This window comes from Anolis sagrei, chromosome 3 (assembly GCF_037176765.1).
Source record: "Anolis sagrei isolate rAnoSag1 chromosome 3, rAnoSag1.mat, whole genome shotgun sequence".
Taxonomy (NCBI): domain Eukaryota; kingdom Metazoa; phylum Chordata; class Lepidosauria; order Squamata; family Dactyloidae; genus Anolis; species Anolis sagrei.
Genome location: NC_090023.1, coordinates 164,624,951 through 164,769,129, shown reverse-complemented (window position 1 = coordinate 164,769,129; position 144,179 = coordinate 164,624,951). Strand labels below are relative to the sequence as shown.

At 40.1% G+C, this 144,179-nt stretch overlaps 2 protein-coding genes across 4 annotated transcripts in view; both read left to right on the top strand.

Annotated features, from left to right (window-relative positions):
* Positions 1-56,826, top strand: part of ANK3 (ankyrin 3) — a 719,992-nt gene extending 663,166 nt beyond the window's left edge. The window contains exons 36-50 of one of the 3 annotated variants that reach the window (XM_067465652.1): positions 621-746; positions 2,395-2,517; positions 2,954-2,980; positions 8,879-8,960; positions 15,130-22,956; positions 23,596-23,670; positions 25,873-26,004; positions 30,468-30,611; positions 33,303-33,963; positions 38,400-38,769; positions 40,785-40,895; positions 48,565-48,648; positions 48,795-48,854; positions 52,453-52,538; positions 55,246-56,826. In XM_067465652.1, coding sequence (XP_067321753.1) covers positions 621-746; positions 2,395-2,517; positions 2,954-2,980; positions 8,879-8,960; positions 15,130-22,956; positions 23,596-23,670; positions 25,873-26,004; positions 30,468-30,611; positions 33,303-33,963; positions 38,400-38,769; positions 40,785-40,895; positions 48,565-48,648; positions 48,795-48,854; positions 52,453-52,521 — 9,891 coding nt within the window. In that variant the 3' untranslated portion in view covers positions 52,522-52,538; positions 55,246-56,826. The other 2 variants (XM_067465653.1, XM_067465654.1) reach the window with 2 other exon arrangements.
* Positions 56,827-70,240: 13,414 nt separating this feature from the next.
* On the top strand, positions 70,241-133,814 carry CCDC6 (coiled-coil domain containing 6). The gene is made up of 9 exons (XM_060768952.2): positions 70,241-70,785; positions 106,375-106,524; positions 112,114-112,242; positions 115,654-115,757; positions 120,261-120,421; positions 124,531-124,687; positions 126,967-127,067; positions 127,903-128,027; positions 133,465-133,814. The coding sequence occupies exons 1-9, from the start codon at positions 70,468-70,470 to the stop codon at positions 133,654-133,656; spliced, it is 1,437 nt and encodes a 478-aa protein (XP_060624935.2). The 5' UTR covers positions 70,241-70,467; the 3' UTR covers positions 133,657-133,814.
* Positions 133,815-144,179: the final 10,365 nt, after the last annotated feature.

The window sequence follows — 144,179 nt, the reverse complement described above, 5'->3', positions numbered from 1 at the left end:
AGATTTTTTTATAAACCCAATTTTCCTAGTTCCAACAGACCTCACTACCTCTGAGTATGCTTGCCTTAAATGCAGGCGAAACGTCAGGAGAGAATGCCTCTAGAACATGATCATATAGCCCGAAAAAACCTACAACAACCCAAAATATATCTATATACAATCAATATTGTTTTTAGTCAAAAAAAATCCTGCAGTGGGCATTTTCTTCTCTTTCTTTATAAATTCCATAAAGGGTTTCCATTCTTCTCGAAGTTTCAGTGTATTTGTTTGTTTTAAAGCTAAAGCTAATTTCTCCATTTTGAACATTTCAATAAACTTTGTAATCCAATCTCCTGATGTTGATATGTTTTGCTATTTCCATAGTTTTGCTTTTTCAATTCTTGCTGTTGTTGTCATATAAAGAAATATTCTTTTTTGATCTTTCAGTGTAGCTATAGCCTTGGCTCCTCCCCCCCCCCCCCCCCCCCAGAAACATACACTAAAAGCACCTATGTGATGGACTTGTGTTAAAATGCTCCTTTCAGTATGGGTTGTAAATTTTATAGCTGAGATGCACTTTGGTTACTGTGGATACTTTGAATACTGGAATCGCTCTGACCAGTACCTTCTTGACCCAACAGGTTTTGGAAGGAAAGCCTATCTATGTGGACTGCTATGGGAATCTGGCCCCTTTGACAAAAGGAGGACAGCAGCTAGTATTTAATTTTTATGCTTTCAAAGAAAACAGACTGCCATTTTCTATCAAGGTAAAATGTAACCATTGGAATAGTCGTGGGTTTGTAATCACTGTAATAATGTGGTTGTAACTTTTTTGTGTGCTACTTGCCATTGCATTTCAGGCTTTCTATTGGTAACTAGCTGTGCCCGCCACGCATTGCTGTGGCCAACCTTACTTCTCTCTTCTTCTTTCCCTCCTTCCCTTTTCTTCTTTCCTTCTCTCCTTCCTTCCTTCTCTACCTCTTTCCTTCCTCCCTTTTTCTTTTTCTTCCCTTTCTCTTTCTTCCTTCTTTGCCTTTTTCCTTCTTTCCTTTGCTTTTTGCTTCCATCCTCCTTTTTGTCTTTCCTTCCTTCCTTCCCTCCCTCTTTCTCTTTCCTTCTCTTGTTTCCTTCTCTCCTTCCTTCTTTCTCTACCCATTTCTTTCCATCCCTGTCCAAAATTTCAATTCTTCTTGTGGAGGTAACTTTCCTTCTTTGTTTTTTAATCCTTTTACAATAAATTTTCTCCATACATCATCAAAATCACTTTGTTTCCATATACCTCTTTTAACTTTTAATATACATGTCAGCTTATCATTTATTGCCAGTTTCCATACTTCCTTATACCACTCCTCTATTTGTATATTTATTTCTTTTTTCCAGTTCCTTGCTATAAGCAGTCTTGCTAATGTTAATAAATTTGTTATCGCTTCTTTATCCTCTTTTTTCAATTGTTTATTGTTATATAATGATAATAAAGCTATACTAGGACTTCTTTCTATTTTAATATTCATTATATCTTCTATTTCTCTAAATACTTTCCTCCAAAAATTATTTACATATTTACATTGCCACCACATATGTATATATGTTCCTGGTTCTTGACATCCTCTCCAACAATTTTTGAATAATTTTTATTTATATGTGCTAATCTTACTGGTGTTAGATACCATTTCCATATTAACTTATAATAATTTCTTTAACCCGTATTGATAATTTTTTTAGATGTCTTTGTCTCCATAATTGTTGCCACTCTATTTCATTTATTTTTATCCCTAAATCTTCTTCCCAAACCTCCTTGAGGGTGCTGTTTTTTGTTTTTCCTTCCTTTATTTCAATTATTATCTTATATATTTTACTAGTTGTTCCTTTCAAATTTTCATGCTCCTCTACAACCCTTACATTTTGTATTATTTGTTCAAATTGGTTAAGCTTACTTCCGTTTTTGTTATTTTTTCCCCAATTTTTAAACCATTGTTCTAATTGTATACAATGGAACCATGTCAATTTTATTTCTCTAAATTCTTCCATAATCGTTTCCTTCTTCATTCCAACCTTTATCCAATCCCCTATCTTGTCTAAAAAAAAATCCCTTAACTTTTTATCCATTACTTTTTTAAAAAAATTGTAAATTTCTTATCCATTACAATTGGGGTTATAACTGAGTAGATTGGCTAAGTAAGGATTCAGAAGAAGTGGAGGAAGAAATTTGGAATATATATTTTAAAACAGTTTATGAGAAAAGAAATTAGGGAAATTAGAAACCCAATGTTGAGCAATATATTAGAAGTATGGAACAAATATAGGAGAATGTTAATACGGATGGTTCAGTCAGAGGAAGAAACTTGATTCAATGAATGGGATCTCAAATAGCTAAGCATTTCAAAACTAATATACAGACATTTTATTAATTTATAGATTAGAGATACCAGCCAGGAACCTTGTGGTCGTTTATCATTTCTGAAAGAACCAAAGACTACAAAGGGTCTGCCACAGACAGCTGTTTGTAACTTGAACATCACTCTGCCAGCACATAAAAAGGTAAACATGCTTAAACAAATTTAGTATTTTCAATTAACTGTTTTTTTGCTGATTATCTTGAAGCATTAGTAATGGGAATGAATGCCTTGCAACAAGATTAAGCCTGCTTTATGTGTAACTGTTTTCACGTATGCTGAGAGTGTTTTGGATTTTCTTGTACTATGGTGTTTACTTCATTGTTTATGGTTGGGTCGTCTGTTCATAGCTCATGCTTCTGCTTAGAGCTCATAGACTTATGCTTATAACAATACCATGTGTTTATTTGCAGTCAATGTACAGTTTTGTTTGTAAATTTACTTTTTGTTGACATTTTGGATTTGCTTTGACTTTTACAAATTACCTTGCATTTTTGTGCTCCCTTACATATCCTGATACTCTTTTCCCTGCTGTCCATTATAACATTCCTTGTCTCTGCAATGCCTCTTGGGACCAAAAGGAAACCGAGTCAGATCAAGATGACGAGGTAATATAAATTGTCTTTTATTTCCTTATTTATTTGAATCAGAATTTGTGTCCATTAAAGACTATAAAGGAGCACATAAATACAATTATTCAACTTCCAAATTGTAGGTTTCCCTTGGCTTTCATAACCTTTAAAAAGGAGACATGATATAAAATGTAAGGTTGTGCTTTAGAAAACCAAGTGTATAGTGCTCACTTTTCTATGCATACTGTAAAAACACCCTCACTATTTGCCACAAAAATGTAGGAGAGAGATACCCCAGTAGATGTTAAGAGTGTCCCACTTTGAATCACTTAAATCGTAGAGGGTTTATTCTTCTTTAGGTTTATTAACTATAGAATTCTTCTATAATCTCCTTTATGTGTGTAGCTTGTATGAGGCACGCAGAGGTTTTTGTTTGTTAAGAACAAATAAAGATGTTTATTTGTTTATTTAGAACAGGCACAGAAGCTTAGTGGTTGCAGTATTCTTGTACAAAGCTTATTGGTTTCGGAAGTAGTTCAGTGCTTGAATTACAGGTTCCAGTCAAAACCTTAAACTGAGAAACTTTTTTCTACTAAACAGTTCCCTCAAATACAAACAGCCCAATTCTCCAGGGTCTGTTCAAACCAATAGTTCTTCCTTGAAGTAACTATTAAATAATACAAGCTAAACTTCCTCCCTTCTCCAAATCTCTAACTGCTAACTGCTATTTCCAAACTTCAACTGCTATATTCAAACCCCAACTCCAAACTATTTCCAAAGGTTCCTTTTTTCTTCTAGCTTTGTCTTAGCTCCGCCTACTTTCTCCCTCCAAGGCTATTGACCAATCAGGTGGCGACACATTCCCTCAAGGCTGCCTGTTGGCTCCACCCACCTTTTGGCTCTTGTGCTTACAAAATGGATGCCTGCTGGCTCCACCCCCTCCTGGCTTTGAGCTAAGAAAATGGCTGCTTGGCTTCTTGTCTTCAAGGAACCAAACACCAGCCCTGCACAGCAAGCCAGTACGCTACACATACACTTGTAAAGTAGCACACTTGAGGAAGAGACCCATTTGCTCTTTTCCTCCCCAGGCATCACTGAAATCTCTTTTACAAGGCATGCAGTTGTATGCCTGGCCAATTTTCATAAAGGGAAGACGCTGCATTTTTTTAAGTCTTAAGAATTCAGTCTACTACTGATCTTAACAGAAGTAGTTTGAACATCTAGAGAGGAAAGTCTTAAGTGCGAATCCATTCTGTTTTCGTTTTGGATTTTGGGAGCCCTTGGTTCTGTTTTTGACAAGATTCCAGGATATTAGGAGGGGGGGGGGGGTTGAATTGAGTCAGGGGGACAGCTTTAAATTGGCTATCCTCCTTTCTTCACAACCCTGGACAACTAGTAGAGAGGGGAGGCCTGGTCTCGGAGAGGTCCCCTCTTATCTTATGGGGTTCCTCAGGGGGCCATTCTCTCCCCTCTGTTGTTTAACATTTATATGCGACCACTTGCTCAGCTGATTCGAGATTTTGGGCTTGAGTGTTACCAGTACGCTGATGACACTCAGCTGGTGCTGAAGATGGAAGACCGACCGGACTCTGTACCCGATAATTTCCATCAGTGCCTCGAGGCCATTACTGGATGGCTGCGTGCCAGCAGGTTGAGGGTGAATCCAGCAAAGACGGAGATCCTATGGCTGGGTCAACTGGGCAGTGGGAATATCCAGCTGCCTACCCTTGATGGCGAGGCGCTACGCCCGTCATCATTGGTAAAGAGTCTGGGAGTCCTTTTGGACCCTCTGCTGACGATGGAGGCCCAGTTCTCCGCCGTTAGCAGAACCGCTTTTTTTCATCTGCGGCAGGGTAGACGGCTGGCCCCCTACCTGTCCAGGGACGACCTAGCTACGGTGATCCAGGCTACGATCATCTCAAGACTGGACTACTGTAACGGCCTCTACATTGGCCTTCCTCTGTCGGTGATCCGGAAGCTCAAGTTGGTACAAAATGCAGCTGCTCGGCTTCTTGCGGGAATTCCGATGAGATGCCACATAACACCAATCTTACTGCAGCTGCATTGGTTACCAATTGAGCACCGGATCACTTTCAAAGTGATGGTACTCACCATTAAGGCCTTGCATGGTCTGGGGCTGATGTACCTGAGGGACCGCCTCACCCCCTGCCAACCCCAGAGATCCCAAGATTTGTTGGAAATTCCCAATGTCAAGACCTTGCGTCAAACAGCAACCAGATGCAGAGCCTTTACAGCAGTGGCACCATCACTCTGGATTACTCTGCCACCTGAAGTCCGTGCCTTGCGGGACTTATCAGTTTCCACAGGGCATGTAAGACATATCTGTTTCGACAGGCCTTTGGCTTTTAATATTGCTGTTTTTAAATTGTTTTAAATTCTTTTAAAATTGTGTTCGATTTTAGCCTGTTCTTGTAAGCCGCTCCGAGCCCCAGGGGAGTGGCGGCATATAAGTTTGAATAAATAAATAAATAAATAAATAAATAAATAAATAAATTTGTGACTCGGGATCCTGAGTTCCAGTTCCATTTTGGGAAGAATCTTCCAGAAAACAGAATGTGGGGACGGGACGAAAACAGAACGGAATTAAGTGCCATTTTGCACACCCCTACTGGCTACACAGGAATCTACCCTAGACACTCAATATATATTTTCAAATTTTATTTTAATCTTAAAATGAACCAAAAATATTTGGATTGACTTATTTCTGGGTCAGTGTGAGCCCTGTACTTCAATGCTTCTCAAAAAAGAAACTGTCCCCTTCTCTGAGCAGAGTCTAGTTTTTCTTGAGAGAACCTAAACAAGTGTTGACACTTCCACTTTTTCTGCCATAGTATCACTTCTGACTATTTTGAACATCTTGCTGGCTCCGAGCTGGCACTAGTGCTCTCTGTGTAATGACCCTCGATTTGCCAGTGGTGATATCAAAATCGATAATTTTGGCCACAAAACCAACCCTCAACTTATATATGAATGTATAGAGTAACCATTTTATTTCATTGAGCAATCCAATTAAACCAGACAATAATGCCTAACTAATACATTTGGATTGCTACGTATTGAAAATTACCAGTAGCATTTAAAGGTGTGCCCTTCAGCATGCAGAAGTTGTTTTCTGCTTGTAAAAGGACTGCTTCAGATGCCTAAAGTATCATTCAAATCTTTCTTTAATTGAAGACACCATGAAAAAAAAAACATTCTCTTGAAATGGTATTAAATATTACATGGTATAAGGTATCAATCATCTAATGCCTGACTTCTCTAAATATATATAAAACAATTTATGACTAGAATTAGTATTTAATTCTGATTTTTATTGATTTCCAAGATAATATGTCACATAAAAATGCCTCATCAAGCTTCTGTGAGCATTACTAAGCAATTTTGGGGGGAAATGGCAAGTTATCAGTTAGCAATTGTATTGCACTTTCAAATTCACCTCCCTACATTTGTGCACATTTAAAAGAAAAAGTACACTTTTATTGTGTTTTTTGTCCTTTATGTACTTATTTTAAAGTAGGTGTACATTGTGGTTTATGTATTAATTTGGGGAAATTATTTATTGCCCTAAGTTATATCTATATTGTTGTTATGTGTACCTGTAGCATTTTGTGTGGGTGCTTGTGTAGCCAGAAATTATTACAGTAGTAATCCTTTTCAAGGAGAAAGCCGGGATGTAAACACAGTATAGTTGAGATGGGCAAAATCATAGTTGTTAAAATAAGGCATAGCATAAAGATCTGACTGAATGGTGTAATCCCTGATCAAGTACTCCATGCTCACCAAACTACTGGGGCCATTTTTTTGTCTTACATTTACCAGCATTAATGTTATAGATGCATGCTGGTAAAGCATAAGACCAAAAATGTGCCTGTGTTATTTAACAAATATATATATACAAGGGGTATTTTTTAAGTAAGGTCCGTTGGAACATAAGTACACAACAAAAGTTTATTTCAAAAAAGTAAATTTATTTTTAGAAAGTACATATTCAGTCTATTTTTCAACATAGTTGCCAAGTTTGTTCAAACACTTATCATACCTCTGAACCAATTTTAAAATACCCTCTTCATAAAAACTTGCCGCCTGTTCCGATAAACAAGAGTTCACTGTAATCAAAGAAGGGTGACCGGAGTGGTCCTCATTATGGACGTTGTCACGGCCATCTTTGAATTTTCGTACCCACTTACACACTTTGCTTTCACTCATAACAGTATCACCGTACACTTCACAAATCTGTCGATGAATTTCTGCAGCAGGCAGGTTCCTTGCTGACAAAAACTGTATCACTGAGCGAACCTCACATGCAGCGGGTGAGTTGATAGTCTTAAACATTTTTAAACCACAGAACAGAACCGTACAGGTTAGCTACAGAGCGGAAACTGAGCACAGTTGTTTCCGAGGCATGCCAGTACACAACGCATGCGCTTGTTGCGGTATGCGTGTGAACTACTAGTGTCTACAACAAAATGGACCTTACTTAAAAAATACCCCTCATAGTATGGCCCACATATCCATGAAGGATATTTCTCCATGGACAGACCCGTAGCTGGGGGGGGGGGGGGGGCTTTAGCCCCTCCCCAAATTCTCAGGGAGGTCTGCGAGAAGGCCTTACTGATACATTATTTAAACTGTTGTTCATATCATGATCTGATCACCATGCTCAATATATCCCATATGCATGGGGGTATTGGGATAATGATACAAAAAGTTTGCTAGGGTAGATCCTGACCTCCCCCCCCCCCCCAGAATCAAACTCAGCCCCCCCCCCCCCCCGAATCAAACTCAGTCCCCTCCGTCCCCCCGAAACAAAATCCTGGCTACGGGCCTGTTTATGGACATCTTGTAGATATATCGAAATATGAATAATAGTGAACCATACTGAAATAGAGGGACCTCTGGTGCAAGTGTCATGCTGGAGGTCCTGGAAAATGCAAAAAAAGGACAGATTTTGTCAGACATTGATAAATAAAACCACAGTTACCAGTCCTGTAGATTTGGGGGTCATGCATACATATCTGCTTCATAATCTAAACAGCACTTTCCCTGCATTATTTTCCCTGGGATTATAGTATGGATGGATTTTGAGTTCATGCTTCCTTTCATAAATACTTCATTCATCACCCTTCACCTCCCTCACTACAAAGAGGATAATGGAGGAATCTAGGAAATTGAACACAGAATCTCTCCAATGTTGTAAAATCAAATAGCGTTTTTATTGTTGGCCAGGATAGATACTACTTTAGTTCCTCAAAATAAGTCTTATATTAATTTTTGCTCCAAAAGGGCTTATTTTCAGGGAATGTGTTTATTTTATGCACAACCATTTACATTTATTTATTTGAAAATACTGTAAATAAATGAATTTGAAACCTTTCTATCAAATTATATATTAATATTTCAGTATAATTCAATTCGTCCATTATGTATTGCTATGAACATATGAAATGTGTCCGTCTGGCTGATGATCTTAACTGGGGATTTTGTGGGGTAGGGCTTATATTATGAGCATCCTAAACAAATTATTTTCCCACTTCAGTCTTATTTTTGAGAAAAGAGGCTAGATCCAAATCAATTTGCTCATTAATTTCCCAGAACTCTCTTTGCCTTCAAGACATCTAGAACCAACCTACCTCTCATTGAACCTGACAGCACATCATAATACCTGTTCATATGCCTATTTACTACACAAAAATGTATTTGGAAAGGATTCATAGCACATATGTACAGTAAGCTCTCTAAAAGATCTAAGAGCAGATGATAGTTTTCCTTCCTCATTTTGGACAGGCATTTGCATATCCTGACATATTTGGGAAAATTAGATATCAAGACATTGGGGGGAAAAGTAAGAAAGAAATGTGCTAAAAATGATAGTTGTCTTCAAAAGGAATCAAATGGAAATTTGTTTTGTTGCAGACGGAAAAAACGGACCGGCGCCAGAACTTTGTGTCCCTTGCTTTACGTAAGCGCTACAGCTATCTGACTGAGCCTGGAATGAGTGAGTTTCTTAACAAATGTACTAATTTTGCAAACTGATCTCTCACAAAAAGAGACATTTTTTCTATAAATGTTGGTTTTGATATTGTTCAGAAAGGCTTCATCTAATAAACTGTGGTCAATCCAATTATCCAAGAGCATGGACAACTCAGGATATTCATGTCAGCTCTTGAAGGGTCTATGGACCAAAAAGAAATCAATAATATAGGATCTACGTTTACATAGCAAAAGAAGATGGGTTTTCCTCCTACATTTTATGGAGGCAAAGTGGTTAAAATCAACATGTCACAAAGGAAATACCGTCTTTCATTGCATAATAGTTGCAAGGGGGCGGGCTGTGATTATTAACACGAGATTCTCCCATTTCTGTAATTTGTTTACAAATAAAATGCCTTACCTCTGGAAGAGAAGGAGGAGGCACTGTGGAAGAGATGCAACAGCTAAATTAGCTGTCAGAAATTAAAATACATCTCAAGACCCATCTCCTTGCAGACGGCCAATTCTCTCACACCAGGAGCGACTTGCAGTCACTCCTGACACGACAAAAAAAAAAAAAAAGACTCATCTCTTCCAGCATGCCTTCCCAGTCAGTTTTAACTATGAATTTTAATACCATATCTTGTGTTCACTTTGCTCAAAGTAATTAATATATGGGTTTAATATAAATATAAATATGTTTTAATATGTGTATTTTTATATAATGTTTATCATTGTATATTTTTAGCTATGTGGTAACCCGCCTTGAGCCACAAGGAGAGGCGGGTAAGAAATAGTTGTTGTTGTTATTATTATTATTATTATTATTATTATCATCCTGCCTCAAACAAACAGGTCCATTCCTGTTTGTTTGGTTTTTTTTAAACTGCAGAGCCATTTGGGACTGATTTTCCCTTCCTTCTTTTTCTGAAGGCAAGGCAGTTTAAAAACTATAAAATGGAGGTTCCTTCCTCTGAGGCAAGACAGTTTAAAAAACCTGAAATGGAGGTCTCTGGAGCTCAGATCTTCCCTCCTTCCTCCTTTCTCTAAAGAAGGAAGGGATGGAAAATCCGCCCCAAATGAGGGTGCAACTATTCTGCGAGGAAAACAAAAATATCATGTTGGGCCCCCCAAAAAATGGTGGTGCGACTATTATGCAATGGAATACGGGTAATATACTGACGGATCAAAGAATGACATGTATGGTCAGAACAGAACTGCACATGTAACCAATGCTCTCATTCCATTGGAGGAGTTCATGTTGCCAAATGATTGGCAACTTTCACTTCAGTAGTTCCCATTGCCACACTGACAAAATTCTTTTCAAACTTATTGTATTGAATTTATTTTATGTTTTTTTGTCCAGAAGGCTAGATTTCCACTTTACTGGAGTATTTTCTAAAACAGTGAAGCTGGCTTCTAGATCAAGAAGGGGCATCTACCTGCTATTTCACAATTGGGTTGCTCATCACCGATAATGTATGAATTCAAAGGTATTGGTGATGGCATACCCACCCATTGCCATCTAGAGCTGACTGTTCTAGTCAGTGACTTGAAATATTTTTTGATATTTTATATCTTATTTATCTACTAAAATACCGTATATACTCAAGTATAAGCTGACCCAAATATAGGCTGAGGCACCTAATTTTACCACAAAAAACTGAGAAAACGGATTGACTCGAGTATAAGCCGAGGATGGGAAATGCAGCAGCTACTGGTAAATTGCAAAATAAAAATAGATACCAATTAAATTACATTAATTGAGGAATCAGTAGGTTATATGTTTTTGAATATTTACAAAAATGGTAATTTAAGATAAGACTGTCCAACTCTGATTAAATGATTATTTACCTTCTTCAATGTAAATGTGCTTACATATCTTTCCAATAATAGTAAAGAGAGCAACATAACAAATGTAATAATAACAATAATAACTTATATTTATTTATTTAAAGCTTTTATATTCTGCCCTTCTCACCCCGTAGGGGACTCAGGGCGGATTACAGTGTACACATATATGGCAAACATTCAATGCCAAATTTTGACATACAAACATATAGAGACATGCACAGAGGCTATTTAACTTTTTCTGGCCGCCAGGGGAGCTGGCGCTTTCATCGTCCATCTGCGACGCTGATGAAGCACTTCCGCATTCCCCACATGCTTCCCCGCCAGAATGCTTTGCTGGAGTCTTCTTTATGGCCTCATAAATCAGTTAATTTAGCCTCCCCACACATTTTTTTAAGGTGGTACCTAATTTTCCTACTTGGCAGATGCAACTGTCTTTCGGGTTGCAAAGGTCGACAACAGGCTACACACAATTGGTTGGAAACCCACTCCAACCCGGGCTGGCTTCGAACTCATGACCTTTTGGTCAGAGTGATCTTAATGCAGCTGACACTCAGCCAGCTGCACCACAATCCTGAATATAAAAAGAATAAAATAATAAATGTAGCAATAACAACAATTATACAGTAAAATAATAAATGTATGATAATAGAGTAAAATGATAAATGTAATAATAATAAATAGAATAAAATAATACATGAAATAATAATAATAATAATAATAGAGTAAAATAATAAATAACCTTGACTCGAGTATAAGCCGAGGGGGACCTTTTTCAGCCTTAAAAAAGGGCTGAAAAACTAGGCTTATACTCGAGTATATACAGTACTCCCTAGGAAACTTATAAAACAGTTATTATTAAAAACAAGAGAATTGCTGATACTCAGTCTGAAGAAATTGATTAAAAACACTTTGAAACCAAGAGCGGTGATATCAATAAGTTCAGTCAGTAAAAATAAGATGGATTTATAAGGTTGAATATTCCTTATCTGGAATTCCAAAATCCAAAATATCCCATTGGTTCTAATTTCTAATGAAATTTTGTTTCATGTACAAAATTATTAAAATACTAGCCATCCCCTGCCACGTGTTGCTGTGGCCCAGTCTGTGTATATGTGTTTTGTATGTGTATATGTGTGCTTGCATATATGTGTGTGTGTGTGTGTGGTTTTGCGCATGTGTTGTACAGTAATTTTTGTTTTATGGCTTTTAAGTCCCTTCTGCTTTGTTTTTCAGGGTTTTAATGAGTGATGGTCACTCGTTGGCCTGATAGGTGCATTGTGTCCAAATTTGGTGTCAATTCGTCCAGTGGTTTTTGAGTTATGTTAATCCCACAAACGAACATTACATTTTTATTTATATAGATTATCTATACCCCTTCTTCTTAAACTATGGGTTCCAACCCCAAATGGGGTTCCCTTAGCTCAATGTTGGGGTCCTGATTTTTTTCCTAGACATTATCAGAGATCTAGGATATCTGCATGCCCATCCCCCTCCAAAACACTCCACCTGGTCATGCCCAGCACTTTTAATTTTAATTATTACATTTGGCCCTGCCATTGTTTTTAATTGTGTCATTCTATGTTGTCAATGTTATTGCTTTGTTTTCTGAGTTATTTTGCTGTTTGTTGTTGCTGTTGTTTTTACTATTGTGTTTGGGCTCAGCCTCTTGTAAGCCGCACCGAGTCCTTCGGGAGATGGTAGCGGGGTACAAATAAAGGTTTATTATTATTATTATTATTATTATTATCTGCTGTGCAATGTTTACAGTAGACTCTTCAGAAGATGCCTCTACTTTACTCCATAAGAAATCAAATCAGCCTGTTTTGCAAGCCTTGCAAATGCTGCTTTGTTATCAGTTAATTTTTTTAATGCCTATTTTATAACAGGAAGCATGTAATTTTTTCTCTGGCCAAAAGGAGTCTTGAGAGGAAAAGTTACAAAGCCCCGATCCTTCCAGCTATGTGTATAAGGCAGGGGTCCTCAAACTCTTTAAACAAAGGGCCAGGTCACAGTCCCTCAAACTGTTGGAGGGCCGGATTATAATTTTTAAAAAACATGAATGAATTGCTATGCACACTGCACATATCTTATTTGTAGTGCAAAAAACAATACAATAGTTAAAATGAAGAACAATTTTAAGAAGTATAAACTTCTTAGTATTTCAATGGGAAGTTTGGCTGATGGGATAGGGTTGTTGTTGTTGTTGTTGTGTGCTTTCAAGTAGTGTCAGACTTAGATTGACCCTGTGCGAGGGCCGGGTAAATGACCTTGGAGGGCCATATCTGGCCCTCGGGCCTTAGTTTGAGGACCCCTGGTATAAGGGATATAAGAAACATCAATGAATTTTATGTTCCATCTCCCAAGATATCACATTATGTACCATTTCAGATAACGAATATTCAACCTGTATCTAAAACTTGGCCAGTCCCATCATTGGACTCACTGACAACATTGGCAGTGTGCTAATGGTGGCAAATTTCTTACATTTCCTACCTCAGTGTGGTAAACCCTTTCTCACTTAAATTGTAGGACAACACAGCTCTCCACCCCTGAAAATGCCTCCTTTTCTTGTGGCAATACGGCTTTTTTCCATCCCACCCTGTTCTCGTACCCAAGAGCCAACCTCCTCCCATTCAGAAAAGAGGGAAATTGTGACATCTGCAAGAGCTTCAGGCTGTTACACCAAGGACAGAAGAAATGATAACTGATGTCCTCATGGAAGTAGTGGCTCTATGAGTCCGATCTTTTATGAATGCTTGGCTCTTGAACTTTAGAAATCAATTTTCCTGGGCATTTTTGCCCCTCTCATAAAAAAACATGTTCTCGGATCTTTTCAGTGGTTGTGTAGACACTTCGGTTGTTGCTGTCTCCACTCTCACAGCAATGAGTTCTACATCTTCTAATGCTATGGCTATCATTTTTCCTCCTTTGTGGATTGGAGTGGCCAGCAAACAAGGGTGAGAGCAAATGACAGTTCTCCTTCAACTCCTCAATGGGGGAAATTTCCATAGGTAGTGTAGCAGAGATGGCAATGTTTCACTTTCACCTCAAGTGGCAATAGAGTTGGGCTATCCCTGATGAAAAAAAAGAACAAAAATTAAGTGTACGGTAATAAATAACATTAAATATTCATGGTTATAAACACAAATGTTAAGTAATCACACTTTTTTAAAAAGTTCCAAGCTTGTACTCTTCACTACCCACTCGCCCGTCTTTGAATTGCTATGAAAACTGTCCTTAAAAGGTACCCAGAAACTAATTCCAGTAGAAAAAGTGTGCTCTTCTTTTAAAATGCCTCATGTGGAAAAATTGAACTTTTATGTATTTTGCATAAATGCACTGTACATAGTGTTCTATTCCATGTGCTTGTTTTGACATGATAAACTGCATGAGTGAATTTTTGGTTGCTTTGCCTGCTCACGTTTTTTCATCAACTGTTTTACCCCATTTTTTTGTGTATGACAAATGCTTATTAAAGCCATTTCATGTGAAGCTTTTTTCTTTTAAGTTTGACCAAGGAAAAGGGATACCGCATGAAAAAAAAAAAACCCAACAAATGCAAAATGAGAAGTGTTTCTTTTCGTTCTTCAGTTAGAAAAGTTCTTGCTCTTATTGGCTTTGTTAGCGTGAAGCATATACGAAATGTGCATGGGAGAGAGAGAGATTTGACTTTATTCCCGTTGCTTCACAATTTGCACATCAATTGCCTGTCACTTTAAAAGTATTTTGGGTTCTGCATGAAATAGTTCGAAGTGGTTTTCAAAGCAGACTTTAGCTACTCAATGTCATTTGCACAAGTTTATACTGTTTTGTATTAACTGGACTGCTATACAATTATACACTGTATTAACGAAACTGCTAAGGGTATAATTACAGAAATTTCCCAGAAGACAATTTTGGTATTTGCACAAAGCAAAGGCATACTGATAACAGGCAAACTCGAGATGAGATATTTCATATTTCAAATTAGCACATCAGAAAGTCAATAGGAAGTAAGAGAAGAATTTTTGGTTGTGGCTTTTACTTTGGACCATTATGGACTCCTCCTTAGTGTTTTCTGTTTTTTTCCCCCATTGTTTGCAAACTTGGTTGCCTTGTGCTTTTTTTGTTTCCCATTTCATGTTGTTTTCATGTTCATCCATAATTATGTGGCTCATTCCTATTTTCCCTTCCTGTTTAGCTGTTGATTTTACCTACTTCATTATAATTCATACAAACAGTTGTATTTGCTTTTTTTGTAATATTACAACATTTACTGACCAATTTTCTTCTCTGGTCTCTCTGTTTTTCGACTGTTTTTGTTAATTTTTACGTTATACTTTTTGGTTTAACAATTTAAGAAACAGTTGAACGAAGTGCAGGAGCAACAAGATCCCTACCTGCTACCTATTCATACAAGCCATTCTTTTCAGCAAGACCCTATCAGTCATGGACAACAGCACCAATCACTGTGCCTGGGCAAAATAAATCAGGCTTCACTTCTCTATCAAGCTCGTCCTCTAACACTCCAACAGCATCCCCATTAAAATCAATATGGTCGGGTTCTTCTGCTTCACCAATCAAATCCACATTAGGAGCCTCAACTACATCTTCAGTTAAATCTGTTAGCGATGTAGCTTCTCCAATTAGATCATTTCGGACAATCTCCTCACCAATAAAAACTGTGGTTGCGAAACCTCCATACAATAGCCAAGTTTCTTCTCGTTCTTTCATCAGAGCTCCTGCAGTCACAGAAGCCACTAGTTTGAAAGGGCTGGCATCTGCTTCCACATTTCCCTCTCGGACATCTCCCGTGACTACAGCTGGGTCTCTTTTGGAGAGATCATCCATTACCATGACGCCGCCAGCATCTCCTAAATCGAACATTAACATGTACTCTTCAAGTTTGCCATTTAAATCAATCATCACATCAGCATCACCGCTTTTATCTTCACCTTTAAAATCAGTGGTGTCTCCTGCTAAGTCGGCAGTTGATGCTGTTTCACCATCTAAAGTCACAATGACTTCATCCCTCACATCCCCTGCGAAACACACAATTGGGCATACAGAGGTAGCAATGGTTAACGGATCCATGTCACCTTTGAAATATCCGTCCCCTGCCAGTTTGATCAATGGATCCAAAGCCACTGCCACATTTCAAGACAAGATTACTGCAGCCTCCAGTTCTGCAAGTTGTGCTGTTAATGCAGCCACTGATGCCGTTGAGAAAATACTTCCAGCCACTACTGCAATGCCATTTTCTCCACTCAGGTCACACGTGTCTTCAACTCCATCAGCCTTTCAGTCAATAAGAACTCCTTCTGCAGGTGTACTGTACACATCTCTTGGGTCAATATCAGCAACTACCTCGTCAGTAACCTCATCAACAATCACAGTGCCAGTATATTCTGTAGTCAATGTTTTGTCTGAACCAGCACTAAAGAAGCTCCCAGAATCATCTTCCCTTACAAAATCGGCAGCGGCGTTGCTCTCGCCTATTAAAACATTGACTACAGAGACACGCACACAGCCTCACTTTACCCGAACCTCATCTTCTATAAAATCATCCTTGTTTTTAGCACCCTCTGCTCTTAGGTTGTCCACACCATCTTCTTTATCTTCTAGTCAGGAGATATTAAAAGATGTGACTGACATGAAAGAGGACCTAATAAGAATGAAAGCAGTATTGCAGACAGATGTAATCGAGGACAAGGCATTCCATCCAGAACTAACAAAAGATGATAGAATAGGTGAAGAAGAACCTTTAGAAATTGTTCAGAAAGTAAAAGAGGGCCTAGTGAAAGTTAGTGAGATACTGACACAAGGTGTGTATTTAGACAAACAATCAACCAAGCTATCCAAAAGTGATGAAGGACCCTCCTCTGAGGATGAATGGGTAGAGTTCAGTGCAGATGAGATTGATGAAGCAAGAAGGCAAGGCATGACATGTCCTCCTATATGTATTCCTGAAAAGATGCAGATTAAAGCAAAGGCTGTATCTGAAAAGGATTATAACTTGACTAAAGTCATTGATTATTTGACAAATGATATTGGTAGCAGTTCACTGGCAAGTTTAAAGTACAAATTTGAAGAAGGGAAAAGAGAAGGTGAAGAAAGACAAAAAAGAGTCTTGAAACCAGCCATTGCATTGCAAGAACACAAACTTAAAATGCCTCCAGCCTCTATGAGGCCTTCTACATCAGAGAAAGAGTTGTGTAAAATTGCAGATTCCTTTTTTGGAACTGATACCATTTTGGAATCTCCAGATGACTTTTCTCAACATGACCAAGACAAAAGTCCTTTATCCGACAGTGGCTTTGAAACAAGAAGTGAGAAAACGCCTTCAGCCCCACAAAGTGCAGAAAGTACAGGGCCCAAACCACTTTTTCATGATGTACCAATTCCTCCTGTCATTACAGAGACAAGAACTGAAGTGGTTCATGTTATCCGTAGCTATGAACCTTCACCAGAAGAGGTTCCTGAACCACAAACAGAAGAGCTGCCATCTCCCAAAACAGCACCCACTTTTATGGAGCTGGAAGTCCGGCCAAATGGAGGATCTATCAAAGATAAAGTGAAAGCATTTCAAATGAAAGCCAGCAGTGATGACGATGAGCACAAGAGTGTTCTTGGTAAAGGTGTCCGGGTGAAAGAAGAAACTCATATAACTACTACAACCAGAATGGTTTATCACAAACCTCCAGGCACTGAGAGTTCTTCAGAAAGAATTGAAGAAACAATGTCTGTTCGTGATATAATGAAAGCTTTTCAGTCAGGACGTGATCCTTCCAAAGAATTGGCAGGTCTGTTTGAACATAAGTCTACGGTAACACCAGATGCTAGCAGGTCTACTGAAATTGCACCGCAACGTACAGAAAAGGACAGCAAAATGAAACCCAAACTGGAGCGTATAATAGAAGTCCATATTGAAAAAGGTAATGAGGCTGAACCTACTGAAGTCATTATTAGAGAAACAAAAAAGCGTCCTGAGAAAGAAATGTATGTTTATCAAAAAGACTTGCCTCATAGTGATTTGGAAAAACACGAGGCTTTTCCTTGTTCAGATGAACAAGGTCAGCAAGAAGAAGAAGAACTTACAGGAGAAGAGTCACTGCCTTCTTTTCTGGAGTCTAGAGTAAACACTCCTGTGTCTCAGGAAGAAGACAGTCGCCCTAATTCTGCCCAACTTATGTCTGATGACTCGTACAAAACTCTGAAGCTTTTGAGTCAACATTCAGTAGAGTACCATGATGATGAGTTATCAGAACTAAGAGGGGAGTCTTACCGGTTTGCTGAGAAAATGCTTCTCTCAGAAAAGTTAGATGTTGTGACTCCTCAGTATCACTCTGATACTCCTCAGTATCACTCTGATACTGAGGAGTCCGTTACTGATCATATCCTACCCCATAGCTCAGACTCACAGGGGCCTGATAAACGATACAGAGAGAAAATAACCACAATTCCCCCAAAAGAAATCTTCACTAAAACCTCTAAAGATATATCAGAAAATGGCGTAGGTAAAATATCTAAGGATGACCATTATGATAAAGTGACAGTTTTACATTATACCGGAGATGTTAGTAGTCCAAAACATGCAATGTGGATGCGCTTTACTGAGAACAGGTTAGATAGAGGTAGAGAAAAGTTGATGTATGAAGACAGGGTGGACAGGACTGTTAAGGAGGCAGAAGAAAAGCTGACAGAAGTATCACAGTTCTTCCGGGACAAAACAGAAAAATTGAATGTTGAATTGCAATCACCTGAGAAAAAGCAACAGAAAGGACATGGGAAAGATGCTCAGTCAGGCCACAGATCAGCTACCAGCAGCCCTGAAAAGGGGGCAGTTTCTGACTTTCAACGTTCAAAGGATGATTGGACTAGAGAAGGACTCTATGGCCGTGATGGAAAGGGCTTCCCAAAAAATGATGAAAGAAGGGCAGCAAGTTTGCCTAGCAGCCCTGAGAGAAGAGCTCTCATGCAACAGACTGAGGAGTCTAAGCGGTCAACGGAACAAAAAGGAATTGCTCAAAAAGGTAGGACACCTGAAGCTTTGCCAACTGGATTTCAACTGAAGCAATCCAAACTCAGTTCTATTAGGCTGAAGTTTGAACAGAGCATAGGCTCAAAGAATAAGGAGCAGCTTCAAGAAGATAAGAAGCAAGATCCTCAGTCTAAAATCCCAGTGAAGAAATTGCAAGACAGCAAGCTCCCAGTCTATCAATTTTATGCCAGAGAAAAGCATGCAAAAGAGAGAGACCTTACAGATGGCAATCTAACGTTACAGAAAGAACCTTCTGCTAGCAAATTAAAAGAAACCGCCCAGAGTAAAGTCAAAGCTGTAGAAGATGCTTCTTCTTCAGATGTAGTCAAACACAGAAGCGAAATCCCAAGTAAAAATGTTCCAGACACTTTTGCAGAGCAGAAGGTGAAAGGTTTGGCATACAGCACAACTTCTGAAACTGCACCAGTCAAGGGGCATTGGGATAAGAAGATCTATAGAACATGGGAAAGTCCTGGGACGTCTGCCCACAAAACACAAAAAGAAAAACTTTCCCACGTCCTGGTTCAGGATGCAGTGAAAGAAAATCACATTGACCATCCTGAGACAACAGATATGGTCAAAGACAATGAACTTATTGCTGTGAAACAGCATGAGCATAAAATGTCATCAAATGGATCCTCTTCAAAAGAGGTGAAGGAAATGACTGTAAAATCTCCATCCAAAAAGGTCCTTTATAGAGAATATTTTGTCAGAGAAGGGGAATGCCCCAGTGAAACAGTGGATAAAACTTTAAAGAAAAAAGAATCATTGACTACATCTCACATTCCAGTCAGAATTTCTGAAGAAAAAAGAATGCTATCAGCTGGTGTTCTTGATGGCACTCAAGAACAGACCAAAACGGCAGGACATGAACTGTCAGCTAAAGTAGCCCATGTCAGTATGGCTAAGGAAAGAACCGAGAGACATTTTGAATATACAGAGCATGATAAAACTAAGTATTCAGAATTTTGTCTGGGTAGCAGCAGGCAACATGGTTATTCCAAATTAAGTCCTCCTGTGGAGGATGCTGAACTGTCCCCTAGCAAATCACCTGACTCTTTAGAAATGAGCCCAGGAAAGGAATCTCCCTCACGGGACTCAGACCCCATTCATGGTGACAGTTTGGTGAGATCTGCCCCTTTGGCAACAGCTGAGGGAACAAAAGAGATAAAAACCCTGCCTGTTTATGTTAGTTTTGTTCAAGTAGGGAGGCAATATGAAAGGGAAGTGCAACAAGGAAGCATCAAAAAAATGGTGAGCCAGGAAAGTAAAACAGTGCAGGAGACCAAGGGGGGCTTTTATACAACTAGGCAGCAGAAGCAACTTCCTTCTCCTCAAGGTAGTCCAGAAGATGACACGTTAGAGCAGGTGTCCTTCATGGATAGCTCTGGGAAAAGCCCCTTAACTCCTGAGACACCCAGTTCAGAAGAAGTGAGTTATGAGTTTACATCTAAAACACCAGATTCACTTATAGCTTATATACCAGGCAAACCCAGTCCTATCCCAGAGGTTTCTGAAGAATCAGAGGAGGAGGCAGAGGCTAGATCAACCTCTGTAAAACAGATAACTGTAGAGCCACCCAAAATTGACAAAGTCTTGCCCAGTAATCTAGACAGGGATTCTAATAAAAGACACAAGGGAAATAGGGTTGCCTACATTGAATTCCCACCACCTCCTCCATTAGATGCCGATCAAACAGAATCAGAAAAGCACCGCCACTCCTCTGAGAGTGAGATGGAGATGATCGAAGTCAACCTACAGGATGAACTTGACAAATTTCATTTGGCTGAACCAGTCATAAGAGTGCAGCCACCTTCTCCAGTCCCACCAGGAGAAGATTTCAGTGACTCTAGTGATGATGAATCCCTCTATCAACCCATTCCAATTAAAAGATATATGTTTAAACTGAGTGACATGGAACATGACCAGAAAGAAGCCATCAAACAGAAATCATCCGAAAAGAAGGAGACAGGGAAATCTAGTGAGTTTGATCTTGGCCTTGATTCTCCCCAGAATGATATTGCACAAAATGGGAACAATGACCAGTCTATTACGGAGTGTTCCATAGCGACCACTGCAGAATTCTCCCATGACACAGATGCAACTGAAATAGATTCCCTTGATGGGTATGACCTGCAAGATGAAGATGATGGTCTGACTGAAAGTGATTCCAAACTTGCAGGTCCAGCAGTTGAAATCAAGAAGGAGATATGGGCTACAGAAGGCATTTTGAAACAGACTGACCGGTGCTTTAGCCAAAGCAAGCTGGAAGTTATTGAGGAGGAGGAAAAAGTCAGCACTGAAGAAAACAAGCTATTGTCAAAATGTCCAGCATCTGAAAAAAGTGGCAATAAGACTGAGCAAAAGTCAGGTGCACAATTTTTTACTCTGGAAGGCAGGCATCCTGACAGGACTGTGTTTCCTGACACATATTTTAGTTACAAAGTAGATGAAGAGTTTGCAACCCCTTTTAAGACAGTAGCCACAAAAAGCCTAGATTTTGACCCTTGGCCCAATAATCGTGGTGACGATGAAGTTTTTGAGTCAAAATCCAAAGAGGATGAATCTAAGCCGTTTGGCCTTGCTGTCGAAGACAGATCTCAAGCAACAACCCCTGACACAACACCAGCCCGAACACCAACTGATGAAAGTACACCTACTAGTGAGCCCAACCCCTTCCCATTTCACGAAGGGAAGATGTTTGAGATGACTCGCAGTGGCGCAATTGACATGAGCAAGAGGGATTTTGTTGAAGAGAGACTCCAATTTTTTCAGATTGGTGAGCATACTTCTGAAGGGAAGTCAGGGGACAAGGGGGAAGGGGATACAAATAAAGTCACTGCCATCACACAACCACAGTCAGGGGACAAAACTGTAGAACAAAACATAGAGAGAGAAGTAGAAATACCAGAAGTTGAACATAAGCTCATCATCCAGGCCAGTGGAGATTGTCTGGAAGCAACATCGGGTAGTAACTCTCCGGAGAAATCATCAGCCACTGTTAATTCTTCTAAAGTTGATCCCAAATTGCGTGCACCTATTAAAATGGGAATTTCTGCTTCCACCATGACGCTGAAGAAAGATGCCTCTGGAGAAGTGGCAGATAAGCTAGAGGCTGTGACACCAGGTGCTCAGGGGTTAGAATGTGAAACCATAGAGGAGGTTGCAAATACAGCGATAGTTAGCCAGCCAAGTGTTAGGGAGACAGAAAAGCATGATTTCCAAAAAGATAATTTTAATAACAACAACAATTTGGATCCATCCACCATACCTACCAGTAGTATAACCTGTAAAAGAGTACTAAATGAAGATTTTGAGGCAAAGTGTCCCACACAGAAAGCTAGCCCAATGAAAAACACTTCAGGGAATGGTAAAGGCACAGCACACGAACACTGTAAGCAAAAAATACATGGAGAACACAAGCCACCAGAGGCTGTAGGGAATAGAGTAAGATCAAAACTTCCCATAAAGGCTACCTCAGCAAAAGAAGCCATTCCACTTAGCAGTAGCCAAACCTACAAAGTGAGTAAAGTCAGACAAGAAAGTAAAGTTGAGAAAAGAAAACAAAACAGCTCATCTCCACATGTAGAAGTAAGGTCAAAGATTCCTGTAAAAAATACACAAAGGCAAAATTTAGTCGTAGTTAGGAAATCCTCAGCAACTCAAAACCAAGAGCAGCTAGAGAGAAGCAAAGGCAAACCACTTCCTTCTAAATTACCATTAAAGGTAAGATCTACCACCATATCAAACACGGCGACAGCAACAGTTAAAGTAAAGCAGAGTCAGCTTAGGGAGGTATGTAAGCATTCTATTGAATATTTTAAGGGAATTAGTGGTGAGGCTTTAAAGCTGGTGGACCGTCTGTCGGATGAAGATAAAAAGATGCAGACAGAGGTATCTGATGATGACGATGAAGAAGAAGACAGTACATCAAGAAACACATCCTTGTCTGAAGCCACTCAAGTTTTCCAGCCTTCCATTACAACGAAGCCTGCTAGAGATATGAAAACAGAGGCAGCATCTTTAAAATCAAAGAGTGAAAAATCCGACAGTGAGAGGAGGAGGAGGAGTAAGAGAAGGACTGGTGAGAATGGAGGGAGTCAGGTTTCTCGAGCTCTCGGGGCTCACCTCGTGGAGATCAAGCCTAGTTTGTAAAATTTTCAACTTGTTGATCCTAGTGCATGAACTGTTGTGATTGCCTGTGAAGTGACTTACCGTAGTTCTCATTATGTCATTGTCATCTGTATGTGCTGTCTTTTATACCTTCTTTCTTCTTTTTAAATGAAGGCTTAAATGAAAGTAGACAAACAGCTAGCACAGCATGCCAAAGACATCCATGTAGTAATTCGGTGTTAGAAGATTTTACTTTGACAAGCAAAAATTTCATGTTGTCAAAATAAACTTTTTTTTCTTTTAAATACTGACGGATTTTTTTCCATCTTGTATCCATCAGTAGTTAAACCACTGTTGAGAAATTTAGTACATTGATTGTCAGCATGTTTGGTTTCATTTACACAACATCATGTAGTTTGACACGTGGCCTTACAAAAGTGAAAATTTTCAAATTTGTGATAATATAGCTATCAAAATATATCTTATCAAAATATATATATCTATAAATATAAATATATAAATATAGATATTTTGTAGGATTTTGAGGGCACTCAGTCATTTTTGGTAATTGATCAGAGCACTAGCTAACATACCACAACGTAGTCAAATACTTTTAGTCAGTGATGAAAATTCTTTCACAACCTCATTTTAATCCAGAAATTATAAACCACAGGTCCACAGAGTCCATGTGAACGGACAGATATAAGGATGGCAATAGTGGCTGATCACCTGGGACTTAGTTGGACAGGTATGATTTTATGATGTGACATCAACATAGAAACTAGAATGCTCTTTTGTACTTTGAGTCACTGCATGTTTAATGTTTATGTATTGTATCCAGGCATTGAATGCTTGCCGTGTATATGCTGTGCTCTGCTCTGAGTCCCCTTCAGGGAGAGAAGGGCGGAATAGAAATGTTTTAAATAAATAATAAATAAATAAATGTATGTATGTGGGTAAGGTTTACCACAGTGTTTCTCAACCTGGGGGTCAGGACCCCTGGGGGGGGGGTCGCGAGGGGGTTTCAGAGGGGTCACTGAAGACCATCAGAAAACACATATTTCTGATGGTCCTCAGAACCCCTTTGGCATAGTTGTTTGGGTTCACAGTGCTCTCCAGATCCCTAAATCACTGTCAATTCATCCCAAATCCCTCCAGTATTTTCCATTGGTTATGGGAGTTCTGTGTGGGAAGTTTGGCATAATTCTATCATTGGTGGGGTTCAGAAGGCTCTTTGATTGTAGGTGAACTATAAATTACAGCAACTACAACTCTCAAATGTCAAGGTATATTTTCCCCAAGCTCCACCACTGTTCACATTTGGGCATATTAAGTACTCATGTCAAGTTTGGTCCAGATCCATCATTGTTCGAGTCCACAGTGCTCTCTGGAGGTATGTGAACTCCAACTCCCAAACTCATGGCCAATGCCCACCACACCCTTTCAATATTTTCTGTTGGCCATGGGAGTTCTGTGTGCCAAGTTTGGATCAATTCCATCGTTAGTGGAGTTCAGATTCCTCTTTGATTGCAGGTGAACTATAAATCCCAGTAACCACAACTCCCAAATGTCAAGGTCTATTTTTCCCAAGCAGTATTCACATTTGGGCATATTGAATATTCATGCCAAGTTGGTCCAGATCCATCCAGATCCATTATTAGAGTCCACAGTGCTCTCTGGATGTAGGTGAACTACAACTCCCAAATGACAAAATGACTCCCCCTTTCCCGATCCCACCAGTATTCAAATTTCGGCATATTGGGTATTTGTGTCAAATTTGGTGTCGAATTTGGTCCAGTGAATGAAAATACATCCTACATATCAGGTATTTACATGACGATTCAAAATGACAGTTATGAAGTAGTAATGAAAATAATGTTATGGTTGGGGGTCACCACAACATGAAGAACTGTACTAAGGGGTCACAGCATTAGGAAGGTTGAGAACCACTGGTTTACCATCTTGTATATAGCAACTGCTTTTAAACAATACAGTATAGTGATCTAGAGACAAGTTTGTGTGAAGACTTCATTAAAAGAGAGCAGAAAATTGCTCTGTTGACACATGGAAGGGGTTTTATTTTTAACTCAATAGGTGGAATTGCCTACCACATACCTTATACTCTTCCATAGTCTATATCCATCCAAGTGAAAAAGGGACAGAGATGGAAAGTCTACAGAAAGTGCATGATTTATTCATGGAACATCAGTTATGGAAGTTTGAAATGAAGCTAATGTGTTTCTATGTCAGAAAGTCTACTGGCTACTGTGATGTCATCAGTTACTGGCTGCTGATGCTAAACAACAGACAATGGAATTCTATGGAGAGAGATATTAGGATCCATTGTGGTGTAGTAATTTCAGTGTTGGACTAGATTCAAGATCACTGCTGTTCAAATCTGTGTTCTGATACAGATACCCATCAGGTGACCTTCAGCAAGTTATATTCTCCCAGCCTTTGAGGAAGGCAATGGCAAACCTTTGAATAACTCTTTCCAATAAACCCCTAGGATGAGGCCACCATACTTTGGTGTGGTAGAAGCTCTTTCCTTGGAGGCTTTTAAACAGATGCTGGATGGCCATCTCAGGGGTAATCTGATGGTGCTTTTCCTGCATAGCAGGGGGTTGGACTGAATGGCCCATAGGTGGTCTTTTCCAACTTTATGATTCTATTATTCTAAGTTTACTTGAAGTCACCGAAGGATACCAATTTGTAATATTGACCAAGGAAAGGTACACCCCAAAGTTCTTCAAATTGGGTGGGAAAACTGCTCTTCCCCAAAGCATTCTGCCTTGAGTGCTGTGTACAGAATATTACATTAAAGAGGGTTAAATATCCAAACATCTCTTCTTTATAAGTTTTATGTGCTTATATATGAAAGCTATTAAACAGATTATTCAAAATAAGATTTTTGCTTCCTTCTCCCTCCCCATTTTTTTCCACATTGCAGAACTTGCAAGAGAGCTGAATTTCTCTGTTGATGAAATTAATCAAATCAGAGTGGAAAACCCAAACTCTTTGATTGCTCAGAGCTTCATGTTGTTAAAGAAATGGGTTATCAGAGATGGGAAAAACGCTACAAGTAAGTTTAACATTAATAATTATTTATAAATATTAGGCTTGGGCGGTTTCGTTCGTTAATTTCGTAATTCATTATTAATTCGTATTTAAATTAGCTTACGATCCAATATTGAGCCATGCAGGAATAGTGTGAGGAGTAAATTAGTTTCGAAACAATTTTTTCAATTTATTTCGTAATTATTTCGTAAATATTTTGTAATTATTTCGTAATTATTTTCGCATGTCTGATGCAAGTTTTATACTTGTTTGTTTTATCACACCAACAGTCAACAACAGAGGGAGAGGGAAGCTTCAGAAGTTCCCCCTGTCCCATTTGGAGGTTTTTTTAGCATATTGCACAATCGCGTCCACCATTAACGAATCGATTCGTAATTATACGAAATTTTGTATATTTCGAAATTTTTAAAAGGAAAATTTCGGAATTATTAAAAAAAACGAAACGCAAGGGTCCCCTAAAAACAAAACGAGTTTAGAACCACATTTTTCCGTGGTTACCCAAGCCTAAGAAATATGTATGTCTATGGCTCGCAGCATGGTATAGTGGTTTGTGTATTGGGCTACAACTCGAGGACCTAGGAGTCAAATATCCACTTAGCCATAAAAACCACGGGTAAGGTTGCACATACCATAGTCTCGGAGGAAGGCAATGGCAATCTTCTGAACAAATCTTGCCAAGAAATCCCTTTGATAGATTTGTCATAGGGTCACCATAGGTCAGGAATGAGTTGACGGACACAACAACAATGTATGTCTATACTTTGTGAAGTTCTTGTATGGCACAGCTCAATCTAAATCTGGGTTGCTGTGAATTTTCCATACTGTATGGCCATGTTCCAGAAGCATTCTTTCCTGACTTTTCACCCACATCTATTGCAGGCATCCTCAGATGTTGTGAGGTCCTTCGACAACACATCAATCTAAATCAATGGTTCCCAACTTTTGGTCCTCCAGTTGTTTTGGACGTCAACTCCCAGAAATCCCATCCTGTTTACCAACTGTTAGGAACTGTAGGAGCTGAAGTCCAAAACACCTGGAGGACCAAAGGTTGGGAACCACTGATCTAAATAATCTGCAACATCAAGCGATAATTTATTGGTGTGAATGAATTATCATAGAATAAGCAATGTATATTGAAATCACATAGGTCATGGTGTAATGTCAAGTACAAATAATCTTCTTTAATAATTTTTATTTAAAGACAAAAAACACAACAAATAAAAGCAAGTTTACACAAATTCCAAGTTTTGATTTTTTAAAAATTTATTTACTTTAAAATTTATTGAAAAGAACTACTGTATATACTCGAGTATAAGCATATTTTTTCAGTCCTTTTTTTTAGGCTGAAAAAGTCTCCCCCAGCTTATACTCGAGTCAATGTTATTTATTATTTTACTTTGTTGTTGTTGTTATTATTATTACATTTATTATTTTATTATTATTAATATTACATTTATTATTTTACTCTATTGTTATTGTTACATTTATTATTTTACTGTATTGTTATTATTACATTTATTATTTTACTCTACTTATTATTATTGGAGAACATGTAAGCATATTTACATTGAAGAAGGTTAAAATAATGGTTTAATCAGAGTTGGATAGTCTTATCTTGAATTATAGTTTTATGTAAATATTCAAAAGCATTTTACCTACTGATGCCTAAATTAATATAATTTTATTGGTATGTATTTTTATTTTGAAATTTAACAGTAGCTGCTGCATTTCCCACTCTCGGCTTATATTCGAGTCAATCCATTTTCCCAGTTTTTTTGTGGTAAAATTAGGTGCCTCGGCTTATATTCGGGTCGGCTTATACTCGAGTATATACGGTACTTATCTAAATTCTAACCGCTACTAATACTACCCTACTACTAAAAGCCTACTGAAAATAACAAAATGTAAATACACAAATGAAACAAACAAGGACGGACACCTGCAGAGAAAGAACAATATTAATAAACAGACAAAAACTAGTCTACGACATCTCCCTCACTATATGCTGATTTTTTGGTCTTTAATCTGTTCCTTCTAGATACCATTATATAAACACTTTTCTACTTTTGATAACATTCTACTAATGCCTAAAACCTACATTAAACAAATTCCTCGTGCCCTCATTATCATAAGTAGTGAGTTAGAAAGTCGTAATCTTGCTTGTAGTTGGACAAATATTTCTCCTTCGTCAGCCTAGTTAATTTGTCCATCTCAGCAGTTTCACAGATCTTCATCAGCTGTTGTCATCATTTTTTATCTTCCATTATCTGGGCATGCATACCGCCTAGGTTTTCTCTTTCCTTCTGAATGCCAATCTTGCTGTCAAATTTCTTCCTCAATAAACTCAATTGATAGAACATCAAATCACTAATTTGCCATCTTGCAGAATTCACCTCCACATCTCTATAAAGCTTTATCTGATTGGTTCCAAGAAAATCCTGTTGATTGGTCCACGCTCTGGTTACATCCCGTATAGATTACTGCAATGCGCTCTATGTGGGGTTGCCTTTGAAAACTGCTCAGAAGCTACAAATGGTCCAGCGTGTGGCAGCCGGGTTGCTAATGGGAGCGATGCTCAGGGAGCACACAACTGTTGCGTCAGCTCCACTGGCTGCCAATTTGCTACTGGGCACAATTCAAAGTGCTGGCTATAAAGCCCTAAATGGTTCCAGCCCAGCTTATCTATCAGAACGCATCTCCCCCTATGAACCCATCAGGGATTTGAGATCGGCGGAGGAGGCCCTTTTCTAGATCCCGCCTGCTTCACAAGCATGTCTGGCAGGAATGAGAAATAGGGCCTTCTCTGTGGTGACCCCTTGGCTGTGGAACTCCCTACCTAGGGATATTAGATCGTCCCCCTCCCTCCTGACCTTTAAAAAAACCCCTGAAAACTTGGCTTTTTGAGCAAGCCTTTGGAACCTCAGTATAACTTAGACCAGTGGTTCTCAACCTTGGGTCCCCAGATGTTTTTGGCCTTCAACTCCCAGAAATCCTAACAGCTAGTAAACTGGCTGGGATTTCTGGGAGTTGTAGGCCAAAAACATCTGGGGACCCCAGGTTGAGAACTACTGACTTAGACAAACTTGAATCAGAAAATGACTTAGGAACGGCTATGACGATGGAATGGATGAGGACTGAACACAAAGACATAGTTTTAAAACTTTTTATCGTTTGTTGTATTTATGCTTTTAAATGTTTGAGTTTTTTTTTACTTTTGTTCATGTATGTATTTTATATATGGCATCGAATTGTGCCGACTTGTTCACCGCACTGAGTCGCCTTCAGGGTGATATGGGCGGGGTAGAAATAGCGTAAATAAATAAATAATAAATAAATATTACTAAGGTCTTTGTATGGAACTTTCACAAAGACAGCACCTACTCCAGACCTCTTCAAACAAATAACTTGCATATGCGGTTTTGATTTATGATTTTTTTCCACTCCTTAACATCTAGGAGTGTAATTACTTCCATAATTTTCTCCTTATTTCTTAAGTTTTTGTCTGTTTTTTTTGTAGTTTGATAAACTTTTTCTGTGTTTTTATGATGTAATCAATTAGGAAATGACATTTATAACCCAGGAAGAAAAAGTCATGTTACATAGTGTAATCCAGGGGTCCTCAAACTAAGGCCCAGGGGCCGGATACGGCCCTCCAAGGTCATTTACCCGGCCCTCGCTCAGGTTCAACCTAAGTCTGAAATTACTTGAAAGCGCACAACAACAACAACAACAACAACAACAACAACAACAATCCTATCTCATCAGCCAAAAGCAGGCCCACACTTCCCATTGAAATACTAATAAGTTTATATTTGTTAAAATTGTTCTTCATTTTAATTATTGTATTTCATTTAAGTGTTTTTTGCACTACAAATAAAATATGTGAAGTGTGCATAGGAATTCATTCATGTTTTTTTCAAATTATAATCTGGCCCTCCAACAGTTTGAGAGACTGTGTCCTGGCCCTCTGTTTAAAATGTTTGTGGACCCCTGGTGTAATCAATTCATCAGTAAGTCAGGATTTGTTATGATCAAGGAATAAATGATCAGATTACATTTGACCATATATGACATGAACATGTCAGGATAAACTTAACATAAGCATATAGAATCTTATTACTTCCACTAGTGCAATGTAGAGCTCTTTTTGTCCATTTTACATAAGCCTTTTTGGATGTTGGAGCTCCATGCGTGTTTAGGAACCCTTTGTGTGTGCATATACCCACATTTTACTGATTATACAAAAAAAAATTGGATCCATAGGATGGCAAATTGCTGTGTTTATCTTCTATTTTTTAAAAAATGATAAAGCTGAGATAGAAGCCTATAGTTCACTTTAATGCAGAAAAAACTTCATCAGTTTTCAGTCTCTTAGAGTCTTTCTCCATTTCTTTTTCTATGGAGATGCTGGGGGTTGAATGTGGATTCTTCTGCATGGATCATTTTTTAATTTTTTTCTCTCCACAGCTGATGCCTTAACTTCTGTATTGACAAAAATCAATCGGATTGACATTGTCACCTTGTTGGAAGGACCAATATTTGATTATGGAAACATTTCAGGCACCAGGAGCTTTGCAGACGAAAATAATGTTTTCCATGATCCCGTTGATGGTAAACCAAACTAATTTCATCTTGATTATTTGTTTCTTCCAAGTGTGTGACTGGAGGAAATATTTTTATCTTATAACATAGACAATGAGAGATGAAACCATTCTGTAAAAACGAGATACTTCAAATGTATTTTTGTTTTTCAGTGGTAAAGATATTTATTCTTGAAATGAGCTATAAATATAACTGTGTTTATATTATTTTTCATTTTTAAAATCTGTTGATAGGTTGCTTTCTAATTATTTCAGGTGTCTTTTTATAAAATGTTCTTTTCTAAATAATTATAATTCTGTTCTTGTGAATGTTTTCTTATGCTTATTTTTTTAAAATACATATCCGTTTTGCTGCCTTCTGCAAGGATTTTCTGGCTGTGTGCAGAGCTTATGAGCTCATTCATCCCTCAGCAGTAATATCACCACGCTACAGAAATAAGTTCTGTGAACATTTTAAGAAATTCCTCTTGAAATGTTGCTTGTGCAGTTTGATCATAAGACAAAATGTCTTTCCTACAAAGAGAATGTGCTTCTCTTTTGTTGCTTTCTGTCCTTCCTCTCCTCTGAACTTTCCTCAAGCTTCTTGTCCTCAACAAGACCAGACTACATTTACCTTTCTCTCAGTTGATTCAGCAAGAACTCATTAGTGTACATTACTCTCTAGATGGCACAACTTAACAATAAACTCTTTTTTCCTTCGCTTTCTCAAGCTGTCCAGCCTAATATTTACACATACATCCTTGTTTTGTGAGCCGCTCTAATGTTTTGTAAGCTGCCCTGATTTTTGTGAGCTGGGGTCTCATAAATGAATAAATACATGTGGGAATATAGTTAACGTGTCATTTCATGTGTCTGTGTGTTCAGTCTAACTACTAGTGCAGAGATGGACAACTTTTGTATTTCTTGTAGCCACGCTATTTATCCAGCCAGTATTATTGGCATTTTAAACACTTTTCAAACAGTCTAAACCAGGAGTCCACAAACTAAGGCCCGGGGTCCAGATACGGCCCTCCAAGGTCATTTACCTGGCCCTCATTAAAGGTCAACCTAAGTCTGAAATAACTTAAAAACAAACAACAATCGTATCACATCAGCCAAAAGCAGGCCCACACTTCCCATTGAAATACTAATAAGTTTATATTTGTTAAATTATATATGTTAAATTGTTCTTCATTTTCATTATTGTATTGTTTTTAAGTGTTTTTTGCACTACAGACAAAATATGTGCAGTGTGCATAGGAATTCATTCTCTCTTTTTTTTCCAAATTATAATCCGGCCCTCCAAGAGTTTGAGGGACTGTGACCTGGCCTTCTGTTTAAAAAGTTTGAGGACCCCTGGTCTAAATTATCATGGATGCCCAGGTTTTATAACAAAGTTGGCATTATGTTGATAAAATTGTGTAATGGCAGTAAAACACTTAGACCAGTGGTTCTCAGCCTGTGAATCCCCGGATATTTTGGTCTTCGACTTCCAGAAATCCTAACAACTGGTAAACTGGTTAGGATTTCTGGGAATTGTAGGACAAAACACCTGAGTACTCACAGGTTGAGAATAACTCATGGACTGCTAGACAGATGAAATTTTCTGGAAACATGTCTTAAGAAGCTAACTGGCAGCTCTTTTCTGCCTTTCCAATATGCTCTTGACATTTGCTGTGGGAAAATATTAGGTTAACATTTGGTAGACCATATTCAGTTGTTTTAAGGCTGGATGTGGCTCATAGTCCCCAGTTGGCCATCCCTGTCCTAGAAGATTGTTGTGCTCTCATGTTCATTGCCTATCTTTTCTTTTCTCTTTTTATTTGATCAGTGTTTCTGATTGTACCCATGTCACCAAGATCGCCTCAGTCTCCAAGATCTCCAAGATCTCCTTACTCATCTGAGTCCTCTCATCTTTATAGTTTTGCTGTTCCTGAAATTTATATCTAGATCCTCCCCAATCTGTAGCTTCTGATGTACATCCTTCTAATGTTAGATTTTGCCTCTGCTGTGTTTTAAGAGTGTGTTATACCTTGATGTTGTCATTGAGATTCATTTCCATTTCTAAAATAGCTGCATTCTCAGAGTGCAGTGACTAAATTGAAGTATCTAGGATTATGCACCACATTCCTAATACAAGGCAAGTTAGTATATCTTTGGGAGAACATATATTGTGAAAGAGATTATCAAAATAATCAAGCCTGTTCTTGTGGAAGAGGCTTATTGGAAAACTTGCCTGTTGATCAATGTTATCTTATTCTTTACTATTTATACATGGTGAATGACTTTAAAAAGAGCAGAGATGAAATTTTTGTTACCAAATTCTAGTATTGACATCCAGCCAGGTAGAACCAATCTATTCAGCAACAATCTATACCATATTCAGCTATTTGGTATTATCAAAAATTTGCTAGTTACAAAACAAATCATTAAAATGATTGGAGATCCAGTCACTGTAAACTTTCAACAATGTGTATAGCAGGCTATTCATTTAAAATGATAATAAGCAATAGACCTGCTATTCTAGTGGGGCTTTTTCAACTACAGATTTGTTGTTTCCTCTACGAAAATTACATTCATTAATACATTCCTAAATCAATTACTGTTGTCATCTCATGTATTTGCCATATATTATATAATTAATAAGCCATTCTGCATGCATGCTTATATGTATCGCTCCATGCTTCATTACAATCAGTCCAAATGTAACTGTCTTCCCTAGGTTATCCCACGATTCAAATGGAACTGGAAACTCCCACTGGGTTGCGCCACATGCCACCCACTCATTCCCATCAAGATGATTTCTGTAGTGATTTCTCTAGTATAGAGTCACCCCTTAGAACTCCCAGTAGACTGAGTGACGTGTTAGTAACTTTACAGGGCAACGTAGATGATACAGCAAAAGGACCTCCAGTGGTGATTGAAGAAGACACTTCACTGGAAGATGGCAAACAGCAATTCTCAGTGCCTAGAAAAGGAACATCTAAAGATCCAGGCCAGATCCAAGTGGAGGAGATGGACCTGACTGATTACCCTCAATATCTTGGTAGTTATGCTGGGATTCCAAAACAAATGCAGTGTGAAGAAACTAGTCCGACCCTAGTGAGAACTGAACATCATGAGAGAGAAAAGTCTGGTACTGATGAGGAGATGACGGAAGAAAAGCTTAAATCTCTGTTTGAAGATATTCACCTTGATGAAATTGTTGAGTCTGAGGAGATGACGGAAGAAAAGGTCTTGTCTATTCTTAAGTATGTGAAGCAGGCAGAACAGGAACTATCTTCAATTACAGGTTGGCAGAGTGAAGCCTCCAGTGTCAACGTGGAACCGCCGACACCAGGACGCAGAATAAGTGGGGATTTGCTGGATCAACGAGATGAAAGGTATGGAAGTGGTTAAGCAAGTCTGTTTCAGTTTCAAAATGACCACATGTTCTAAATCTCAAAATAATTCCAATGTTCTTCAATTTGTATGTAGTCTCCATCACCCCCTCCAAATGCCTCTTGAGGTTTCTAAATATTGTGGTTATATAAATAAACAACAGTCACAATTATATTTCTCTATCAATTGTATTTTATAAATCAGTTATCCAGAAATGTTCTCAAGGCTGATTTAAAGTGGAACATTGGAAACACAACCAGCATCAAAAGTTGAAACTCCATTATAAAAGTATTGTTTAGAAACCTATATAAGTTAACCTCATACATAAATTGAAAGCAGGTTTGAGGGCCAAAATTATGGATTGTTTCATTCATTTGTTTATAACAGTAAAGCTTTGGGGCATGTAACAAACAAATATTTTCTTCTTTTTTAAAAAAATGCATAGAGGGATCATATTTAGGAAGAGCTAAATAGAGGAGGTGTCGCAGCTCAGGATAACACCACACTCCAAGGCTGTAGGTTTTGTAGTTTATTGAAGAAAAAGCAAAATCATAAACATAGAAATAAGGTTGCAAAAGTTCAATAGCCAAAAACAGAGTCTTAAATGCAAAGGCAGAGTTTCCAAGGTCCAGAGGCAAATAACATGTATTATCCACAAGCATGGGTCAAACCAGAATCTATGGCAGTATGAGATAGTCCCCAGAAGCCAAGATCAAAACCAAAGTCCCAAAGAGCCAAAGCTTTCCCCAAAAACCAAGGCAATTCCAGAGACGTTAACAGGGTGTAAGCAAAGTTGCACTGACAAAGGATTGACTTCAATCCGATCATTAAATATGTTTCCCTAGCATGAAAGCATTACATTGACCTCAAACTTCCCATTTGTTGACAAGCCGAGCATTTTGGCGTACCCTTAATTGCAAACGGTCCTCCCTAATCAAATCCCCATCACCTTCAAGGCCAGATAACTCATTATCCTGGGACTGGTCACCCTGGGAACCGAGAGGCACTGAGCTCCCAGATGGAGCGGCTGACTCCTCCACCTGCAGCTGTGAAGTTTTACTTAAATCATGATCTAAAACAACATTCCTTTCTCTGGGAAACAGAAATGCAGTCTCTTCTTCAGAATCAACACTGTCTGCCTCAACCACAGGGACATGTTCAGAAATCTGTAACCCATCCTCCTCCTCCTCCTGAGGAAACTCAGGCTCAGAAAGCTCAGGCTCAAAGTGAGCCATGACAGGAGGGGACCTGTTTATTTGAGGGATCACAATTGAAGAGGTGTGTGAAAATTGTATTGATGTTTGCATCAGTACAAATATAAATAGGAAAAGGGATATAAATGAGGAAAAAGAATAGGAAAATGGCCTGGAAAAGGAAGACAGAAGAGCAGTACAAATACCAGGGACAGGACAGGGCAAAGAAGCGGTGTTTCCATCCCATCTCCTTCCCTTCTTTTGCAACTTCTTTTTGGGCTCAAGATGCAGGGGAGCCCAAAGAATACATCATGGGCATCATTTTGTGCACTTGAGGTGGAGGGGAGCTGTAGTGGCCATTTTTAATAGGGACTTATGGTATAAGTTCTGTGCTCTTTGCCATTTTGGGCACTTGAGATGGGTACAGCCTGGTGATGAGCATTTTTAATAAGAGTTTATTGTAGTCCCTCTGCAAGTCTCATGAGGCTTGGAGGAAAGCTACCAAGACTTGTGAAGACCTCTCAGATGTGTAGTCTTAAAAGCGTGACTTTCCCACACTCTGATTCATCTACTCTGTGGTGTAATGGTTCATTTTCTAGAGGTAAGGCAAAGTAAAAACATTTATCAGCCAATTGCTTTTTCTCCCTGCGTTTTCCCCCATTTGATCTTATTAGTTTTTGTTTCTGAGGGACTATTCTCCTGAGGGACTGTGAAACATGAAGTAACCAGGATAATGAGCAAAGGAAATAGAAGGTGTTGCCTGCAATATTAGCTACAACCAAACTGCATCACACCTTTTCACTTTCTTTACAATTTCTGTCAATCATCTACACAGGCCATTCTGCTCCTTTCCTTTACCTGGCTTACCTTCGATGCAAAGGGATAAAATGAGATATTTTAGAGCAGGGGCCTCAAACTAAGACCTGGGGTCTGGATACGGCCCTCCAAGGTCATTTACCCGGCCCTCTCTCAGGGTCAACCTAAATCTGAAACGACTTGAAAGCACACAACAACCACAACAATCCTATCTCATCATCCAAAAGCAGGCTCACACTTCTCATTGAAATACTCATAAGTTTGCATTTGCTAAAATTGTTCTTCATTTTAATTATTGTATTTTTAAAGTGTTTTTGCACTACAAGTAAGATATGTTCAGTGTGCATAGGAATTCATTCATTTTTTTCCAAATTATAATCTGGCCCTCCAACAGTTTGAGGGGCTGTGACCTGGCCCTCTGTTTAAAGAGTTTGAGGACACCCCCCCCCCCCCCCGTTTTAGGGGAAATAAGATGCTGTTGCCCTCACAACAACACCTTACAGCTGTTACACAAACTATTCAGACAACAAGCTTTCACACTGCAATGCTCTCATGACTTCCTTGCAATTCTTCTAGTCCTGATCTCAAGATACAGATGACCAAGGGGTTTATATTATGGTGGCAACATCTGTACCATCATATTGTCGATGTGAATATAAGAGCCATAATGACTCAGACTAGAGCCTATGTAGTGAACTATTATGGTCACATTACCAGTAGGAAGACCGCCTACAGCATGTGCTTGCACCCTGAATCTTGTGAATCCCAGAAACTTATATATAGAAGCATGCTGGGTCTGATATCTCTTGTGATAGATAAGGTATCCTGACTAATTGTTATTGATGGCACATTCCCCTTAATTTATGCAGACCCATCTGAAAACCATCCAAGGTAGCAGCCATGATTGTATTTAGTGGCACTAGTTCTACAGTTTTAATTGTGTGCTGTGTGAAAAAGAACTTTATTTAATTTTTTATGTATTTATTTACTATATTTATATACCGTCCCTTGCAGCCCGCAGGCGACTTGGGGCAGTTTACAGTTGGTACCAAGACCATAAAATACAATTTCAATATAATAAAACAATTGAATAATAAAACCATAACAGAAGCAATAAAATCAATAAAAACATGTATCATTAGGGTCTCCTCATTAAAAATATTGTCCAGTCACATTGTCAACTGTTCCATTTTCCTATGTCTGTTACCCTGTATGTGCAAGTGCCTGCTCAACGGAGATTCTGTCCTGAATCTCCTTTACGTTCAACTTTAGCAAATAATGCCATGTTCTTGTATGATGACAGACTGTCCTGTATACTTCCTCTGGACCATGCATTATTTTATATGTAACTGTCATGTGTCCCCTTACTTGCTCCCTACCACCACCACTGCTAAATAATCCCAGATATGACTTTTTCTCATAGGGAGGTTGCTTCCATTACTTGATCATTTTGGTTGTCGTTTCCCTCTTTAACTATGTATTAGATTAAGGGACCTACTCATCGAAGTATTTCATAGAATCATAGAGTTGGAAGAGACCTCATGGGCCTTCCAGTCCAACCCCCTGCCAAGAAGCAGGAATATTGCATTCAAAGCACCCCCGACAGATGGCCACCCAGCCTCTGTTTAAAAGCTTCCAAAGAAGGAGCCTCCACCACACTCCAGGGCAGAGAGTTCCACTGCTGAATGGCTCTCACAGACAGGAAGTTCTTCCTCATGTTCAGATGGAATCTCCTTCCTTGTAGTTTGAAGCCATTGTTCACGTCCTAGTCTCCAGGGAAGCAGTAAACAAGCTAGCTCCCTCCTCCCTGTGACTTCCTCTCACATATTTATACATGGCTATCATATCTCCTCTCAGCCTTCTCTTCTTTAGGCTAAACATGCCCAGCTCCTTAAGCCGTTCCTCAGATGTAGTTGCACTGTGGGTGGTATGGTACTTTGCAGCTTTCCGTTCCTTTTGTAATTATGCCCAATATGAAAGTAGCCTTTTTAATAACAGCTGCACACTGACCTTATATTTTCACTGTCACTGTCTCTTCAGAGCCCATCAGTGTATGTGAGAAGTGGGATTCCACCCCACAAACCCCCTTATACACTATTTTCCACTTGGTTTAATTTGAATCACAATTGCCATTTTGCTGTCCATTATCTCAATTATGTAGAACCTTTTGGAACTTTTTTTTTGTTCTCACTTGACAATTTAATGCCATCAAAAAATGTGACCACAACTCATTCCTAACCCATAGGGTATATATCCACACTGCACAATTTCAGTGGGTTTGTAGCATTTTAAGAACCATGGGATTTGTGTAGTTTAGTTACAATTCCCAGCTGCAGCTGAACGTTTCATTTGGATATAGGGATGGCATATCGTTTTGACTGGTGTCATTATTGAATTGTTTGTCTATCTGTCCCTGCTTCCTTTTGTAGCCCTGACCAATGTAGAGATTCTATTACCTCATATCTGAAAGGAGAAGCAGGAAAACTGGAAACCAATGGAAGTTACTCGGAATCTGCAAAAGAAGTAAAGACAAAGCCTTTTGCTCAAGAGTCTGCGAATGGTCTAGGAAAGCAAAGCGAGAAGGAAACTGTGAAACCAAAAATGCAAAGTGCTCTCCGAACTGAGCAACACATGATCTCGCATCAGAAATCTTTGCAAGAATCTAGCAAGCCAGCAGTTGATGCGCCTAAAACCTCTGTGCCTGTCAGCATGAAAAAGACAAGCTGGAATACTTCCAACGACAGCAAAATGAGACTAAAAGCTGAGGAAGAAGCGGGAGCAACAGCCTCCGAACCAAAGGTATAAATCTCCGCTGTTTTTGTTCATCCAGAATGGCAATTATTCTGTGGCTACATCCTATATCACCCTTTTTATATCTCCCAAGGCCAACATCTAGAGAATTGCATTGCTAGGACCCAGATTTAAGTTTAGAACAAGAAGGGAAGAAATGGCACAGCCACATCAGATCTACAGAGGGGATGGGGGAGAGTGGTTCTCTATTTAGCAATAAGAACCACATCCATCATTCAAAACTGGTTTTGTCATTATATTAGTGATTGTGGACAGGGTTTGGCGATATCCTGCTAATTATTTAGTATAGCATTTCAAACATTTCCCATAAGATAAAAATGTCCTTTTATAATCAGATAAACAGAGATTGTCTATAGATCTTTTTTCAGCCATGACAAGAGAGACTAGATTCAGAGGGCTGGAAAGAGAGGTCATAGAGGATTGGGAAGGATTTCTACTGGAAACCTAGCAGTTGCCTCCAAATTGGATGGGTAGGGTGTACTAAACTCTCATCAAAAAAAAAACATGTTTGGCCAAAGTGTTGGGTGTGTGTTTACTGCCATCTCTTGCCAGTAGAGAGCCATATGAAGGTGCAATCATTGGTTAGCTAGACCTGGAAGTTGTATAAGTGATAGGAAGATCTCAGGGTGGATTTGAAATTCATCTTTAAACCCAAAGCCATTTTGCAGCCTATACAAGAGGCCACAGAGGCCTGATGTCACATGCGGAGAGCCCACTGGTGATGACACAAGCTGAGTCACAAGGGTCCCTTTGCCCACGTAGCTTCACAGAAAATATAGTTCTGAGAAACATGTTTAGGACCACTGGGAGTTGGAAATCTTGAGAATGAACCTGACCTGCTAACAGTAGATTACCAAGGCCAACAGAAGAAACCAAGAGTTTAGTAGTGAAGTTTGGCAGGTTTCCAAAGGTTCCTCTCTGTGAGTAAACAGTGTCTTTTAAGGAAACAGCATAATGGCTGTACTTGTACAAACAATACAATAGCCCACTTGTACATAGAAAGAAAAATGAATCAGTTCAGCCAATAATGTGACTGGTGAAACTTAATATACAGTTCCAAATCATAGCATTCACAAAACAATATTATATGCGTTTGGTACAGTCACTCCAAAAAGTATTATTGTTATTATTACTATTATTATTATTATTATTATTATTATTATTATTATTAACTTTATTTGTACCCCACTAACATCTCCTGAAGGACTCGGTATGGCTTACAAAGGCCAAGGCCCTCAATAAAACAACAGTATAACAAATACAACAATAAAACTCATAAAGCAAACCAATAAACATTAAAGCAGTAACAGTAAAACATTAAAACAATACATCAAAAGTATTAATGTTTTATGTTCTTGTGTCAAGTTGAACTTAAATCCATAGACCACAACTGGTTTTGGCCTCACTTCCGGCCTTCCTCTGGTGGAAAGATTATAAACTCGGTACTTGTTCCCCTTAGAAACATAGGTTTTTATGTTTAGTGGGATAAGATACTCTGCTATGCGTTTGATTCTAATTTCGAGTATCGGTTGTGGACTACGGATTTAAGTTCAACTCAACGCAAGAACATACAACGTTGATACTTTTTTGAGTGACTTTACCAAACGCATATAATATTGTTTTGTGAATGCTATAATTCAGAATTGTATAATAAGTTTCACCAGTCACATTATTGGCTGAACTGGTTTATTTTTCTTTCTGCTTACAAGTGGGCCACTGGGTTGTATGTATTAACTCAGGAACCCATTCATATTGTACCTGTACAAACCCCTGTTGGGTCTGAAAATCTTTTGAGGCCAATGTCGCCTTGACTGTAGTAGAGTGTTCCCAAATTCAAACAAGAGCCAGCGCCGAGAGCAGAATTACACACTTTCCCATTGCATTGTTATGGGGGATGAACTAATGTTGGGAATAACCTTTTCCTCCTCCCCTCTGTTCCTGCTTAGATTCATGTTTGTCTTTTAAATGAGCTGGTAAAATGTACTAAAAACTGCATTTATCAGGAGTTTAGTGACAGTGACAGTGACAGTGACATTGTGATTGGGAGTGATTCAAGCTCAGATGAAGAACAGAGAATCACCACGAGAGTGTATCGCCGGCGTTTGATTCTGAAGGTATCATATGTTAAGAGCCCATTGGCATGGCCTAGGTCCTGGACTGTGATGCTAATATAGTGCTGTTCACAATTAAACTCCCCTGTGTGGTTTGATATTTATCTCATAACTGGCAAGTTAAACATTAGATTTTTGTGGTGAGAAACCACCAAACTGCATGATAGATTGTCTTTCATAATCCCACTGTGTACTGCATGGTTTCTTTTCATGGGTATATATAGATATAGACAAATGTTGCTGGATATAATAAAATTAAACTGGATTAGGGGCAATTATTTATTTATTTATTTGCATTTCTATACCACTCTCTCTCACCCTTGGGGGGGGGGGGGACTGTAAAAGAGATAACCTTTTTTTTAAAAAATAATTTTTATTAGATATATTTCAGTGAATACAGTAATTAAAAAAAAAGATATTTTAAACAGTAAAGGGTGTTTGGGACAAAGCAGGAAATAGAATAAGGGGAAAAGAGTGGGGAAGATTTGGGGGAAGGAAGGGGCCCTATGTTGAGAATCTAAGATTGGGGAGGATGCAGGGATGGAACTGGGTTAGACGGGGTGGGGTTAGGGTTGCAGAAATGGTTGGGGGGGGGGGGTTGTCCATGTAGGGGAGTTTTGACTTCTGAATCATCTTCTCCGCAAACTGAGCTTTAGGTTTCATTCCGGATTTCTTCTTGTGGTTTCTCCCTTCTAATCCTATTTTTGTTTCCTTCTAATTTCTTCTCGTCTCTCTCTAATTCTGATTCCTTTCCATAAATTCATCAAATAGCTTCCAATCGGTTCTCTTGAATGGGGGTCCTTGTGAATCTTTTAACGCGTAGCTCAGGGTGTCCATTTCTTTTATTTCAAGAACTTTATTTAGCCATTCTTCTCTTGCTGGTACTTCACTTAATTTCCATTTCTTGGCAAACACTATTCTTGCTGCTGTCATTAGGTAAGTAAGTAGAATATCTTTGTTTGTATCCAACTCGCATTCTTCGTCAAATATTCCCAGTAGAAAGCATTCTGCTTTTTTCTGTATCTTTATTTTGAGAATCTTCTCACATGTTTCATTTATCTTTTTCCAAAAAGTTTGGGCTTTAGGGCAGGTCCACCATTGATGGAAAATGTTTCTATTTGATCTTCACACTTCCAGCATTTGTTGCTGGTTTTTTTGTACATTAGTCCTAACTTCTGAGGCGTCATGTACCATCTATGGAACATCTTATACCAATTCTCTTTTAAATCTGTGGAATAGGAATATTTAATTTTCTTGGACCAAATTTGTTCCCATTCTTTAAACTTGATTGGTCTACCGATGTTTTTCGCCCATTTTATCATGCACACCTTGACTGATTCTGTCTCTGTTGCCCATCAGATACCCTGATAGAAGAGATTTATTACACGCTGCCACCAAATATAGAACTCTTCCACAAGCTACCTTATGTGTGTAGTTTATATGAAGCACACAGAAGCTTTAGTTTGATATGAACAAAGAAAGATGTTGATTTATTTACTTAGAACAGGTACAAAAGCTTAGTGGTTGCAATATTCTTGTACAAAGTGTTTTGTACAGAAGTATTTCAGTGCTTGAATTACAGGTTCCAGTCAAAACCTTTAAACTGAGAAACTTTTAGTATTCCACTAAACAGTTCCTTAATACAAACAGCCCAATTCTCCAGGGTCTGTTTCCACCAATTGGTCTCTCAGATTCCCTCATCCTCAGTTCTAACATTTGTTCCTCAAGCCTCATTCTTTCTCATTCAGCCTCTCTATCTTGTCTCTTTTTGTTCTCTCTCTCTCTCTCTCTCTTTGTTCTCTTTCAGCCTCTCTATCCTTCTCCTTTTGTTCTCTTTCGGCCTCAATTTCATTTTTTCTCATTTCAAGCTGTAATCTTAACCTTTCCAATTCCAGAGAGGTAGCCACTTGCTCCTGACTCTCTTCTGGTGATTCAGTAGTACCCCCTGCCCCTACTTCTCAGCAACATTCTTTCTGGCTTTTGGTGGGGCCATGATTGTGGTAGCTTCTGAGGTAAATCTTTGGTTTAGAATCACTGGATTAATGGTGTTACTCGTATCCCAATGCTGCTCACCAAAAGGTAAAAGAGATACCCTGATAGAAGAGATTTATTACACACTGCCACCAAATATAGAACTCATAATAATAATAATAATAATAATAATAATAATAATAATAATAACACCCACCTTTATTTATACCCCGCTAACATCTCCCGAAGGACTCGGTGCGGCTTACAAGAGGCCGAGGCCCAACACATCAATAAAACAACAGCATAACAAATACAACAATAAATAAACTCATAAAACAAGCAATAAACATTAAAACAATAGCAATAAACATTAGACAATTACACCATGTCATATTTAAAACTAAGGCTGGGCCAAGTGTAATGATTAAAATTTTAAAATGCTGAACATGACAGGTGAGATGGATAGGTTTTTGGAGATAAGTGCGGTGTGCAGACAATCTTAATCTCTAGTAAAGTGCAATTGGGACACGATGCTAGGAGTTTCCTATTCTGGGAAGGCACACTGGAACAACCACGTCTTCAAGCTCTTCCTAAAGACTGCCAATGTTGGGGCTTGTCTGATATCCTTGGGGAGAGAGTTCCAGAGTCGGGGGGCCACCACGGAGAAGGCCCTGTCCCTCGTCCCCACCAATCGCGCTTGCGACACAGGTGGAATCGTGAGCAGGGCCTCTCCAGATGATCGGAGAGATCGTGTGGGTTCATATACGGAGATGCGGTCATGCAGGTAGGCGGGTCCCAAACCATTTAGGGCTTTGTAGATAAGCACCTGCACCTTGAATTGGGACCGGAAAATGAACGGCAGCCAATGGAGCTCCTTAAACAGGAGGGTTGACCTCTCCCTGTAAGGAGCACCAGTTAACAACCTGGCCGCCGCCCGTTGGATCAGTTGGAATTTCCGAGCCGTTTTCAAGGGCAGCCCCACGTAGAGCGCATTACAGTAGTCCAATCTGGAGGTGACTAAGGCATGGACCACCCTGGCCAGATCCGCCTTCACGAGGTACGGTCGCAGTTGGCGCACGAGTCTCAATTGTGCAAAAGCCCTCCCGGCCACCGCTGACGCCTGAACTTCAAGCGTAAGTGATGAGTCCAAGAGGACACCCAAACTGCGGACCTGTGACTTCAGGGGGAGTGTAACCCCATCCAGCACAGGACAACTCTTCCTCAAGCTACCTTATGTGTGTAGTTTGTATGAGGTACACAGAGACTTTTGTTTGGTATGAACAAAAAAAGATGTTTATTTAATTACTTAGAACAGGCAGAGAAGCTTACTGGTTGCAATATTCTTGTACAAAGTGTTTTGGTTTCAGAAGTAGTTCAGTGCTTGAGTTACAGGTTCCAGTCAAAACCTTTAAACTGAGAAACTTCTAGTATTCCACTAAACAGTTCCTTAATACAAACAGCCCAATTCTCCAGGGTCTGTTCAAACCAATAGTTCTTCCTTTGAAGTAACCATTATATAGCACAAGCTAATCTTCCTTCTTCCTCCCTTTTCGAATCCCAAACTCCTGCTATTTCCAAACTCCCACTGACAATTCTAAACTCCAACTGTCATTTTCAAAACTTCCAACTGGCATTTAAAATGGCTCTTTTTTTCCCCTTGCCTTCTCTTGGCTCCACCCACTTTCTCCCTCCAGGGCTATTGACCAATCAGGTGGCGACACATTCCCTCAAGGCTGCCTGTTGGCTGCCCCCCCCCTTTTTTTTGGCTCTTGTGCTTACAAAATGGATGCCTGCTGGCTCCGCCACCTTTTGGCTCTAAGCTAAGAAAATGGCTGCTGGGCTTTTGGCCTTTAAGGAACCGAACACCAGCCCTGCACAGTAGGGACTTAGAGTGGTGTAAAACATGGCAAAATTCAATGCTGCCAATATATATATAAAAGCAATACGTAACATTCACTAAAATCGATAACATATAAACATGAATTAAACCAAATTTTTTGGTCGTGTCAGTACTTACTTAGGCGATCCCTCGCTTTCCGAGGATAATTGTTTTCCAGTGTTCTTGTGGGTCCATATGTGGCTGTGGAGCCCTATTCTTGCTCTGCATCTTCTTCCGCAGTGAGGGCATTGGATTCCAGGTGGAAGGCGGTCTCGGTCGGGGTTGGCTTGACACGCCTTCCTCTTGGCACGCTTCTCCCTTTCGCCCTCCATTCGTGCCTCTTCAAATTCTGCAGCACTGCTGGTCTCAGATGACCTCCAGCAGGAGCGGTCAAGGGCCAGGGCTTCCCAGTTCTCAGTGTCTATGCCAGAGTTTTTAAGGTTGGTCATGTCAGTAGCGACCTGGGAAACGGCAAGTCGCTTCTGGTGCAAGATAATTGGCCGTCTGCAAGTACGTTGCCCAGGAGACGCCTGGATGATGTTTTATCATCATTGTGGGAGGCTTCTCTCATGTCCCCGCATGAGGAGCTGGAGCTGATAGAGAGAGCTCATCCGCCTCTCCCCGGATTCGAACCTGCGACCTGTCCTGCCAGCACAGGGGTTTAACCCACTGCGCCACCAGGGGCTCCGGTTTTAAACCATTAAAACCATTAAAACACTATACATAAAACACCATCACATAAACATAGACATATTAACATTAGACCATTCCCATTGTCATCATTTTGATGCTTTATTTATGGCTATATTGTGATAGGTATTATTCTGCAATACTATCACTTGCCAAACACCTGCATGCACAGCCAAGTTTTTTTCCCTGAACACCTGGAGGAAGGGGCTGATCTAATCTCACTGGGAAGGGAGTTCCACAGCCTAGGGGCCATCACCGAGAAGTCCCTGTCTCTCGTCCCCACATCTCATCTGTGAAGGCGGCAAGACCGAGAGCAGGACCTCCCTAGCCGATCCTAACACTCGGACTGGTTCATAAAGGGAGATACGTTCAGGCAGATAAGCTATTTATGGCTAGGAACAACACTAAAAATATTATATTTTGATCTCTCTTTTTAGCTGCCTGTCCCAGTGTAAACTGGGGCAGGCAGCTTGTAACTGCTGGTGGTAGGAATATACCATAGATGGATGAAAGGGAGCAATGAAAGGCATACCTGAACAGTGGGTTGTTGTAGGTTTTTTCGAGCTATATGGCCATGGTCTAGAGGCATTCTCTCCTGACGTTTCTCCTGCATCTATGGCAAGCATCCTCAGAGGTAGTGAGGTCTGCTGGAACTAGGAAAAAGGGTTTATATATCTGTGGAATGAGCAGGGTGAGACAAAGGACTCTTGTCTGCTAGAGCTAGGTGTGAATGTTTCAACTGACCACCTTATTAGCATATAATGGCCTGACATTGCCTAGGTCAAACTTTTGTTGAGAGGTGATTAGATGTCCTTGTTTGTTTCCTCTCTGTTGTTGTGCTGTTGTAATTTTAGAGTTTTTTTAATACTGTTAGCCAGATTTTGTTCATTTTCATGGTTTCCTCCTTTCTGTTAAAATTGTCCACATGCTTGTGTATTTCAATGGCATCTCTGTGTAGTCTGACATGGTAGTTGTGAGAGTGGTCCAGCATTTCTGTGTTCTCAAATAATATGCTGTGCCCAGGTTGGTTCAGCAGGTGCTCTGCTATGGCTGATTTCTGCAGTAGTCTGCAGAGTCTTTCATGTTCCTTGATTCATGTTTGGGCGCTGAGTTTGGTGGTCCCTATGTAGAAAGCCTTCGGCAATACATTCATACCTGAACAAAAAATTCCACAATCTCCTTTAAAATGAAGATGTATGGAAATGTGTTTGCATCCAAGAGAACACCTTACTAGGAATCCCTAGGTCCTCTAGCATGTCATCATAGAGTCACACTGGAGAACCTAGAGATTCCTAGGGAAAACATTTTAATCAAATCTTATAATAATCAAATCTGCAAAAGGCAAACCTGCAAATGTAAAAGGTCAATGGTCCATGGTTATTTTGATATCATAACTGCACTCAGTTTTAGGCAGTGGTAGTGACAGTAGCAAAACATTATTTGTGAGTCATGATCACCTATGGATCTTAGTACAGTATGATCCCTCTCCTCAATATCCACGGGGTTATGTTCCTGAAGTTAGCATAGATCCGGGGTCCTCAAACTTTTTAAACAGAGGCCAGGTCACAGTCTCTCAAACTGTTGGGGGGCTGGACTATAATTTGAAAAAAAAAAACCATGAATGAATTCCTATGCACATTGCACATATCTTATTTATAGTACAAAAAAAACACACTTAAAAACAATACTATAATCAAAATGAAGAACAATTTTAACAAATATAAACTTATTAGCATTTCAATGGGAAGTGTGGGCCTGTTTTTGACTGATGAGATAGGATTGTTGTTCTTGTTGTGTGCTTTCAAGTCAATTCGGACTTATGTTGACCCTGAGCGAGGGCCGGGTAAATGACCTTGGAGGGCCGTACCGGGTCCCTGGACCTAAGTTTGAGGACCCCTGGCATAGATCCATCAAACCACTTACTTATTTTCAGTAAGATAAATGATGGAAGTACCAGGAAGAGGGTACAGATCAGGAGACCCCCAAATGAGTAAATGAAACGTCAGATAAGTGAAACCATCATGCTCATGTATCATGCTCATAGATGCTCTGTATCATGCTCATAGATGGGAGAGATTAGTAGTAGTAGCTTTACTTTTCTTTGATCTTATAGAAACACACAGCTTTTTCAAGTGACAGAGATATGTTCCTAATACACAAATCAAGTTCTCAATAAATGGCCATGAGTCTTGATTATAAAGAACTGATCAAGGAAATATTTATTTAAGGTGTACAACATTTGATGGTTATTCTGTATTCTTTTAAATGTTGTTATAGTTGAGTTTTGTTAAACAGTTTTCAATATAACTCTCAGTATGGCTTTTACTTCCACCAGACTGGTTTTAAACTTATTTCACTGTGAAGTATCTTTCTTTTCTTAACTGACAATTCAAGGCACTGGCTTGCCTTTTTCTCCCTTCAGCTATCCCCACTAAAGTTATGGATTTCAACTGGGGTTTCTTTTCCCCTTAGCTCGCAAGCTAATTCTAATTTAAACAGGTCCAATTGACTCTCTAAACACACAAGCAGAAGACTTAAACCACTGGGTTCGGTTTCTCCATACACCAGAACCCATCTTCCACTTTGGTTCCACTGATCAAAAGAAAACTGACTCTTTTAAAATGCCTGCCCTTGCCAAGTGGCAGTTAGCTCCGCCCCTTTGGCTTCTCTAACTTGGTTACATTCTAACAGCCGGTTCCATCGCTATGGCAACGCCTCAGCTCAGGCAACACATCAGCTGGCCTGCTCCTATCATATCCCAACATCAATAAACACATTTAAAACATACATTATAATTAGCTATTTCGTTACAGCTGGAATCCAGAGAAGTCTCTGTGTGCACACGAAATCAACCAAACAAACTTACCAGAGGGAAGTGAGTGGGTGAAAGGAATTGACCAACCTTTCTTTCTAGTGGCAGCCTCTCATAGAAGACTTGTGATTGCATATTTCCACAAAATGTCATGTGATACAGAAACAATGCAAAATACATTTGGTGGAGAATATTTTGAGTTACTGTTTACAGCAAGTAAAATCCAGCCTGGCATGATTTTGGATTGCTTGGTGTGATGCTGAACCTCCAGTGCCTGTGAACATGGGTAACCATGGTTAATCTTTTAACACGTTCTTTAGGGTGAGGAAGCAAAAAACATTCCTGGTGAATCTGTTACAGAAGAGCAGTTTACTGATGAAGAAGGCAACGTCGTCACTAGAAAAGTAATCCTTCTTTCCCATTTCATTCGTCGCTTTCTCTCTCAGTATATAGATATAATGTTGATTTCTTTTTTGACCTCAACTTTGACCTTTCAGATTCAGACAAGAAATAAATCATTATTTATTTTTTCCTATATTGCGTCCCACAGGTTACCCGGAAAGTATTAAGGCGTGTTGTTATCCCCCATGAGAAAAAACATGATGCTATGGTAATCAAATTGTGTGGTGGCCTTCTAAAACCTAAGCGCTGCTGAATGATTAGAAGCTTGCATCTTAACATTGGGCCATGCAAAGCAAAAATGCCTGTGCTTTTGACAAGATGCACATCAAAACTCAAAAGGATAATAATAATAATAATAATAATAATAATAATAATAATAATTTATTTGTACCCCGCTACCATCTCCCCAAGGGACTCGGTGCAGCTTACATGAGACCAAGTCCACAACACATCAATAAACAGAAGCAATAACAATAAATCAATACAAAACAGTTGAAATAAACTCAAAAACAAAAATACACAATAAGCAATAAATGATAACAATATCAAAAACATACAGCATTTAAAAACCAATGGCCGGCCCAATGTAAAATTCAAATTTAAAATTAAAAAGTGCTGGGCATGAACAAGGTAAGGAAAATTAGGATAGGGTTTTCGGAGAAAGATTAGGGCACGCAGACAATCCTAAGTCCTTATTAAAGTGCATTATGAGGGCATATTGCTGAGAGATTCTCCTTATTCTGGGAAGGCACATGTTTTCAGGCTCCTCTTAAAGACTGCCAGCGTTGGGGCATGTCTGATGTCCTTAGGGAGTGAATTTCAGAGTCGAGGGACCACCACCGAGAAGGCCCTCTCCCTCGTCCCCACCAATCGTGCCTGCGAAGGAGGTGGGAGCGTGAGCAGGGCCTCTCCAGATGATCGAAGAGATTGTGTGGGTTCGTACACAGAAATGTAATAAGATTGTGATCATTACAGTCTTCTGGCAGGATTTTCATTTGTTTGTTTGCAGTGGTGTCACTAGAGCTAGTTTCACCCCATACAGTAACTCATGGTATCACTCCTATGGACATCTTCCTGTACCATAATATTATAGATAAAATAACAGAACCTTCAAAGTATCCATATCTGCCCATCCCTCCTTCATCCTGGGATTGTGTTTGGGTGTGCTCATGTACACATATGCACACACACACACATTACGCCATCCCTTGCTCCTGATATGCCAAGAGACCATAGTGGGAGAAGCAGCAATGAACTGGGGACAGCCCACAAGGCAGCAGGGAAAGATCCAGATATTTCAAAATGTATGATTAGCTCATTCCAGAACAGGAAATGTGTCTCTCAGCAATCAGAATTGTAAATTAAACTTATATTTACTTTCACGTATCAGAGCACTCCATAAAAGAGCATGTGTTTTGGCAAACAGTAGTAAAAACACAAGCAGCTGTTGTTAGAGTCAAAAGTAAAACTGGGTTGTTGTAGGTTTTTTCGGGCTATATAGCCATGGTCTAGAGGCATTCTCTCCTGACGTTTTGCCTGCATCTATGACAAGCATCCTCAGAGGTAGTGAAGTGAGGATGCTTGCCATAGATGCAGGCGAAATGTCAGGAGAGAATGCCTCTAGACCATGGCCATATAGCCCGAAAAAACCTACAACAACCCAGTGATTCCGGCCATGAAAGCCTTCGACAATACAAAAGTAAGACTAGTTGGGTATATGACAGGGAGGGGGAGAGGAACTGGAAAGTGATGCTGTGGAGAAGGGGTTTTTAATAGTTGTTTTGTTGTTGTTGTTTTTTTTTTAAAAAAAGGATGTTGAATGGGAAATATTGTAAATGTGTGGGGGAGAAGGAAGGATGGAGACAGAGAGGAGCAGAAGACATTTCCATCTTGTCTTTACCAATAATATAATATAGCATATTGTATATACATATCATATTTATAATATTATAATGTAATGCAATATAATACTAGTAATAATAATATAATATTATAATTATATATCTACATTACATGTAATATTACTAATAATATTACAATATAATGGTATAGTGCAATATAGTAATATATAATACTGATATTGTACTATGCTAAAATATAATATATTGTATGAAAATATACGAGGGGTATTTTTAAAGTAAGGTCCATTTGAACATAAGTACACAACAAAAGTTTATTTCAAAAAAGTAAATTTATTTTCAGAAAGTACATAGTTCACTCTATTTTTTGACATAGTTGCCAAGTTTGTTCAAACACTTATCATACCTCTGAACCAATTTTAAAATACCCTCTTCATAAAAACTTGCCACCACCAAAAGCTACCAAATCGTCTGTAATCAAAGAACGGCAACCGGAGCGGTCCTCATCATGGATGCTGTCACGGCCATCTTTGAATTGTCGTACCCACTTATGCCCTTTGCTTTCACTCATAACAGTATCACCGTACACTTCACAAATCTGTCGATGAATTTCTGCAGCAGGCAGGTTCCTTGCTGACAAAAACCGTAACACTGAGCGAACCTCACGTGCGGCGGGTGAGTTGATAGTCTTAAACATTTTTAAAGCACAGAACAGAACCGTATAGGTTAGCTACAGAGCACAGTTGTTCCCGAGGCATGCCAGTACACGACGCGCAAGCTTGTTGCAGTATACACGCGAACTACTAGTGTCTACAACAAAACGGACCTTACTTAAAAAATACCCCTCGTAAATGTGTGGGGGAGAAGGAGGGGTGGAGCCAGAGGGGAGCAGAAGACATTTCCATCTTGTCTTTACCAATATAATATAATATAGTATATTGTATGTATATATATATATATATATATATATATATATATATATATATGATATTTATAATATTATAATGTAATACAATATAATACTAGTAATAATAATATAATATTATAATTATATATTTACATTACATGTCATATTACTAATAATATTACAATATAATGGTATAGTGCAATATAGTAATATATAATACTGATATTGTACTATGCTAAAAATATAATATATTGCATGAAAATATATCTTGTGAGCCGCTCTGAGTCCCCTTCGGGGTGAGAAGGGCGGCATATAAATGCCGTAAAAAAAACAACAACAAATACATGGAACAGTCCATTTAAGCATGCACAAGGGAGGTGATGAAGAGCCAGTTTAATAATTATATCTTTATCCATATGAGAAAGTAAGGACAGAGCCCTCCCGCACTAGCCCTCAGTTAATAAGGGAGCAAAGGCCAGGACTGATCATTATTTGGTTTCTTTCCCTCCAGTCTTAGGTCTCTCTCCCCTAATCATGAAGGTTCCTGTCAACCCCTCTGATGACGTCATGGGGTGACCCCCATCACCACTCCTAATGACACTCCATCAGAAAGATGCTAGTAGAAAGCAGTGACAATAGAGTTCACAATTAATATTGAACTTCAGAAGCTGGATCTGCAGATTCTTAGCTAATCTTGGGTGCTGAACAATAATATCTTGATATGATTTTGGAAAGTGAGAGTAAAGAATTCAATTCTAAGTAATGTTAAAGACATTTAGAATGTGATAGTCCATCAACCGATGTGATATTACACCAGTTCATCATAAAATCCATTGTAGGACTGCCTCTGCTATACCAGAGCTGATTTTGAAAGTTTGTGTTTTGCAAGTCGGTAGAGTGGCTAAAGCTGTGGTTTGTGTGCCTCTGAAATGTGTTCTGATTTAACAGCTTTGTACCTTTCGTATTACAGCTATATGGGCCTCAAGGGAATACGTTTGACAATAGCCTATGATTTCTAAACATGTACCTTTTCTTTAAAGCAGGGAGAAGGATATAAATTGAAGACAAAGAAGGAAGTCCGGCACATGGAGAAGACAACATACTCATAACAGCCAAACAGCAAATGGTTAGTTTGATGCACTCTCTTTTCTTACAATTCTAAGGAAATATGATTCTTAGCAAGCAGCATATACTTTAATTTTTTTTGCTCTACACTCATTAAGTGTACAATCAACAGTCAGATCACTGTATTTACTTTTCAATTGCATGTAATTAATGCATGTACATGGCATCTACCATCCAAAATGTTACGTAAATACTCAAGGAAGCCAAACCTGACTTTATAGGTTACTATCAACTGACATGAAAACAAACATGGAGCTTATATTGCTGTAAGCCTGAGGTTAGGGAAATTTTTAATGGTATTGTTGTAAGTTATTATGTTATTCTATAACACGGGTCCACAAACTTTTTAAACAGAGGTCCAGGTCACAGTCCCTCAAACTGTTGGTGGGCCAGATTATAATTCGAAAAAAATACGAATGAATTCCTATGCATATTGCACATATCTTATTTATAGTGCCAAAACATTTAAAAACAATACAATAATTAAAATGAAGAACAATTTAAATAAATATAAACTTATTAGTATTTCAATGTGAAGTGTGGCCCAGTTTTTGGCTGATGAGATAGGATTGTTGTTGTTATTGTGTGGTTTCAAGTAGTTTAATACTTAGGTTGACCCTGAGTGAGGGCCAGGTAAATGACCTTGGAGGGCTGCATCCGGCCCCCGGGCCTTAGTTTGAGGACCCCTGTTCTATAACATTAGGTAATTGGGTTTCTGTGTTCGTTGTTTTATGATGTCTATTTGAATGTATTTTTATGTAATTGCTGTTTTTACCACTGTGCGTTGCTTTGAGCCCCACCCATGGGAGAAAAGCAGCATAAAATGAATTAATAATAATAATAATAATAATAATAATAATACAGACGGTTTATCTAGAAATAAACAAAAAGCAGCTGAGATTTTTTAAAAAACATGCCTTTAGCAATATAATAATAATAATAATAATAATAATAATACTTTATTTATATCCCGCTTCATCTACCCCAGGGGGACTCGGTGCGGCTTACATGAGCCCATGCCCATCAGTTCAGTACATACATCATAATACAAAAACATAACAATATAAATAAAATACATAAAATGCAAAGAAATATAATAAACAACACAGACAATATAAAACATACAATTAAAAACATAGGATTTCACTGGGCATGGCCGCATTCAAGGCTAAAATTTTAAAATCTTTGGGAGATAGGACAATGCAATATGTGATCTCTTGAGCTTGAATTGAATACTGTTTTTATAATAATAATAATAATAATAATAATAATAATAATAATAATAATGCTTTATTTATACCCTGCTTCCATCTCCCCAAGGGGACTCGGGGTGGCTTACATAAGGTCACTCCCATCAATACAGTAAGCACAATATAAACACAAAAAAACACAACAGAAAATCAAAAAATAAATTACATAAAATGCAAAACCAATATCAATAAGTGACACAGCAGTATAAAATCAAACATTAAAACACAAAGTATCACACCGGGCAGGTCCAAATTCAAAGATAAAATTTTAAAACACTGGGAGATAGGACAAAATGAAAATCAGGAAGGGGATCCGAGGAGGAGGCAGGATTTAATTGCACGAACCATAAAATAAAGTGTTTCTGAGGTCATTTTATGCAGAGTTTGGTCATGGAGTATCTTACATCATTGAAGGCACATTGGAATAACCAAGTTTTCAGGCTCCTCCTGTAGATTGCCAGGTTGGAAAATTTATCATGGTCTAGAGACATTTTCTCCTGACGTTTCGCCTGCATCTATGGCAAGCATCCTCACTACCTCTCAGGATGCTTAGCATAGATGCAGGCGAAACGTCAGGAGAAAATGCCTCTAGACCATGGCCATATAGCCCGAAAAAACCTACAACAACCCAATAACAACAACAACAGAGTAAAATAATAAATAACCTTGACTCAAGTATAAAACAAGGCGGACTTTTTCAGCCTACAAAAAGGGATTAAAAACTAGGCTTATATTCGAGTATATGCGGTATATGAATTTTGTGTTTAGATTTGGGTGCTACTTCAAAGATATCTCATTATGTACATAAGGGCAAATATGGATGATCCCAAACACTTTTGATCCCAGATATTTTGATAAGGGATATTCACTGTGTAGCAGAGCAGTACATAGGACTGGAACTTGATAATGTTTTCAAATGTACATCATGGATATTGATACCACTTTCTCTCTTTTTTCTCCACCTTCTTCTCCTTTGACACAAGACTGTGTGTGCTTTTACTGCCAGTATTTTAAAGGATCATCCATATTTGCCATATTTGTACATAAGGGCAAATATGGATGATCCCAAACACTTTTGATCCCAGATATTTTGATAAGGGATATTCACTGTGTAGCAGAGCAGTACATAGGACTGGAATTTGATAATGTTTTCAAACGTACATTATGGATATTGATACCACTTTCTCTCTTTTTTCTCCACCTTCTCCTTTGACACAAGACTGTGTGTGCTTTTACTGCCAATATTTTAAAGGATCATCCATATTTGCCATATTTGTACATAAGGGCAAATATGGATGATCCCAAACACTTTTGATCCCAGATATTTTGATAAGGAATATTCACTGTGTAGCAGAGCAGTACATAGGACTGGAATTTGATAATGTTTTCGAATGTACATCATGGATATTGATACCACTTTCTCTCTTTTTTCTCCACCTTCTTCTCCTTTGACACAAGACTGTGTGTGCTTTTACTGCCAGTATTTTAGAGGAAAACTCAAGGAAGAGAAAAATCGACAGGAATTATCAAGCCACTGATAAAAGAAGTGTGTGTGCGTGTGTGTTTGCTGCTTCCACACATTAACCGCATGGTTTTCATGTGAAGAACACCACAAAACAAAACAAAAATTCATTTAATTTTAGCATGAGCCAATTCAACCAGAGCATGGAGATTCACTTTCGTTCACGGCATTGGAGAGTGTGCAAATGGAAGAATGGTGCAGTGTATAAGAAGATGCCACACTGGAACAGCTTCTCTGAAGCAATGTGATGCCATCGCAAAGCAAAAGAGGATGTAACAACATGAAAAAATGATTCAAACCACAGAGAGACACTAAAAATATACTAAAATCCACAACAGTTCGCCTTATTTTTCTTGGACCCAAACTGTCAGGGTAACAAAACACTCTTTTGTTTCTTTTTTTTTTTAAAAAAAAGACCTAACATCAATAATTTAACTGTAAATAAATAACACTGTATAAATTCTAAGGAGAAGTAGAATAAATGTTGATAAGGCACTGCCTCTTAGCTCACAAACGGGATATTGCATTCACGTTGAACAGTGTCTCAAACCGCTACACCTGCAGGGGTATTCTGGGTGTATCTTCACAGATTCTTGTATATTTAGCAATTATATTGTTTGTATATGCAAAAACGCTAGCTTGATTTTAAAAAAATCTTTAAAATCTCCTGCAAATTTAATGATTCCTGAGATGAGGAATTCTGTAGTTCTGTGAAAACAAAAAGATGACTTTTTTCCTTCAGAGTACTAATATTTTGATGCATGCATCTCACCTTATTTTGATGAACTCTTTTTCCAATTTTGCAAACACTAGGACACATGAGAAGTGAGAATCTTGGGGGGTGGGGGTGGGCATTCATTTAAGGGGGACCCGCTGTTGGGCTCTGACCTGAGCACCACTGAAAATGAAAGGTGGTCGGGCATCGATAGTACTTGGCAGAGGGTGCCCTTTTCCTGTCAACACAAAGCCCTTCATCTAATATTTGTTGCTGTTGCCAATTTTTTTAAGGGAAATGACCTACAGTTTAAAGAAACTGTAACATATACAGTAGTTGCATCACGGGGTGGAGGGGTGGGGGATCTTATCTGTTCTTGCTTTATCCCAGGGGGAAATGCTTGCAGCTTTTAGGAGTGGGTTGGTGCTCTTGTAAGCACAAGTTTGGGAATTTTTTAAAAAAAAATTAAGAGAAATTCTTAGCTAACAGACTGGCAGCACGCTGTAAAAAAATATTACTGCATTGTGTACTGGCTCAAAGATGTAGAATCTTTAAGTAAGCCAATCATCTGTAATCATCCTAGCAGTGTAATATTAGGTTGTTAAGGCTGCTGTGTTTTAAAGGGCATTTTGATTTGGGGTTTTAGTGAAATATTTTAATTTGTTAATTATCTTCATATGAAAGCAGGATTCATTGATAATAGCTCTAATTACATATGTATGAGAAGAAAACACCACAAACACTGGATGATCTAGTTGATTATTTAAGCATAAAATAAATTGTGTTAAAACTCTTCACTTTACATGTATAGTGTGGTGTTTTTTTTTAACTTCCTGTGCAAATGCTGGGAGTGCTGTGTGGTGAAAATAGTATGATGGCATGCCTCAATGGGTCACTGGGTGACAGTTTTCCTGATTCCCCATGCCTTCTTTCCCTAGATTTCTAGCTCTTATGTTCTGTCATCCACTTTTAGCTGTTGTCCCTTGTTGACACTTTTGTCCCCCTGACACCTTGTCCCCTTCAAATTTGAAGATATGACAGTGACAACCCTAGTTGTCTAGAAGGATGCCAGTAAAAGTCAATGGGATTTTGGCCTGCATCAATAGGAGCATAGTGTCTAGATCTAGGGAAGTCATGCTACCCCTCTATTCTGCTTTGGTTAGACCACACCTGGAATATTGTGTCCAATTCTGGGCACCACAATTCAAGAGAGATATTGACAAGCTGGAATGTGTCCAGAGGAGGGCAACTAAAATAATCAAGGGTCTGGAGAACAAGCCCTATGAGGAGCGGCTTAAGGAGCTGGGCATGTTTAGCCTGAAGAAGAGAAGGCTGAGAGGAGATATGATAGCCATGTATAAATATGTGAAAGGAAGCCACAGGGAGGAGGGAGCAAGCTTGTTTTCTGCTTCCTTGGAGACTATTATTTATTATTTGCTTTATTTCTATACCGCATTTTTCAGCCCTTAACAGGCAACTCAATGCGGTTTACATGGTACAATTATCAAACAGTGTCAGTGCAATTAAAACATAACAATGCAACAACAGGATCAACAGCATCAATCCACAACAATTAACAATCAACAAGACAGATCAACAAAACAAACATAACATAACGCCTCAGTTGAAATCAGATCCGTTCTCATAATCCTTGTGCCATTCCTATGTTCTATTTACCGTCTTCCTATGATTGGTTGCACTGCTTAACCAAACGCTTGTTCATAAAGCCAGGTCTTAACCATTCTCCAAAACGTCAGCAGCGAAGGTGCCTGCCTGATGTCTGCTGGTAGGGCATTCCATAGCCGAGGGGCCACCACTGAGAAGGCCCTGTCTCTTGTCCCCGCCAAGCGCGCCTGTGACGCAGGCGGGATCGAGAGCAGGGCCTCCCCAGGGGTGGGACGTAGAGGGAGATACAGATACACTGGACCGGAACCATACAGGGTTTTGTAGGTCAAAAGCAGCACCTTGAATTGTGCTCGGAATTGAACCAGCAGCCAGTGGAGCTGACACAGCAGGGGGTGGTGTGCTCCCCGTATGACGCTCCAGTGAGTATCTGGCTGCCGCTCGCTGGACCAGTTGAAGTTTCCGAACAGTCTTCAAGGGCAACCCCATGTAGAGTGTGTTGCAGTAGTCTATTCAGGGTGTAACAAGAGCGTGGACCACTGGCCATATTAGACTTCTTAAGGTACGGGCGCAACTGGTGCACAAGTTTTAATTGTGCATAAGCTCTCCCGGCCACCGCCGAGACCTGGGGTTCCAGGCTCAGTGATGAGTCCAGGATCACTCCCAAGCTGCGATGGATGGAATTTAAATGTTCAGATGGAATCTCCTTTCTTGTAGTTTGATGCCATTGTTTCGTGTCCTAGTCTCCAGGGAAGCAGAAAACAAGCTTGCTCCCTCCTTCCTATGAGTTCCTCTCACATATTTATACATGGCTATCAACTCCAATATGCTGATGATAATGTAGTCTATGCTCATTCAGATGAAGGCCTACAACCTCTGTTATAAAACTCCAATATGATAATGATAATGTAGTCTGTGCTCATTCAGAAGGCCTACAACATCTGTTATAGAACTCCAATATGCTGATGATAATGTAGTCTTATCTCCTCTCAGCCTTCTCTTCTTCAGGCTAAACATGCCCAGCATCCTGCATATCAGATATTTACATTATGATTCATAACAGTAGCAACATGACAGTTATGAATTAGCAACAGAAATACTGTTATGTTTGGGGGTCACCACAACAAGAGGAACTGTATTAAGGGGTCGCGGCATTAGGAAGGTTGAGAACCACTGATCTAGAACTTCCTTCCTCTTTTCAGATTACAGTAGTTGTTGTCCCCCCTCAAAAAAATGCCTTTGCCTGACCTCAGTTTCTGCAAAAAAAAAAAAAAAAAAACTTGCTCCTCTTTCTTCTACCAACAGGATAGGAAGTGTGGGAACATAAAAAACAAGAAGTAATCGATTCAGAGGAACAAAATGAGGGAAGAACCTTTATAGAATCTTTTATACCTTAGCAAATATTGAAAAATGCAGCCTGGGGTGTAATTGTATTGTTCAAGTAAAACAAAACATTCAATTTAAGGAATAAAAGTAACCTTGTACCTTGCAAGTGTGCCAGATGACATAGATTTTAGCTCCCAAACCAAGAAATATAAATACACTACGGCAGCAATCTGATGGAGTTTAAAATCCCCCTCCAAAAAAAATTCAAAGAAATCCCAAATAACAATGCTCTAATCATAATTTAGATTTTATGGGAAAACATTGACAAAACGCAATATTCATATACTCTATAGATTGAAAGTCACTTTGTTATTTGAGGACCATAAAATATGCTGTGTGTAACTTGGTTGTGCCTTGGTTTCTCTATGGAATATTGAGGTGGAGAGAGATATTGTTGCAATTTCTCCTATAAGTCCATTCGAGGTTCTCGACATCACCACCGTTTCAAATGCGCTTGGTGGAGACAAGAGGTAGGGCCTTCTCAACAGTGGCTCCCCGTCTGTGGAATTCCCTCCCCAAAAACATCAGGCTGGCCACCTCCCTCCTGTCCTTTAGAAGGAAACTCAAGACTTGGCTGTGGGACCTTGCATTTGACCATTGAACCGTGGCTTGGATGAAGAAGACATAAGCAGTTTCGAAGTGACAATGAATAGACCCGGAGCTGGATTTTAATTGGCGTGTTTTAACAACTGTTTATTTAATGTTTTGTTTTAATGAATTTGTTGATTGTTCTTATCATTATGATGGCACCAAATGATGTTTGCTGTGAGGCCACCATGAGTCCGCCCTCAGGGGTGAGAAGTATTACTTACTTAGGCGAGAATGATGGTCCTCCAAGTGTAGTATCCTGGCGGTGGGTCCGTAGGTGACTGTGGAACCCTATTCTTGATCTGCATCTTCTCCCACAGTGAGGGCATCAGTTTCCAAGTGGAAGGCAGTCCCACTCTCGGTTAGCTTGACACGCCTTCCTCTGGGCACATTTCTCTCTTTTGCCCTCCATTCATGCCTCTTCAAATTCTGCAGCACTGCTGGTCACAGCTGACCTCCAACTGGAGCGCTTAAGGGCCAGGGCTTTCCAGTTCTCAGTGTCTATGGCAGAGTTTTTAAGGTTGGCTTTGAGCCCATCTTTAAATCTCTTTTCCTGTCCTCCAACATTCTGTTTTCTGTTCTTGAGTTCGGATAAAAATGTAATGTTCGTTTGTGGGATTAACATAACTCAAAAACCACTGGATGAATTGACACCATATTTGGATAGAATATGCCTACCAACCCAATGAGTGACCATCACTCAAAAACTGATTTTGTCATTTGGGAATTATAATTACTGGGATTTATAGTACACCTACAATCAAAGAGCATTCTGAACTCCACCAATGATGGCACGAACATTCCATATGCCCAAATATGAACACAGATGGAGTTTGGGGGAAATATACCTTGACATTTGGGAATTGTAGTTACTGGGATTTATAGTTCACCTATAATCAAAGAAAGTGTTCTGAACCCCACCAACTACAGAATTGGGACAAACTTTCCACACAGGACTCCCATGACCAACAGAAAACACTAGAAGGGTTTGGTGGGGATTGTCCTTGAGTTTGGGAGTTGTAGTTCACCTACATCCAGAGAGCACTTTGGACTCAAGCAATGATGGATCTGGACCAAACTTGGCACGGTTATTCCATATGACCAAATATGAACACAGATGGAGTTTGGGGAAAGTAGACCCTGACATTTGGGAGTTGTAATTACTGGGATTTATAGTTCACCAAAAATCAAAGAGCATTCTGAACCCCACCAACAGAATTTTCCAAATTTCCCACAAAGAACCCCCATGACCAATAGAAAAAAGGCCATCCAGTCCAACTCCCTTCACCGGGGCAAGAAAACATAATCAAAGCCCCCCTGACAAAGAGTCATCCAGCCATAGATATAGATAGATATATATGATTCACACAGAGATATAGTATCATAAAGTTGAAAGGGACTCCTAAAGAAGGACAATTATATGTTGCATGTTCAAGAGTGGGCAAACTAGACACTCTCCACATGAACACTGACAAAGAAACAGCAAGAAATACTGTTTACCCACAAGCATAAAGACATTACATATATTAGAAATCAACACTTTTTCGTTACTTTATTTTCCAGATCACCAGAATAGGCCACAGCAACGTGTGACAGGGGACGGCTAGTAGCTTAATATTTTTCAAAGCTTAGGAGTTACTTTTTATATTACATAGATCAAAAAGTAACTCTTCCAGGTCTGATCCGGCTACAGGAAGATTGGCTGAAATGGCCCTGCAGTTGTCCTTGGTTTCAATCAAAATGCCAAAGTCAAAAAGGAACACTCCAATCCTAGCCTGATGACTCAAAAGTAAATCCGACTGAGATTAGAAAGTGTACAAAGGGAAGAGGTCAAATTTCCTATTCGTACAAGGACAAGCTGAAAACGACACAATGGAATGAGGCTGCCACTAGAGCGCCATTAAATAAGAACGAAAGGCAAAGGCCACTGCATGGAATGACAAATAGATGACTCTTACAGCAAGAGATAATCCAATTCTTCATGTGTGGTTATTACAAGAATGACTAATTTTGCTAAAAGCCAAAGCAGCTGCATAAATAATTGAATAAGTACCAATTACTTAAGACTCTGTTAACAGGTGACTAAAAGCATATTCATCCTGCTCTCTCTCTCTTTTTGTATGGGATGGTGAAAGGCCACATCTTCAATGTTTTAGTAATTTTAAAGCATCAACAAATTGTTTTAATTGTTTTTATTATTTACTAGCTGTACCCACCATGCGCTGCTATAGCCAACCTTCCCTCCCTCTTTCTTTCCTTCTTTCCCCCCCTCCTTTGCTCTCTCGTTCTTTCCTTTCCCTATTTCTTTCCTTCCTTCCTTCTCTACCTCTTTTTTTCCTTCCCCCTTTTTATTTTCCTTCCTCTTTCTCTCTTCCTTCTCTATATTCCTTCCTTCCTTAGCTCTTTGCCTCCACCCTTCCTTCTCTATTCCCTTCTTTCTTTCCCTCCCTCTTTTTATGCTTCTTTCCCTCCTTCCTTCGCTCCTTTCTTTCCTTTTTTTCTGTCCTTCTCTCCTTCCTTCCTTCTCTACCTCCTTTTTCTTTTCCTTCCTCTTTCTCTCCTTTTTCCTTCTCTACCTCCTTCCTTCCTTTGCTTTTTGCTTCCTTGCTTCTCTCTTTCCTACCCTCCCTCTTTTTCTGCTTCTTTCCTTCCCTCCTTCCCTCCCTCTTTACTTCATTTCCTTTTTTCTGTCCTTCTCTCTTTCCTTCCTTTTCTCTTTCTTTCATTCCCTTTTTCGTTTCCTTTCTCTTCCTCTCCTTTCTTCTATCTCTACTTCTTTCCTTCCTTCCTTCACTCTTTGCTTCCATGCTTCCTTCTTTCTTTCTTTCTCTCCTTCTTTCTCTCCATCCGTCCTTCTTTCCTTCCTTCCTTCCTTTCTCCCCTTCCTTCCCTCCCTTTTTTCTGTATCATTATTTAGCTTTTCATCATCTAGCTTTTGGGGGTTTTTAAGTCCTTTGTCTCACCCTGGTCATTCCACAGATATATAAACCTTTTTTCCTAGTTCCAACAGACCTCACTACCTCTGAGGATGCTTGCCATAGATGCAGGTGAAACGTCAGGAGAAAATGCCTCTAGACCATGGCCATATAGCCCGAAAAAACCTACAACAACCCAAATATACCATTTTCCCTCCTAAACCCATGGAGACTACCTGAAAGAAGAAAAAGAGGAAGGCAATTGTGACCTAATGCTGATGCTTGTTGCTTGAAGCTTGGATGCCCCATTGTGATCTTGTGTTGCTGATGCTTAACTGTGTGAGAGAGATTGGCCATTGTGACCTCAATGAAGGTTATCTGTCTATTTGAAAAAGATGGGCTATTTTGAATATAAGGGGGGAAATTAGGCACTGATTATCTTGTGTTGCTGCTGCCAGACTGAAAGAAAGATGCTCCTGCCATTGCTGTCCATTAGGGTGAGTCAATGCTAACCTTTCTTGTTGTTCACTTTCAGGTTGTTTCCTTTTTATGGCAACCCTGCGGCTACCCTGTCACAGGGTTTTCTGAAGGTTAGAGTCATCCAGTACGTTTCCATGGCCAAATGGGGATTCAAACCTTGTTCTCCAATGCTCAAACTACCATGCTGACTCACCAGTGCTAGTCACCAAAATGAAAATATACCCCTTGTACCCAAAGAAAGATTGGGAAAGGCATACGGCAAGGCTTCATACTCTCACCCAACCTCTTTAACTTGTATGCAGAACACATCATGCGATGTGCGGGGCTTGATGAATGCAAAGCTGGGGTGAAAATTGTTGGAAAAAACATTAACAACCTCAGATATGCAGATGACACCACTCTGATGGTCGAAAGCTAGGAGGAGCTGAGGAGCCTTCTAATCAAAGTGAAAGAAGAAAGTGCAAAAGCCAGGTTGCAATTAAACATAAAAAACCCCCAAGATTATGGCAACAAGAATGATTGACAACTGGGAAATAGAGGGAGAAAATGTGGAGGCCGTGACAGACTTTGTATTTCTAGGCGCAAAGATTACTGCAGATGCAGACTGTGGCCAGGAAATCAGAAGACGCTTACTTCTTGGGAGAAGAGCAATGTCCAATCTCGATAAAATAGTAAAGAGTAGAGACATCAGACTGGCAACAAAGATCCGCCTAGTCAAAGCCATGGTATTCCCTGTAGTAACCTACAGATGTGAGAACTGGACCTTAGGGAAGGCTGAGTGAAGGAAGATCGATGCTTTTGAGCTGTGGTGTTGGAGGAAAGTTCTGAGAGTGCCTTGGACTGCGAGAAGATCCAACCAGTCCATCCTCCAGGAAATAAAGCCCGATTGCTCACTGGAGGGAAGGATACTAGAGACAAAGTTGAAGTACTTTGGCCACATCATGAGGAGACAGCAAAGCCTGGAGAAGACAATGATGCTGGGGAAAGTGGAAGGCAAAAGGAAGAGGGGCTGACCAAGGGCAAGATGGATGGATGGCATCCTTGAAGTGACTGGACTGACCTTGAAGGAGCTGGGAGTGGTGACGGCCGACAAGGAGCTCTGGCGTGGGCTGGTCTGTGAGGTCACGAAGAGTCGGAGACGACTGAACGAATGAACAACAACAACCCAAAGAAAAGCAGGCGTTTCTATTTTATTTTCTCCTCCTCCAATCTGCTCAAATGTGTTTTACTTCAACTTACAAAGAATGACACAGTGCACCCCAGTGCTTTATAGTAGATGGCATGATTGCTATTTCAATTCCTGTTGTGTCTGTTTTACATCCATCTGGTCCCTGCCAGCAATATCCTTATTAAATGAGAGTGGTGAAGGAGTCTGTTGTTTGTTTGTTTGTTGTTGTTGTGTGCTTTCAAGTTATTTCTGAGTTACTGTAACCCTAAGGAAATCCTGTCACAGGGTTTTCATGACTGAGCAAGGAATCAAACCCGAATATCCAGAGACATAGTCCAGCACTCAAACCACTACACCACATCTATATAAATAAAAATGTAATGTTCATTTGTGCTATTCACAGAACTCAAAAACCCCTGGGGCAATTGGCACCAAATTTGGACACAAGACACCTAACAACCCAATGTATGTTCTCCACTCAAAAACTCTTCATTGCCGCCCTCCCTTCACTGCAGGAAGAAGGAAAGAAAGAGGCAGAAACAAGTTTTATTTTTGAATTCTCCCATTCCTCTGCGTCCTGCTCCCTTCCTCCTCCTCCAACTCCTTCTTTCTTTCCTCCCTCTCCTTCTCTCTCATTTCTGTAGATCTGTCTCCGGCAACACGAGCACACATTTAACTCTCTCTCTTTCTCTCTTCTATTAACATCCAGACCCGGAAGTAGCTCCCTCTGCCACACTCCTTCTCTCCCTCACTCCCTTCCCTTCTTTCCTCCCCCTTTTCTTCCTTCCTTTCCTTCCCTTCCTTTCCTTCCCCCCTTTCTTCCCTTCCTGTCCCTCCCTCCTTCCTTTCCTTCCTTCCCTCCTTCCCTTCCATCCTGTCCCTCCTTCCTTCTTCCTTTCCTTTCCTTCTTTTCCTTCCACCCTCCTTTCAAAACTCCAAAACCAAAGGACACTGCCCACCAAACCCTTCCAGTATTTTCTGTTGGTCATGGGAGAACTGTGTGCCAAGTTTGGTTCAAATCCATCGTTGGTGGGGTTCAGAATGCTCTTTGATTGTAGGTGAACTATAAATCCCAGCAACTGCAACTCACAAATGACAAAATCAATTTTTTGAGTGATGGTCACTCCTTGGATTAGTAGATGTCGTGTCCAAATTTGGTGTCAATTTGTCCAGTGGTTTTTGAGTTCTGTGAATCCCACAAACGAACATTGTATTATTATTTATATAGATTTCGTACATTTCTACCCCACCCTTTTCCCCATAAGGGGACTCAGGGCGACCTCACATAAGCATCAAATGATGCTAATAACATATACCCCATAAAATTACAATTCAAACAATCAAATCATTTTTAAAACTATACAAAACCATCAGTACATTCACTTAAGAATACATTAATGTGCCAGTAAAGCCCAAACCAAGCTAGGAGAATCCAATGTCGCAAAAATTCCAAAATTCCTTTCCATGTTACCACTATTCTCTAGTCGAACGCCTGGCCCCAGAGCCAGGTCTTCAATTGTCTTCTAAAGGACAGGAGGGAGGTGGCCAACCTGATGTCCTTAGGGAGAGAGTTCCACAGACCGGGGGGGGGGGGGGGGGGCACTGCCGAGAAGGCCCTGTTCTTTCTCCCACCCTGGACATTCCACAGGTATGTAAGCCCCACTTGCCCAGTTTCTAACAGACCCCATTAGGCAACAATTGTCCATTAGGCAACAATTCATGTGAATTGTCGAAGGCTTTCATGGCCGGAATCACTGGGTTGTTGAAGGTTTTTTCGGGCTATATGGCCATGGTCTATAGAGACATCTTCTCCTGACGTTTCCCCTGCATCTATGGCAAGCATCCTCAGACGTAGTGAGGTCTGTTGGAAGTAGGAAAAATGGTTTATATATCTGTGGAATAACCAGGGTGGGACAAAGGATTCTTGTCTGCTGGAGCTAGGTGTGAATGTTTCAACTGACCACCTTGATTAGCATTTAATTGCTTGGAAGTGAGACAATTTCATGTGGACAATTTCAACAAAAAGGAAGAAACCATGAAAATGAACAAAATCTGGCTACCAGTATTAAAAAACTCAAAAATTACAACAGCAAAACAACAGAGAGTAAACAATCAGGCACATCAAATCACTCTCAACAAAAGATTCTCCCCAGGCACTTCCAAACCATTAAATGCTAATCAAGGTGGTCAGTTGAAACATTCACACCTAGCTCCAGCAGACAAAAGTCCTTTGTCTCACCCTGGTCTTTCCACAGATATATAAACCCATTTTCCTACTTCCAACAGACCTCACTACCTCTGAGGATGCTTGCCATAGATGCAAGCAAAACGTCAGGAGAAAATGCCTCTAAAACATGGCCATATAGCCCGGAAAAACCTACAACCCAAATAAATTGTTCTCCCACTTTCAGTGTTACAATATCTATTTTCTTTTTCATTTCTTTAAACAAAACCCTAATAAAATATTTTTTTAAGAACTTCCTGATCCTGAGTTGTTCCACAGTGGAACTCCCTGCCTCAGGGTGTGGTGGTAGCGCCTTCCTTGGAGGTTTGTAAACAGAGGCTGGGTGGTTATCTGTCGGGGGTGCTTTGATTGTGCATGTGGTCTCTCCCAACTGCATGATTTGATGACCCTAATATATTTTCAACAATTATTATTATTATTAAACTTTATTTGTACCCCGCTAGCATTTCCCGAAGGACTCAATGCGGCTTACAAAGGCCAAGGCCTCAACACAACAACAGCAAACAATAATACAATACAAAGCAAAAATTAAAACATAAGCAATGACAAAAACATTACACTATTACACGTGCAATAACAGTGTAAAAAGAGCTATATCCTCTCATTCCAATCCTCATCCGTTTCATCGTCTTGGCCGTTCCTGGGTCATTCTCCATCTCAAGCTTGACTATTCCGGGGTTCCGAATGCCTGCTCGAAGAGCCAGGTTTTCACTCTCTTACGAAAGGTCAGGAGGGAGGGGGCTGATCTAATATCCCTAGGCAGGGAGTTCCACAGCTGAGGGGCCACCACAGAGAAGGCCCTGTCTCTCGTCCCCGCCAAGCGTGCTTGCAAAGCAGACGGGATCGAGAGCAGATGATCTTAACTTCCTGGAGGGTTCGTAGGAAGAGATGTGTCCGGATAGGTAGGCTGGGCCAGAACCGTTTATTGTGTGGTTTCAAGTCGTTTCAGACTTAGGTTGACCCTGAGCGAGGGCCTGGTAAATGACCTAAATGAGGGCCTTAGTTTGGGGATCCCTGACCTAGAGCTTTGGAAAGCTACCATCTCAAAGCTCCCTGCTTGAGTGGTGATGGCACGATCATCAGCATAGATGAAACTCTCTGTCCCTTCTGGCAGTGGCTGGTCATTTGGGTAGATCAGGCAGCCTCAAACTGCGGACCTCCAGCTGTTTGGGCCTCCAACTCCCAGAATTCCTGACCACTGAACAAGCTGGAGGGCTGCAGTTTGAGGATGCCTGGTGTAGATGTTCCGCCATCTGTTTCCGCCATCTGCAAGAATACTCAATGATGGTGGTGGTGGCAGGGCCGTAGCCAGAAAAATTTTTTGGGGTGGGTTGACAATTTCGGGGGGGGGGGGGGTTGAAAATTTTGGGGAGGGTTGAAAATGGGGGGGGGGGGGGGTTGAAACCTGCCTCCTAGCTCACGCTGAAGCAAAGAGCACAGCAGAGGGCAGTTGTTGTTGTTGTTCATTCGTTCAGTCGTCTCCGACTCTTCGTGACCTCATGGACCAGCCTACGCCAGAGCTCCCTGTCGGCCGTTACCACCCCCAGCTCCCTCAAGGTCAGTCCAGTCACTTCAAGGATGCCATCCATCCATCTTGCCCTTGGTCGGCCCCTCTTCCTTTTGCCTTCCACTTTCCCCAGCATAATTGTCTTCTCTAGGCTTTCCTGTCTCCTCATGATGTGGCCAAAGTACTTCAACTTTGTCTCCAGTATCTTTCCCCCCAGTGAGCAGTCGGGCTTTATTTCCTGGAGGATGGACTGGTTGGATCTTCTCGCAGTCCAAGGCACTCTCAGAACTTTCCTCCAACACCACAGCTCAAAAGCATCGATCTTCCTTCGCTCAGCCTTCCCTAAGGTCCAGCTCTCACATCCGTAGGTTACTACAGGGAATACCATGGCTTTGACTAGGCGGAACTTTGTTGCCAGTCTGATGTCTCTACTCTTCACTATTTTATCAAGACTGGACATTGCTCTCCTCCCAAGAAGTAAGCGTCTTCTGATTTCCTGGCTACAGTCTGCATCTGCAGTAATCTTTGCACCTAGAAATACAAAGTCTGTCACGGCCTCCACGGTTTCTCCCTCTATTTTCCAGTTGTCAATCATTCTTGTTGCCATAATCTTGGTTTTTTTGACATTTAGCTGCAACCCGGCTTTTGCGCTTTCTTCTTTCACCTTGATTAGAAGACTCCTCAGCTCCTCCTCGCTTTCGGCCATCAGAGTGGTGTCATCTGCATATCTGAGATTGTTAATGTTTCTTCCAGCAATTTTCACCCCAGCTTTGCATTCATCCAGCCCCGCACATCGCATGATGTGCTCTGCATACAAGTTAAAAAGGTTGGGTGAGAGGATGCAGCCTTGCCGTACGCCTTTCCCAATCTTGAACCAGTCTGTTGTTCCGTGGTCAGTTCTGACTGTTGCTACTTGGTCCTTGTACAGATTCCTCAGGAGAGAGACAAGGTGGCTTGGTATGCCCATCCCACCAAGAACTTGCCACAATTTATTATGATCCACACAGTCAAAGGCTTTAGAATAGTCAATGAAGCAGAAGTAGATGTTTTTCTGAAACTCCCTGCCTTTCTCCATTATCCAGCGGATATTGGCAATCTGGTCTCTCGTTCCTCTGCCTTTTCTAAACCCAGCTTGAACATCTGGCAACTCTCGCTCCATGTAAACCAACCAAGAAGGCAAAATGGTTGTCTGCTGAGACACTGGTAGTAGCCCAAGAAAGGAGGAAAGCAAAAGGAAACAGTGAAAAGGGGAGATATGCCCAGTTAAATGCGCAATTCCAGAGGTTAGCCAGAAGAGATAAGGAACTATTTTTAAATAAGCAATGCATGGAAGTGGAAGAAGACAACAGAATAGGAAGGACAAGAGACCTCTTCCAGAAAATTAGAAACATTGGAGGTAAATTTCAGGCAAAAATTGATATGATAAGAAACAAAGATGGCAGGGACCTAACAGAAGCTGAAGAGATCAAGAGAAGGTGGCGAGACTATACAGAAGATCTGTATAGGAAGGATAACAATATCGAGGATAGCTTTGACGGTGTGGTGAATGAATTAGAACCAGACATCCTGAGGAGTGAGGTTGAATGGGCCTTAAGAAGCATTGCTAACAACAAGGCAGCAGGAGATGATGGGATCCCAGCTGAACTGTTTAAAATCTTAAAAGATGATGCTGTCAAGGTGATGCATGCCATTTGCCAGCAAATATGGAAAACACAAGAATGGCCATCAGACTGGAAAAAATCAACTTATATCCCCATACCAAAAAAGGGAAATGCGAAAGACTGCTCAAACTTCCGTACAGTGGCCCTTATTTCTCATGCCAGTAAGGTAATGCTCAAGATCCTACAAGGAAGACTCCAGCAGAGGGCAGAGCAACCTTCAATAGCCTGCTCCACCCCTGTCAACCACCTCCACCAAGTCTGGCCTCCTTAATGAGAGCATTCAACACACACACACACCCCAACTTGGTTGCTTCACTACATCGGCTATTGCTGCAAGTAATGACAGTGTGAATAAATTGTCAATATTTGCTTGAGATAGTGCTTACAGTTCTGGAGGGACTCTTAATTTTTTGCATTTCATAGACTTAGCATGGGGATTTGGTTAACCAGTTAAAATTCATGAGTAAAGCAGGTTTTTTTAAAAAAAAATTGAAACATTTCGGGGGGGGGGGTTGAACCCCTAAAACCATCCCCTCGCTACAGGCCTGGGTGGTGGTGATGTCTGAGGTCTCCTTTTGGCGGAGCTGGTGCTGCAGTGCCACCATTGGCGGGTGGCGGCGCTGTGGGTAGGGCGCGAGGCGGGCGCGAGGCGGCGCCGGCCTTGGCTTCTCGGCGCCGAGCGCGCGCGGCTTCCCAAGGCGCCGGGAGCATGCGCAGTGGTGGTTCTCCTCCTCCTTCTCCTCAGCGGCGAGCTCCTCCTCCGGCCCTGGCTGCAGCCCGCGGAGCGGCGAGGCGAGGCGAGGGAAAGAGGCAGGCGGAGGCGAGGCCGAGCCCAAGGCGCTCTCGGAGCGGCCCCGCGCTCCCTCCAGGATGGCCGACAGCGCCAGCGAGAGCGACACGGACGGCGGGGGCGGCGTGGGGGCTCCGGGCGGGGCGGCGCCGCCGGGCTGCCCGTCCTCCTCGCCGTCCTCCTCCTCCTCTTCCTCGGCGGCGACCTCGTCCTCGGCGGGCCCCCCCAAGGCGGGCGGCATCGTGATCTCTCCCTTCCGCCTGGAGGAGCTGACCAACCGGCTGGCCTCCTTGCAGCAGGAGAACAAGGTGCTCAAGATCGAGCTGGAGACCTACAAGCTCAAGTGCAAGGCGCTCCAGGAGGAGAACCGCGACCTCCGCAAGGCCAGCGTCACCATCGTGAGTGCGGGGGGGGGGGCAGGGGAGGGAGGGGCGCGGTTGCCAGGGAAACGGAGCTGGGGAGGGAGGGGCCTCTCCTCAGGTGAAACCTTTTGCTCTTCCTGCCGTGGCTCTGGAATCCTGGGAGCTGTAGTTTTGCAAGGCCTTGACCCAAACACCTCCCCCCAAGATTCATAGAATCATAGAACCGTAGAGTTGGAAGAGACCTCCTGGGCCATCCAGTCCAACCCCCTGCCAAGAAGCAGGAATATTGCATTCAAATCACCCCTGACAGATGGCCATCCAGCCTCTGTTTAAAAGCTTCCAAAGAAGGAGCCTCCACCACTCTCCGGGGCAGAGAGTTCCACTGCTGAACGGCTCTCACCCCACCAAACCCTTCCAGTATTTTCTGTTGGTCATGGGAGAACTGTGTGCCAAGTTTGGTTCAATTCCATCTTTGGTGGGGATCAGAATGTTCTTTGATTGTAGGTGAACTATACATCCCAGCAACTACAACTCCCAAATGACAAAATCAAATTTTTTGAGTGAAGGACATACATTAGGTTGTTAGGTGTCCAAATTTAGTGTCAATTCGTCCAGTGGTTTTTGAGTTCTGTTAATCCCACAAACAAACATTACATTACATCTTAACACCTCTCAACAGGGGATTTTCCCAGGCTCAGCCAGGCCTTCAAATGCTAATGAAGGTGATCAGTTGAAACATTCACACCTAGCTCCAGCAGGGAAGAGCTCCTTGCCCCACCCCAGCCATTCCACAGATATATAAACCCATTGTCCTAATTCCAACAGACCTCACTACCTCTGAGGATGCTTGCCATAGATGCAGGCAAAACGTCAGGAGAAATGCCTCCAGAACATGGCCCTATAGCCCGAAAAAAAAACCCCACAAGAACCTAGAGATTCCAGCCATGAAAGCCTTCGACAATACATTACATTTTTATTTATATAGATTGCTCTTAGGATCAGATCCTGGGATATAGGGCCTGTCTGGAAGTGTTATGGGCAAGCTGTTGTTTATTTCTAGGGCAGCAGAATCAATGCAGTCTGACAAACACACACACACAATGAACTGCCATGAATCTACAAACTACAAGAGAGGAGATTCCATCTGAACACGAGGAAGAACTTCCTGACTGTGAGAGCCGTTCAGCAGTGGAACTCTCTGCCCCGGAGTGTGGTGGAGGCTCCTTCTTTGGAAGCTGAACGGCTCTCACAGTCAGGAAGTTCTCATGTTCAGATGGAATCTCCTCTCTTGTAGTTTGTAGATTCATGGCAGTTCATTGTGTGTGTGTGTTTGTCAGACTGCATTAATTCTGCAGCCCTAGAAAGAAACAACTGCTTGCCCATAACACTTCCAGACAGGCCCTATATCCCAGGATCTGATCCTAAGAGCAATCTATATAAATAAAAAGGTAATGTTTGTTTGTGGGATTAACAGAACTCAAAAACCACTGGAAGAATTGACACCAAATTTCGACACCTAACAACCTAACGTATGTCCTTCACTCAAAAAAAATTGATTTTGTCATTTGGGAGTTGTAGTTGCTGGGATTTATAGTTCACCTGCAATCAAAGAGCATTCTGAACTCGACCAACGATGAAATCAAACCAAACTTGGTACACAGAACTCCATAACCAACAGAAAATATGGGAAGGGTTTGGTGGGCATTGATCTTGAGATTTGGAGTTGTAGTTCACCTACATCCAGAGAGTACTGTGGACTCAAACAAGGATCTGGACCAAAGTTGGCACAGATACTCAATATTCCCTAGTGTGAACACAGGTGCAGTTTGGGAAAAACAGACCTTGACATTTGGGAGTTGTAGTTGCTGGGATTTATAGTTCACCTATAATCAAAGAGCATTCTGAACCCCACCAACAATAGAATTGGGCCCAACTTCCCACACAGAACCCCCATGACCAACAGAAAACAGTGTTTTCTGGCAGTCTTTGGTGACCCCTCTGATGACCCCTAGGTTGAGAAATGCTGCCATAACACTTCCAGACAGGCCCTATATCTCAGGATCTGATCCTAAGAGCAACAGGGGAATTCCAGGCAAGAATCAATCAGGGCCAGCTAATATCTCCCAACAAAGGGTCCCCCAGGCAGGAAGCAGCCAGGCTTTGCAGTGGCAAGGCCATTCAATGCTAATCAAGCTGGCCAATGAAGCCCCCGGTGGGGCAGTGGGTTAAACCCCTGTACTGGCAGCACTGAAGGCCGACAGATTGCAGGTTCAAATCCAGGGAGAACACAGATGAGCTCCCTTTATCAGCTCCAGCTCCTCATGCGGGGACATGAGAGAAGCCTCCCACAAGGATGATAAGACAACAAAACATCCGAGCATTTCCTGGGCAACATCCTTGCAGGCAGCCAATTCTCTCACACCAGAAGCGACTTGCAGTTTCTCAAGTCATTCCTGACATGACAAAAAAAGCTGGCTAATTGCAGCATTCACACTTGCCTCAAGTAGGCAAGAGTTCTTTATTATTATTATTATTATTATTATTATTATTATTATCATTATTATTATTTCATACATTTCTACCTTGCCTTTCTCCCAATAAGGGGACTCAGCAACTACAACTCCTATATGACAAAATCAATTCTTTTTGAGTGAAGGACATACATTGGGTTGTTAGGTGTCTTGTGTCCAAATTTGGTGTCAATTTGTCCAGTGGTTTTTGAGTTCTGTTAATCCCACAAACAAACATTATATTTTTATTTATATAGATTTCGCCATAAGGGGACTCAGGGCGACCTCACATAAGCATCAAATGATGCTAACAACATATACCCCATAAAATTACAATTCAAACAGTCAAATCATTTTTAAAACTATACAAAATCATCAGTACATTCACATTAATGTGCCAGTAAAGCCTAAACCAAGCCGGGAGAATCCAATGTCGCAAAAATTCCAAAATTCCTTTCCATGTTGCCACTATCCTCTAGTCGAACGCCTGGCCCCAGAGCCAGGTCTTCAATTGTCTTCTAAAGGACAGGAGGGAGGTGGCCAACCTGATGTCCTTAGGGAGAGAGTTCCACAGACCGGGGGGGGGGGGGGAGGCACTGCCTAGAAGGCCCTGTTCTTTCTCCCACCCTGGACATTCCACAGGTATATAAGCCCCACTTACCCAGTTTCTAACAGACCCCTCAACCTCTTAGGATGCCTGCCATAGATGTAGGTGAAATGTCAGAAGAGAATGCTTCTGGAGCATGGCCATACAGCCTGGAAAACTCACAACAACCCAAAGTGATAACTTCTAGACAGGCCCCATAGTGACAACTTCCAGGCAGGCCCCATATCCCAGGATCTGATCCCAGGTTTTCTGTTTATCCCAGATTATCTAGCAGTGTGGACTCATATAATCCAGTTTAAATAAAATAAACCTGGGATCAGATCCTGGGATATAGGGCCTATCTGGAAAGGCCCTGTGTCACACAGTTTTTAAAACGTATTAAGTTCCTGGTTCGAAAGTGTCATTTTCTGCTTAATTGAGTACTACTTCCTTTGAAAGTTGTCGTACTACTCCAGAAACTTTGTGTTTTGTGGCATACAAACAACGAATGCAGAATTGGTTGAGACTCTATGAGATATTGGTTGTAATAACTATATTATTATTATATTTTATACCCCACTTTATCTCCCCAAAGGGGACACAAAGTGGCATGACATGAAAGTATTCATATACAATTAAAATATTAAAAAATGAAATATTAACATAGAATTAAACACAATCAGGATTTGAAAAATCACAATTAAAATCCATCAAAACAGTTAAAACCACAGCATCCCTGTGGTGGAGGCTCCTTCTTTGGAAGCTTTTAAACAGATGCTGGATGGCCATCTGTCAGGGGTGATTTGAATGCAATATTACTGCTTCTTGGCAGGGGGTTGGACTGGATGGCCCAGGAGGTCTCTTTCAACTCTTTGATTCTCTGATTCTCTGATTCTATAACTAGATCTTAGACACCCTCGTTTTTAAAAGCATGCCTGAATAAAAAAGATTTTAGACTTCCGCCGGAAGGACATCAAGGACATCATGACCAAGGGCTGAATTTCTGATCTATTCATGCAATAATAATAATAATAATAATAATAATAATAATAATAATAATAATAACTTTATTTATACCCCGCTACCATCTCCCCAGGGGACTCAGTACGGCTTACCTGTGGATCAGATGACCCAGGTTTGAGGGCTCAATTTTTTACTGAAAATTCGAGACTTGAATATATAGGGAACCCCTTTTCACTTCATGGAATTTAAGGCACAATGTGTGATCCTTTTTCTTTCCTCCCCTCTAACAATTCTATGAGATACTAGCCCGCACTACCACGTGTTGCTGTGGCCCAGTCTGTGTACATATGTTTTGTGTGTGTATATATTTGTGTATATATGTTTTTGTGTGTGTATATATTTGTGTATATGTGTATATATGTGTATTTGCATATATATGTGTGTGTGTGTGTGGTTTTGCACATGTGTGGTTTTGCACATGTGTCGTTGTTCTGTCGCCGCCGGAGCTAAAATTAAATGCTTCTAAGAGAGGATGCAAGGCTTGCATCCAGCTGGAAGCCCGGGCCCCCGAGAAGGAGCCTTTAGAGTAGGGGTAGGGAACCTTCGGCTCTCCAGGTGTAGTGGACTTCAACTCCCACAATTCCTTGAGGCTTGTGTAAGCCTTTGGGGTGAATGCCGAGCCTCAAGGAATTGTGGGAGTTGAAGTCCACCACATCTGGAGAGCCGAAGGTTCCCTACCCCTGCTTTAGAGGAACTTTCCCTACTAAGCAGGCTTTAGGAGACTTGAACTTAAATACAACAGTCTTTATTAATGAACAAGCAGGAATTGTAAGATTTCTAAATAGTCTATTGGGTCTTGCAGTCTTGTTTACAAGAAACAGGCACTATCTTCAAGAAACTTTGTTTAACGGAAAAATTCCCCTTTAAAGCTCCTCCCAGGCTGCTGTGAACTTAAACCTAACTGGTTTGAGTCTGCTACCGGCTGAACTGCGTCTCAGAACCGAACAGACATACCATCAGGCTTGAAATCACTTAGCTGAAGATGAAGAGTTGTTATTCCCTCCGGAGGTCCTCAGGGCTGTGAAGCTGTTCCCTGGAACCCTTTGGGAATCCGTAGAGGCCTTTAATCTGTTCTTCCCCAGGAACTCTTAAAAGACGAAGCCTTTGCAAAGGAGGAACGTCTGTACGCATCCTCTGTCTTGGCTTCCCTTGTTGTGACTAACTGAAAAACGGCCCCTTTCCTCCAAAAGGCAAAAAGGGGGCGGGACCAGGGATCCTAACTATAATTGGCAGGTGGCTTGCCCTATTAATGCAGTCAAAGGAAGCCACCTATCTGCAAAGTCCCTGCAACTTAGGACTATGAACAAACACTCAGTGCAAAACACAATATTGGAGCCCCTGGAACACCTGTTCCAGAACATGTGTGTGTGTGTGTGTGGTTTTGCACATGTGTCGTAATGTATTTTTCTTGACTTTTAAAGTCTCTTCTGCTGTGTTTTTCAGTGTTTTTATGAGTCATGGTCACTCGTTGGCCTGATAGGTATCTTGTGTCCAAATTTGGTGTCAATTCATCCAGTGGTTTTTGAGTTATGTGAATCCCACAAACGAACATTACATTTTTATTTATATAGATAGATCAGACTGAATGGCCCAAGTGAGTTTATTGGCTTAGTGAAGAGTAACATGAATCTTCTGAGTTCCTTGTCCAGTACTCTAATCGTTACACCACACTCAGTATTCAGAGGAAGAAAGTCTTCTTAAAAGTACTGTGTGTTTCATATAGAAAAGCCAGATCCCAATAGTCTGTCCAATTCGCGCATCACACCTGTTCTGATGTAAGACTGGAAAATATGCCACTCCTCCTCAGATGTTGCTGAACTCCTGCTTCCATTTGCCCAGCCTATATTGGCATCATGGGAGATGAAGGCCAAGAATCACTGCAGGGCCACATGTTCCACAGTCCTTCTCTAACCTGACCAAGCAAATGGAGCATGCTTGTTTAAATAGTAGCTGGTTTGGTTTGCAGGTTCCAAGAAAGGCACAAAGCGAGTGTAACTAACCTCTACCTCAGAAGGGTCACCAGATCCTCTGCTTTACTTTCTTCCTGCTAACTGAATGATTGCCGTTCACATCTAAAATGGAGGAAGATAGATCACTACACTTAATGATATGGATGAAGTCTGCCCACCCCGCACTATGTGACCTGGCCCTTACTGATGGTTTATTGCATTGAATGTACTACATTGTGGGTCCTTCCAGTATACAGTAGGTCTTTGATTTTTGTTACGTACAGGACCCCTGGAAAAATGGGGGAAAAGCATGCTTTAAAAATACTACATTTGAGTGGTTTTCAATTCTGAAGAGAAAATTCTGTGTTCCATGTTTTATAGTACTCCATCAGGAAGTGCTCCATCAGTGTCACAAATGGACAGTGAAGTGACACCTCCCCTGGTGGCCAGAATACCCTCATGAAGCTAGAATGTTAAATAGCCTCTGTGTGAATGTCTATATATGTTCTGTGTCTATGGCATTGAATGTTTGCCGTGTATATGTACATTGCAATCCGCCCTGAGTCCCCTGTAAGGTGAGAAGGGCGGAATATAAATACTGTAAATAATAATAATAATAATAATAATAATAGTTTCAGGGCTTTATCTTCTGTCTGTAGGGTGATGAATATGAGTCTACCATTATCTTTCTTTTGAGGTTCAAATTTGTATGTTGTTTATATGGTGTGTCAAGACAAAAAAAATGTTTTAATATCTCCAAGTAGTATGTAACTGGATTTTAGCATCCCAGAATAGTTTGACAAATAGACAGTGCCTTTTATTGTGCATTACTAAGCCCAACCATGATGAAAACCTTTGGGAGTTGATGCAATACCATTGCTGGTGCAGGGCTGAGCTTTTAATATGCTGCAATGTGGCACTGAATATATATGGGTCTTGTTGCAACCTAGACTTGGTTTTGTTTGGCCTGTAAATGAATAAGAATCCAAGCCAAGACAGATGGTGAATCTAATGTCTGTTATAAACAGGGATGACCTGCTCACAGACATATCGTCTGAGTATTTACAGTAGCAATAAAATCTAATGGACAAAACAGCGATACTCCAATAAAGATTAACAAGACTGTGTTTTTAAAAAAATCAAAAATAGCAATCATGCACAGAGTCTCCCCCAGCAGACTATTGGTCATACTACCACCAACTCTGCCAACTCTGTATGCTTGCCAAGTTTATTCCAGAAGGCTCATGACACCGCCCAAGTATTGTCAATTTGCCATATCCAGTTGGGAGCTTACTCAGGATTAGCACTGTTCATCTCTAACCATTTGCAATCTAGTTAGGCTACAAAGGGACTATATTAATACACAAAAGACATATCTAAAATATATACCACACTTTTTGGACTATTGTATCGCAAAAAAACCAGAGAAAGTGCAGCCTTGCAGATGCTGGGTGGCAATTCCCATTACTTACTTACTTACTTAGGCGATCCCTCGTTGGACGAGTAAGATGGTCTTCCATGATGGGTTTCCTTGTGGATTCGTAGGTGGCTGTGGAGCCCTATTCTTGACCTGCACCTTCTCCCACAGTGAGGGCATTGGTTTCCAGGTGGAAGACAGTCCCGGTTGGGGTTGGCTTGACGCGCCTTCCTCCTGGCACATTTCCCTCTTTCACCCTCCACTCGTGCCTCCTCGAGTTCTGCAGCACTGCTGGTCACAGCTGACCTCTAACTGGAGCGCTCAAGGGCCGGGGATTCCCAGTTCTCAGTGTCTATGCCAGAGATTTTAAGGTTGGCTTTGAGCCATCTTTAAATCTCTTTTCCTGTCCACCAATGTTCCGTTTTCCGTTCTTAAGTTCAGAGTAGAGCAACTGCTTTGGGAGACGGTGGTCAGGCATCCGGACAACGTGGCTGGCCCAGCGGAGTTGATGGCAGAAGACCATCGCTTCAGTGCTGGTGGTCTTTGCTTCTTCCAGCACGCTGACGTTTGTCCGCTTGTCTTCCGAAGAGATTTGCAGGATTTTCCAGAGGCAGTGCTGATGGAATCGTTCCAGGAGTTGCATGTGACGTCTGTAGACAGTCCATGTTTTGCAGGCATAGAGCAGGGTTGGGAGGACAATAGCTTTATAGACAAGCACCTTGGTATCCCTACAGATGTCCCGGTCCTCAAACACTCTCTGCTTCATTCATGAAAATGCTGCACTCGCAGAGCTCAGGCAGTGTTGTATTTCGGTGTCGATGTTGACTTTGGTGGAGAGGTGGCTGCCAAGGTAGTGGAAATGGTCAACATTTTCTAATGTTACACCATTAAGCTGTATCTCTGGCATTGGGGAGGGATTGGCTGGTGACTGCTGTAACGGCACTTTGGTTTTCTCGATGTTCAGTGATAGGCCAAGCTTCGTGTATGCTTCTGTGAAGGTGTTTAGAGTGGCTTGTAGATCTTCTTCTTAATTCCCATTAGCTAAGGCTGATAAGAGATGTAGTCCAAATTCCCCATTCCAATATAGGTTCTCAGAGATACCAGCAATTAAAAAAATCAGTGTAATGTCTCCAACAATTTGATGTTTTTCTCCCTCTTCTTTTTTTAGCAGACAAGAGGAGCCTTTGGGGACTAGATAACATTCATACTTCTGTAAAACTCTTTGTGTGCATGCATGATCCAATGTCTTGTTTAAAAGCCTCAGAAAGGGTTGTTTGTAAAAGAACAGGTAGGTTAGCTTGCAGCACAAAAGGGCTACAAAACTGTAAGAGTCAGAGGTAACATGATTACACCTGCCTTAGCCTATGCAAATAATGGTAACCTTCCCCCTCTGATCACAGTAGTCATACTGTAACTATATCTCCCTTCACTTCTCTTTCGTTAAGCAGTTTTGGTAAATTAGATGCTTAAGCAATCAGTTATTTGCATTTGGAACCAACTACAGTCATATCTGTTGTAGAAATGCAAATTTAAGGAAATGGTAAAGCTGTGGAAAGCAGGAAATGAGGGTTTTCCCCATGATTTTCAAATAAAACTGAAATACTGGGTGAATATTATAAAACCATACCAACATGTTTATGAAATGTAAAAATATACACATACAAAACCTTTATTTTCTATATGGAAAACGGTGATCTGTATTAAAAAGGTGAAATGCAAATAGTTTCACCCTGTGCTATCTAAATATATTTATTTATTTGGGTTTTTTAACTTGAAAGGTAGGGAGAAATGAAAACAGAAGCCGTAAACTATCTAATAAACAAAGTTCAACGAAAGCAATGGCTGAAGGATTAAATTAGCAGCATATTTAGCTAAAAAAGCTAAATATTTAGCTAAAATATGACTGTATTTTAATGTTTTAGTGTGATTTAGAATATGATGTTTTTAATGATTGTCTGTAATATTGATGTTGGAAACCGGCCTGAGTCCCTCTACGGAGGTGAGAAGACAAAACTGCTAAATAAAATAAATAATAAATTAAGTCTATACATGAAATGTATTGAACTTTTAGTAGTGTATTATCATAAGTGAGAGCAAATGGGATGTTGTGCTTTGCATGAGGGACTGGGACATGGGGAGTTGTTGTTTTGGGCTTATGATAACCTAAAGGCAAACCTATCATGAGGTTTTCTTGGCAAGATACAATCCTAGGAGAACCAGGATTCAAATCCCTGCTCTGCTATGGAAACCTTCTGTGTGACTTTAGGCAAGTCAAAATCTCAGTCTCATTCAAAGGCAAGGGCAAACCCCCTCTGAATAAATTCTGCCAAGAAAACCTTATGATAAGAGTCACCATAACTCAAAAATGACTTGAAGACATACAATAACAACAATTATCATAAGCAATTAAAGTTACCCAGAATGTGCTTCTCTTGAAGAATTGCAAGTATTATATGTATCTAATGCTTATGCAATAATCAATGGAGCTTCTTACTTGTAAATTATCATGATGTACAGTTCATAGCATCTTGCATGAATAAAACTTTGTCTTAAAAGCATTTCACAAGTTCAAAGAGAAAATACATTTGAGGTGGGCTTTATCTGTCTTTTCCAAAGTTTCCAATTTTCCCATTGGAAAAATTAAAGGTTTCTCAGGGAAGACAGTGGAAATGTTCTTTTCGAATTCTTGTTGAAAACATTTACATTTATGTTGTTTCTAAGGCTATGCATGTCTCTATGGTACATGAAACAAATCTAGTAGCTTCACAGATCTAACAAATATGCTGGTGAGAAACTATACTTGAATGTAGTGGCCCAAAGAACTGGCAAAAGAACTTCTTGAGGATTCCTACCTACAAAGCCCTGAACGGTTTGGGATCCGCCTATCTGCGTGACCGTATTTCTGTGTACGAACCCAAATGATCTCTTCGATCATCTGGAGAGGCCCTGCTCACGCTCCCACCTCCTTCGCAGGCGCGATTGGTGGGGACGAGGGCCTTCTCGGTGGTGGCCCCCTCCATCTCTGGAACTCACTTCCCAAGGATATCAGACATGCCCCAACTCTAGCAGTCTATAGGAAGAGCCTGAAAACGTGGTTATTCCAGTGTACCTTCCCAGAATAAGGAAAACTCTCAGTAATATTCCCTCAAAATGCACTTTACCATTGATTTAGGACTGATTGCGTTTTCTCATCTCTCTCTGAAAATCCTATCCCAGTTATATTCTACCTTGTTCATGTCCAGCATTATTTTTTAATTTTAATCTATTACATTTGACCCGGCCATTGATTTTAAATGCTTGTGTGTTACTGTTGATTGTTGTTTATTTTTTGTTTATGTGATTTATATTAATTGTATTGTATTGATTGCTTTCTTATTGCTTTTATTTATTGATGTATTGTGGGCTTGGCCTCATGTAAGCCGCACCGAGTCCCTTGGGGAGATGGTAAAGGGGTACAAATAAAGTGTTATTATTATTATTATTATTATTATTATTATTATTTAAGCAAACCTTATGAAATTCATAGAATCTTCATAACTTCCATAACTTCCATCTTGTCTCCTGGATATGCCATCAGCTGGAGACCCCTCTCCCCAGCACCAACTGTCGCTCTGGGCCAGAGTGAAGAGAGAGGGGGCCAGGGGACAGTTCCCCCTTGTCTCCTGTGCTATTCTAATAGTATAATATGATATAGTATAGTATAGTATAGTATAGTATTTGTAATGTTATAATGTAATGCAATATAATAATAATATGATATTATAATTATATATTTATATTGCATGTAATATTGCTAATAATATTACGATATAGTGGTATGGCGCAATATAGCAATGTTTAATCCTGATATTGTACTATGCTAATAATATAATATATTGTATGTAATATATACCTTGTAAGCTTCTCTGAGTCCCCTTCGGGGTGAGAAGGGCGGCATATAAATGTCGTAAATAAATAAATAACTCTACAGGTAACTTGAGGGCATGTACACACACTTGTTTCCCTAGTGACAGTCATTGCCCTGTCTTTCACACAAGTTAATAAAGTAGTGTGATTAACTTGATGCAATCACAAGTTTGTTTTAGTTCTTCAGTTTCATAATTAGAAAAACCTTAGAAAATAGTAAACATGTGCTGCTTTGAGTTAATTTGACCTGCAGCAGTTCTGGGTTTAAAAGCACGTGAATCTGTATCTTGTGGTAAGTGATATCTTTACCATACGGGTCCACCTCTCAGGAAAATTCTGTACAATCATAACTAGCTAAATTTCTTGTGAAATCAGTATTCATAGGCAATTGTTGAGCCATAACGATAGTAATTTTTGTCTTTTAGCGGAGTTGCATATTCATTTTTATTTAATGCTTGGACTTATCAGCTTTCCGCAGGGCATGTAAGACATATCTGTTTTGACAGGTCTTTGATCTTTGATATTGCTGTTTTTAAATTGTTTAAAATTGTTTTTAAATTGTGTTAGATTTTAGCCTGTTTTTGTAAGCTGCTCCGAGCCCCAGGGGAGTGGCGGCATATAAGTTTGAATAATAAATAAATAAATAAATGTTGAATTTCTGGCAATAGTATGATAGCTGGGACCCTATGCTATGCTGGTTGCACAATGTGGGTCTGAATTAGGGGAACACATGCGCGAGTGAGCACACCGAGTGAGATACGAAGCTGTGGAGGAGTCATTGCAATTGAAGGATGGATAAAAAGGAGGGGGGAAATATGACGAATGGATGAATGGAAGGAATGATAAAAAGGAGGGGAAAATACGACCAATCTTTTTGTACAGATAGCTCATTTCTATCCCATTTAAGGTCTTTGTAAGCTGCTGTTTATCATTTAACATTAAATAACTGTTACATTACTTCACTCTTCTCCTGTTGTACGTGAGTTAAATTACTTCACTGCTGTCCTCTTCCAGCTCCGTCTCTCACTCGCTCCGCTCACTCGCACACGTGTTCCCTTCATTAATTCAGACCTGTGTTGTGCAACTAGCGTAGGGTCCCAGGTATCATCCTATTGCTGAATTTCTTCTGCTTTTAGAAATTCTTTTTCTAATATTTCATTGTTGATAATGGGAAGAAATATCCCTAATATCTTTGCTATCTTAAAAACCTAGTAATTTTGTCTCTTGAGCATTCAATCTCTAAAAGACAACCTTATGGAACCGATACAACTTTGGCTATGTATTCTTTGGAGGATAGTATCGAGGTCAGGGAACAGCTCATCTTCCTTGTCTAGACAGAGTTAAATATAGGACAGCCTTTAAATAATTTGCAACTTTTTCTCCTTACCATTAAAAAATAAATAATGGAGCATCCACTGTCTAGTAATTCCACTAACACTTAATGTAGCAGAAGGGTTACCACTTCTCCTGGCATTAGAGAAGGAGTATGTCCCTTAAAAGGCATAGCTATTCCAGACTTCCATAAACAAGTCATGATGTGCCATGGATCAAAGTGTTACTGAATCTCATATGGAAATGGCAACATTCATCTGCATCTAGCAGTCTGACATGGTGGTTTCTTCTCCGCAGGTGTGTGGTATGTAGTTCATTGATTTTATGGATGTTCTGTCAGGCCTCTGTTATATAGAAAATGTCCCTACTTCTTTAGAAGCCCATGGATTCTTTTTAGACTAAAGTGAATACAGAAATAATGTATAACTTATCCAGAGAAAGGCTTTCTGTAAAGCACGGGTCCTCAAACTAAGGTCATTTACCTGGCCCTCACTCAGGGTCAATCTAAGTCTGAAATGTCTTGAAAGCACACAACAACAACAACTCTATCTCATCAGCCAAAAGTATTTCCCATTGAAATAATAATAAGTTTATATTTGTTAAAAATGTTCTTCATTTTAATTTTAATTTAATTATTGTATTGTTTTTAAGTGTTTTGCACTACAAATAAGATATGTGCAGTGTGCATAGGAATGCGTGACCGCATCTCCGTATATGAACCCACACGATCTCTCTGATCATCTGGAGAGACCCTGCTCACGATCCCACCTGCGTCACAAGCGCGATTGGTGGGGACGAGGGACAGGGCCTTCTCCGTGGTGGCCACCCGACTCTGGAACTCTCTCCCCAAGGATATCAGACAAGCCCCAACATTAGCAGTCTTTTGGAAGAGCTTGAAGACGTGGTTGTTCCAGTATGCCTTCCCAGAATAGGAAACTCCTAGCATCATGTCCAAATTGCACTTTACTAGAGATTTAAGATTGTCTGCACATCACACCTATCTCCAAAAACCTATCCATCTCACCTGTCATGTTCAGCATTTTTAAAATTTTAATCATTACATTTGGCCCGGCTTTAGTTTTAAATGTGTCATGGTGTTATTGTCTAATGTTTATTGCTATTGTTTTAATGTTTATTGCTTGTTTTATGAGTTTATTTATTGTATTTGTTATGCTGTTGTTTTATTGATGTGTTGGGCCTTGGCCTCTTGTAAGCTGCATCGAGTCCTTCGGGAGATATTAGCAGGGTATAAATAAAGGTTTATTATTATTATTATTATTCATGTCTTTTTGAAATTATAATCCGGCCCTCCAACAGTTTGAGGGACTGTGACCTGGCCCTCTGTTTAAAAGGTTTGCGGACCCCTGCTGTAAAGCATGGATCTTGGATATAAAATACCACACTTTGCAGAACTTTAGTTTGCTTTAAGAAATAATATATTTCATTGCGTTTCAAGTGTGGTATTAACTAGCATAGTTACCTTGAAGCATATGATCTGGGTTTATGAAATGGCTATTTTTATTTATTTCAGTATTTATAAGCTGGCCTTCAGGGTTATCGCTTTTGTGGTGGCTTACAACAATTTAAAACACAGAACTTTGTAACATGTTGCAGATGATGCAATTACAATTTGAAATAGAAGCACATCTAAAAATGAAATAGCAAACATCAAAAAGAGACGCAGGAAAGTAAAGAAATCTGATTTTAAAACGTGCATCAATAACTCTTCTTAAACCTAGTTTCCATGTGGTGGGGTAAGTTAAGGAAACGTTGTTTGTTGGGTCCTTTAAAACCAAGTTTTGGTACATTCTCTGTTAGGGGACAGCGGCTCTGTGGGAAATGCCATAATTTTATGTTCACTAAATGACAAGATTAGTGCTGTGGTTGCTGTGAATATAGTGCTTTCACATTAACGTTCTAAAACATATCCTGGATCAGGTAGCATATCTGGTGCATTCAAGTTTAAAAGGATAATTGATGTTAGAGCAAATACAGCTTTTTCTTTGTTTTAGTACAAAATACTTCTTTAGCTAATGAAATGTAAGAAATGATAATTACTATTAAAGAAAAACAATGCAGAATGGATTATTGAATATATGTGCTTATTCACAGTACTGCTTTTTTGTTGTGTTACAAAGCATAATCGGGTTTCCATTCCAATTCTTCATTGCATGTTGGAAATATTAGTTCCTTTACATCCAGTCAAATATTCTGTTTGATCTTACCTGGACTAGGCAGATGGACACCTTCCAGGCAGACTAGGGGTTCACCTACATAGTCATGGTAATCTGTGGTCGGTCTGGCTCTGGATTTAGGGAAGCTGCTTACACACTCTGCCTCTGAGCCACAGCAGGAGTGAAGTCCAGATGATTAAGTCGGGTGGAACCTGGTTTGCCCCTGCTAGATGGTCAATCTTACCTGGATTATTGTTATTGTTGCTGCGGCAGCCAGCTGAAAGCTCTGGCCACCACCAAGTGTCTTTTTTCTGATGTCAACAAAGGTGCTTGGCAACAGGCAGGAACTCTCCAGAGCTCTCAGCTGACTGTCCCAGTGATATAAACATCTCAATGCTGATTTGGCCATCTCAATGCTGATTTGGCATGCCAGGAAAAGGGGATGCTGACACCTGTCCATGTGTACAGTGGACTGGTTCAAATTAGAGCCCATCCAGGTGACCATACTACTTGGAATGTAGAACTGCTTCAGAGATTTGCTGAAATTCCAGAGCATACCCCAAAAATTTATTTATTTATTTAAAACTTTTATATCCCCATCTTCTCTACCTCCGTAGAGGGACTCAAACCAGCTAACGACAGAAATTCAATTCACAAATACAACTTAAAACATCATAAAATCATAATAAGTTAAAATACAAACAGAATAAATACATATAATAATAATAATAATAATAATAATAATAATCCTTTATTTATACCCCGCTACCATCTCCCGCAGGACTCAGTGAAGCTTACAAGAGGCCGAGCCCAGTTTTACCCAGCTCTACCGTGCAAGAGCAGCTTCTGGTCAGAACTAGAGTATATTACCAGAGTAGACAAGCGCTAAAGCATGTTTAAATCCTGTTCCATTATTAGACATGTGCAATTTTTTGGTTCTAATGGAGGGAAATGCTGGCAGCCGAACAGGAAAATGTGCAATCTCTAAGGAGGATGGGTGTAACTGCCCTTTGTGTATAATAATTTGGTCATTGCTTCTGTTTTTATCCTATAATAACTGACAATGTTTCTACTTTAACATTTGAATATTGGAGCAGGTGCTAATAACAAGATAGTAAGTGTTTACTGGAATTTGGAAGAGCAATACACAGGGGGATGGAATAGAAGGCAAGAAGGTATTACTCTTCAAGAATACTAATGCACAAGAAGATAATCAGGTGGCTCTTTTCTTTTCTGAATAATTTAAAAGGAAACTCCTGGGAACCTTAACGTCATTTAAGTATAAGCTGAAATTACTTCACCTTTATGAAACATTAACAAACTGAATCTGGAGACATACGTCAAATGGTAATCTGTAAATAGTTTTTAGTATTTAAGAATTTGGTAACAAAGGCAGTTTTGAAAATATGATTAAAGAATGTGGACATCTTCAATCTTTCTATAGGGTACATATTATATATCGTAATATTTCTATAGGGTACATTATTTATCGTAATATTTCTATAGCAACCTGTTGTTAGTTATGTTTTTATATAATTAGAAGTCCCTGTATAGTGAGGATTTAAAATGCCTTAGATTGTAACAGAAAAGACAATTTAGACTGAAAAAGTAAATTAGACACCACAATGTGGAACACAATGGTATTCAAATCAGCTATATATTGCAAAAAGGTATGTATATACAAGCAGCAAGAAAAGGAATAGAGTCCCAAAGAAGAATAGGATATTAGCATAAAAACATATTCAGAATGTTTTTTTTTAACTTTTAGGTTCATTGGGATTAGTAAAACTTCTTTCAGTTCATCTTTAAAACTTGCCCATAGTTTCAGATATTTCAAAATAATAATAATAAACCTGCCTGATGTCCTTGGGAAGGGAGTTCCAGAGTTGTGGGGCCACCACCGAGAAGGCCCTGTCCCTTGTTCCCACCAATCGCGCTTGCAAAGCAGGTGGGATTGTGAGCAGGGCCTCTCCAGATGATCAAAGAAATCGTGTGGGTTTGTACACAAAAATGCGGTTACGCAGGTAGATGGGTCCCAAACCGTTTAGGGCTTTGTAGGTAAGCACCTGCACCTTGAATTGGGCCCGGAAAATGAACGGCAGCCAATGGAGCTCCTTAAACAGGATAATTACAGCACATATATTATTTATTTATTTAAAACTTTTATATCCCGATTTTCTCACCTCCTTAGAGGGACTCAGACCAGCTTACAGCAGCTTACAGCAAGGATTCAATGCTACTAATACAAGTTAAAACATCATACAACAATACAAGATTAAAATACATATAGATAAAATACATATATACCATATATTAAGATTTGTGTGTGTGTGTGTGTGAGGATCTTGCAAACTGAATTACACTTTCGTGAAATAAGTGTAATTTAAAAGTTAATATAAAGGGTTTGTTTTTTAAATCCAGAATTAAAAGGTAATTCCTGTATTTACTGCTAAAGACAGCTATTATTACTACGCATTCATTTGTGTTTAGCCCTAAAGGATTAAAAAGTAAGTTTCATAACATTGCAAGCTGATAGGAGGAGGAGTGGGTGGGAACTGTTGCTTGGGCTTCTGACAAGTGAGGCGGCTTTCTCCTAAATTAAAACTGGAGGCCTACTTCACTTGTATATTTTAATGTGATTCTGTTGGAAGGAGTTATAAAGAAAGTGTCCTCAAATGAGGCTTTCTTTTGTGCCTCTGAGCCATTTTTTCTCACTGTGTAGCATCTCAGGATAGGTTACCGCTGCACTCAATGAAACGTGTTGATCAAACCTCCTTTGATGAAGCTGTATGCGAAAAGAACCCTTTACCAAACAGATTGGTTGGGAGATTGCAAGGTTGAAACAGTGAGTCATACTCTCAGCAGCCTTGTTTGCAGATTAATACTTTGAACTTAGACTCGCTTTTAATGCCTTTGTGTCATCTTCTTACAGTGTGGTCTGATAATTGAGAATTAGTGGAATAGAGTGCAAAATGCTGTGGGGCGAAGGCAGTGCCTCTGTGTTAGTCCTATACTGATTCTCGGCATCCAAACAAGGCATTTGCCTCTGGACTTGTACAACACTGGAATAATTCTGTCATGTTTTGCACATAAGTCTCTAATTTCAGAATTTGTCTAGTACTGAGTGGAAGTATCAGTTAATGTGCCTGGTTAAAAACAAGAGGCTAAGATACAGACATGATCAAAGAGTTTAATTATATTTCAGAAAATTTTCATTCTGCAGTCAGCTAAAATTCATCAAGTCTATGGAACACACTCCCAAATGAGGCAAGATCTGCTCCCTCCCTCCTGACTTTTAGAAAGAAATTAAAATCATGGTTTTGGGACCAGGCTTTTGGACAGTAGATGTATGTAGTGCTTAGAGGGACATTGACTGGAATTGTGATACGGCTGATGAGACTGTTTTACTGTTTTAATGATTGCTGATGTATTGTTTTAATTATGATTTATGTTCAATTGTGGTTTTATTATTAACTAGCCATCCCTTGCCACGCATTGCTGTGGCCCAGTCTGGTGAGCTGGAAAATAAACTAATGAGAAAGTGTTGGTTTCTAATATATGTAATGTCTTGATGCTTGTGGGTAAACAGTATTTCTTGCTGTTTATTTGTCCGTATTGATGTAAGATTGTCTGGTTTGCCTACTCTGGAACATGCAACATATCCTTCTTTAGGAGTCCCTTTCCAATCTATGATATATCTGTGTGTGAATCATATATATCTATTTATATATAGCTAGATGGCTCTTTGTCAGGAGGGCTTTGATTACGTTTTCTTGCCCTGGTGAAGGGAGTTGGACTGGATTGCCTTAAGTATTTTCTGTTGGTCGTGGGGGTTCTGTGTGGGAAGTCTGCCCCAATTTGGTCATTTGTGGGGTTCAGAATGCTCTTTGATTGTAGGTGAACTATAAATCCCAGCAACTACAACTCCCAAATGTCAAGGTCTATTCCCCCCAAACTCCATCTGTGTTCATATTTGGGCGTACGGAGTATTCGTGCCAAGTTTGGTCCAGATCCATCATTTTTTGAGTCCACAGTGCTCTCTGGAGTAGGTGAACTACAACTCCCAAATTCAAGGTCATTGCCCACCAAACCCTTCTAGTGTTTCCTAGTTCTGTGTTTGGTTTGGTTTGGTTCAATTCCATCATTGGTGGAGTTCAGCATGCTCTTTGATTGTAGGTGAGCTAGAAATCCCAGCAACTACAACTCCCAAATCACAAAATCAATATTTTTGAGTGAAGGACATACATTGGGTTGTTAGGTGTATGCTGTCCAAATTTGGTGTCAAATCCTCCAATGGTTTTTGAGTTATGTTATTCCCACAAACATACATTACATTTTTATTTATATAGATTGTTATTATCGGTCCCCATTGTAAGCCATCTTGAGTCCCCCTTTGGGGGTAGAGAAGTGACGGGGTAGAAATACCAGAAATAATAATAATAAATAACAATACATTTAAGTTTCAGAAAGTCGGTTTCCCACCTAAACCTCAGCTAGCTGGAACTCTGGGCATGGAGGCTGAGGGCCCTTCCACACACCCCTATATCCCAGAATATGAAGGCAGAAAATCCAACAATATCTGCTTAACTGGGTTATCTGAGTCCACACTCAGATAATGTGGGATTTTCTGGGATATAGGGCTGTGTGGAAGGGTCCTGAGTAGCAACACCTCTAGCATCAGAGCTTTAGGAATAGGTAGTCCTGATCATATTGAATTCTAAGCATTCCTCCACAGTCAGCATTCCAGTCATGACATGGACAGCATTCCTGTGACAGTGCCAGCATTGGAAAGGTACCTGGTCCAGTGCCAGGATCTTTGCCTTTCTGCAAACCAGAGCCAAAGGGCGTACTTCCAGACTATCAAGAAGCATGCAAAAATGACTGCACATGAAGTGGTGAGGCCCCTCTAAGGTAGCCATGTTTTGTCAACTGCATGTGAACCCTTTCCTTCCTGGGCTGCCCTCGTTTATCCTGTACCATCCACCCAAATTCTCACATGGGATCTATTGCTAGTTCTTATAGCCCTTGCAAAGCATTTTTCAGCTAAAACACTGAAACCTAAAGTTGGTTTTATTTCATCCAGAAGATTGGAAAAATGTGAGGCTTTGTGAATCAGGAATTACCTTTTTGTGTCCGTCCATCGTCATCTCTCCGGAACCCCCCCCCCCGAGGGGGTACCCCCCCAGCCCCGGTACCCCCCCCCCCCAAAAAAAACCTCCTGGCTAGTTTCATGCCTGTTTGTTGGGTGTTGTTGCTACACACAGTGTTTCCTCATTTCTTTAAAAGTTCCTTATGTCCCAGGAAAGGATATTGTAAAGGCTGGATGTCAGGCAACCACCTTAGCATATACTTCAGAATAGGGGTGGACATTGTGTAGCCCATTGATGCAATGGAATAAAGTATTTCAATCTGTAATCAGAAGGTAGATGAGGAAATACATAATCCTGTTTGCAAGCCCTGTTCACGAATAGGCACGGCTGGCGGGGACGAGGGACAGGGCCTTCTCGGTGGTGGCCCCTCGGCTATGGAATGCCCTACCCGTAGACATCAGGCAGGCCCCTTCATTGCTGGAGTTCCAGAGGAAGGTCAAGACGTGGCTCTATGAACAGGCGTTCGGTCAACAAGGCAACTGAACTCTTGAAGACGGTATAAATGAACAAAGGAATGGTAGAAGGAATATGAGAACGGAATCTGATTTTTACTGAGGCGTTGATGACTATGTTATTTGTCTTGTATTGTCTGTCGAGTATGTTGTGTTTTAACTAATTGTTATTGTTATAAATTGCATTGTAAACCGCATTGAGTCGCCGAATTAGGCTGAAAAATGCAGTATAAAAATAAAGCAAATAAATAAATAAATATCTTGTATCACAGCAGGATCAGTATGGCCTCAATAATATGAGACATAAATGCTCATTTACAGGATACTTTAAAGCAGACGTGTAGACCAATCCGTGTGTGTTCATATGTAAAACTGGAAAATTAATCTTCTCAGGCATTAGTCAAGATGATGTTACATTGTGGTGGAGGCTTTTAAACAGAGGCTGGATGTCCATCTGTCAGTGGTGCTTTGAATGCGATTTTCCTGCTTCTTTGCAGGGGGTTGGACTGAATGGCCCATGAGGTCTCTTCCAACTCTATGATTCTTTGATTCTATGAAAAGAGTATCCAGTCATCCCCACCCCAGTTTTAGGATATTCCATATGGATATCAATTTCCTGTCTTCTCCACTCCTCTGCTGACTCAGAATGAGAAGGGGGACCTACATAAAATACATGTGCCTGGTCTTTTTTCTATCTTACCTTATGATGGGAGTTGCCTGCAGTCACATTCATGCATTACTTCATAATAGTTTGAGTATATTTGGAGAAGGTTTCTCCGAAAATTTACTTATTTTCTTCGTTATTCTTTGCTGTTTTGGTTGTAGTAGGCCATAATTTATTTTATTGTTGAGGTGTATGGGAAAGGGCAGAACTCTGCTGCTGGTTCTGTGAGAACAAGTTGTCCCTGCCTTCTGTGTAAGAGGAGTGTTTCAGTGTTTAATCCCATTTCCAGTGATTAATTTTTTTGAATGAAGGACATACATTGGGTTGTTAGGTGTCTTGTGTCCAAATTTGGTGTCAATTTATCCAGTGGTTTTTGAGTTCTGTTAATCCCACAAACAAACATTACATTTTATTTATATAGATGGTGTAAGTCATGCTGCAGGACCCAGAGTGCTCTTTCCTTTTTCCTCATGAAATTCCAGATGGTGGGGAAACCGTGCGCACTGAAGGGTTCCTAGGTTCCCTTCCTTGCCTATCCCTCTCTCCCCCACCAACACGTATGCATATACACTTGCAAAAACAGGTGTTTCAAAAAGAAAAAAGACTGAAAAACTTTTGTCTTAAGTGTTAGATTGAAAGAAGACTCAACCTATTCTTCTTTTTATTGTCTCTACTTGAGGTATTTTATAGAAAAGCAGCAATTAAGTTGTATTAATTACCAATCTATGAAAGCCTAAAGTACATAAAACTACCCCAGAGACCAACTGTTTTCTTGGCAATTTCCAAGATGCCACCCTTGTTTCCTTTACAGCTCTGTGGCTGAATGGCATAAAAAAAATTCTTAGGGTATTGCCAGCTTGTCCTGAAGAATTGAAGCTAAAAGTAGGTAAGAATATGCCAGAAGAGCTGATCTGCTAAGATATTTGCCACCTGTGTAAAAGTTTCACTGAAACAAATAGTTAAGCAAAGGGTATTATTATCCCTCTTCATTTTCGGAACAAGTAGCTCTTTGTGTGTTGCATTTCTCTGGAGGATGTCAAGGTGTCTTGGCAAAATGTATTGCATTTAGCTCAAGGAAGAATTCAAAATAGACATTTTTAATGTTTGTATAGTGTCTAGAAATGTGCTTAATAGATTTTCATTTGTTGTTTGATTTGGTTGTTTTGTTTTTTCAAAACTGGCATGAGAATCTATGTTTCTTGTGAGTAATTTAAATTGTGGCCAGAATCGAAAGAAGAGACTTTATTCTTGTTTTTAAGTAGCACCTGGTTCTGCATGGCAAACCAGCAGAAACCAAGAAGAATATTTAAACAGCAGCTTTTTGCAAAGGCGTAGAGTGTCCAGTAGTCAAGCCATTCTTCTAAAAATTCCACTGATTTAGTACATGTTTTTGGATGTGCCTAAGTAGTGTTTTGGACACCAGACAGTTTGTGGGAATATTTAGTTACATTTGGAGTATTGGCTATTTAAATATGGTGAGATGTGCCTCAGAGTTGCTTCTTTTTGCTGATAATATTTTGACATTTGTTTATTGATACCTTTTAATGTAAGAGCATGATACAGAAATTTATTAATTTATTAACTGCATTTCTATACCGCTTTTCTCACCCCTGGGGGGACTCAAAGCGGTTTACAACAGTGGCTAAGTGAGGATCTTCTCCAACCCTGTGACCATAGTCCTTTCTCAAGTTTTTGATGGGCGAACTATAGAGTCCAAAATTGCACTAAAACGGTGCTGAAAACATGGCAGTAGTGAGGCGGACACTCGGTGTCCAAAATGCAAGATCTGTCTGGGATTTTACCTGGGGAATCCAAATGATGCCTCTGGTAAAAATGAAGTAATTTGGAATAACTAAGTTATTCCAAATTAATTAAATACCTCATTAGATCCAGGCCTTCCTTGAAGGCCCTGGTCTAATGGGGTAATTGGGCCTATGGGGACTTACTTCCAGGTAGTCCTGGAACTACCAGGGGCTGAGTCAACCCACTCCAAGCCCCAAAATAACCCCTAAAAATAAAGTTAAACTTACCTAGCTGCCATTACGTTCCTCCTTGCACCCTCCTGGTGCAAAGAGGAATGTGATAGCCAGGTAAGTTGGACTTTATTTTTAGGTGTTTTTTTTTTTTTTTTTTTTTTTGGAGGGGAGGACTTATTGAGATGGCATGTAGCCATACCACCCTCCTCGGGAAATCCTGGGTTTTTGGGGTGCAGTGGGGACTTTTTTAAATCCACTTCGGTGCAAGTTTGAGTCCTGTCTGAAAGTGCCCACAGACTACAAAACAGTTGTCAAATACAGCCACAGGTGTGAAGGAGATGGAAGAACGATCTGAAATGGCAAGTCAAAGCAAGAAGCTAGCAATGTTTGCATAGCTGGTTTGTATTAACTGTGACAACTCAACTCCCTTGAAACAAGTTGTTATTAAACCAGGTTCTTAACAGACGCAGACATGGCATCCTTTTGTTCTGATGCTGAGTTTCATTTTCTTTAAAGATTCTTTGCTAGATTAGTTCTGTAAACGCTGGGTTTGATTTTCTTGCATCTGCGTGAGTGTGTTGTACTTTCCGGTCTAATAAATACTGGAATGGAGTGCTCGCTTTAGAAGATGAAATGGATATACAGGTTGTTCTGTTCCCAAAAAAAGAGAGAAATGGCTACTTTACTGTGCTGTCCCACATGGGTAGGGGTGGTTTAGCAGAAAACAAGAGATGTGAATGTTAAAGCACTAGCAATTAAATGGTTATTAAATTTCCAGCCCTTCTATTTAACTTTTAATCCAAAATGTTGTTAGTAGCGAAACAGTTGCATTTTGTTGTTGAATGTTGTGAGACTTGTGGCCAGGAACTAAAATATTATGGAAATAGCATTGCCAAGTGCTTGGCATTAATTGATCTGAGAATTACTTTTCTGAGATGGATAGCAAAACCCCAAGCACATATCTGGAAAATGTATAACCTGTTGCAGTGAGGTTTTGTTACTAGTCTTTCTCCTCGCACCCACCCCACCAACATGCACTCACTCTTCAAATGCATTTGTTTCAGGTTGTTAAGAAATGATGTTGAAGGTTGATAAGCAGTGAAGTATTTATTTTTGTTAGCATTAATCAGCTGAAACTGAAACTGACTATGAAAATCATTCTCAAGCAATCAGATCATTTTTTTATTTTTTTATTTTTTTTCCTATAAATTCTTTATTTGTGGGCATTTTCATTAGACCGAATTTGATTCTACCATAGAGAGGACAAAAGATCTGACATCCCAAAACATTAGGATCAACAATCTATCTATCTATCTATCTATCTATCTATCTATCTATCTATCTATCTATCTATCTATCCATCCATCCATCCATCCATCCATCCAGTTGGGCTGTTCCAAAGCTTTTAACAGAGTTCTAGTTCAGAAAAATATGAAAACTCTAAAGCCTGAGGCTGCAGAATTATTTTAAATAATGGTGGTGTAATATTCATACAAGTATATTTCAATTGGGAGAGTTTAAAGCGAGAGTCCAAAAGTGGCAGGCTCAAACCCAGAACCTCAATCAGTGGCTGATACCAAATGAGAGACTTCCTCCTGGGCACAAAAAAAACTGGGCGACTTGGAAGACGCTGAACAGACTGCACTCTGGCACCACAAGATGCAGAACCAACCTTAAGAAATGGGGCTACAAAGTGGAATCCACGACATGTGAGTGTGGAGAAGAGCAAACTACAGACCACCTGCTGCAATGCAAACTGAGCCCTGCTACATGCACAATGGAGGATCTTCTTATGGTAACACCAGAGGCAGTTCTACAATGTGCTACATGCACAGTGGAGGATCTTCTTATGGTAACACCAGTGGTCAGCTACTGGTCAAAGGACATTTAATCAACGACCGAGTTTGCAAATTTGTGTTTTGTTTGTTTGTTTGTTAAAAATGCAAAACAACTGTTTGGCTTGCTCCCGACATGATAAATAAGCAGAAGTGAAATGTGAATTATTTGTTCTTGGGCCCTGGTCCATTCCCAATGGTCATAATTTAAACTAGACTGGAGCTTCAGAGTTGTAAGAAAAGAGTGGCTTGGAAACAGAGTACAAAGTTTCATCCTTGTATTTCGGACTTGTTTAGAACATTTCTTGGAAAACTTTGTCAAAGTGTAATGTTAAAACTTTTAATAGTAGCAGGATGTAACCTGCCCTCTCAGGCAATGAATAACAATGCTGTGAAGTCGAACATTTTGTTTATTTCACCTTCTCGTGTTCTGAAAATGTGATGATCATTTTGATTTTCTTAAGAGACATAGCGTGTTTCACTTTTTTTTGAGATTCTCTTCATGGTTGCCTTGTTAGACAAAACGGGCAAATTTATTTTTATTCTCTTTTCTGCTATAAAGCAGACCATGCCCTCTTATTTTAGTACAGGGTGGGACAGCATAACTTCCTTTTTTAAAATGCGCGCCATTCAGTCGGTTGAAGACGTAGCGGAGTGCTAGTGGTCTCGTTCGAGAGGCGGGCGTATAAAGTTTTGTCCTGACACAGTTCAGTCGCCATCATGCGTTGGAACAGTGAGGAGCGTGCTTTTGCCGTTGAGGCCTACTTTTCGAGTGGATTTTGAGTGGTTGGCCCGCTCTCCAGATTTGGCCCTTTGTGATTTTTTTCTATGGGGTTTTTTGAAACCCCATGTTTCTGTGAACCGTCCAAGGACCCTACAAGATTTGAAGGCCAACATCCAGGAAGAAATTGCCAATATAACACCTGCTATGCTGGCAAGAGTAATGACAAACGCAAGAGTCATGACAAAGAGTCAGAAATCAGTTTACTCAGTGTATGGAGAATGGGGGACACCACCTACCAAATTTGATCTTCAAAACTACGTAAAACAAAACTTTAGGTATGCACCTACATTATAAAAAAATCTGACTTGTACAATGGGTTTTATTAATTTTTGAAAAGAAGTTATGCTGCCTCACCCTGTACTATTCAAAAAGAAAAATCAGATGGAGAAACTAAAAGATCACTAAAAATCTATAGGGTGATAGAGATCTCATGGAACAATTAAACAGATTGGACAGTTTGTGCTTGGTTTCTAATTTGCTTCCCATCTGCTCTGAAGTATCTATAGAGCTCTGTGTTTGCTACAAGATACTAAACCGAAATATTGACTTTAAAGATCATGAAAACTTGCCTATGTTCTCAGGAGTAATACAGGTTAAGTATCTTTACCCAAAATGCTTGAGACCAAAATTGTTTTGGATTTCAGATTTTTTGTTTATGTAGACAGTCCCTTTAGACTGTTCAGGCACTATGCACAATGGTGGGAACAGGAAGGGCAGTACAAACACAGCAATCAAATTTGGTTTCCCATTTCAGAACACCAAAAACTTGCCCTTACATATCAGTGCTGCATGTCTGTGGTATGTAACCCTCTACCTTTTGGAAAAGTTCCTCAAATAGTCTCTCTAGTATCTGAAAATTAATTTAGGTGCTGGATCAGATAACATGTTAGAGCCCCCAGTGGTGCAGTGGGTTAAACCCCTGTGCCAGCAGGACTGAAGACCAACAGGTCGCAGGTTCGAATCCAGGGAGAGGCGGATGAGTTCCCTCTACCAGCTCCAGCTCCTCATGTGGGGACATGAGAGAAGCCTCCCACAAGGATGATTAAAAAAATAAAAAAAATCATCCAGGCGTCCCCTGGGCAAAGTCCTTGCAGACGGCCAATTATCTTACACCAGAAATGACTTGCAGATTCTCACGTCTCTCCTGACATGACAAAAAAGAAGAAGAAGAAGAAGAAGAAGAAGATAACATGTGTTGGCTGACCATGTGTCAGGTAGAATTGCATGTAGCTCAGCCTGTTTATGTGGTACTTGCTCAAGCGTGCCTCGTGGGCTTTACAGGCAGTCTCCAAGGTACAAACATCTACCCCTCGGAAGGGAAGTTCACTCCTGAAAGAGTAGTCATGGGGAAAAGATGTCTCCACTGAAGCCTTATCGCCAATTCTTGTGTCCACAACAAGCCACATTTTTCAAAATTCAATTGTCACAGGGACAGAAAGTGAGGTGAAGTCTTCTGAACAGGGGCACAGACAGCAAAACAAACACCGTAGGGGTGTTAACTCTTTCCTATGCTATTCAAAGCATGCATGGATAGATAGATAGATAGATGGATGGATGGATGGATGGATGGATGGATGGATGGATGGATGGATGAGTGGATAGGCTGGCTGGCTGGAGTTACACAAAACATACCTGTTCTGACTTACATATACTTCAACGTAAGAACAAGCTTACAGAATGCATTAGAATCTTTTGGTACTATCTCCCCTCTCATAGATAACTGATCCTATTAATGTTGCCTATGGTTTAGAGGAGTGGTTCTCAACCTGTGGGTCCCCAGCTGTTTTGGCCTACAACTCCCAGAAATCCCAATCAGTTTACCAGCTGTTAGGATTTCTGGGAGTTGAAGGCCAAAACATCTGGGGACCCACAGGTTGAGAACCACTGGTTTAGAGCAATACAGAATACAGATGGGTGGAACAATAAAGTAGCAAGAGGGGAAATAGCCTTGCTGGGTAGAGGAGGCTGGTGATATCGCATCCATGGATAAGGGGGTCGTAATTCATAAGGAGAACCAAAGTGAGAATTATAGTGTCAGACCAATGTGTAGCATCAGGTCTGATGTTGAGAGTCTTCCAAAGTACATGGTTGGAAGGCGAAGTTTGCAACATACAGCTCTAAAAAAAGAAGAAGATAAATATTTTCTTAAAAAGAGGTAAATTTATATCCCACCTTTATTCCATTGTGGAACTAAGATGGTATTTATGGGGATCTCCATCCCCAGATCAGAAGTGTGCACCCAGCCACATATATGAACCTCTTGTGGAATTGATTATTTCCCAGTTGGTATCCTTTTTGGGACACTAAATAGCCTTCTCCCTTGAGAAAGAACTCCGATTACTTGCTACGTAACTTGTGTAAACAGTAATGGTAATTACATTAATGTATCTGTCCACCTTCAAAGGAAGGTTTACCGTATATTCTGGTGTATAAGACTACTTTTTAACCCAAGAAAATCTTCTCAGAAGTCAGGGGTCATCTTGTATGTGGGAGTAATCTCATACGCTGGAGTAGCCTTATGCATGGGCATAGTCTTATATGCAGAAGTAGTCTTATACGCTGGGAGTCGTCTTATAGAGCGGGTGCTGAAACTTCCAATCCGGATTGGAGACTCTGTGGTTGCTGCATATTGTGGGAAGAGCTCAAAATGGCAGTGGCCATGTCCCTGCCATATGCAGTGACTATGAAAGCATTAAGGGTGACGCTGTACAAGTATGGTAGAAGAAAATCCATTCATCATGATTCGTGAACTCAGTGTGGTCCCGATGGGGCACCTCACCTGGAAGGTGTAAGTGAAGGGAGGAGCAAACTGCATGCAACCAGGTTGCCCAGGGTATGGAAAAAAAAGAGATAGAGTGGCTCTGGGCCCAGTAAAACACAACTCTTTTACCTGTCTGGTCCACCCTTGTATCCTATTATCGTACCTCCTCCTCTGCCTCTCAGATCTCGCTCCTGAAGACTGCGGTAAAGTGGTGCAGGTGCGCTTGTGCGAGATCTGAGAGGCAGAGAAGGAGGTACAGTAATAGGAAAATTACCATATTGAAATCGAATCTGATGCTTTTAAAATTTTTATTTGGTGTGCATTGGAAGAGGGATAGTCTTATACATCGAAGATATCCCAAACTCTGTATTTTAACTGGAAAATTTGGGTGTCGTCTTATATGACCAGTTGTCTTATATGCCAGAATATAGTTAGCATTCTGAAACAAATCAAAAATCTTTAAATCCTGCAGTTGACAAATCAGGAAATAATTGGGTGCAATGAGGCAAGTAGCAATCATTTTCTCTCACACACCACCCCTCATCTAATTGTGCTTTTCTTCTTTTTGTCTTGTGTGTTGTGTGCGTATCAGTGTGTATGTCCTTCTGTACCTTCAAGTGGCCTGTTGACTCTGTGGCAACTCCATGAATTTCCTGGAGTTTTCTTAGGCAAGGAATACGCAGATGCAAAGGTTGTAAAGAGATGTATGTGTAACTCTCCATGTTACACATGCATACACACACACACACACATGCAAGAAGAGGGTATACTAGGCGGACAATCCTTGCAGATTTACTTGGAAGTGAGTGCAAGTACTGAATAGAATGAGACTGCTGATATAATCTCATAAATTTGTCATCACACCGATTTCACATCAAGCAGCAAGGAGCAGCAGCCCCATTGTTCTACAAGCTGTGTTCAGCACTCCCACAGAGGCACTGTACTTATGAAAACAATTCCCTCCACATGGAGAATGTCTGTATGAACACTGCAATTCGTGTGATTTTTGTCAGCTCAGAAAAAGTATTGCTGCAATTATGGTGGCCTCATGGGGTTATTGGCTCACACAAGCACTTCTTTTGTGTGAAACCTGCCTGCTGTATCTTGAGCTTAGGAGCACCCTCAACACCCCTGGGTTTGAGATGGTGGTACACTGGGCCTTAGGGATAAGCTAATTATTACGTTTCTTTCTTGTACGTTCCTTTCATATTGTAAGTAAGCACAAGAATAAATGTAGCACATTGCTAAATAGCATGTGAAGAAAAGTTCAGTGCTGAAGGCTTTCCGTGTGTTTTATAAAATCATATTGTTTTATAAAATCATATCTCATTGTATATTGAGCATCTGCAGTGTGCTTTCAGTTTCACAGGTAGAGAACTGGTGTGAAGAATGTGAATTCCCCCATAGGATTACACAAAAGTTCCATAATCTGAGAGCACAGGAAAGCTGAGTTCTCCAGAGGACTGGTCTTGTTCTAAAAACAGAAAACCATTATTTTCCTTGATCTTGTTGAGCTCATTGAATCCTAATGCAAGATCTTACTGCTTTAGGCTGTGAAAATTTACAGCCAGTTTTAAATACACACACCATTGTGACTCTGATCTCCAGGGTTACCTCTGGACTGTCATAATGAACACTAGATGCTGGCTGCACATGGAAAATAATTTTTCCTAGGCCAGAATGTCTGTTTGAAGTGATGAGAGCAGAGCTTATCTGATACATACTGAAAAATAATATTTTGTTATGTGACCCCTTTTGAGAGTTCAGCTATAAAATCATACGGTTTCCACATCTGTTTTGTGGTCCTTGTAAGGTTATATCACTTACTTGTTGGGAGTTCAGCCTGTGATTGTGTTTCAGGATCAGGGTGCTTTGGATGTGGGGAGTGATGTCAATGAGTTGCAAGATGAGTTTCAAGATGGCAATGGTTTGGCCAGTGATATTGATGCAGAGCATGACCAGGAGATCCGTGTTCAAAGTGTAGTTTCCCATGAAAATGTCCATGAGGGGTGTGGGGATGATATTGTACTTTCTGAATTCATAGAGTTCCCATGATAGGGAACACGAAAACACTTGGTCCAGCTGAAGAAATTAATGAGCAAATAGGTAGACAGGAGATCAGTCAAAACAGAGAGCCGAACAGTGGCTTCGGCGATCTGCCAGGCTCCAAGAGAAAAAGATAAGAAATTCTCAGCTAAAGCAAAACCAATTTCTGAGTACTAGAGACATAGCTAACGAGGAGATAAAAGTCCCAAGTACAGGATATGTAGGCAGATGAAGCATCGCTTGGAATCAAGTCAAGATCTCGTCCTTGTTCATGGAAACTTTGCTTGGAAAATTCATGTTTTAAGTGCCTTTGTTTCATGGTTTTGGTCTATGCTTTTATATTGATGCCTTGGATTCCTGTTTCCTGATTTCTTACATTTTATTTGGGAAGTTTGGACTTTGTTTTTATGAGCTTTGCTGGACTATTACTCTAGACTACTTTGCTCCTGATTATCTTCCTACATAATTGGATTTACCTGTTTCTTTAATGCGTTTTTTTTACCTTACTGCTTTTTAATTATCTTCAATAAAAGGATTGTTTTCCATTCAATGGTTTTGTGTTTAAAATCAGAAGGCTTTCCCTGACTTGGAGTACAACATTACTCTTAAATTGGTATGCATTAAAAGTCAGCAAACAATATCATACACCCATATCCACGTTTTGTTCCGTGAAAACATTGAGTGTAGTTTTACCATCTCTTTAATATGTCTGGAGAATGTATCAGTTTTTAAGTATTTTGCTTAGGTAGCATGACTAAGCTGAGACATTTACCTGAGGAAGTAATGGGAATTCTCTTCTATCCTTGTAGAGAATGAAACTTTGAACATGTAGTGTGATGTATTTCCACTTTCTGGTGTTGCAGGCAGAACAGGTTCCTGTATGGTTCTAAGCAAGGGGATAATTGATATGCTCTTCTTCCTTTTGTTGTGGTTAACTGCTGTCTTGTTAACTTGATTAACCCATGAATGAGAGACCGCCAAGTGACCTGCTGTCTACCTTCTGATCGATGACTGAGCCAGGGTCTTCATTGCCTACTTTAATAGAAGATGCCAACTACAAAAGAAGAACAAGAGTTCTCTTCCACAAGATCTGAGAAATAAAAGGGAAATTTAAACCAAGTGTGGGAATGCTCTACGACTGACAGCAAAGCACAATGCATGACCAAATAGAAATAAAATAATTGAAGAACTATATAAATGAGATTAATTCAATGAAAAGTCCTTCAAAGATGAACCTACCATTTTATAAAGGAAAATGGAAGCTCCATTCTGAGCACTTGGGGAAAAAATAAATCAGATGGCACACAAATAGAGTTGCTTCAAACTACAGAGACAGAACCAACTTTAGTTTAAATGAAAATCTGTCAATAAATATGAAAAGCAACACAATAGCCCATAGCTTGGTGTCCATAATGTAAATGTCTTATCTCCAGATAACAACTGCATAGGAGTTAAGGGTTTCCCCAGGTGTACCATGCTTATACTCTGCATATTTTTTAAAAAAGCTTCTGAAGGTATAAATGGAGGTTTTTAAAAAGTCTGATTGTCCCATGGGGGTGTTGGTTTCTGCTTGGAAGGAAATAGGTAGCCTCTCATTCACTCGGGCCCCTTCTACACTGCCATATAATCCAGATTATCAAAGCAGAAAATCCACATTATCTGTTTTGAAATTGATTATATGAGCCTACACGGCCATATAATCCAGATCAAATCATATAAACTGGATTTTATATGATAGTGTAGAAGGGACCTGCCGCTCTTTGCCATCCCATGGTATTGCAGTTTTTAACTGCAATAAGGTCAGTGTTCTCCAGTTTCCATGGGAGCAGGCCACTTTCCCCCTCACTTCCTTGGGAGGAAAGGCAGTCAAGCTGATAAAATTACTTTGTGATATTTAGTCATCTGACAAGCTTGCCCTTTCTTCTTTTATTTTTAAAATGTTCGAGATATCTTTGCCTATTGTGAGAGAAAATAAATTAGCATTTGAAATGTTGTTAATGAGTTTCAATTCATTTCTCAATGTTGGTTGAGTATGCTTATTGAAAGCATGGTGATGACTTCTCCAATGCCCTTGTTTGTCTCTTTTCAAAGCAAATAGCTTGTCAAAAACTGGTGGAACAGTGGTTTGTACTATTCACACACAGCACAGTGATCACATTGGATATTCTGTCAAGAAGAGAAGCTTTGAGATAAAGCAGTGGTAAAACCTACGCGGACCAATTGCTATGGTTTGTTGTATCATATTAGGAACTGAACATCTATATGACACTGTAGCTCCACTAAAAATGTGGTGATCTAAAAATTACAAACAATAGGAAGTACTAGGTTCTTGTGGGTTTTTTCGAGCTATAGGGCCATGTTCTAGAGGCATTTCTCCTGACGTTTTGCCTTCATCTATGGCAAGCATCCTCAGAGGTATCCTCTGAGGTATCCAAGCATCCTACCTCTGAGGATGCTTGCCATAGATGCAGGCGAAACATCAGGAGAAATGCCTCTAGAACATGGCCCTATAGCCCGAAAAAACCCACAAGAACCTAGTGATTCCAGCCATGAAAGCCTTCGACAATACAATAGGAAGTACCTCTGAGGATGCTTGCCAAAGTGCAGGCGAAACATCAGGAGGGAATGCCTCTAGACCATGGCCATACAGCCCGAAAAAATCTACAACAACCCAATAGGAAGTATTTCCGCAGTGATGTAATAGTGTGCTAACTTATAACATACTCGCTGTACCCGGTCACGCATTGCTGTGGCCCATTGTAGAGAATGGAAAAGAAAGAAAAGAGGAAGAGCTGGTTTCTATGCTATCAATACACAACTGAAGTGGCAAAGTGTCAATCTAATATAGGGCCATTTCAGTCTCCTTGAGGCCAAAGGGTTATATGGATGTGTGGAAAGGCCCTGGGTTACCTGAGTGCACACTGCCATATAACCCAGTTCAAAGATATTATATAGGTATTATTATTGTTGTTGTTGTTACAGATGTATAGATATTATTATAGGCATTTAGATATTATAGACACAAATATTATTAAAACATGTAGGTATTATTATAGGTGTTATTTATTTATTTCGTATCAAAAGCATTGTATAATTAGTATAAAACTGATTAAAAATAGAAGGAGCGCAGGTCTAAATATCTTTCGAGCAAAAACCAGCAACAGATGTATGGATATTATTACAGACCTATAGATATTATTATAGGCATATAGATATTATACGTGTATATAGATATTATTATTATAGACATAGATATTATAGGCATATAGGTATTATTATAGATGTATAGATATTATTGACAGACAGATATAATTATAGACATATGGATATGGATATTATTATAGACCTATAGATATTATTATAGACATGTAGATATTACTGTTACAGACATATAGATATCTCTCTCTCACACACACACACACATATATATATATATTGTAGACTTATAGATATTATTATGATAGATATATAGATATTATTATTGTAGATATATTATAGCCCAGGGTTGCTATAAAATAAAAATGGAGGGCCATCTTTAGGGAGTGTTTTGATTGTGCCTTCCTGGACAGCCTTTGCTAACTCACAGAGCGTGCCTTTTTGTCCTTTCTTTGAATACTGGACTTCATTTCCCAGAATTCCTTCCCATAACTCAATATGGATTAGCTTTCTCGGCACACACACACAGAAACCCTTCTGTGTGAGTTCCCAGCAGGTACCTCCATGCTGCAGACAGCCAAGACTCAAGAGGGAAAGGAAAGGGTGAAGGATTTTTTGAGTGAAGGACATAGATTGCTTTAGTTGTTGTCTTGTGTTCAAATTTGTTGTCAATTCGTCCAGTGATTTCTGAATTCTGTTAATCCCACAAATGAACATTACATTTTTATTTATGTAGATTAGGTCAAGTGGCATGTCTCTGTATGGAAAACAATGGTTTATGTGTCTAGGATGATCATGAATAAAAAAGGACAGAAGTTTTATTGCGAAGAATAACAGATTTCAGTACATATAGCAATTAAATGCAAAGTGGGTTGGTATAGTGATTGGGTGATAGGTTCAGTTGTAACATTGAGGGAGTTATTGGAATGTAGTGTGGTGCTGGACTGGAAACAGAAAGGAGATGTGATTAAAAAAAAAGAGAGGAGATTCCATCTGAACATGAGGAAGAACTTCCTGACTGTGAGAGCCGTTCAGCAATGGAACTCTCTGCCCCGGAGTGTGGTGGAGGCTCCTTCTTTGGAAGCTTTTAAACAGAGGCTGGATGGCCATCTGTCAGGGGTGATTTGAATGCAATATTCCTGCTTCTTGGCAGGGGGTTGGACTGAATGGCCCATGAGGTCTCTTCCAACTCTTTGATTCTATGATTCTATGAAAATTGCCAAGAGAGCCCTCATGAGGCTGGGGTGTTAACAAGTGCTACAATTTATGTACTGTGCCAGGAAAATGTTGTCTCTGTTCAACCCTCTGTTGATGGCCTTTATAAGTCTGAACAAAAATCGGCAAAGAAATAGTTGAAAACAAAACAAAACTGGAATATATCCCAAACACCAGTCCATTGACAAGGGCAGGACATTGTCATATTAACAATTTGTAAGCACCAGATTCTGTCTCATCTTGGAAGCTAGGTAGAGTCCGTGTTTATTAGTATTTGGATGGGAGACCTCCTCAAAATTCTGGGTTCTGTAGGTTATATTTCAGAAGAAGGGAGTCATGTGGTTAGTGTAGGCTGACAGATGAATGGGCCATAGACATCTCTACAACCTCTCTGAAAATCTTTTTTGGCTGAAGGGTAGGATATAAATGTGCCAAATACACAAATAAATATTAAATCGATGAATATCAATTAGTTGACTTATCGAAGATTTTTCTAGAAATTCAGAAGCTCTGATGGAGGGCCATGTGCGCATAATTCTATTCCACAAACTCAGTGAAAGGGTAAGCCATATCAATACATCAGCCGAAGTAGTTTTCACATGTAGGTCTGAATTGGTTCATCATTTTTTACAAACATATTTTACACATATGCTTCATATTTTTACAAATATGTTTTCTTTTTCTTGTAGCAAGCGAGGGCAGAGCAAGAAGAAGAATTTATCAGCAATACTTTGTTTAAGAAGATCCAAGCATTGCAGAAGGAGAAGGAGACACTTGCAGTGAACTATGAAAAGGAGGAAGAATTTCTCACCAATGAACTTTCCAGGAAGCTGATGCAGGTATATATTCCATTCCTGCAAAACCTGACCAGTAAGGAGTGAAAAAACAGTTCGGAGCTGAACTTAGATAGGCCAGTTTGGGGGTATGTTTGGTATGACTACTACTGCTTCAAAAACTTGAAAGCAAATGCTGAGTAAGTATGAAAAATGCTCAGAAGACAAAACAGGTTTGACAGGTCACCATGAATTAGTAGGCCCCCTTCTACACACACTGCCATATTATCCTTATTATCAAAGAAGATAATGCATATTATCTGCTTTGAACTGGATTATATGAGTCTACACTGCCAGTTCACAGCAGATAATCTGGATTTTCTATGGCAGTGTAGAGGAGGCCTTGGACTTCAAAACCTGTGATTGCTTCCCCATCTTTCATAGTCTACAAAGAAATACACACACACACACACACACAACACAATTTAGCATATTAATTATTATTATTATCTTTATTTATACCCCACCTTTCTCTCCATGGGGACTCAAGGCAGCTAAATCAATGAGCACATTTACCCAGGGGTAATCCCTGCTGAGTTCAGTTATGCTTTTTTGTCAGCAAGTATGCATAGGAACAGAATAGTATTTTACATTTGTTCTGAAAACATATGAGGGAGTATTCTCTAGTTCCAACTTGGTTTAAAATAGAAATGTCTTTTCCCCCCTGCAAAATCTCTTTTTTGAATCTTTCTGTTGACTTTGGGTGAGTGGTGAATCGAGGAGCACAGGGCTGTTTTGTAGAGATGATGTACTTATGGAATGCCCTCCAAGCTCCGGTACACCTGGTCCTTGCACTAATTTATTTTTATTTATGGCATTTTCTACCCAACTCTTTCGCTGGAGGTACTCCTAGTGTCGTTCATGGATGAATAGAAAAATGAGACAGTTCTACCCTTAGGCTTCCAGTCTCAAAGAGACAAAACAAAAGGAAATGGGAACAGGAGAGAACTTTTCCATGTCAGATGAAATCATTTCTGTTCACACAGACATTTTTGCACATTGTGTCTGAGCGTTAGTGACTTGAAGCCTGTTCATTGCTATAATTTTAATTGGTTTCTATCATGTACTATGTTTCTCATCTAAAAGGCACTCTATTGTTTTATTATCTATTTGCTTTGTAGTATTGCAAACCACATCAAACTATTCAGTATAGTTCAGATACGCTCTTATTAAACAACACACATCTCATTTTTGTTCTGTCTGTCTGTCTGTCTGTGTACTGTCTATACAAAACGGCATTGAATGTTTGCTGTGTATGTGTACTGTCATCCACCCTGGGTCCCTTTTGGGGTGAGAAGCGTGGAATATAAATAAAGTATTATTATTATTATTATTATTATTATTATTATTATATAAACAACCTTGTTTTATTTATTATATTATGTTTTCAAGTCATCACTAAGGAATTTCTGAGCCCTGTCAAAATTTTAATCGGGTATCTTTTATTGTCCCCTTCCTTTTAACAATTTAAAATTACAGACTCTGAAATGTATGAAATAATTGAATTACTGTACCTGATAGTTACTAAGGGGAATCTGGGGAGAGAGCGGATGAACTCCCTTTATCAGCTCCAGCTCCTCATGTGGGGACATGAGAGAAGCCTCCCACAAGGATGATAAAACATCAAAACATCCCGGCATCTCCTGGGCAACGTCCTTGCAGACAGCTAATTCTCTCGTACCAGAAGCGACTTGCAGTTTCTCAAGTTGCTCCTGACACAACTAAAAATAGTTTCTAAGGCATACATTTTCCAGAAGTTCACAATGCAGCAATACCTTTATTCGGTCAACTTCAAAAATGTCATGCAAGCTTTTGAAGCTTCCCTGGCTTCTTCATGGTTCAGAATTGGACCAATAAATATATTACTGGTTTATATATTTTGCTGCATGGCCAACATGGCTATCTCTGAAAGCTTTCCCAAATTTAAGGGTAAAGGGGACATCACTACAAATAGAGTCATATTTTGTAGTCAGAAATACATCTGTGCTTTCCTGATACCCTAAACCAGAGTACTACTTCTTCTGTTTTTCATATTGAATCACATTCCCTGGAGGAGTTTCCTAGATTTTAATGTTAGTTTTAATAATTTAGAGTTAGAATGGAGTTCCTGAGAACAAAAAGAGATGATTTTCCATAGCAACGTGGATAGGGCTCAATTTGGATGTAATAAGCTGCGGTTTATTAAACTGGGAGCTGATCCTGGTTGCATATTGTAGCTTAGAGTATGTTGCACTCCAGAACAGGAATAACCCTCTGACTTTAAAATACCACACACTGTGTAGGAAAACAATCCTTTTTTTTGAAGATAAGTAAAAACAGCAAGGTAAAAAATATGCTTTAAAAATAGATAAGTCTAGTAAGGTAGGAAGATAAGCAGGAACAAAGTATTCCAAGGTAGGGTTTAGCAAAGTTCAAAAGCAAGATCCAGAGTTTGTAATAAAATCCAAAGAACCAAGAAAACATTAATCCACAGCATGAGTATATAAGCACAAAGAGTCAAACCATGAACAAGAAATTTTAGCACAAGGAAAATTCTGAGAGTGCCTTGGACAGCGAGAAGATCCAACCAGTCCATACTTCAGGAAATAAAGCTGGACTGCTCATTGGAGGGAAGGATAGTAGAGACAAAGATGAAGTACTTTGGCCACATCATGAAAAGAAAGGAAAGCTTAGAGAAGACAATGATGCTGGGGAAAATGGAAGGAAAAAGGAAGAGGGGCCGACCAAGGGCAAGGTGGATGGATGACATCCTTGAAGTGACTGGCTTGACCTTGAATGAGCTGGGGGTGGTGACGGCTGACAGGTAGCTCTGACGTGGGCTGGTCCATGAGGTCACGAAGAGTCGGAAACGAATCAACGAATGATAACAACAACACAACAAAATTCTCCAAATCAGGCCAATCACAGTGGCAGTGTTACAAGCTTATAAAAAGCTTATGTGTGTGCGTGTGTGTGTGTGTGTGGGGGGGGGGGGTCAAATGCACACACTCATTCCTGTTTAATAAACTATGTTTTATTATGCTGGAAATCTTTTATCTGTAATGTCCCATAGATTCTCCTTCAGCTGTATCATGAAGTTATCGTCAAACGTGCAGAGTATTTGAATGTTTTTCCATTAGTTGCCCTAATGTTATTTTTTTCTCATTTACTGAAATATTTTTAATAAGGCAATTTAATTCTGGGATTAGTGGGCTACCAGTTTCCGTAAATAAAGAGACCTTATTCTGCAGTATAACAAGCTCTGTAATATTTACATTCAAGTTTGCTTAATATATGGTCTCGTTAGGAGATGGGTCTCTCAGGGCTGCTTTTTGTGTGTGCAGATTTTCAGGGTCCCTGAGTACTGATAACATCATGCCATTGCAAAACACTTAGCAAAGCAGCTGTCTAATAATGGCTGAGCACTTGCATTGTTAAACCTTTGCGTTTTGCATTGGGGGACTTAGTGGATTCAAAGTGGCATCTAGAAAAAGCTTCCAGAAGGTTTTTTTTTCAGCATACTGTAAATACAAAAGCTGACTATGAGTGTGAGAGCTATAGATCTCCCATTAGCAGTTGGCAGGGATTTCCCAGATCAGCATGATTTGCATTGTCATTGAAGCACACTGATGTATCTATTTTTCAATTTTAGTTCAAAAAGGTATTGATTTGAAATGTGCTTAAACATGACAGCAAAATTTTGAAAGAAGAGCCCACATACATGTATAAGTGAACCATTTCCTCAGACTCTGAGCTCTTCTGAGAACATTTTTTTTTCTTCACAGAAGGATGTCATAACACATTGCGCTAGTGTGAGCTGCAAAATGCCTAGATGGTGCTTTTAGCAAAACTCTGCAGTTCTTTATTGGCCTTGTAAAGCTACTTTGTTCAATTAGACTTTTGTGGCACTGTAATTGGTTCTATAGATAATGCACTGCAGAAGCACAGTGAAGAGGAATTACCTTGTTACGAGACATCTTGGAAAAGATGGTACTAATTAAAAGAAGAGCTTTTATTATTTATTTATTTATTTATTTATTTAGAGTCCGGGGAGGGACTCAGGTCGGCTAACAACATAAAATTCAATACAATAAGAAAAACATTATAGGTCATCAATATACATTCATTAAAATACACTTCATACAATTCATACAAATTACAGCAAAAATCAGTTCGTCCAAAAGAATCACAGATTCATCACCATCCACCAGAAAGGTCAGCAGTTATTGACTCAGCCATCATTCTGTGAATGCAGTATCCCAAAGCCATGTTTTTACTTGCTTTCTAAATGTCAGGAGGGAAGAGGCAGATCTAATTTCCATCGGGAGGGAGTTCCAAAGCCGAGGGGCCACCACCAAAAAGGCCCTGTCCCTCGTCCCCACCAAATGCGATTGCGAAGGCAGTGGGACCGAGAGCAGGGCCCCTCCAGAAGATCTTAACAAACTTGATGGTTCATAGGGGAAAATCCGTTTGGACAGGTAATAGGGCCAGGGCTGTTTAGGGATTTATAGGTCAACACCAGCACTTTGAATTGTGCTCGGAAGCTGATTGGCAGCCAGTGGAGCTGGCGCAACAGAGGAGTAGTATGCTCCCTGTACCCCGCTCCCATTAGTAATCTGGCTGCCACTCATTGTACTAGTTGTAGCTTCCGGGCAGTCTTCAGAGGCAACCCCACGTAGAGAGCGTTGCAGTAGTCTATACGGGATGTAACCAGAGCATGTACCACCGTGGCCAAGTCTTTTACAGAGACACTAATTGTTATGGAAAGAACAACCCTGCTATGTCTGCGAAACGTGGACAGTCTACAGACGTCACATGCAGCTCCTGGAATGATTCCATCAGCGCTGCCTCCGGAAAATCCTGCAAATCTCTTGGGAAGACAGGCGGACAAACTGGAAGAAGCAAAGACCACCAGCATTGAAGCGATGGTCCTCCGCCATCAACTCTGCTGGACCGGCCACTTTGTCTGGATGCCCGACAACCATCTCCCAAAGCAGTTGCTCTACTCCGAACTCAAGAACGGAAAACGGGATGTTGGTGGACAGGAAAAGAGATTTAAAGATGGACTCAAAGCCAACCTTAAAAACTCTGGCATAGACACTGAGAACTGGGAAGCCCTGGCCCTTGAGTGCTCCAGCTGGAGGTCAGCTGTGACCAGCAGTGCTACAGAATTTGAAGAGGCACGAATGGAGGGCGAAAGAGAGAAACCTGCCAAGAGGAAGGTGCGTCAAGCCAACCCCGACCGGGACCGCCTTCCACCTGGAAACCAATGCCCTTACAGCAAGAGAAGATGCAGATCAAGAATAGGGCTCCACAGTCACCTATGGACCCACAAGAATACTGATCCTGGAAGATTATCCTACTCAGCCAATGAGGGATTGCCTAAGTAAGTAAGTAATGGAAAGAACTTTTTGGAGTGGCATTCCTTCAATTTTTGGACTACGGGAATAGATTATCTAATTTTTCTATACACTATTGGGATCGAATCCTGACATTTAGTTTGAGCTCAGAGTTTGGAAAGTTATGTGCATTTATCTCGTGGTCAAATATTGCTTTTAACAGCTTTTTCATTTCAAAACATTTACATACAAATTTCAAAATCCTTTCTTTTTATAGCTTCAGCATGAGAAAGCTGAACTTGAACAACATTTAGAGCAAGAACAGGAATTCCAAGTGAACAAATTGATGAAGAAGATTAAAAAACTTGAAAATGATACCATTTCAAAGCAACTCACCTTGGAGCAGGTATATATCCTATTGTCTATTTTGTCCTCTTGTCCCTTAAGTTTTTGATATTTTTTTTCGTGTCAGGGGCAACCACACCATTGTATTACATTTCTAACAGAACAAAACAAACAAACAGATTAAAAAACCCCACAAAGTTTGCAAACTTGGTAGTTGATTAAATGTCCTTTGACCAGTATCTGGCCACTTGGAGTGCCTCTGGTGTTGCCACAAGGAGGTCCTCCATCGTGCATGTAGCAGGGCTCAGGTTGCATTGCAGCAGGTGCTCTGTAATTTGCTCTTCTCCACGCTCGCATGTTGTGGATTCCACTTTGTAGCCCCATTTCTTAAGATTGGCTCTACATCTCGTGGTGCCAGAGCGCAGTCTGTTCAGCGCCTTCCAAGTTGCCCAGTCTTCCATGTGCTCAGGCGGGAGTCTCTCATTTGGTATCAGCCATTGGTTGAGGTTCTGGGTTTGAGCCTGCCACTTTTGGACTTGCTTGCTGAGGTGTTCCAGCGAGTGTCTCTGTAGATCTTAGAAAACTATTTCTTAATTTAAGTTTTTGATGCTGCTTAAGGAGATGTGTTGACGTGGCATTTCCCTTGCACAGGGAACTTGATCATTTTGAAGCACAGCATCAGTGAAGGAAGAAAAGTGTTTTCATTTTGATTGGGCCTAGGCAAAGGGAATGGAAGAAATGGTTCTGGGTAGACTGAAAAAGAAAAACATTTCAAGACCAGTTGAGAAAGAGAGAAGGAGAGATAGGGCTAATTTGCAGTTAAAAGGGAAACAGACCCACTATGATTTAATTTTGTGTAATCATATGTTGGGAGTAGCTCCCAAGAGAAATTCATTTTAATTGTTCACATGGGTTATGCTTACTGAATATCACTAATGTATGTTGAGCCTCTATGTGTACAAGAAAGCCAGGGAATATAATGGTCACTTTTGTCATGCCATAATTGCCACATAGCTTGTATAATTTTGCCATGGATACATTTTGCATTTTGCCAGATCAGCTTCAGAAGAAATAGACACTCTGGGCAGTTTTTTTGTTGATCGAGAAATCAACAATATGCATGTTCTTAGCATAGAAATGGCTGAGGCATTGCCTTCTCAGTCATATTTCAGCATGACGCATCCTGTTCAGTCAAGTGGCATATATAAAAGATAGCCTGTGCATGTTGTTGTTTTTATTGGCGGGTTCCCCGTGGACTGTGGAAATTGTAAGAAATGAACAGCAATCGAAGCCATAAGCATGGAAAAGGAAATGGTTTAGTAGAACCGAAAATGAATGCTGCTATCATTTGAAAAACGCTGCCTGAGCACTGGGAAAACCTATTGTGCAAAGGTCAGGTACATTGTTAGTTTATGCCATGAATGGTGAGAGAGACGTAGATATGATCTCTTTTTTCGATAGAGTTACAAGCTGGGTAGATGTGGGGAATGCCGTGGATGTAGCATACCTGGATTTCAGTAAGGCCTTCGACAAGGTCCCCCATGACCTTCTGGCAAACAAACTAGTCAAATGTGGGCTAGGCAAAACTACGGTGAGGTGGATCTGTAATTGGTTAAATGGACGAACCCAGAGGGTGATTCTCCCCAATGCTTCCTCTTCATCCTGGAAAGAAGTGACGAGCGGAGTGCTGCAGGGTTCCGTCCTGGGCCCAGTCCTGTTCAACATCTTTATTAATGGGTGGTTGTAGGTTTTCCGGGCTATATGGCCATGTTCTAGAGGCATTTTCTCCTGACGTTTGCCTCTAGAACATGGCCATATAGCACAGAAAACCTACAACAACCCAGTGATTCCGGCCATGAAGGCCTTTGACAATACATCTTTATTAATGACTTAGATGAAGGGCTAGAAGGCATGATCATCAAGTTTGCAGACGACACCAAATTGGGAGGGATAGCCAATACTCCAGAGGACAGGAGTATTCCTGCTTTTTGGCAGGGGGTTGGACTGGATGGCCCATGAGGTCTCTTCCAACTCTTTGATTCTATGATTCTATGTTTGATGAAACCTACTAGCCATATAATTGTAGGCTTTTAAATTCGTGTGTGTGAGAGCGAATGTACATTCAAGTAGCTTGTGAGTTTATTCCAGCCTAGTGAATCTCATAGGTACTTCTTTGGTAAGGAATATTCAGAGGTGGTTCTGCCAATTTCTTCCTCTGAAATATAACTGAAAGCCCCTGGATTTTCTTGGTATTCTGTCATTCGAATACTAGTCAGGGCTAACTTAACTTCTAATATTAAATGGATTTTGTGCCTTTGGGTTATTTACCACTGAATATATGTAAGTCCAACATGCTGCAAATTGCCCTACCATACATGGTTTCTTTTATATTATGCATATTGTGCATTTAATTCACTATGTTTTGTCTTTAAGTCTGTGAGATGACTTTGGGCCAGGTTATGAGGCGTAAAAGAGAGTAGTCAGTGACTGAATAGTCTGTAATAAACTGGAACTTTTGTGCCCATTGCAAAGAATAACTTTTGCTAGTCGTGTGCTACTAAATACAAGTTGTGTATCCCTTATCCAAAATGCTTAGGGTCAGAAATGTTTTGGATTTTTTTTAGTATTTTTGAAATCCTTGTTGTTGCATATATGTACACAATGGAGATAAGACCCAAGTCTAAACCAAGACTTCATTTACACCTTGTCCACATAGCCTGAAAATAATTTTATGCAATATTTTTAATTGAGGCATAAAACAAAGTTTGCATACATTGAAGTATGCAAATGTTCAGTGGTCTTCAGGAAGGTTTTCATAACCAGTAGCCCTCCAGGGGACAGCTCTGCTGGTATTGGAAATTTAATTTTGTCTCTGTAGAGTTCCGATAGAGCTCTGCCCCTTCAAGACTGTGCCCATAAAGTAAAATGTGGACAAAAGCGCGGTGTGAAAGCTTTTCACATAGTCCGATCCATTATTCAAGGCTGCACAGCGACACTAGGTGGAGCAATAGTATTGGACAGAATGTCATGATCCTCCTTTATTGGCTAACAGTGTCATGTAGTCCAAGATTATAGAGGAAAAAGAGAACAAATTAACTAACCAGAGAAGATAGGTGGGTAGTTTGAATTTCTACAGTGAATTACTAAACATCTGGAGTTTAGGAGTCGTCACTGCTTGTTTCATTGAAGAGGACAAAAGGGCTATCTTGACATTTTGACATACTTGACTTTAAAACCTGATTAAAATGATACATGCAAGCAAGTTTAACATTGAACAATTGATTTTTTTAAACTTCAGAAGTTAATCCAAAGTGAGATATTCACGTTGTTAACAGAAATTATTTGTTAATGTTGCCTTAAATTATTTTGCCTCCAAATATATTGCTGTAATGTTCCAGCTAAATTTATAAAAATGCATATCTTTATGTGTGTGTGTGTTTTTTTTAAAAAAAATAACAATTTTGTGTTCTAGCTAAGACGTGAGAAAATTGATCTTGAAAATACACTAGAACAAGAACAGGAAGCACTAGTGAATCGTCTCTGGAAGAGAATGGATAAACTTGAAGCAGAAAAACGGTTTGTTTTGGTTTTCTTTTTGCCTGCAATTTTTCTTTAGTTTTCATATTGTTATTCTTATGGCAGATTTATATCGGGAGATGTGGTCTTTTAGATCTCCTGGACCTAAACCACATAGGGCGGGGTCCTCAGACTTTTTAAGCAGAGGTCCAGTCCCTCAGCCTATTGGGAAACGGGACTATAGTTTGAAAGAAAACACAAATGAATTCCTATGCACCTGTGCATACCTTGTTTGTAGTGCAAAAATTTGAAAGAACAATAAAATATTTAAAATGAAGAACAATTTTAACCAACATAAACTTACCAATTTTTCATCTTAATGTAGTTTAACTATTTCTTGTTCGAAGACATTGAATAGTTGCCATATGTAAAGCCACCTTGAGTCCCCTTCGGGGTAGAGAAAGGTGGGATACAAATAGAGTAAATAAATTTATAAAAAAAATGTGGGCCTGCTTTTGTGTGATAAGATAGTCAAGTTTATTAGAATTGCTGTTGTTGTTGTGTGCCTTTAAGTCATTTCAGACTTAGGGCGATCCTAAGTAAAAAGTTTAGAGTGGAAGACAGTTAAATGACCTTGGAGGGCTGCATCCTACCTGCGAGCTTTAGTTTGGGGACCCCTGACATCAGGCCTTATATCAGTGGTTCTCATCCTGTGGGTCCCCAGATGTTTTGGCCTTCAATTCCCAGGAATCTTAACAGCTGGTAAACTGGCTGGGATTTCTGGGAGTTGTAGGCCAAAACACCTGGGGACCCACAGGTTGAGAACCACTGCCTTATATGTTATGACTGTCACTTTAAATTGTGCCCAGAAACAAACCAGAAGCCAGTGCAGCTACTTTAACAAGAGTTACATGTTCCCTATAACTGGCCTTAGCATCCTGGCTGTAACATATGCAACCTGCAGTATGCCTTTTGATACCAGTTGCTGGGGAACTAGGAGACATGAAGAAGAAGAAGAACTTTATTTTTCTACCCTGCCTCCATCTCCCCTAAGGGACTCGGGGCGGCTTACATGGGGCCCAAGCCCAAGGCAAAATACAATTAAAAACAAAGCAAAAACAATTAAGACAGCATAAAACAACGTAAAACAACATAACAATAATAGCTAGCAACAACAATAACAGCAGACTAATTTTTTTTTGGTGGGGGGGGGGAGGAAAACCACTACGTGAACTAGTTAAAGGATAAAGTGGTTTAGTAAGGTAGATGACAATGTATAACGGTATAGGAAAAATCATGGAAACAGAGCAAATTAACAGGATCAGTTAGTTAATACAGTGGTTCTCAACCTGGGGTCCCCAGATGTTTTTGGCCTTCAACTCCCAGAAATCCTAACAGCTGGTAAACTGGCTGGGATTTCTGGGAGTTGTAGGCCAAAAACATCTGGGGACCTCAGGTTGAGAACCACTGAGTTAATATAATATAGGACATCAGATTGAATGACACTTCAAGTCATGATACAGGCCATTTGTCATAGGAGTCGTCGATCGAAAACACAATGAAACATCCACGTCTTTAATTCCTTAAGGAATGTGGCTAGGGAGGGTGCCAGCCTAATCTCCCTGGGGAAGGAGTTCCAGAGACGGGGGGCCACCACCGAGAATGCCCTCTCTCTCGTCCCCAACAACCGTGCCTGAGACGGGAGCGGAAGTGAGAGAACGGCGTCCCCGGAAGATCTTAAGGACCGCATGGGCTCGTAAGGAAGGAGGCAGTCACGCAGATAGGCAGGTCCTGAACCGTTTAGAGCTTTATAGGTGATAACCTGCACCTTGTATTGGAACCGGAAACTTATCGGCAGCCAGTGGAGCTGTTTAAACAGGAGGGCTGACCACTCTCTGTAACCTGCTCCAGTTAACAATCTAGTTCTCCTCCCTTCCTGTTCTGTTTATGAGCTTTCTAGAGGCATCTTCTTAAAGCAAGGGACAGAATGCTAGACTATAATCTGAAAAAATGCAGGTGCTCTTATCTCTTTAATCTGATGTGGTGATGCAAGGTGTTGCTGAAGACATAAGAAAACAACAATACTAATGTGTTGCTCAGCCAAAGGCAAACAAATGGGGTTTATACCATGTAAGTGTAACTCACTGGGAGTCATCGTTATACCCTATGACAGCCTTTGCGTTTAATGTTATGAAACTTGTTTCAAACACTGGAAAATTAATTTTCTTACAGCTCTCTTGACTTATCGTGATTTTCATAGGAACAGACATCTCACAGCATGTCTTGAATTCCCCAGAAACAGAGAAATCTTTTGAAGTTCAATAAGAAAATGTATTTTGTAATATGGCAGTTGTTAATCTAGTTAATGAAATATTCACTATGTGCATGATCTTTCTAGTCCCATGACCATAGATTGGATTTTTCAAAACACATAGGAGATGAAAATTCTTTTGTTACAGTCTTGTTCAGCAGTAAAACAGATCTTGTGGTTTTGTGCTCCATTTAGCTCATAATGTGTTTTTAACACATAAATGTTCGGTCACTACAGTGAGCCCTCTGTATCCACGGATTCTGCATTTGTGTATTCAGCAATCCAAGGCTTGAAAATTTCAAATTATTCTGCATATTTGGGTGTTTGATATAACAAAACTTAGCTTGCTTAGAACTAGCCCTTATTTCGCCCTTAACTGTGAGAATATATTGATTGATTGATTGATTGATTGATTGATTGATTGGAAAAAGATATTCAGAAGCTTTGTCCAATTAGGGTTATTGTCTAAGACAGGGGTCCTCAAACTTTTTAAAAAGAGGGCCAGGTCACAGTCCCTCAAACTGTTGGAGGGCCAGATTATAATTTGAAAAAAGCATGAATGAATCCCTATGCACACTGCACATATCTGATTTGTAGTACAAAAAACAATACAATAATTAAAACAATACAATAATTAAAATGAAGAACAATTTAAACAAATATAAACTTATTAGTATTTCAATGGGAAGTGTTGACCTGCTTTTGGTTGATGAGATAGGATTGTTGTTGTCATGTGCTTTCAAGTCTTTTCAGACTTAGGTTGACCCTGAGTGAGGGCTGGGTAAATGACCTTGGAGGGCCCCTGGTCTAAGATATGCAAAAGCAACAAAGCACAAATAATTGCAAACTGAAGGATGAAAAGAAGATTTGATGTAGTGCTTTAAAGTCCAATTCCTCATTTTCCTACATTTACGCTAATATATTTGTAGTTCAATGAGCAGTTTCTTGGAATTTCAGTATAATTTTTTATACTATAGCCATTAGATGTAAGAGTGACCCCATTCAAAAGTAGTGGTAAACCAGGGGTCCCCAAACTATGGCCCGTGGGCCACTTCCAGCCCGCCAAGGGCACTTATCTGGCCCGCAGAGGAGGAGCGCCCCCACCACACACAGTGCCCCTCCCTTGGCTGGCTCACGCTATCCGTCAGGCCCGATGGGCAGCGTGAGCCAGCCAAGGGCAGCGGCTCCGCATGGCCTACTCGCGCGTAAAGCACCTCGCGAGGTGCTTTACGCGCGAGTAGGCTGCGCGGGGCTGCTCCTCCCTTGGCAGGCTCACGCTGCCCATCGGGTTCGATGATGGGCAGTGTGAGCCAGCCAAGGGAGGCTGCCCCGGCGCTCCATGCAGTCATGCTGGCCACATGACCTTGGAGGTGTCTACGGACAACGCCGGCTCTTCGACTTAGAAATGCAGATGAGCACCACACCCCAGAGTCAGACACGACTGGACTTCATGTCAGAGGAAAACCTTTAACTAGGAAAATTGTGGAAGATCCAGGGTGGGAGAAAGAACTCTTGTCTGTTGGAGGTAGGTGTGAATGTTTCAATTGGCCACCTTGATTACCATTTCATAGCCTGACAGTTTTTAGGGAGAATCCTGTGTTGAGAGGTGATTAGCTGGCCCTGATTGTTTCTTGTCTTGAGTTCCCCTGTGTTTGAGTGTTGTTCTTTATTTACAGTTATAATTTTAGAGTTTTTTTAAATACTGGTAGCCAGATTTTCTTCAGACTAGAAATAGGAAGATTTCCCATTCTCTGCTCCTGGAATTACTGCCTAAAGAGGGCTAGAAAGAACCTCCTCTAAGGGCCCTTCTACACAGCAAAATAAGATATGTGCAATATGCATAGGATTTTTTAAATTGTTTAAAAAAAAAAACAACTATAGTCCGGCCCTCCAACGGTCTGAGGGACAGTGAACTGGCCCCGGTTTTAAAAGTTTGAGAACCATGTTTTTTTTAAATGTTTATGACTTTCACTTATGGTTTCCTATTCTCGTTCACATGCATTTATTGATACTGTGGTTTGTGTGTAAGATGCACAAGCAAAATCTTCATTTTGGCTGATACATTTTGTCTCTGATCTGTACTGGACTTCCATGTTTTGTTTGTTTTAGAAATAGACTTACCAGAAAGAACATTTACGATTACAGATTGTCTTATATCTTTCTTTCTTTGCATAATATTATGTTGAGTTCAAGCAAAATTGCACATTTATGACAGGTTGTTTCAGAGGGAAAATAATTTATTTTAATTTCAGAATTTTGCAGGAGAAATTAGACCAACCTGTGTCAGCTCCTCCATCACCAAGGGACATATCAATGGAGATAGACTCTCCAGAGAATATGATGCGGCATATCAGGTTCCTAAAGAATGAAGTAGAGAGGTTAAAGAAACAACTTAGAGCGGCACAGTTACAGCGTAAGTCCAGATAATCTTGGCTATGTTCCCTTATGTATCTTGTAGAGGTATGTTTTAATGATATTTAAGTATTTCCGCCTGGAAGACTTCCAATAGACTAGAAGTTCAGATATTTAATTACAACTTTGTAGTGAGCATTAACATTGTGTGGTTTCCTTTGTGAGGGTTATTTTCTTTTCTTTATTGAACAAGTATACATTTCAAGTGATATTGCTAAAGACTATACACCAGGTTCTGATAACTAGCATTGGATTGTTCCATCATTCTTGATGCCAGAACTGAAAAGAACTTTGGCGCAGCAAGAGTAACCTAACGTACACACACACTATGTTTGCTTCTGATCAAGTAAATATGCTGTGGCAGAAAAATTATGCCTGGCTTATCAGATTTTCTGGCAATTCAAAAAGAAAAATATTTTAAACTTAGCATGATGCTTGAAACTGCAATAATATATATTTTTGCATTTTTGACAGCATATGACAAATGTTTGTTTTTACTGAGCCTAATTGAATTCAGTTTAACATTCTTCTGGATCACATCCTCCCAGTGTCTTTGCACAGCTTTCCCAAGTAGATGACTTCTAGAAGCATTAAAGGTGCTGAAAATACTTCAGCTATCTATATAGAAATAAAAATGTAATGTTCGTTTGTGGGATTAACATAACTCAAAAACCACTGGACGAATTGACACGAAATTTGGACACAATACACCTAACAGTCCCACGAGTGACCATCACACACACACACACACACACACACACAACCCAGCGGAACAGACTTAAAACCCTCAAAAATACACCATATATACATATACACATACACTCATCTATATAAATAAAAATGTAATATTCGTTTGTGGGATTAACAGAACTCAATAACCACTGGATGAATTGACACCAAATTTGGGCACATGACACCTAACAACCCAATGTATGTCCTTCACTCAAAAAAAATTGATTTTGTTATTTGGGAGGTGTAGTTGCTGGGATTTATAGTTCACCTGCAATCAAAGAGCATTCTGAACCCCACCAAAAATGGAATTGAACCAAACTTGGCACACAGTTCTCCCATGACTAACAGAAAATACTGGAAGGGTTTGGTGGGCTAGTTATCAGAACCTCGTGTATAGTCTTTAGCAATATCACTCCTTTGGTTTTGGAGTTGTAGTTCATCTACATCCAGAGATCACTGTGGACTCAAACAATGGTGGATCTGAACCAAACTCTACATGAAGACTCAATATGTCTAAATGTGAACACTGGTGGAGTTTGGGGAAAATAGAAATTTGACATTTGGGAGTTGTAGTTGCTGGGATTTATAGTTCACCTACAATCACAGAGCATTCTGAACCCCGCCGATAGAATTGGGCCAAACCTCCCACACCCATGTGGGCCACAGCAACGCGTGGCAGGGGACGGCTAGTATACATATACAGAGGCACACATTCATACACACACATGTATATATATACACAAACACACACAAATATACACACATACACACATATATACATACACACAGATACACATATACACATGCATGCACACACATATTTATACATATACACATGCACACACATATACATATCCACATACACACATATATATACACACATATGCATATAGACAAGCACACACATATACACAATATGCATGTACACATATAAACACACAAATACACAAATATATACACACATATATATACGCACACACTTATATACACACATATACGCACACATACGCAAACACACATATACACACACATAAACACATATATATACACACACAAAACAGACTGGGTCACAGCAACATGTGGCAGGGGACAACTAGTACTTCATAAAAATGAAAATCACCCCTTTTTTCTGAATTAGTTATTTTTAGAGTTGGTTTTAATGAAATATTTTGGAAGATCAGTATGACAAATTTGGCATCTTACTTTCTAGGGAATTATGTTTTGCTGATCACAATTGTGTTTTTGGTAGGATAAGAAGAGGGCTGAATTTGAAACCTTGTGGGCAACTTTGGAAAATTAATAATATGTATCACTTAAAGGAGATAAAACATTAATCTCTGGGAATGTGCCAAATCTCTTCAGTATATTGCTTTTACTTGCTGTACTCAGAAGTCTGAACAAGGTCTCTGGGTACTTACAATTGCTAGCCTGATTTATTAGCAGAAGGGTGAAACCTCGTTTTGCTGTACTTTAATTTCAGAATGTTCTGTTCTTGTCCTTGACAGACTCCATACTTGTGGGTAATTTATCATGTCATATTTTGTCATATGCTGTCATAATATGGTCAATCTCCATGGCTCAAAAAATTATGTGAATGCTTCAAAACTGTTTTCAAGATGGTCGGTGTAATTCCTTCTAACACGTTTTAGAAGGTCGATTCTTCATTGATACTTCTTACATGGGAATCTCTTCTCTGTAACCTCCCCTAACATCTCATGGAACCAAGATCAGAAAGATGGTTTTCTGAGCCAGTGCTGGCTCACTGTTCAGGAGAGGCAACCTTGTTGAAGGCTTTCACAGCTGTAATCACTAGTGTGTTCTGTGGTTTCCGAGCTGTATGGCCATGTTCTAGTAGCATTTTCCCTGGACGTTTCACCTGCATCTATTGCTGGCAGCTTCAGAGGTGAAACGTCAAGAGAAAATGCTGTTAGAACATGCCCATACAGCTCGGAAACCATGCAACACCCAGTGATTATGGGCATGAAAGCCTTTGACAAGGTTGCTTCTCCTGAACAATGGTCCAGCACTGGGTCAGGAAACTATTTTTCTGATTTTGCTTCCATGCTATGAGGATCATGGTATCATTGACTTGTTTACTACAGACAAAAATATGCCAAGATAGTGAAAGATGTGGATTGTAGAAGCTCTCATTCTCAGTTGTCAAATTGGTATGGTGATCCTGTATTATTCCCCATCTCTGAGGCTAATCTACCAACATGAATGTATGACTTCTGGTTATAATTGAAAAATGCTGAAAGAGCAGATTATTGAAAAGCATACTGTAGCGAGGGAGGGAGACTATTTCTTATTTTAAGAAAAACCTCTTTACTCTTATAATGATTCAGTTTCTTCTTTTATATTATTTGGGACTTTCTGTGTTCTGTTTAACCTTTGTACAGGCACTGAGACACACTTCTGTATAACAAAGTAACACAGTTTATTTATAACTTCTGGCTCCAACGCTTGTGGTTGCATTTGTGTTTTGTTGCAATCTTGAGGCGTACAGTCATTACTTGGTTTACTTGGTTTACTTTTCTGAAATAGACTTTCAATATTTCACATTCACAAACATGTTACTTGCTTTATACACTCTTGACTGAAATTATATTCTGACTAAAGCACCACTGGCTTTCTTTATGTTCCTAAAACTTGAGCTCTATTTAACTAACTGCTTCTACATATCAGAAGTTTTTAACACATCTTCATAACTGCTTATTTCTAACAGGAGATCCTAACACTTTTCTCTCACAGAAGTTCCTAACTGTCTCTCACAAACAGGAATCCCTCACTCTTCTCACAAACAGCAATTCCTAACTAACTCTTTTGACTCTCTAACTGCCTATTTTTAAACTTTGGCTCCGCCCCTTTGGAAAGTTTAGCTCTGCTCTTTCCAACTGTCATTTTGGCCTAGCAGCCTGTTCAAATCCTTGGCCTATGCTAATCTGCATATGACCAATGGGCTTCCATATGCAAATGAATCCTGTCTCTGCTGTTGCTACCCTGTCTGTGCCTATTCTTCCCTATCTGCCATGTGTAAACATAGAGCTATACACCAAAAATTTAACATAGAGTAGCAATTTCGCTACACATACCATCAAAGAGTGAGGGGTGTTTCAGGTCTGCTTCAAATGATCATCCAACCTCCAATTCCTCCAGACATACTGAGGGAAAAGTGCTTGCTTACAGGCATTGACAATTAAAACAAATGGGATAAAACGTTTGGTTTAAGTAGCGATATGTTTAACTACCTCTGTACTTGTCACTAGATAAATGCACAATTTCAATTCTGCAATATTTCTCGATATTTGTAAAGAGTCTACAGAACATAAAGCTGAGTTAAGTAATCAAAAATAAATGTAAAAAATCTTGATGCTTCAGATTCAGAGAAGATGGCACAGTACTTAGAAGAAGAACGTCACATGAGAGAAGAAAATTTGAGGCTCCAAAGAAAACTGCAGAGGGAAATGGAGAGGAGGGAAGCCTTGTGCAGACAGCTCTCAGAAAGTGAATCCAGTTTGGAAATGGACGATGAGAGGTTTGTTTAGCTGGTAACCTCAAGTGATCTGTTTTGAAAACCAGGCTTCTCCATTGTAGATAGAAATACGAGGCTACCACCAATAGCGGAAGTACCTTGTCAAGTTTACACCCTCCTTGCATCTTCCTTTATGTTCTATATTGTCTTACTGACCACTTCACTGGGGAGCAAGAGGTGGGGAGAGACACAATATAAAAGCACTGGCATGCAAGGTAAGTTAATCTACAGGCTGGGACAAGTGCCTTGCCACAGGGCTGCTGTCTTTAAGGAACAGATAGGTTACCTGATGAAACATGCTAAATTTGCTCATGAGTAATCACGTCACAGAGGAAGGATTAACTTTATTTTTCATTTAAAGACTTTAGGAGACATCATCTATATAAATAAAAATGTAATGTTCATTTGTGGGATTATCAGAACTCAAAAACCACTGGGTGAATGGATGCCAAATTTGGACACAAGACACCTCTCAGGCCAACGAGGGACCATCACTCATAAAAACACTGAAAAACACAACAGAAGGGACTTTAAAAGCCAAAACCCCCAAAAAATATATTACAATGCATGTGCAAAACCACACACACACATATATATACACGCAAACACACATATATACACACATATGCATATACACACAAAAACACACAGAAAGGAGGAAGGAAGGAGAGAAATAAAGTAGAGTAGAGAAGGGAGGAGGGAAGAAGGGAAAGAAAGAAGGAAGGAGAGAAAGAAAGGTAGAGAAGGAAGGAAGGAGAGAAAGAGGGAAGGAGAGGAGGAAGGAAAGAAAGATGGATAAAGGAGATAAAGTAGAGAAGGAAGGAAGGAGAGAAAGAGGTGGAGAAAGAGGGAAAGGAGGAGAGAAGGAAGGGAGGAGAGAAGGAGGGAAAGAATGAAATAAAGTGAAAGAGGGGAGGAAGGAGTGAAGGAACGAAAGTGAGAAAGATGGAGGGAAGGAAGGAAGGAAGGAAGGAAGGAAAGAGACAAGGAAGGATGGAACCAAAGAGCAAAGGAAGCAAGAAAAGAAACAGGTAGAGAAGGAAGAAAGAAGAAGGGAAAGAAAAAGAGGGAAGGAAGGAGAGAAAGAAAGAAAGAAGGAGAGAAAGAGGGAGGGAAGGCTGGCCACAGCAACGTGTGGCGGGTACAGCTAGTCTATATAAATAAAAATGTAATGTTTGTTTGTGGGATTAACAGAACTCAAAAACCACTGGACGAATTGACACCAAATTTGGTCACAAGACACCTAACAACCCAATGTATGTCCTTCACTAAAAAAAATTGATTTTGTCATTTGGGAGTTGTAGTTGCTGGGATTTATAGTTCATCTTCAATCAAAGAGTATTCTGAATCCCACCAACGATGGAATTGAACCAAACTTGTCACACAGTTCTCCCGTGACCAACAGAAAATACTGGGAGGGTTTGGTGGGCAGTGTCCTTTAGTTTGGGAGTTGTGGTTCTCCTACATCCAGAGAGCACTGTGGACTCAAACAATGATGGATCTGGACCAAACTCTACATGAATACTCAATATGCCCAAACACTGGTGAAGTTTGGGGGAAATAGAATCTTGACATTTGGGAATTGTAGTTGCATTCTGAACCCCACCAACAATTGAATTGTGCCAAACCTCCCGCACAGAACCCCCATGTGGGCCACAACAATGCGTGGCAGGGGACGGCTAGTCAGTAAATAAATTGCTTTGTTTTGTAACAGCAGAGTGGGAATAGCATTTCCACAGTGGGGTATGTTGTCTGTAGTTCTAGGGTCAGTGCTGCTACAGTTAGAAATAAGGGGGGGAAATATATTTGATTAAATAGTCCCACTGTTTCAATCATTAGAAGTCTTTTTAAAAATAGTTCATGAATTTAACCTGATGTCACACTAACACGGGGATGGTTTTATTTTTGGTCTCCAGGCCAGGCAGTTTAAATAACTTTACCACAAAATGATCACTAGGACGTTTCCATCATATCTTTGTTGATCCAAAACATTTTTTAAAATCTCAGACTAATCTAAAATACTCTTTGAGGGCAGGGAAGGGCATTCCAGGTTGAAAAATGTATGAGTTTTTTTTTTTGGGTGGGGGTGCAGCAAATACAAGAAGGTGTGTGAAGACCTCCAGTGTTTCTTGGGGGAATAATACTTTTCAGAGTTGCCCACCTTTTCTCTAGCATCTTATTTATTTTGTTTTATTGTCTGTTATCAGATAGGTGGCAGAGGAAAATAAGATAAAAGGAACAGTTGTGGAAGGATAATATTCTGTGCTTATCTCTTACATTAGATATTTTAATGAGATGTCCGCACAAGGATTAAGACCTCGCACTGTGTCCAGTCCAATTCCATATACACCTTCACCAAGTTCTAGCAGACCTATATCACCTGGTAAATATGTTTTCTACTTTTGTGTACTTGATGTTAGTTTTTTGCATAAATTTAATAATACGCATATATGTAATGATATAAATGTAAAATATTTGTTTTTAAAGTAACTATGATTTAATAAAAAAATTGAATCTGTATTTTATTATGATTAATATTTAGTGCCATCTTTGATAAAACTCATTTAGATTTAATAAATAATATACTGATACCTGTGCCCTTTGGTATGTAATCTTTATACAAAAACAGCAAATGTGCATTTCAAATATTGAGTTTTATTATCTAAGAACTAGAATGGATTGTTATATATTACAGTAATGACATGCAGTGTGCTACTAAATGGAACTGAAACATTTTTAATGCAGAGAATTAAAAGAATTCACCCTTTCTTTAAAACAAAAACCCTAAATAATTAGATTAATTTCATTCCCTAGTTTAAATCTTTTGCTGTTATCTTCCAATTATTTTACTGACTTGGGAGTGTTGTTTTAGGAGTAATCATTCATAAAAACGAGTAACTTTGAATGCAGGTTCAGTAGTGAGAGGTCCTTCTTCAGAGATCCTGTTGGCAAACACAGATGCTCCCAGTTCTGCAGGTTTAGGTAGGTCCATATTGTTTCCCCAGCTACTCACCCAATGTATTGAATGAAAAACTAAGAAATGACAGCAACTAAATAGTGTCACATGCCTTTGTCAAGACCACTAAACACTGTCATTGTGTTCAAGTGCCCAGTATGGAAGATAATGCCTGTTGTTTTCTTCTTTGTAACATATTTGGAGTTTTTGGGTTCATCAAGATCCATAAGCTATCTTGCCTTGCTTTTTCCCATCATTCTAGGTCTCTCATATGCAAGTCACACAGTTGGTTTTACTCCCCCAACTTCACTCACCAGAGCCGGCGTGTCTTATTATAACTCCCCAGGCCTTCATGTGCAGCATATGGGACCATCCCATGGTATTACAGTGAGTATTTTGAAGACTAAACATCACAGTCTCTTAAAGTGCTTGCCTTTCTTTGTTGCTTTAAGGGTTTCTTCAAACTGAAAGGCAATTTCTCCATTATTTCCCTTTTTACACTCAATCTATATAAATAAAAATGTAATGTTTGTTTGTGGGATTAACAGAACTCAAAAACCAGTGGGCCAATGGACACCAAATTTGGACAGCATACACCTAACAACCCAATGTATGTCCTTCACTCAATTTTTTTTATTTTGTCATTTGGGAGTTGTAGTAGCTGGGATTTATAGTTCACCTACAATCAAAGAGCATTCTGAACTCCACCAATGATGGCATTGAACCAAACGTGGCATACAGGACTCCCATGACCAACAGAAAACATCAGAAGGGTTTGGTGGGCATTGACCTTGAGTTTGGGAATTGTAGTTCAGCTAGATCCAGAGAGCACTGTGGACTCAAACAATGATGGATCTGGACCAAACTTTTTATTATTAATTATTATTAAACTTTATTTGTACCCCGCTAGCATCTCCCAAAGGACTCGATGTGGCTTACAAAGGCCAAGGCCTCAACAACACAATAGCATAACAATACAATTCAAAGCAAATTAAAAACATTAAACCAATAACAGTAAAAACAACAAAACAATACAGCATAACACAGTAAAAACAGGGCCGGGCCAAGTAATGGGTACAGATTAAAAAGTGCTGGATGTGATAGGTGTTCTATCGGATTTCAAGGAAGTGCAGTGTACAGAGAATCTTAAAGTTCTGATAAAGTGCTTCTGGGACTCTAATAAAGTGCTTACTGGAGTTTTCCTATTCTGGAAAGGCACATTGGAACAGCCAGGTCTTCAAATTCTTCCTAAAGACTGCCAGTGTGGGGGCCTGTCTAATGTCTTTGGGGAGGGTGTTCCAAAGTTGGGGGGGCACCACAGAGAAGGCCTTCTCCCTCGTCCCCACCAAATGCGCCTGCGATGCAGGTGGGATCGCGAGCAGGGCCTTGGCGCAAATATTCCATATGCCCAAATATGAACACAGTTGGAGATTGGGGGATATAGACCTTGACATTTGGGATTTGTAGTTACTGGGATTTATAGTTCACACATAATCAAAGAACATTCTGAATCCCACAAAGGACAGAATTGGGGCAAATTTCCTACACAGAACCCCCATAACCAACAGAAAATATTTAAGGCTATCCAGTCCAACTCTCTTCACCAGGGCAGGAAAATGTAATCAGAGCTCTCCTGACAAAGAGCCATCCAGCCATAGATATAGATAGATATATATGATTCACACTCACACTAATATAGTATCATAGATTTGAAAGAACCCCCAAAGAAGGACAATGATATGTTGCATGTTCCAGAGTAGGCAAACCAGACACTCTCCACATCAACACTGACAAAGAAACAACAAGAAATACTGTTTACCCGCAAGCATAAAGACATTACATATAATACTGTTTATCCACAAGCATAAAGACATTACATATATTAGATCACCAGATTGGGCCATAGCAACGCGTGGCAGGGGACGGCTAGTAAATAATATTTTATTCCAAAATCTAGAAGAGTATTGCCTTTAAAACCTGTGTTCTCTAATAGGGACGTGGAACACATGTTCCCACGAGGACTGCCTATCTCAGCAGAGCAAATTCCATCTGTTAATATTTTATCTAATTGTCTTCACATTCGTATAATCAGCTCGTTAATGATTTCCCCCTTTAAAAAAAAAGCTTGGAGAGGCTTTGAAAGCACAAAAAAAATTGCAAACCCACAATATCAAAATAGTCTTAACAAGCACAACATATAACCAGGGATCATTTTTTATGGTAAGGCAGTGATGTTCAAAGACTCAGATAAAGTTGGCCAAATTTAAAAGCTTAGCTGTTTGCTCAGTGACTGATGCGTGAAAGTCTTGGAGCAAAATTGCCAGAGACAGACAGGAGAGTAACTCAGAAGGAGGTAGGTATCTGGTTATATTAGATCTTTCCGTCTTTTGATAATAACAATATCAAAAGATAAATGCAGTTCTCTACTGTGAGGTTTAGAGTTTATTGTTCTGTGGGATTTTATTGTATCTTCCATCTAGTACAGGGGTTCACAAACTTTTTAAACAGAGGTCCAGGTCACAATCCCTCAAACTTTTGGAGGGCTGGATTATAATTTGAAAAAAACATGAATGAATTCCTATGCACACTGCACATATCTTATTTGTAGTGCAAAAAAAACAACAACTTTAAAGCAATACAACAATTAAAATGAAGAACAATTTTAATAAATATAAGCTTATTAGTATTTCATTGGGAAGTGTGGGCCTGCTTTTGGCTGATGAGATAGGATTGTTGTTGTGTGCTTTCAAGTTGTTTCCGATTTAAGTTGACCCTGAGCGAGGGTCGGGTAAATGACCTTGGAGGGCCGTATCCGGTTCCCGGGCCTTAGTTTGAGGACCCTTGATCTAGTACATTAGAAGAACTTTAAACTTTGCTAAAACCCTTCCTGTTATTAGGAATAGTGAGCCATCCTAAATAAGGCAGTCCATCTTTTACAAGGCAGGCATAATAAACCAGGAATTGAAGGACAAAGTCATCAGTACATTTGGGAAAACAAATATTAGTTCTAAAAAAATTAATTCCTCCAAGAATGAGAAAGCCAATGGTACTCCATAAAGGGCCTGAGAAGTAATTTTGACTTTAACAATCCAGTGGGAGAAATTTTCCATTCTTTTATAAAGGTTCTAATTGCTCCCATATTTTCTGTTTTAGATATGATATGCTATTGTTGTAGTGTCCAATTTATTTGTATATATAAAAGTCAAAGTATGTTTGTATGTTGGTTTGTGTCAGAAAGGCACCAATATGGATTGATTGTTCTGGACCAAACTTGACGCGTATATCCTTTGTTATCCCATTTGAAACAGTTGAGGGTTTTGAGATAGGTAGGTAGGTAGGTAGGTAGGTAGATAGATAGATAGATAGATAGATAGATAGATATTAGGCCTGGGCAATGCATGGTTCTAAATGGTTCTAAAGTACTTACAAAACTAAAGTTCTGGTGGTGAAAATTTCAAAACTCTAACAAAACTCTCAAAATTTCATTATAAATAGCAGGTCCTAATTGGTTCTGTCATAAAAATCGCCAATAATGAAATAATAATTAAATTTTTGTTAGAGTTTTGAAATTTTCACCACCAGAACTTTAGTTTTGTAAGTACTTTAGAACCATTTAGAACCATGCATTACCCAGGCCTATATGTGTGTGTGTGTGTGTGTGTGTATATATATATATATACACACACACACACACATACATACATACATACATACACACACACACACATATACATATACATACATACACACACGTACATACATACATACACACACATACACACACACACACACCAAGAGGAAAAGAAAAGGAAGAAAGTGGATTGACTATAGCTAGATGAAGTGGCCTTCTGTTGTGTGAATGAAAAATAAAGGGAGTGAAGCAAATTAGTCATTATTAGGTGACATGCATATAAAGGGGAGGGAGGCAGGGAGGAAGATAAAAAGAAGGAAAAGAAAGGAACTGAGAAAAGAGAGAAGATAGGAAAGGAAGAGAAAGAAGATAAGAGAAAGGAAAGTAAGAAAGAATGGATGAAGGAAGAGGGAAGGAAGAAAAAGAAGGGAAGAGAAAGGAAGGAAAGAAAGAGAGAGAGAGAGAGAGAGAGAGGAGGAGAGGAGAGGATTATGAAGGAAAGCAAAGGAGAGAGGGAGAAAAGTGTACAAGGGAAATGGAAGAAGGAAAGAAGAGCCACAAAGAGAACCTGGTTGTTGCCAGAGTATCACCATGGAGCCTTTGTGATATAGATCTACTCAGAGTTGGAGAAAGAAGAAAGAAGTCAGCAGCAGGCCTCTCAACAATGGGATAATGCTGAGTATATAGGCTAGTGGGTTCATTAAAGCAGTTACTCAATACAGTTAACAGGAAATGTACAATGCCTGCACTCTCACAGTAGCATACAAAATGGACATGCGATCCAGTGCAGTACAGTGAAACATTAGCAAAGCTTGATTGGGGTCTCCTATCATGTCTCTTTCCTCCTGTATTGATTGTCCTTGCCGGAAATTACCATATATATTCGAATATAAGCCGACCCGAATATAAGCCGAGGCACCAAATTTTACCACAAAAAACTGGGAAAATGTATTGACTCGAGTATAAGCTGAGGGTGGGAAATGCAGCAGCTACTGGTAAATTTCAAAACAAAAAAAAGATCCAATACAATTACATTTATTGAGGGATCAGTAGGTTAAATGTTTTGAATAGTTACATAAAACTATAATTTAAGATAAGACTGTGGAACTCTAAACCATTATTCTAACCTTCTTCAATGTAAATGTGCTTGCATGTCTTTCTGTAAAAATAGAGTAAAATAATAAATGTAATACTACTACTACTAATAATAGAGTAAAATAATGGAAATGTAATAATAACAGTAATAAAAGAGTAAAATGATAAATACGAGGGGTATTTTTTAAGTAAGGTCCATTTGAACATAAGTACACAACGAAAGTTTATTTCAAAAAAGTAAATTTATTTTCAGAAAGTACATACTTCACTCTATTTTTCGACATAGTTGCCAAGTTTGTTCAAACACTTATCATACCTCTGAACCAATTTTAAAATACCCTCTTCACGAATCCTCGCTTCAACTGAAGCCACCAAATCGTCTGTAATCAAAGAAGGGCGACCAGAGTGGTCCTCATCATGGATGTTATCACGGCCATCTTTGAATTGTCGTACCCACTTACGTACTTTGCTTTCACTCATAAAAGTATCACTGTACACTTCACAAATCTGTCAGTGAATTTCTGCAGCAGGCAGATTCCTTGCTGACAAAAACCGTATCACTGAGCGAACCTGACATGCGGCGGGTGAGTTGATAGTCTTAAACATTTTTAAAGCACAGAACAGAACCGTACAGGTTAGCTACAGAGCGGAAACTGAGCACAGTTGTTCCCGAGGCATGCCGGTACACGACGCACGCGCTCGTTGCGGTATGTGCGCAAACTACTAGTGTCTACAATGAAACGGACCTTACTTAAAAAATACCCCTTGTATAATAAAAACCATTCTACTTTATTATTGTTTTTATTATACAAGGGGTATTTTTTAAGTAAGGTCCGTTTCAATGTAACAACAACAACATATTTATTATGTATTTCTAACAGGGTAAAATAATAAATAACCTTGACTTGAATATAAGCCGAGCGAGACTTTTTCAGCCTAAAAAAGGGGCTGAAAAACGAGGCTTATACTCGAGTATATACAGTAGAAACTGATGTGTGAAAGATGTTGGAAGGAAAGAAGCACAGAAGTGGAGGGGTGGGTGGGTTCTGTTTTGCAACCTGCAGGTCTCAACCCTGGTTTCCATGTTTTGTCCCACAGCGGCCTTCACCCCGAAGAAGCAACAGCCCTGACAAATTCAAACGCCCCACTCCTCCGCCTTCTCCAAACACGCAGACCCCCCTGCAGCCGGCTCCGCTCCCTCCGCCGCCACCAGTGCAGCCTCCGGGCCAGTCGCCGGCCTCCCAGTCAGCCACTTTCCCACATTCGGTGCATCCTTCCTCTCAGCCTTAGTGCATGTGCTCAACAAACCTGTATTCAGAGTTGGACTCATAACACAGAGCAGTTTACTACAAGCCAAAGGCTTACAATGGTATATTTGGATTTGACTTATTTGCACTGAAGTTACTGAGGCTTCACTGTTTAATTGTGTTGTATAAGTTTGTCCAAGGGCCGCCTCCATTGTTGGCACAGGTTTCCGACATGGAAAGCACTTCCATCAAGGGGTAAGGAAACCTATGAAACCTGCGTGTAGATAAACACCGGAGGACATAATGGTTTCCCTGGCTTTTTAAAAAACACATGGAAGTGTTTTCTGTGATGAGACGTGTGCTCTATTTGCAGTTGTTGCAAAATGCAGTCAGTGTTGTGGAGCTGCAACACTAATTTTGAAAACAAATTTCCATCAGTGTTTTGGTTGAATTTACATGTCTGTCCATTCTCCGGCTGGAACTTTGGCTAGTTTTGTTTGGTATTATGGCATTATGTTTTGCTGAGCTACCAAAGCTTCATAATTTTTCCCCGTTCCCTCTTCAAGCCCCAGCTTCTAGGTTTGTAAAATAAAAGGGACAGCTTTTGTTATTATTTTTTCATAACAATTTGCATATAAAATTACAGGAGTGGTCTGTATATTATGGACTCCTAGATATTACAGTATGTTCCAAACATAAACATAATTCAGCACTACATTTCAGTAATGAACAAAGATAACTGCGATTAGTTCAGAGTGAAAGTCGGACACTTTAATGCCCAAACTCACTGTAAAAAAACCCCAGTATCCTTTAATTTTCAGGTAACAGCAGTAAAACATACATGACACAACCGTACCTTTTCTTGAGTGTGTGGTACAGTCTAATGTACAATGTGGGAAGCCTGACTTGTCAAAGTATATAGAATGTATTGATCCATGGACCTTAAGAGTTGATTGTTTCATTTCTTCTTCACGTTGACCTGTAAAACTGTCCGTACTGTTGTTTTCATCACAATGATCTTCTGTAAGTGTGGTTCTGCCAGCAAGATCCTTGTGGCTGAATAAAGTGTGCGCTCTTGATTTTCTGCTGTAGAAAAGCAATTTGTATTTTTAAAAAGGCTGATTTTTCCCACTTGTTTAAAATATATTAAATGTGTGATTCCCTCTCCTGAAAGTCTCAACAAATATTTTAAGCAGTCAAAGAAAAATCAGAAGAGAGTATGATTGAAAGTGCACATTATAGCAGCATATTGGTATACAAGCCGAAAATGTTGTATCGCTTGGTAGAGAAGGAACAGATTTACAGAGAAAGTTAGATGACAATAGCAATTGCGTATTTAGCAGCATAAGCCGGTACAATGTATAAAGAAATGTATTCTGAAATACATTCTTTCCATTCATTTAGCACAAATAAATTGTTTGGTTTCACTTTGCAGTGGAACGAAGTCTCATTCTTCTTTCTTTGTGTGGTTTATCGCATTCAGCCATTTTTGCTTGATTAGCTTGAACGTGAAAATGATGATTCACTTCCCCTATTCATTTTTGGTTTTCAGGACTGTAACTCCAAAGGATCATTGCGTTTACAAAAGTTTTTGCAACATACCCTAACTACATGTAGCACATTTTCTCAGGAAAGATTGCAATAGTGGATTCTAGCTTCTTCTTTTCTTTTTCGACTTGCTTGCATAATTGGAATTTTTTACCATATAATACCTATGATTATTAGAATCATAGGATCCTAGAGTTGGAAGAGACCTCATGGGCCATCCAGCCCAACCCCCTGCCAAGAAGCAGGAATATTGCTTTCAAAGCACCCCTGACAGATGGCCATCCAGCTCAACCCCCTGTCAAGAAGCAGGAATATTGCTTTCAAAGCACCCCTGACAGATGGCCATCCAGCACAACCCCCTGCCAAGAAGCAGGAATATTGCTTTCAAAGCACCCCTGACAGATGGCCATCCAGCCTCTGTTTAAAAGCTTCTAAAAAAGGAGCCTCCACCACACTCCAGGGCAGAGAGTTCCACTGCTGAACAGCTCTCACAGTCAGGAAGTTCTTCCTCATGTTCAGATGGAATCTCCTCTCTTGTAGTTTGAAGCCATTGTTCCGCATCCTAGTCTCCAGGGAAGCAGAAAACAAGCTTGCTCCCTCCTCCCTGTGGCTTCCTCTCACATATTTATACATGGCTATCTTATCTTCTCTCAGCCTTCTCTTCTTCAGGCTAAACATGCCCAGCTCTTCATAGGGCTTGTTCTCCAGACCCTTGATCATTTTAGTCGCCCTCCTCTGGATACATTCCAGCTTGTCAATATCTCTCTTCAGTTGTGGTGCCCAGAATTGGACACAATAGTCCAGGTGTGGTCTAACCAAAGCAGAATAGAGGGGTAGCATGACTTCCCTAGATCTAGACACTATGCTCCTATTGATGCAGGCCAAAATCCCATTGGCTTTTTTTGCCGCCACATGACATTGTTGGCTCATGTTTAACTTGTTGTTCACGAGGACTCCCAAGAACTTTTTCACACATACTGCTCTCGAGCCAGGCATCCCCCATTCTGTATCTTTGCATTTCGTTTTTTCTGCCTAAGTGGAGTATCTTGCATTTGTCACTGTTGAACTTCATTTTGTTAGTTTTCGCCCATCTCTAATCTGTCAACAAAATGAAGTTCAACAGTGACAAATGCAAGATACTCCACTTAGGCAGAAAATATGAAATGCAAAGATACAGAATGGGGGACACCTGGCTCAAGAGCAGTACATGTGAAAAAGATCTTGGGAGTCCTCGTGGACAGCAAGTTAAATATGAGCCACCTTATTATAGGAATGCAGAGTGGAAAATCGTAATGGACAACAAGAACAGTTCAACCTACTGTAAATACAGTAGAGTCGCTTATCCAGCATAAACAGGGTGGCAGAATGTTGGATAAGTAATAACGTTGGATAATAAGGAATGATTAAGGAAAAACCTATTAATTGTCAAATTGCGTTATGATTTTACAAATTAAGCACCAAAACATCATGTTTACAACAAAGAGACAGAAAAAGTAGTTCAATACACATTAATGCTATGTAGCAATTACTGTATTTATGAATTTGGCACCAAAACATCACAATTTATTGAAAACACTACTGATGACAAGCACTGGTTTAGGATCAGGATGACACCCTTGACTTTTGGTGGAAAGGAGTAATAGAGATGGGTGTCATCTGCATAACTATGAGACTGAACTCCAAAACTCTGAATGATCTCACTCAGCGGTTTCATGTAGATATTGAACAACATGGGGGACAAGATAGAACTCTGTGGGACCTCACAGGCTACAGGCCAGGAGATCGAACAGGAGTCCCCCGGCACCGTCTTCTGAGTCCAGTCCCCTAGGAAGGAACGGAGCCAGTGTAAAACAGTGTCTCCAGATCCCATCCCAGAGAGACGACTGAAGGATACCGTGGTCGATGGTATCAAATGATGCTGAGACATCCAGGAGATCCAATGGACACACTTCCCCTTTCTAGGTCTCTTGGTAGATCATCTACCAAGGTGACCAATTCTGCCTCTGTTCCATAACCAGGCCTGAAACCAGATTGAAATTGATCTCAATAACTGGTTTTATCCAAGAAACTTTCAAGTTAAGAAAACGCCACCTTCTCCAGAACCTTGCCCAAAAAGGATAGGTTTGAAACTGGCCTGTAATTTACCAATTGAGTAGGACTTACCCTTGTGTCATATCAAAATCTGCAATTTTGGCCCCCAAACCTACCCTCGATTTATACATGAGATCAATTTATATGTGAGTACATATGATAATTTCCCTAAAGATCCTGTCTTCATATTGTCGAGGGCTTTCATGGCCGAAACCACTGAGGCGTCGTGTGGTTTCTGGGCTGTATGGCTGTGTTCTTAGCAGCACTTTCTCCTGACGTCTCGCTTCTGAATCCTCAGAAGATGCCAGCAGATGCAGGTGAAACGTATGTCCTGCTAGAACACAGCCCGGAAACCACACAACACCCCAATCCTGTCTTCTTTTTCACAGGCAATGTTGGTATACATTGCCTGATAGCTGCTGCTTCTGCCAGTGGGAGCCAAAATGTAACCCAGAAGCAAAAGCATTGTGTCTCGAATCAGTGTTCCTTTTGTACTTCACCTCACAAATCAGAATTTGAAGCTAGACCTTATTCTGTTAATATTTCCGCATATATTTTTGCTCAGTTGAGATGTCTGTTTGATTGATGCTCCATCTGCCTTCCAGGGCTGGAACACAAAGTGACTTTACAACATAAGGATTTCCAGGAAACAGGATTAATTATACGTATTAAATTGTGAATTACATTAATTACACAATTAAAACAATATTTTCTGTTTGTAACTGGCATGCATCCACATAGATTTTTTCGAACACTACATTTTTGCCGCCTGGTTTTGAGCCTCGCCAGAGGCAGAAAGAGTGAAGCAGGAACTGTTCCCGAAGAGCTCGTGACTGATGAAATGAAATGTATTTGCCAAAATTTTGCCTTGCTGTGAAGGAATGCAGGCTCTGTGTGTGTCTGTCTGGCCATGTTCATACATGCAAATTAAAAATGACAAATACAAATCCTTACGGAATGCCAACATATATAACAAGGGTGATTTAAATTTTCATTCCACCTTTTTTTTTCACCCTGTAAAGGACTTTAACCTTATTCATCCAAAGAAGCTGTGTATTAATTGCAACATAGACATAGTGATATGGAAGTAGACTAACAGTATGAGTTACTTCTGAGGTTGCTTTGTTGTTGTTGTTGTTGTTCATTCGTTCAGTCGTCTCCGACTCTTCGTGACCTCATGGACCAGCCCACGCCAGAGCTCCCTGTCGGCCGTCACCACCCCCAGCTCCCTCAAGGTCAGTCCAGTCACTTCAAGGATGCCATCCATCCATCTTGCCCTTGGTCGGCCCCTCTTCCTTTTGCCTTCCACTTTCCCCAGCATAATTGTCTTCTCTAGGCTTTGCTGTCTCCTCATGATGTGGCCAAAGTACTTCAACTTTGTCTCTAGTATCCTTCCCTCCAATGAGCAGTCGGGCTTTATTTCCTGGAGGATGGACTGGTTGGATCTTCTCGCAGTCCAAGGCATTCTCAGAACTTTCCTCCAACACCACAGTTCAAAAGCATCGATCTTTCTTCGCTCAGTCTTCCCTAAGGTCCATCTCTCATATCCGTAGGTTACTACAGGGAATACCATGGCTTTGACTATGCGGATCAAATGAGGTTGCTTACATTTTATAATAGCGATCAGATGAGATCAGATGTGTTCACGGTGAGATGATGATGGTGATGATTGCCGCCCTGTCTTCCAGCATAAGTGATTGCTTTTCTTCAATGTCTTTTTTTATAATGATTTTTATTGAACATAAAGTTTCATTTACATAAAAGGGGGAATGGGGAGGGTAAGGGGGAGGTAAGGTAAGGGTCAGGTGAAAGGGTTCGGGTTGGGAGGGAGGGTTAGGAAAAAAAATAGTGTCTCTGTTTGGGGGGGGGGAACAATCTTCAGAGGTATTGAGGTCTGTTGGAAGTAAGAAAATGGGTTTATGTATCTGTGGAATGACCAGGGTGAGACAAAGGACTCTTGTCTGCTGGAGCTAGGTGTGAATGTTTCAACTGACCACCTTGATTAGCATTTATTGGCCTGACAGTGCCTGGGGGGAATCTTTTGTTGAGAGTGATTTGATGTGCCTGATTGTTTACTCTTTGTTGTTTTGCTGTTGTAATTTTTGAGTTTTTAATACTGGTAGCCAGATTTTGTTCATTTTCATGGTTTCCTCCTTTCTGTTGAAATTGTCCACATGCCTGTGCATTTCAATGGCTTCTCTGTGTAGTCTGACATGGTGGTTGTGAGAGTGGTCCAGCATTTCTGTGTTCTCAAATAATATGCTGTGTCCAGGTTGGTTCATCAGGTGCTCTGCTATGGCTGACTTCTCTGGTTGAAGTAGTCTGCAGTGCCTTTCATGTTCCTTGATTCGTGTTTGGGTGCTGCGTTTGCATCAAATCACTTTCAACAAAAGATTCCCCCCAGGCACTTCCAAGCCATTAAATGCTAATCAATGTTGTCAGTTGAAACATTCACACCTAGCTCCAGCAGACAAAAGTCCTTTGCCCCACCCTGGTCATTCCACAGATATATAAACTCATTTTCCTACTTCCAACAGACCTCACTACCTCTGAGAATGCTTGCCATAGATGCAGGCGAAACGTCAGGAGAAAATGCCTCTAGAACATGGCCGTATAAGCCGGAAAAACCTACAACAACCCAGTGATTCTGGCCATGAAAGCCTTCAACAATATATTAAATCCTCGTCTATTAATCCCAATAGGAAGTACTCTGGTTCCATCTGCACTTTCGTTTTAAGTATTTTTTCACATGATTCTTGTATAATTTTCCAATATGGTTTAACTTTAGGGCAAGTCCACCATGCATGGTAAAATGTGCCCACTTGTGATTCACATTTCCAATATTTATTTTGGACATTTTTGAACATTAGACCCAATTTTTATGGTGTTCTTTGATGTCTTATAAGTCAGAAGCAGAGATGGGGTTGAACTGAAGATCTGTACAGTTTCAGCATTGCTGCTGAATGTTGAATGTGGGGTTGCAAAATCACAGCTCTCAGCTGCAACTTAATTTCCTCTAATGTTACAGTCACCCTGCGCTGTAAACATTTCTTTGGTGGCTCAAATTTCCTGTTTTCAGTTTGCTAGAATAACATTATTATTTTTTTAATGAAAAAAATGTGAGAGAGTTCAACAATGTCATTTGAGCATCTTGTCAACACACGCATCTATATAGTGTATGAAAGGGATGATCCCGAAGACCTAAAATGGTTTTACTTGATGTTCTTTGAACTGGAGCAGCTGTGAGGAGTAAGATTATATCCGAGAGGGCACACATATCCTGATATATGTGCCCTGTTTATTTTCCTTCACCAGTGTGACTCAGTGGTGATTCCTGGCAAAAGCTTACTATAGAATTGCCTTGAGGATCTAGAAAATCCCTACAAAAGAACGTATTTTATCAGATTCAGGTAGGTGAAACCATGGTACCAGTCTTGTGGGAATTTGTGGGCGGTGGCGGGGTGGGTGGGGGTAATACTATATTTGTTCACATTCATCCTATTGTCTAGGTTCCTCTTGTAAAAAAACCTCTCCGTTATCTCTGCTGTCAACATAGCTACAAAATGAGGGCACTGGCCCTCCAAATAAGACTATTGTCCCTTCTTCAGCTCCCACCAGGAGCCCCCGGTGGCGCTGGCAGGACTGAAGACCAACAGGTAGCAGGTTCGAATCCAAGGAGAGCGCGGATGAGCTTCCTCTATCAGCTCCAGCTCCTAATGAGGGGACATGAGAGAAGCCTCCCACAAGGATGGTAACACATCAAAACATCCAGGCGTCTCCTGGGCAATGTCCTTGCAGACGGCCAATTCTCTCACACCAGAAGCAACTTGCAGTTTCTCAAGTCATTCCTGACACGACCAAAACTAAGCTCCCAAATTCCTAGAATTACAGAGAAGGAGACACAGTGGACCACCTTATTTGCTACGTTTGCATTCCCTTGAAAACGTTGCCTGCTCCTTTTTCCTTAAATGCCTATCCTGTATTTCTAACTGGTCAGCTGACATTTCAAAGCACCACTGCTAGAAGTATGGATAATAATAATAATAATAATCTTTATTCCTAACAAGCACTATGAGGAGCGGCTTAAGGAGCTGGGTATGTTTAGCCTGAAGAAGAGAAGGATGAGAGGAGATATGATAGCCATGTATAAATATGTGAGAGGAAGCCACAGTGAGGAGGGAGCAAGCTTGTTTTCTGCTTCCCTGGAGACTAGGACGCAAAACAATGGCTTCAAACTACAAGAGAGGAGATTCCATCTGAACATGAGGAAGAACTTCCTGACTCTGAGAGCCATTCAGCAGTAGAACTTTCTGCCCCGGAGTGTGGTGGAGGCTTCTTCTTTGGAAGCTGTTCAACAGAGGCTGAATGGCCTTCTGTCAGGGGTGATTTGAATGCAATATTCCTGCTTCTTGGCAGGGGGTTGGACTGGATGGCCCATGAGGTCTCTCCCAACTCTTTGTTTCTCTGATTCTATGATTCTTCAGCTCCCACCAGGAGCCCCCGGTGGCGCCGGCAGGACTGAAGACCAACAGGTCGCAGGTTCAAATTCGGGGAGAGCACAGATGAGCTCCCTTTATCAGCTCCAGCTCCTCATGAGGGGACATGAGAGAAGCCTCCCACAAGGATGGTAACAGATCAAAACATCCAGGTGTCCTTGCAGACGGCCAATTCTCTCACACCAGAAGCAACTTGCAGTTTCTCAAGTCATTCCTGACACAATAAAAAAAAGCTCCCAAATTCCTAGAATTACAGAGAAGGAGACACAGTGGACCACCTTATTTGCTACGTTTGCATTCCCTTGGAAACGTTGCCTGCTCCTTTTTCCTTAAATGCCTATCCTGTATTTCTAACTGCTCAGCTGACATTTCAAAGCACCAGTGCTAGAAGTATGGATAATAATAATAATAATCCCTATCCCTAACAAGCCCTATGAGGAGCGGCTTAAGGAGCTGGGCATGTTTAGCCTGAAGAAGAGAAGGCTGAGAGGATATGATAGCCATGTATAAATATGTGAGAGGAAGCCACAGGGAGGAGGGAGCAAGCTTGTTTTCTGCTTCCCTGGAGACTAGGACGCGCAACAATGGCTTCGAACTACAATAAAGGAGATTCCATCTGAACATGAAGAACTTCCTGACTGTGAGAGCCGTTCAGCAGTGGAACTCTCTGCCCCGGAGTGTGGTGGAGGTTCCTTCTTTGGAAGCTTTGAAACAGAGGCTGGATGGCCATCTGTCATGGGTGATTTGAATGCAATATTCCTGCTTCTTGGCAGGGGGTTGGACTGGATGGCCCATGAGGTCTCTTCCAACTCTTTGATTCTATGATTCTATGATTCTATAACAACAACAACAACAACAATAATAATAATAATAATAACTTTATTTGTACCCCGTTACCATCTCCCCAAGGGACTCGGTGCGGCTTACATGAGGCCAAGCCCAACAACACATCAATAAACAAAAGCAATAACAAAACAATTAAGCAATACAATTAATATAAATCACATAACAAAAAATCAACAGTAACACACAAGCATTTAAAGTCAATCACCGGGCCAAATGTAATAGATTAAAATTAAAAGTAATGTTGGACATGAACAAGGTAGGATATAACTGGGATAGAATTTTCAAGGAAAGATGAAGGAACTCAGTCAGTCCTAAATCAATGGTAAAGTGCATTTTGAGGGCATATGGCTGAGAGTTTTCCTTATTCTGGGAAGGTACACTGGAACAACCACGTTTTCTGGCTGCTCCCAAAGAGTGCCAGAGTTGGGGCATGTCTGATGTCCTTGGGAAGTGAGTTCCAGAGTCACCACTGAGAAGGCCTTCTCCCTCGTCCCTACCAATCGCGCCTGCGATGGAGGTGGGAGCGCGAGCAGGGCCTCTCCAGATGATCGAAGAGATCGTGTGGGTTCGTACACAGAAATGCGGTCATGCAGGCTGGCGGGTTCCAAACCGTTCAGGGCTTTGAAGGTAAGAACCTGCACCTTGAATTGGGACCGGAAAATGAACGGCAGCCAGTGGAGCTCCTTAAACTAAAAGAGCATTTCACTTCAAAGTGGAAGAATACTTATTTGGGGGTCACACATTTTGCAATCACACATTTTGGGAATAGGAACTTTATTTCTTTTTCTACAGTAAGGAAAGAGTTTGCTTCTGGATTACATTGGACTTTATTGGCTGTGCTGGCTGGGGGATTTTGGGAGTTGTATTTCAAAATAACTTTGTTAAGCTTTGCCAAAAGGGATACATGTGTTTGTTTTTTGTCCTACCAGTCTCTCAAAACCGGAGCAGCTGAAAAAGAATGGAGAGAAAAGCATGCACATGCAAACTATACACATAATAGTGCAATTAAAGAAGTAATATATAGAATATAATATTTTTAAGTATATCAAATACGGGAAGCACCCACCCATTAAAAACCCCTTTCCTCAATGAAATAGTTGTCATTAAGAACATTTTCTCTGAAAAGAGCGCTCTCCTTTTGGAGCGACTGCTTTTGAAGAATCTCTTTGTTGTCTCTTACTTCTTTGTGTACTTAAGTCTCAGCTAACTCAAGTGCTCAAGCTTCCTTCCTGGAGATAATCTGGCCCGGATGTATTCATATTATTTTAACCTCCTCTTGTCATGCTTACTTGATGCTTTTCAAAGGAAAAACATAACGTGAGTGACAGATTGTTCACTTGGACACAAGAATTCAGGCTAATAAATACAGCCGAAGAAGATTGAGGTGTTGTTGTTCATTCATTCTGTCATTTACGACTTTTTGTGACCTTATGGACCAGCTCACGCTAGAGCTCCCTGTCGACCGTCACCACCCCCAGCTCCTTCAAGGTCAATCCAGCAATTTCAAGGATGCCATCCCGCCATCTTGCCCTTGGCCACCCCCTCTTCCTTTTTCCTTCCACTTTCCCCAGCATAATTGTCTTCT

Coding starts and splice junctions, on each gene's coding strand:
- CCDC6 (XM_060768952.2), top strand. CDS start 70,468: ATGGCCGACAGCGCCAGCGAGAGCGACACGGACGGCGGGGGCGGCGTG. Junction 106,525..112,113: donor TTTCCAGGAAGCTGATGCAG/GTATATATTCCA, acceptor TTCTTTTTATAG/CTTCAGCATGAGAAAGCTGA. Junction 112,243..115,653: donor AGCAACTCACCTTGGAGCAG/GTATATATCCTA, acceptor TTTGTGTTCTAG/CTAAGACGTGAGAAAATTGA.